The following is a 123,093-nucleotide window of genomic DNA, read 5'->3' as shown; positions in this document are numbered from 1 at the left end:
ATATGACCGTACAAAACTAATTTCTTTTCAAGATGCAATGCTTGTGGTTAGGTCATTGAACATTGACAAGTTTTCTCTCTATGTAGCCTAGTTGGGCTTTTGATTATTTTTTTTATTACGGGGCCACGGTAATTAGGATACAATCAATCTTCACATAGGCTAGTCCAATCAAATTCAACAAAAATGTGTTTGTATTGGCCTTTTTACAAACAGTATAACAGAGTACTTAACAGTTCATTGTTACCCATAAATTCCATTAACAACAATAAAATAATTCGGCCAAAGGTGAGAAGTAGTAGGCCTAATAGTCTTTCCGATCAGCCTTCATTCGGATTTCCAACCTAAACTTTCAAAGAAGACTTTAAAGAAACTTGAATTAAATAATGGATCTCCTGATCTGCCACACTTTACTTTAGGGGACCTTTCTCTTCCTCCTTTCCTTTCATTTGTGAGTTTAATCTCAATGCTACCTCAGCTAAAAATAAATCCAGCCTGGTTTGCAACCATAGTAACAAGATTCCTGCTAGTTTTACTTCAATTAAGGGAGCCCCCATCAAACAGCCGTGGGACGATCCTCCTTCACAGTGGGGGCATGCATGTCTATGGTAGGAGCGCAGCAGGACTTTCCACCACTGCCGCTCAGGGGTGTCCCCTCATAGCAGTGTCCCTAATGCCAAATTAATGACAGTAAAAATAATCGCTTAAAAGAAACCTGTCAGATTGGTTGTTCCCTGTGTCTTTCATTAGTCTACTCATTGTTTATTCATTATTTTCATTATAAGGGAATGCTCCCTTCATGTTGTGCTGCAACATTATGTGACAGCATTCATGGCAGGATAAATGGGTATGTTTAGAATTTTATGTACTCTAGTTAATCCACCTATTATAAACCATATTCGATGTTCATATTCGATCTTCATGTTTGGTGTTCTTATTCATGAACGTCAATATGACGGAATCTAAACTTGATGACTTACAAACTGAATGTGATTGACCATTTTGTATTCCATGGTCAATAGCAATGTATATCTGGGGAAACCTGTCATCATTGTAATGCAGTCCAGTTCTTTCAAGTTTCACAGACAAGAGCTCTCAAGATGCTATATAGAGCTAGATTGAGTGCAATCAGAGAGGATGAGGCTGGAAAGGTTTGGCACAGTTTCAAATAATGATGGTCTGTCTGGTGATTGCTGCAAGACAGGTCCATGGGTTTAAAGTAGAGAAAAATAATAACTTAAGTTACAACTATAGATATCTAATATCCCTAGTCCTGCGAGGCAATGTTCTCTGTGTCTAAATCTCTCAACAAGGCCCACATTAATATGACTACAATTGGTGAGCTAGATTTCCTGGACTAGTCTCACCACTTCCCATGTAAACTGAACAATGCAAATATCCTTCACCCTCAGTTGTGTAAACCTAGTTTGTTTAGAATATCTTTCACCCTCTATTGTACAGCCATCAGCCCTCCAGTTTAGACTTTTATGATGCATTACATTTGTGGAGTGTATAAGACCACACTTATGTTGGAAATTTGGGACAGAATGATGACCAAGATTTGGTGGAGGGACTTTAGAACAACATCTGTTACAGTAAGCATTCAAGATGGCCTGATGAATCATTTTCTAGAGGCTCTCATGAATAAAAGATCAGTCTGAAAGGCCAAGCCTCTCACCCCAACCCCCATGGACTGTCATTGATCAGCTTTCTCTCATTGTTCATCCGTTCGACCAGTTAAAGAGGACTATATCTATGTCTGATCCTTATGTGCTCTTGTGCTCATTTAAGGTGGATGCATGTCACCATCTGCCTCACTCCTCCCTTCCTCACCCATCCCACTCACCCATCTGGGAGCATGTGTGGGCAAGTGAGTAGGTGGATGGGAGTGTGTGTGTGGGGGGGGAGGGTGTTGGGGTGGGGGGGTGAAGCGGATGAAATTGCGCTGCACACTCAGTGCTGTTGCAGAGGTGCTCTGGATGGTCTCCATGGCAACAGGCTTGTGTTGTAGGATGTGCATGGTACCTATACCTGTTTTGTCCAGATGTGAGGATTTCTACAGGGAATCCACCCCCCCCCCCCCCCCGCCTAACTTAACACCCCCCCTCCAAAAAATCACACACACCCCACCACACACAACCAACACATGGAAAATAACCCTGGAGAGAAATAACGGTATGTTCATTGAAGTGTTTGATGTCACAGTTAGCAAATGCAAGAAAATAATCTGGAAGTTGCATGTAAGGTTTGGCACACAAAGCTTTGGAACTCCTTGAGCAATGTTTTCATACCTTCAGGGAAACACCATAAAGTGACAGGTTTCGAAAAGCTTATTCCTTATTTAATACAAATCTCTTTCTGCAGTGGTCATGTTTAATTAATTACCTTTATATTTTTGGATATCCAGGATGCGCCAGGCTCTCAATGGGTGTAAACCTGTTATGAATACCAAGTGGTTGTGACTCATTGGTAAAAAGCTTAATGTCTGTGTGATAATGAACAGAAAAACAAAATTCAACCCATTCATTTATAATGACAGTGTGACTGTGTAATGTGTCTGATTTTGTCTGGATGACAGCACCCCTTCTCTCTGAGAATGATTAACATTAACCATTTTTACAGTCTTTAATGTTATTTCCTCCGAGAAGTTACGGTCCAGACAAAAGAGAATCAGAAAGGAGATTTATTGTAAGGTATGTCCTAAACGTATTAGAAATTCAGTTATTTGTGAATCTGACTATGCCTATAGTGAACAAAAGGCAAGAATAATACATTTGAATGAACCTGCGGTTGTGCATTGTTTGCTACATATTTTGCTCCACAGGAGAACCTGCAATTCCCTGTGGTGTAATTTTCACATGCATGAAGCTGGAGACTTCCTGTAACCCAGCACCTCATCCGAGATCCTCTCTGTAGCTCCCTTGGCTCGTGCATTACAGTACTTGTTAAACAGTTAGACTGAATTTGACATGCAAATGATCCTTTCACCTCCATATTTGGCCTCAAGGCAGAAAATACACAACAAGGAGCACAATATAATTGTTTCAAATTGACCTCTAAGACTTGTTAATTGATCCTAAGGGGAAATTGTAAGTTCCAAGCTCCAAGTAACAAGTCTGCCCAAAGTAGACACTGCCCACATCAATCAATTAGGTTCTTAAAAACCTTCTTGAAGTTATCAAAGATATTTCTACTCTATATCGCTACTGAATAGTTGCACTTTGATCTTGCCTCTCACTGAGCTAAATTGGTCTGATAATCTGTGTACTGACATTTGGTCTCCTTACACTTGATTACGTGTTAGTCTCTTTTTATCATATCTGCTTCCCTCTCTCCTAATCTTCTAATCCCACTTTCTCACCTCCCTCTCCAGACCTCTCTCAGCCTGCGGGAACTCAGGCCATGCACCAACACCAAGAGTCAACTTCAACCTACTGTCTTTAGATCTCTTTAAAGATACTTAAAACTAATCACATTAGGAGACCATTGTAATGTCAATTGAAACCAAAAGGTTTGAGGTGCATCTTAAAAAAAACAACTATTAGACTCCTTTCAAATGAAATAATAATGATAAAATCATGATTTAATTCATGAAAATGAACTGAGTAGATATTTACGCATTAAAGTAAACAGTTACATAAGGGTTGATATTATGCCATACTTTTTTACATTCAAGTTAGACTTTTGAAACATGAGTCTGTGCGTGATCATTTTATTATAATAAATATACTCCATTGTATGTACACTATTTGAAACAGTAGTACACTGTACAGTATTTACAAACCCACTATGCAACTCTTGCACTGTGTACATTCACTGCTCGAAGCTCCCCAGACATAATCGAACAAGCATGTGTTTAGATGCATTGTGAACATCTGAGAATGTGACTGTTTCTGGAAGTCGCTTTGGATAAAAGCGCTAAAAGTCGCTTTGGATAAAAGCGTCTGCTAAATGCATAAATGTAAATGTAAATGTAAATGCAATGTTTCCATAGAATGGCATAACACATCTATAAGTGTAGTTAAGAATGCTGCTGTCTTATCAAGTTAGTGAAAATGTGTTTGGAAACACTGACAAATATTCTAGAATAAATGTATGCTTAACCTGCTATAAATCTGCATTGACAATGCCAAGCGGAAAAAAAATGATGCCTTATTTCGCCAATTTTATTGGACAGCGCCACGACGGTAAAAATGTTGTCAACCGAGCATTTATGCGTATGAGGTTTTTCCATTCGGATTAAGACAATGCCTACGTTATTCAAACATTAGCAGTAGACACTCATTGTTTGAGCATTTTTTTTTTTTTTTTTTTTTACATTCATTAACTTACCACAACTACCTGTAAGCTACCTTTGGTATTACTTAAACCACGCTCATTGTCGCATGGAGCAATACTCTCAAGTGATTACCTCATTGACAATTACGTCTATGACAATGTAGCTACCAAAGCCACTGAACACATTCTGCAAGCCTCTACGAGACTGATCAGCCCAGTATGTCCCGTTAGATTCCAAAACATCATACCGTTCTCCCCGGTGGAGACGCTGAACTCTTTGCCTCCTACAGTGGTGTTCCCCTGGACACATTGACTGACTAGTGTTCATCAGGAAATGTTGTTTGTGTGTTGCTGTCTGTAAATTAACATTTTAATTTCCGATTCAAAGGTTAATTACTAAGTATCCTAGAAGACCAGCAATTAATAGAATAGCCATGAAAATAATCCCTGCAAAAATTCTCATGACGCCACCTTCTCCTTCCACCCCGTGTTCTTTGGGTTCTTCTTCGCATATGGAGATGACCCCCACGGACGAGTTTCCCACACTGAGACTGGACTTCAGCTCTGCGCCCGCCTCTTGCTTTGCTTCAACCGCCCAGGGCGCCACTTGTACCTTCATTTCCATCTCTTCCATCATCTGCCCCACCTGCGTGATCTCGGCCTGCAGCTCCTTCAGGTCCGCCGTATCGATGTTGGCGTCTGCCTCGTACTTCATGTTCTGCACGCTCATGGCGCGGGCCGCCACGGTGGTGGTGCTGCCTGTCATCCCGGTCTGGATGAGGTGTCTTGTCGGGACTTTTAGGGGGAATTCCTGCCCGATCTCCAGGGATCTCTTCATGTCCACTTCCAGCAGCTCCATGCTGCTCGAGAACAACACCCATAGCCGTTCGTATTCTGCCCGGTCTTCTTTGCTGATGGTCTTGTCTTTGAGCAGTGCTGTCAGTTTAGTCCTGTTTGCCACCGCAAGCTCCTGGGCCTTTTTTCGGGTCTTCTTCAGCTCTTCACGCAGATTCTGTGAATCCGAGGTGCTGCCCAAAGCGACGACCAAGTGTCTGTAGCAGGCAGTCACTTTGTTCAGAGCATCTAGCATGGTTTTGCACTCGTCTTTGCCCATGGTTCCTTATTATATGTGGTATTTATCAGCACAACAATAGGAAACTGTATCAATATATCAATGATGCGTAATAGAGATTGTGACCCGCGCGATGCTGATCTCAACAAGGTCTTTTTTTAGTTTCCACTGGAGATCACCAGCCATACAAATCCACTCAGCGCACTCGTCACAGCAAATTCCTCTCTATCCATGTTCTTTCCTGTCTATGGTCAGAGTCGAGAGGCTTAGATATGAATGGATCCTGTAAATGGATTTACCTTGGCGCTTTCACGTTAGAGATTAGTCCACTGCATAGATAACAGACCAACATCCAAAACGGTTACTTGTTCTTCTGGCACGTGAAATAGTCATACACATCGGAACAATGTTTTTTGGGTTGATTCAGCCACAGGTGTCACAAATCAGCGGCTAAACTCCGAGTGGGGAATAAATAGTACAGCTCAGCTTTTCACAAGCATAAACGAAAGTCCATTCATGTGTTCTTATCCGCGCCTGATTGACGATGATGTTAGTCAGCTATCAGAGCACAAGAGACTGGCCCATCTTGGCAATTGAAATGAATCACCGTCTCATCGCCGCCGTATATTTTTTCCTTGGTAAGGGAGCTGTCCACTTCAGCACCTTCGCTGGTTGATGTTTAAAAACCACTAAGCGCCTTCTGCGGTCACATGCGCGTACAACAAGATGGAATCATTTGGCTGTAGGCTGTAATAGTTGACGAGTAGTGCTTGGGGCTTCCCTGATTGGTTAGTCACCCACCATTTCCAACGAATATACCTCGTGATTGGTTAGTTCCTTTCTCAGCCAGGGGATACCTATGTGATGGTGATGATGCTGATGATGCTGATGCTTAGAGCTGCAATGAAAAATTCCTGTTCTGACAGGGGTCATAAAATAAAATAAATCTTTTATAAGACAAATATCTGGACAAATACTTTTTATTTTATGCACTTTTGTAAGATTTTTCTTCAATAGACAAACTTTTGAGAGACAACTGTTCTTATAAATAACCTCCAACAACGTTGTGTAAAGACGTTTAAAAAATAAGAGAAGAAGAACCTGCACTCTTAATGCCCAAAGTATTGTATGTGTGGGTATGTGCGTGCCAGGTGTGTGTATGCTTAGAGGAGTGCTTAACAGTGTGTGTACCTAAATGTGTGCTTGCATGCATGAGTTCATGTGTGCGTAGTGATGCCAAATGTTATCTAGACGGATATCAATACTGTGTTTTCTTGTCTGAATCCTGCTGTGTTGAGAGGTGAAACGCAGATCAGACTAAGCTGTTTGCCGGATTGCTCTTTTTGCATTATTGAAGCGGTTGAAGCCTAATGAGGTAGAGGCTGATGTGTTTGGCTGATGGCCACTAGCACAGAGACACGCTGAGAAGCGGCTTGACATTATTTGTGTTGCATAAGACAACACCAGCTGTGGTGGTGTTCTGGACTCTATTCCTGAAATACAGAATATTATTATTTGTGTGTGTGTGTGGAGTGGGAATTAAAGATTCACCTTTCACATTGTTTGTAGAAAATAAGCACATGAAATGATGTGCAATAAAGATATTGTACAATAAAGGATTTGCAAGGATACAGAATTCTGAAGCAACGAAAGAATGAACTTCATCCCTTGTTCTCATTCCTAATATGCTAGACCATAACCTATCCTAAATCATCTCAGGGCAGCAAGTAAGGTGGTAGCCCACTTTGCTTAGAATTCAAGTCTTAACATTTGGTTGAAACTGGGTACATGAGACAACGCAAGAATATTGTCATCATGTTTAGATATTGTGCATTAAGACAGTGATGGAGTAAATAACCATTTCTAATCAACAATGACCTGGTTTGCTTTTTGACTGAAAAAAATTAAGATCATATATCACATTCCTTCTTATCAAACAGATGTGATCTGAAATGGTCCAACACTGCATGTGTCCAACACTGCATCTCACTCAAGCCATTAAAGCCTGCTGGGTATGGAGTGACTGACAACTTATCCATTGTTGCTGTGCAAAGGTTAGAGATCACCGTCAGTTTGTGTGTGTGACAACAACAGAACGTGTTTATTGTTAGATTGGCATCCACCCCAAGCCTTCTAATGGGCAATCCTGGGTATTTCTGGGGAGGCTTTCCATCAGCGGTGTGTACTATGTTGCATGTCTGAGAGGTTCTGGTTAAGGAAAACTCCTGTTTACATCCCGTCACTCATCAGTTTTAATTTAAACTGAAGATCGGTCTGGTTATTTTCACCCTTTTTTCCTGATCACGTAAGAAGTCTGTCTCGTTTCCCAGAATGCAGTTCAACTTCTTCACCTCATCTGTTTGATACTACCCACTCGGTTCGGAGGACATTTTCTGAAGTGGTCCAGCTTAGCTCCAAATCTCCCTCTCTGGCTGATTGCTCAGTGCCTCTTCCTCCCTACGCATAGCCGCTCTATCTGTTTCCAATTTACACCATCAACCAGACTGACTGTGTCCCCCAACTGACGCTCTTAATGTTCAATTCAATCTGCACGTAATCATATACTCATACACCCCATCCTAGCCTGTGCTCGTCCTTGACTTTGAGCCCATCATGAGGTCCATGATAAAGAGTGGTTGGGTAGCTTACGTAGCTTACGTGAGAAGGTCCTTCTCATTGGGTTGGCAAGGTGTTTATATTTCCAGATGATGCCGGCTATGTGACCCTCAGTAATGAGTACATGCTTTTTTCTTGGTTTCACCGTTATCAAGGACCTTGTTTGGTGTGTACTCCATCATGTTCAATCACCATTTGCAACAACTCGTCTAAATGCTTGCTCCTTAAAAACTTTTTTGGGGAGATTAATTATGACTCCATATAATTTTGAGGCTTCTCACTTACCTCCACAATAAAGCTTTCCAGTAATAGTAAAAAGCTGCAGTAATGCTTCTTAAAAATCAGGTATGTTTGTCTCTTGTACTGCAAATGCCATTTCAGAGCAATGACCAAACCTAGTTAGCTGTAAATATTGGCATGTACGAACCACACAGTTTTGTCTTCACTTCAAGAATATGGGCTACCCCACATTGTCCACTATACACAGAGAATGTTGTTGAACCACCCTACACAAACACACTGCTTAATCACTGTTTCTTTTCTCAGTCAGTGGCTGTAAACCTTGATAGGATTACTATTTTCTGATTGGTTGTGTCTTATTGCTGTATTCAGACTGGTAATGATGCAGACTCGCAATGATGCATAGCATGTTCTCTGCATAGAGAATGAGTAAGACATGCTGGAGATGTGTTCCACAGGGTCCGGGCACGAAGGGGTCACACAGCTCCTCTAATGGTGTGTGTTTGTGTGTGTGTGTATGAGAGCTTTTCATTCATTCTTTTGGATTTAGTAATTTTTGACAGTGTGCAGTTGATGAGGCTAACTTGAGCCCTACCGTCTAAATTGGATCAACTCTTTTGCAGCTGCATATGGTTTGTGTTTAAAACCCCCAGTGAAACACTTCAGTGGTTCCCTAACAACTCTATCAAGCTTGTCATCAGCAATTCTAATCATCAAGGAACCAAATGTATGTATTTATTCAGTCAAACGTTTCATACATATTTATGCTAATTTTCTTCTCCTCTGTTATACAGTAGATGCTTGTTTAAACCCCTCTTACCAGCTTTGCTGGCAAAAATAATATACAGATGTTCAGTACCACCTATAGCACCCAGTCGCTTTAAAGCGTCTTCCCTTTTTATGTAGCACCAGCTTGGAAAGGACAGACCTTTATACGTATAGTTACAACCAAGCATAGCTATAAAGATGGGTGTGGGCTCACAGCTGAGTGGAATAGGACAGAATGAGGTATGGGGTAGCTAGCTCTGGCTGTAAAATGATCTGCAACCTCTATGATCCAGATTAGTGGGATCAGCACCATAATGCCCACTAATGCCCCTTTTAATGGAGACAGTCTTTCCTGCCTCTTTCCTTCTCGCTATGACCCGATATATGCTTCAGGAAAGTGCTTGGAACTAGATTACCACACTCTTTTTTCCTTTACTTTAGCACCCACATTCACACATCCTCCACCATACAAACACAGACATGCACTCACATACTGTACACAACACATGTTGACACAGATTTCACAGTTACAAATATAAGCCCTTGTGCCACTCCCTGCATCAGCACTCAATCACAGACACAATGATATTCCCCATATGATATTCCCCTTAGACAGCAAGTGAACCAGTGTGTGTATCTGTGTGTCTGTGTGTGAATTGTTTCAGGATCAGATGACAGAGACAGCACTACAGTCAGATAATCCTCACAGTAACATTTATTTCAGTCCTGACCATCCATCCTTCCAGCAGGATTACCAAGCCTTCAAGCCTAATCTCTCATTCAAAAGCAATGGCTGGATGTCTTGTTTCTAAAAAAGAAAACATCTTAAAAGCCCTCCATTACTTTGGCCTGTTCTGATGTTAAAAAAAGAGGTTGCAAATATTTTTTGATTGTGTTAGTGTAAGTGGTTGAGTATGTGTTTGTGTGTGTGTGTGTGTGAGTGAGTGTGTGGTTTCAGGTGGATTAAGAAGCAGAGAGCATGATTTTTCTGGAGCCATGAAGGTTCAGTCAGTCAGAAAGAAAGAGGACAGTGCATCAGGGAGAGGGAGAGAAAGAGGGAAAAAGAAGAGGATGAGAGGGAGACAGAGGAAGTCTGTCTTTATTGAATTATTGATGTGATTTCATCCACTCTGGAGATGCACACTAGGTGGCCTCTCACACGGCAAAGCACGCAGCTTAGGGTGAGCCATGAGTCACACCTTTACTACGCCAAGGTCTTGACTGAGGAGTATCCTTAGTCGACACTTGGAACACACACATACAGGCACACACAGGCACACACATTCTGCAGTGCCCATTCCTCCTGTAAAAGCGGAAGTCTGGTTGCCATAAAAGCTCCATAAACTTTGTATCGATTGTAGGCAGAATGTCATGCAGCACTCGGAACTTGGAAGATATAAAAAAAATTACCCAGCTCCAATGTTGGTTTAGAGCTTCACAGACCTGTATCTGGTTGGTGAATCTCACCCCATCCAACCCTCATATTCTCTCAGATACTTGGCAAGGTCTACAGTATGGAAACAGATCTCCAATGAGGTTGGCTGATTTCCTCACTCTTGTCCTCTTGGCCTTTTTTTGAAATAGAGTAAGCTTCTCTAGTGCGTTAGGAGCTTTCCATGCTTAGCAGAGATGAGCCCAAAGGAGCTGGGGCATCTGCTAGTAGATGACTTAACTCTAATCCTATCACATCTTTCACCAGTGCCAGCTATAGAACCTGAGGTGAGAGTAAGGAGGTATATATCCTCCCACCTACTCCTTCCCTCCATGTCTTCCTCCCACCATCCCCCCTCTTTCTCTTATCTCTTGTTTGGTAGTTTGGGGGGGGGGGGGGTGGTGGCGTAGGGAAAGAGGGGCAAGGTCATTCTTACACACAGGCCAGCATACTTCATGAGATACAGAGAAATTATGCATCTTTGTCATCACATGCGGCAGACTCCATAAACGTGCCTAAAAGTGTTACATCGTGTTTTAAACAGCCTACATAATCTCATGTGCGACACACACAATTAATCTGTGATTATATCCCACCATGTTCTTTGACACCCAAACCGTTTCTATGTCTGATTATGTATCTGGAAGCATGCCTAACAGCAGCTCAGGACTGGCCGAGCTTGGCTCAGCCACTGGAGATGTATTTCCTGATGACAGGCCTTTTTGTGTGATAATTACACTGACTTCAGTCTGGGGAGTGGCCTCTTCCTCATGTGCAACTCACCCTCTCTGATGTAAACCAAGCCTTTCATCTCCTCTCATCCCTTACACACACACACACACACACACACACACACACATAGACACACACACACACACACTAGTGGACGTGCTCTGGTCACGTCACATCACATCACAGATTCACTCTACTCCACTCAACGATGCTCAACTTCAATGCACTCCCGGCCCGGATGTGGCCAGCGTTATAATGCACAGATGTTGCAACACGAGCACTTTGCATTTATTATTTAATCGAAAGCAGAAATCTGATTGAGTCAAATGTCCAAATCAAATACCGCTGCATGCCTTGGTTGCAGAGAAAGGGCCTACAAGTAGGTCCTTGATGTGAGGTACAGGGCTGTTAGGCAGGACGAGGCCTATGGGGCCATGGTAGTTCTAACTGTTCATACATATGCAGCTAGTTGCTCATCTCGCAGTAATGGAGAAGATGTCAATAGAAAGGCCTCCAGCCCTGCTTCAGCCGTTAAGCTGCTTTGAAAGGATTGCTAGGCGGGCAGACGGCTGGAATAGATCCTGGAGCAGGACAGGGGAGGACAGAAGCCCTCAGGTCCTAGTGCCCAGCTGAGGTGAGAAATGGAAATGGTTTATCCCAGGTCTTAATCCCCCTCAGGGAAGGCATGTGAGGGGTTGGGGAAGCCCAGCATGCTGCACCCTACTGGGGAAAGTCTGCAGCCTCACCGAGGCATGGAGGTATGATAGTACCACTCACAGGAGACTTGGAGGCCTTCACTCAGGCATTAGGTCTCAGAAACGACTGTACACAGCTACATTAACACATTCAGGAAATTACAAAAACAAGATGAGTATGATAGAGCAATAGATTTGTATTATAATACAAACAAATTGTCAGAATGTCAGAACAACAGTGTAATGTCAAACTTGGACACTAACACGCTATTAACAAACTGCCTTCACCTTACACCTGACTAGATACACCAGACAAAGTAAAACATTTCTGTAGGCTTCAAATGAGTCAAGTTTAGTTTGCAAATGCTAAGTGAGTTTAGTACCGCATACTTAGATTAAGGCACACCAATATTCCAAGTTAAAGTTAAAAAGTTAAAGTTAAAAAACTACATTTGTCAATTATAATACATTGATTAAACTACTTACTTAAAATCGTTATAGTAATTACACTGGGAGCTCTGCATGGTCATTTTGTTTTCTTACTGGACGAAGTAATGCCCCTTTAAAAGTTCAATAGCGCCTCTAGGTGGAGAAGTGATTTACTATTTCCAATAGCTGCTAGATTAGATTTCATCCTCGGGGTGACGCTGTTGAGACATAAATACTAAATCAGAGATGAGTGCGGAAAGAATCGAAAGAATCCAGAAGGCTTTTCAGCCACTCAACTGTTAGTGTGTGTGTATGAGCTCAGGGGAGGTTGGTTTGCGTGTGGAATCAGTGTAGTATCGGTTATCTTGTAATCAGCTAAATTGGTTCTCCGTCTTTGTACTTTTTTGAGTACGTCCAATTACAGTCCCTCCTGGAACTAAAGGATACTGCGGTAAGAAGCCACTGACAAAATCAGTTTTCAATGCAAGCTTGTCCTGCTGTCAAGTAGCCTACTGTAGCTAGCTTAACCTGCCCGTTTTCACATTACTAGCTAACATTAGCTAGCACTAGGGAGGGTCATTGCTTGCTTATTGGGCAGAATGGGCACTGTACTGCGGAACACCGGGGTAACGTTAAGATCTCGAGCAACTGACTTGTAATGCTAGCTAATTGTTGTAAGTCTGCATTCTCTGCAATAACACAGTGAGATGATCCTGCCTGACGAGAGCATTCTTCTTTCACTAGGCTAGTAGCTAACAGGTGAAAAAAGTACAACCAAATCCTATTACTTAAGCTACCTAGCTAATGTCGGTGCCTGCTAACGTCGAAATTCCATCATCAGGTAGCTGCTGCAGAACCATTTCTGTCCGGAAGATCGTGATTCGCAGCATTTACAACTAGCTTGATAGTAAAACTTCTGTTTTGACTAGCAATTAGCTTAAGGTTATGTGTGGAGTGTGTACTTGACTAGCACTATGACTAGTTGAGTTTTTAGCCTGCGTTTTAATTAGCCGAGCTCAACCTCAGTCCAGGGGCGTGACTGTCGGGTGATTAGCCCACTATTGAAAATCATTTAGTTCTCTAAAAGCAAAGGGAAGTAGAGCTTGAAGCTTCCCAATACTGATACCACAAGAGTGGGCAGTCTTACTTGGTATTATTGCTACATTTAGGAGTTTGCCTTTCTACAGGGAAATAAAACAGGAGGTAGAGTAGTTGAATGGTCAATATAAGTAGCTCGGTGTTGTATTGAAACCTGAAGCTGTAAACAGGCCTCTGGGAGTTCATATTCCTCTATTGTAGGTAGGACAATGCACTGCAAGGCACTCACAATGCTGACACACTTTCTTCTTATGTCTCCTGGTGTGTAACGTTAAGAGAGAGGAACAGACGAGTATTTTGCTCGTTTTGATTCAGATTATGTTAGGATGGGCTGGATTGTTTCCATTTCCAGGGGGGGGGGGGGGGGGGTGAGAAGGACTGGTCTTGAGTCTGTGTGTGCGCGTGTGTGTGTACACATGCAGGTATCTGGATGTTGCGGTGCAGACAGCTTCCCTTCCACCCTGAAATCTGGCCAATGGTAGACCAGATGCAGCTGTGAGGACAAGACTGTGAGGTGAGTCACAGACTGACCTGAGGGTCTTTCCTTTAAATGATGCACACATTAGTACTCTTATGTAAACAATTAGGCCTTGTCGGGTTAATGTATGTTTATGTAATGTAAACCCAGGATGCCAAACCCAGCCTAGGTAGAGGGTGTTTTATAAAGACATATGTTTTGTCTACAGGTGGCCTTACCCTTGTGCTAAGTTTCCCTTTTGTCAGCTAAGTGTCTCGGAGTGCACCCGCAGTCTGGTGATAGGTCAGACGGGTGACCTTTTCCAGTGTGACTGCTGAGATGCCAGGCCTGGTTCAGTAGCCTCCTTAGGGGGTTTAGCAGGGGGCATGGAGGCCCCTGACACTCTGCCCTCTGAGAGGGCAGACAGCTGGACTAGCAGCTGCACAAGCCCTAATGGACCAGCTTCCACTGGCCAGGGGTAATCAATACAGCTATAACCGGGCAGCACAAACTTCCTTTTATTAAAGACAGAGACAGCTTTTTCAGATTCTTTGAAAGGAATGGTGGAGATAAGTTTGTATTATAGATTTAACACCAGAAATTGCCAGTAACTATACGTTATGCTTGACATCCAGATCACTGTGCCTGTGCAGCCAGTTGTGGCGTCACTGTTATGAAACGCTCCCAGACGGACAGCGTTGGCCAGGCGTTGGCTCACAGTAGGTTGGGAAGCAGCAGACAGGATTAACCTGGTACTCAGATACTGGCATGCTGTACTCTTCTGCTCCATCTGACACGCTACTGGGAGTCCCTCTTAAGCTAATGAGGAAAGACTATACTTGTTGTTCACTTGCCACTATATAGGCTACTACTTTTTTCCACTTGGCTTTCCAAGTTTGGGTTATTTCCTTTGTTTTGGGGTGTCTGGTGAGGATTTGGTGAAATGAAAATGCGTCTGCAGTGTTTCAGTTGTACATTTTGCTGCTGCTGCTTCAGAATTAGAAATGGCCTATCTGCTGAGAAAAATCCTAAAGGAAACATTGAACTATGTTTTCACCCAGAATAGAATGTTTCTGCACCCCAGTAGGTTGAGGGATGTGGGAGTTGGCACCCGTTAGCTGCAAAGTACCCCCCCCAGCTTTGTGTTACATGGTTTGATGTTGCCAAATTTACCCTGACCCATTTCCCTCCGTCTGGGTTGGCAGGGGGCCTTTTGTATAGCAGTTATATTGGATCCAGCAAGGCCAGTGCATGAATTTTGTCAGTTGAAAAAGTGAGGTATTTTCAGGGAGGTCCTTAGGGCCTTGGGAGAGAGCAACATCTCATCACTCCAACCAAACAACTTGCTTTGGAGACATCAGCCAGTAGTCTTTCTTTCAAATGACTCAAATCCGGCTTTCATTGGTCTCAGCCTCCTCTGTATTCTCCTGCTCCATTCTGGCCCTGTTCTTTTTGTTCTCGTCCAATTTGCATTTTTACCAATCCTTGTTGATATGCAAACTCACTGAATGTTCCTACATTGGCATTCTATTCGGTTAGCAGACACTATTATCCAAAGCGACGTACAAATGGTGGATAAGGAAATGATCAGAAGTGCATAGTTCTACAGTATTTCCGTCAAGTCAAGGAACGGCTTGTATTTACTAGCCATATTGCAAAGAAACCACAGCTCAAGTTACCAGGCATCAGGTCTTCCTTCTATACAAAAGGTTTTGGAGCCGTCTGGTATTTGCAGACAGGCCTAGTCAGCTGAAGATCGACTGCCCCCCTGAGCCAGCACAGCAGGGCATTCATGGAAACGTCTTGTTTGATTTAAATGCCCCGAGAGAAAGTAGCAGAACCCTCGAGACACTTTCAGAATCAGGCATGGGTAACGTGCTCAAGGAAACACCCCTGACTTGTATTCATCACCCTGGGGAACTCGCAGAGTCTGCAGAAGTTCATTTGCAGTGCGGTGATGTTTAACCCTCGTGCTGCCTTCGGGTCACATGACCCAAAGGTTCATAACGAACCATTGTTGTGTTTACCCAATTTTACCCAATACAAAAACAAATAAAAATAATTTTCTTTTAACCATTCCAATGTGGGGGGTCTGAGACAGCCCGACAGTTAAAATAAAATGCTTCACTTTGTTTTTGTATGAGGTAAATTTGTCGCAATACGACGGTGGGTCACAATGACTGATGGGTCAGAATGACCCGAAGATAACACAAGGGTTAATAAGCAGGTGTGAAACCATGACACACAGCGGTAGTTTGAATTAGAGGCCGGCACACTCCAATGCCACACCATCCACACTTCTTAACCCCTACATTACACACATCAGTGAACCACTTGATGTTTCAATTAAAGCTTGGAGGAAGGCTGGGACGGTCCTGGCTGGCAGGGGAGTCTGGGCACGGCTGCTCCCTCTTACCTCGGTAATGACAAATGTTGGCGTCAGTGCTTGGAGTAGTTTATTGATTGTGTCTGAGTAGAAACTCTCAAATCAGGCCTGTCCTCTACTTGGCAGAATTATTTGATAGCAAGCTAGATGGATGCTAAATTTAGAGAACAGCCCTTTTGAAGTGCACAAAGCTGTTGTGTAGTGCATGACGGACACATGGATGGAAATCCGATTCTTGGGTAAATAATAAATAAAACCGTTATTGTCTGTGGGTGAGCTGCTGTTTTTTGAGCTGGAGACTGTTCTTGTTTCTTCATACCTTGAGGGGACCTAGGCCTAGTTTGGTTAGCCTAGCTGCAGCATGGTAGGTCAGCATGACACCTGCATGGGAGTCCAGAGGTTATTTATAGTTCTTGTCTCACACACTCACACACCTCCACCTCAGTATGGCTCGCCCCTGAAGGTTCTAGGTCATCCATTTATCTCTGAGCAGTTTCCTGGAGCGTCTCACGTTGACTGCTCGACTCCTCCCTGCCCTTCACACAAGCAAATACGTCCTCCCTGCCTCATGTCTCCCAGAGTGGGCCACAGGAGCCATCTAAATGGATTGAGGGTGATACCCTACATCTCCCATGCTCTCTCTTATTTCACAGTACAGCAAGGGGGAGGGAGGGGTTGGGTTATGGCTTGTAAGGATAAGGTTGACTGACCCCTGGGGGTGATATGTTTCTGGAAGGGCTATACTAGTTTGGGTGATGGATTTAGATTCCTTCTACCAAGTCTGTGTAAAATCTTGTCTGGCCTAGGCCTATTGTCTTGGTGAAGGATGTTGACATCACTTGTGTGCTTCACTGTCCTGCTGTCTGCTTTACTGTCTCTGCCTCCCATACACCTCTCCATTCTTCTATTCAGTCTTTTTCTCTGTCCCTTCTTTCCCCCCCCCCCCTCTCTCTCTCTCCCTCCCTCCATCCTTCCCTCCACCCAGGGTGTAGGATGCAGTCATCAGCCCACCGTCTACGGGACATGGAGCAGCACCACCCGCTGCTGGTGGCGCCCAGCGATGAGGAGGCGGGGGCCGTGGCGGGGGTGGGGCTGGCCCCCCCAGGGGCGGAGGCAGCAGAGCAGGTGTGGTTCATCCAGGACAGCTGTGGCATTGTGTGTGCCTTCATGACCTGGTTCATGGTGCTCTACGCCAACTTTGTGGTCAACTTCGTCATGCTGCTACCTGGAAAGAGCTTCTGGTACTCGCTGCTCAATGGAGCAGCCTTCAACTCGCTGGCCGTGCTGGCATTGAGCTCGCACCTGCGCGCCATGCTGACTGACCCGGTAAGGGAGTGGCAGGGAGGGTGTGGCGAGGGTTAGGGAGCAGATACTATTCAGATGCAAATAATAAAAGTGGTGGATGGGAGGGCCATGCATGTCTGTTATTGGTTGGTTGGGAGGAGAAGGAGAAGGCAGAGCAGGTTAATCCGATATCAGTGTCAGCAGTGCTAATCCCCCTGCCCCCTACCAACCCTCTCACAGTGAAGGGCTCCGCCATGCTGCTTTGAAGCTTGTAGCGTGATCACTGCACTCCTACAGTAAAACGCTGTTAGAAGAGTGTTCTAGGGTAGGCTATAATTATATACTAGCCGAAATGGAAATGTTAATATTTATAATAGTATAATGTCTGTAATATATGTGTGTGTGCACATACAGTATATTGGGTAATCATGGCACTGCTTGAACTAGGTATCACCAACCTGAGCTCTGAGAAGCAGATAGTGTCTGGTTAGGCTAGGAGAGGTTTATTTAGCTGCCAAAGACCTGCTGAATATGTGGTACACATTCATTCCTTTCATTTGGCTAACTTGATATCACTGTATCATGCGCTGTTCATTAAGTATCATCTGAGGGAGCTGTCACTGGGATGTTAAGCCAATCTGACAACCTTTAACTCATCAGGTCTCTTTCATTCTTGGTGTCAAAGAGAGTGAGAGAATTAGAGAGAGGCCAAGACGGACCCTTTATTAGAGTGCTAAAGGGTCAGTATAGCTATAGTGACTGTGACCTTTCCAAAATGACTGCAGTAAGGATATCTTTAAATCAAATGCAGTTGTATTTTTTTTAAATAATGATCATTGTGGTTATGTTACTAATCAGCTCCATTCCCTATGTTCCTGGTTCCTCCTCCAGGGTGCTGTTCCCAAAGGCAACGCCACCAAGGAGTACATGGACAGCCTGCAGCTGAAGCCAGGGGAGGTCATCTACAAATGCCCCAAGTGCTGTAGCATCAAGCCTGAGAGGGCTCATCACTGCAGGTGCGTCATGATGGACTACACACCACACACACTTGCTATGACAAACACTGCATGTTTGATCTAGTCAATTATTTAGTACATTCACTCTGTTCAATTCAAAATTTGCTCCTGACAAATCTAGGAAGTGAGACATTACATTTCTAAACCACACCCTCTCATGTACATGTACATGAGAGGGGCGAGTCACATGTTGCTCTGCATCTCTACAACAATCTAGATTCTCATTCGTCTACCTCAAATGAATGGGTTATTGACAGGTGGAAATAGCAGTTTAATTGAGGAGCAATTTGAGCTGTGACATTAAACAGAGGGAGGACAGGAAATGGGCTCTTCTCTTCAGGGGAGGTTAATAAGGAGGTTTACTTCCTGAAACGGCTCAGGGGACTGTGCCAACAATCCTGCATTTTACCACCAATGTTTTTACGTCGTCTGTGGACCCCAGTCTAATTCATCATCTGTTAGTGGAGAAATAAATGTCTCATCGCAGTTCAAGCGTAGCAGCGATTGCGGAATGATTTTTTTTTATTGCAGCGTATTTAATTCCATGAAGGAACGTGTCTGTTTATTAGCTGTCTAGCTCATTTGAGACAGATATGGACATGTTTTCATCAGCTGGCAGGCAGGCAGGCCCCTGACGGAGCACTGTGGTTTGTCTCTTTTCCCTCCAGTATTTGTAAGAGATGCATCTGCAAGATGGACCACCACTGTCCCTGGGTGAACAACTGTGTAGGGGAGAAGAATCAGAAGTTCTTTGTGCTGTTTACAGTAAGTGGATGGAGAGCCACCTTTAACACATATTCTTTCTTTCCCTTCCCAATTATTTTGTCTTTCTCTCTCCATCGCCGTTTCCTTTACTCTCCCTGCTGTTTCTTCTTTTTTAAATGTATTCCCTCTCCCTTGCGCTCACATCATGACTATCTCTCTCTCTCTCCGCCTCCCTGCAGATGTACGTAGCCTTGATCTCAGCCCACGCCTTGGGCCTCAGTGTCTTCCACTTCTTCACCTGTGTCCAGGTCCAGTGGAACGGTGAGTTTCACCTCTCCTGCCTACCACCTGCTTCAAAGGAATACTAAGAGAAAGTAAGAGAAAGGCAATACGACAGCCGCCGTAGTTCATGCGTTCCCACAGCAGACATTGTGTTGTGGTTCATGATCAGATCCTGAGAGGATGTGAAAGTGCAGGTGATTACTGCTCCGCCCGCAGCAGCAACACCCCACAGCCACCATCCATCTTAGCTTCCCTCGTGGGTCCGCCTGTAGACATGAACCAGTAGATGAGAACAGTATTTCATCCGACACACAGACTTCCACCAGGTTGACACGGCACAGCACATGTTTATAGCACAGGAGGGAGCAGGGGAAATGGGGGGGGTGAACTGTCAAACCCTATCACAGGAATTGTGACTTGTGTATTGATCAGATCACATTTGCCCCGCAGAGTGCAGCGACTTCTCTCCGTCCGTGTCGGTCATGCTTATGATTTTCCTCTGTCTGGAAGCTGTCCTCTTCCTCCTCTTCACCATTGTCATGTTCGGGACCCAAATCCACTCGATCTGCAACGATGAGACGGTGAGTCATCACACAAACACACACACATACATGTATGCTCTGTCTCTCTGTCTCTCTCTCTCTCTCTCTCTCTCTCTGTCTCTCTCTCTCTCTCTCTCTCTCTCTCACACACACAAAGTTCCTTCACCGCTCTCGCAAACAACCACACATACACACCACCTCAACCACCCACATGCTCTACTAATACAGACCACAATCAAGGAAGGCCTTGAAATGTAAGCACAATCAGGGCACACACACAATACTGTGCTAAAGTCTAAGACACCCAAGATTTGTACATAAATATGGTCTTAAATAAATATGAGAATGCACATGTTTTTAATTAATTAATGGAAGAAAATCAAAAAATACAACCAGGCTGTAGATGCACACATGCATTTGCTGTATAAGCACTCGTCAGCTCTTTGTCCTCTGCCTCCCTCTAGAGACCACGGTATGCATTGCAGATTTACTGTTACACACACCCCCCACCCTTCCCTCTCCCACCATCCTTCAGAAAAAGAATAGTTCATAGTGAGGATGAGTCATACTACTGCAGGGCCTGACTCACTCCTTCAGTTACTGCTCCCTCTAGATGAGAAAAGTAAGGAACGGTTGAGTCTCCAAACAAATGTACCAGTGTGACTGAACTGCTAATCATTCAGACCTCCCAGCTCCCTTTGTACCCATGAATGCATACAACTGTTGCCAGTGCCTCTCTGCATACACAAGCTGCCTAGAGCAAAGTGAAAGGGACGGTGAATACTCCATGGCGATGGCACATGGGTTTAAATGTCTGTAATTGCTTTGGTGTTTATGGCACAGAGGAAACTACACGTCTCTCAGAGAGGTGTACTCCCTGGTACCAATCCTGCTTTTAAAAATGCTTATATGAGGGAGTCAGGTGGCTGAGCGGTTAGGGAATCGGGCTAGTAATTTGAAGGTTGCCAGTTCGATTCTCGGCCGTGCAAAATGACGTTGTGTCCTTGGGCAAGGCACTTCACCCTACTTGCCTCGGGGTCCCTGAATGTCCCTGTACTAACTGTAAGTCGCTCTGGATAAGAGCGTCTGCTAAATGACTAAATGTAAATATTATGTGTGTGTGTCGCAGGAGATCGAGCGGCTGAAGAACGAGAAGCCCACCTGGGAGCGCCGTGTCCGCTGGGAGGGGATGAGGACTGTGTTTGGAGGCCCCCCCTCCCTGCTGTGGTTCAACCCCTTCACGGGACTGCGTCTGCGTCGCCTTCTGATGACACGTGCTCGCCGCGGTGGGGCAGAGTTCTCCGTCTGAGGGGCCAGAGGCCGGGTGCAGCTCACTGGTCATCCCACTGTCCTGCTGGCATCTCCAAGGGTTGAGAAGGAAGGATTTTTGAGTGGGATTCCCTCACACAGGGGCGAGATGAGGCTGTCCTGTCATGGTCCTCTGGATTACCACTGCTCTCCTCCACATACTGATGTAGACAAACAAGTACCATATCTGTCTACATGAGTATGTCAGGAATGTAGTTCTTCTGTTTGTGATTAGGAGGTACTTTAAGATTTTTAATGAGCTGTGGTCGTGGAATATTAAAAAAAGGATTGGGGGGGGGGCATAGTAGGTAATAAGCAGTAATCAGTACTCAAAGGCGTTCAACACCTGAAGCCTTTCTCTGCACCAGTTGGAGAGAGGGACATTGTGTACGTTTGTGATGGTCCCCATTATAGAGGACCTGACCATGGCCTGCTCTGCCCTACAGCCTGAGCCTTGAAGTGCACTATATAGTATCCAAGTACATTATGGATAACTCCTTTAGGAACTGGAGCCTGGCACATCCCAGCTGGATTTGCAGACAATCATGGAGCATCTCAGCCTATTAAGGATGCTTGGAGCTGCAGTCTATGGAGAATCATATTTGAAACTGTACAGAAGTCCTATAGACTGATTCCAGAGAGAGGAATCTGTTGCCTTTGGGATTTTGGTTTTATCCTTCGATCTAGGGTTTTCCACTTTTTTTTTTCATTTTTTTTTTTCATTGTAAACATTTTGTACTAACAGCTGCAGGATAACTTGTTTCATTGTGTGTCACAGACTTTTATTATCAAGGCTTCTCTTCAATACCATTTTATGCTTAAGAAACACTGTTTACCCGTTCAGTAACTTACAACAAACAAATGAACAAAGGATTGTATGGAATTTAAAAAGTTCAATTTCATCGACATGAATGCCATGTTTCTGGAGCATCTTACCCATTGATTTTAATTGTAGTTTTCATAACACTTGTTTCTCCCCGATCTGAGGCTGGTGACAACGAGGATCAAATTTTGCTCTGGTTTAGTTAACTCTCAACAAAGTATCTTAAGAGTCTTTCATTTTGACTATTTAGAATGTATGGCATTATTTTTTTATATTTATACTTTAGCACTAAGGGGTAGCAGGGAAAACACAGACTATGCTGAGACAATTTGATCTCAACTGTGTAGTATCTACTGAGATCAGTGCATTACAGAGAGAACAGTGCTGAATGATATATCTGTCATATGGACCCAAGGTAAACCTGAGCAGTTGGAGCTTTTATTCCTAGAAGCTGAGGGTGCACAATTGTATGGATTATCAATGAACGAGCTTCAGAAGATTCCTGTTGGGTATCGTCAACGTGTGACGGAGAATTGTGAGCTTATCCACACTAGTTTTAAAGTATTTCATTGTAGACCTGCCATCTGTGGATATCCCATGGCCAAGTAGGCTACACATGCCATCTTGGGTAAGTTAAACTTTGGAGCCATGTTGCCATATATACAGTATGTTTCTTTACCCAGGGCAGAAGCTGAAGACGCAATCAGACATTATGATCAAGAATTATCATTGAGCTTTACAACTGGGTCTCACGGGTGACTTTCATCTATAGGCTAATCATGAACATGTATGGAATTATGTATTGTTTTAAAATGTCTCAAATTGTCTTTATAATGTGTTATTTTGCATAATAAACTTGATAAATTCAGAAGAATACGTTCTCCCGTCTTAATTCATTATTTTTTACCTTTGGGGATAAATGATACATAGTAGCCTAATACAATGCTAACACATTGGATAGTTGTGGGAGAATCTAATTTGGTGTAAAGTTGCTGTTTTAAGAACCGTTAACGAATGCAGACCAGACTAAGGCGTTTTAGCTGTGTTGCTGCAAATGACGACCTTGCCACTGCTGGCAATGGCATTACGCTTTTGTTTTGTGTAATATTGTGTCCTAGCGTAGGACCTAGAGAACTTAGAATCCCCCCAAAACTAAGGATGAATAAAATAATAACCAACCAACGGTAGATGGCGCGTCTGGCTCGTATTTCCACTTCACCGCCTTTCTCTAGCTTTCGGGCGTCATGACGTAAGTGATGAAGAGCTAAGGAATAAGGCATGTGGACTGGTGTAAACCCCCATTGGGATCCCGCGCTCAATATAACTTATATATCAGCGATAGATATTGTTCAGCAGTGTTTCACCGCGTCACACTGTATTAGTAAATATGGCGGCAAACGAAAACATGGAAGGAGATGTGACAAACAGTGGCGGAAATATGATCGTTGAAAGTGTAATCAATCGCTGGATTGTGGATTATTATACATCAGTGGCGCTTTGTGCGTTTAGAAATGGAAACTATAGAGATTTCTGTGAAATCAGGGACATACTTCAAAGTGAGTAACGTTACAACAAGAAATGGGGCTAGCAAGTGGTGGCAAGTTTTCCTATTCATTAGACGCCAGCAATACCCAATTTGCTATCCGTTCACTTGCTTACATCTAAATTATTCTATTACAGAGTACATTATTCTTGAGCTCGCTAACTTCCTTAGTGCCTATCCAAATGTATTTTTCTATCTTTTCCAGATCTGTTGGTTCGTCCGCTTGAATCTACCGATGTCATGCCTAGGAAGATACAAATAATGCAGTTTCTCTCCCGGATTAATGACGGTGAAAGACTGGGTATGCAGAACTAACGTTAATGTCAGTGCATGGATTGTGAAGACAGTGTAGTATAGCAGTCATGGGATACAGCGTTGTTGTCATCGAGTAATAATAACTAAGACGCTAAATGTGTACTGTATGTTATGGAACCGGATCTATTTATCAAATGTGTTATTATACAAATACAGTAAATGGAAGGGTCCGCTGTTTACCACTCTTGTCCTCACACCCACACAGACTGTTGCTTTGAGTCTGAGCCTGCTACACCACTGGAATCAGCCATCCTTATATTGAACAACATCAGTGAGGATTTAAATATTTGTCAGCAAGATTTGGAGAAAGTGCACAAGTCAATACGGGAGATGGTGAGTTTTCCACTGTGTTCAGACCTACAGACAATAATGACCGAGAAACTGAGTGGGGTTTACCAAAAACACTGTGGCCAACCCCCACAGTTTTTGTAACAAATTTCCAGGTTTGGAATTGAAACAAATTGTGTTATTAAAATCTAAATTAAATCTTTGCCACCAGGTAAATCTTTGAAGGATTACATGTCTAGAACATAACACATCTTGACTGTGTTTTTGTTTTGCCATACAGCTTGTAATACTCTGTATCAAGAACAAGCAGTATGACAAAGCAAAGGAAGCCTTAACAAGATACTTCCCCAAAGGCATGGTGGGAAAGGTAAGCTCACTCAGAAAGCCAAGACCCAATCCCTGTTAACACCTGGCATTAACACGCATCTTAGGTGACAAGATAAATGCAAGTATCAGACATCAGTTCAGTAGGCAGTCCTTCAGTGTGGCCCGGACAGCCTTTCTCAATCCTGGTTCTCGCGACCTCCTGTCCTGCATGTTTGAAACGTTTCCCTCTTCCAACACACGTAGTTCAAATGAATGGATTGTTATCAATCTTAGAAATTACCAATTTTTTAAACTACGGTGGGTTGGAAGGAAGAGAGAAGCATCTAAAAAATGCGTCCCGAGGACCAGGATTGAGAAAGTCTGGCCCAGGACACATTTACAAACACTGCTAAAAGAATGTGATTATATGCCCCCCCAGACCACCTCCAAATTTGGCGTGAGCAATTGGACCTCAATGTGTCCTCAATGCGTTTTGAGTCCATTCACACCTGTAGTTAGAGCTGTACACTTGTGGTCGGATCACCCAAGATGCATGTTCATGCCAGATGTGAACAAGGCCTTTAAATAGCATGTAGAAATCAGCCATGTGCAAATAACATACCCACATTTTTTTTTGCAGAAAGCTATTTTCATGGGACTGATCAACAAGAAGATGAACAAGCATGTCGTGCTTGAGCAGGTTACATACCAGCAGTTCAGGGAAGAGATGGTGCAGTTCTGTGAGAGCCTGTTCTCTGAAAGTGTTCCCTTCCTGTCCAGGGTAGGAAATCTTGAGCCCTAGAATAACACTACAGCAGTGTATCAAAACACCGTTGTCCCATTATTTGTGTAACCAGTGTCTCCAAAAACATATAGTCCCTTATCGTTTTGCCAATAAACCAGTATGACTTCTATGAGTTACAGGTTGCAAAACAGCTCATCGAGGGAAGAAAGGCTGCAGAGCAGAAACAGAACACAACAGAGCAAGTTGCAAGTGTGGATCTGCCACAGCCCCCGGCAGACAAGCCTGACACCAGGTAGAATCATAGACACATCATGCCATTGAATCAAAATATTTCACATTGTCAAATTCCCTTGGGCAACAGTTTTAGTTTATGGGCCATAACTTGGCCTGTCTCTCCCCATTCCTCATCCCCTGTCCCTTCCTATATGTCTCTCCCCATTCCTCATCCCCTGTCCCTTCCTATATGTCTCTCCCCATTCCTCATCCCCTGTCCCTTCCTATATGTCTCTCCCTATTTCTGTCAGTGGCCCTCCTGCTCTTCAGCTGAAGCGCACCCAGCTCCTGGATGCGTACACAGCTCTGGCCAAGGAGCTTGGAGAGGAAAAGTCATTTGCACAGCTGGAGAATGAGGTGCAGAAGGAGAAAAAACAAGAATCAGGCCCCCTCTTCCTGTGCCTTTCCCCCAGCCCCTTAGAGGGCTCGGATGCGGAGCCAGAGCAGGACGATCCTTCCCAAAGAGACTCAGGCAGCAGAATGGAGGCTTTCCAAGCCAACGAGTACCCAGCAACAGAGGTGGAGATTGCCCCCATGGTGCATGAAGACTCCCTGGTGGAGGTTGTTCCCATGGTGCAGGAGGAACCCCTGGTGGAGGTTGTTCCCATGGTGCAGGAGGTCCCCCTGGTGGAGGTTGTCCCCACAGTGCAGGAGGTCCCCCTGGTGGAGGTTGTCCCCACAGTGCAGGTGGTCCCCCTGGTGGAGGTTGTCCCCACAGTGCAGGAGGTCCCCCTGGTGGAGGTTGTCCCCACAGTGCAGGAGGTCCCTGTGGAGGAGAAGGTTGCTAGAACCTTGCAGAAACGCAGTAAGCTGCACACCATGGCCAGGCTGGTGATGGAGCCAGACAGCCAGATGTCCCAGCAGGAACCAGTGGCCTCTGAGCAGGAACCAGTGGCCTCTGAGCAGGAACCAGTGGCCTCTGAACTGGAACCAGTGGCCTCTGAGCAGGAACCAGTGGCCTCTGAGCAGGAACCAGTGGCCTCTGAGCAGGCACCTCCTGTAGTTGAGCTTGAGGAGCTGGCTGGACCATCCAGAAGTCTGGAGGACCCCCTGTCTTCTCAGCCCACCTGCAAAACACCCACCCGGAAGCACCGCAAGCGACCAGCCTCTAGCGAGGTTGATGAGTAAGTAGAAAGCGTGTATATAGGTATTGCCCTTAGTAACTGAACATTTGTTCCCTTGTTTACGTGTTGGATGTGTCATTCAGACAGTGTTTTGCGCAAGCTGTACAAAGGGATCCGTGCTTGTCTCATGCAGGATTTCAACTGAAAGTGATGTGGACGTGTGTGCTCTGGATGACTCATCAGATGGATCTCCCAAAAGACAAGCCCATAAAAGCTCCACCCCCCAGAAGAATCGCACCCCTCAAAAGGGTGACCCCCCCCTTAAGTGGTTTGTTAACTTTTTAACAACTTAAAAGTTTGATTTGAAAGGGGGCATTTTTTGGTGACACGCTCTAAAACAGTATTACGTTTTGATAGTGTTGGTAATGCTTGGATGTTTTGATGAGGTTACTAAAAAAGAAAACATCAAAACAAGACATGACCATTCCAGGTTTAGGAACTAAATTCACTGTGTAGTCATTTGACCCCGATTTCTCTGCTGGGTGTAACATTCTGCTGTGATTAAGTCCTTCACCTTGTAATGGTTATACAGTGTTAAATGTGGGTATGTCTAGGGATCGAGTAGTTGTGCCAACGTTTAATGCTTTCTTTTCTTTTGAAGGAAAAAGTTGTTAAATCATGCAAAGGGAATCAAGACTACATGGAGTGAAGAAGACTCGCTCTTTAACACGCCTCTCAAAGACGGTATTTCAAATATACACACATTTTATCTCTGTAGCTGTCTGTGTTTGTGTATTTGTTAGTGATTTAAGGACAGTAAGTTACATAGTCTTTGAAGAAACTTACATCAGTGTTTTCTGTTAAGGGTCAGGCGACAGCTCCTCTTCGAGAAGTTCAGGAGGCAAGAGGAGGGTAAGCCACCTTTTTGCATTGTGTTTGGCCCCAAGACTAATTTAGCACACCCTCTAATGTTTAACTGTTATTGCTTTCAATTACTGAGAATTATTACAATTTTTACAAACTCATACTTTAAATATTGTCTGGTTGAGTCAAGTTTTCCCTGTTGCAGATGTGGACCACTGAGGAGACTGAGTGGGTACTGAAAGGAGTGGCCCGCTATGGCGAAGGCCACTGGGAAAAAATCAAGGCGTCTTATCCGTTCGGCGATCGAACTGCCGTCAACATCAAGGACAGGTGGAGGACAATGAAGAAATTAAAATTAGCGTGAAAGGAGAAGTTTGAAATACAAGAAAACTCATGTCAGTTAAGATGGTCCTGATGGGAAACCCTGAGGCTGACAGAATAATCAGATCTTGGAAGAAAAAAGTGATCTTCTTGAAATGTATAGTTATGTTTGGCATATAAATAGTTTGAAATCTGTAATGAACGTTCAATTATTATATTTTTATCTGATGTATGTACAGGTATTATTAGACTAGTTTTGTTAAATAAATGGAATGTACATACATATGGATGAAGGAAGCATTTATATTTGATAAAATATTTTTGAAATAGATGCAAATGAAGTTAGAAATGTTTCCTTACATATCTGTATTTACTTAAATGTCTAAGAACAAACATTAAGTTCTATTGTTTGCAACTGAAAGCAATTAGGCTGAGTTTTCCTTCACCAGAGTGCATGTTGGCACAGTTGTCTGACAATAAACAAGTAGTCAAGTCAGTATATTCCACACAAATGGACTCAAATAACAGCACTGTGTTTGATTTGGGTTATTTTACAAGTTGCTCAAACAGTCAATATTTATAAAAACTAAGTCATACAGTCCAAGTTATATTGACAACTAGACAGATTTTGTATTTCAAACTATTAGGTCCATATCACATGAACAATAACATTAGACAGGATTAATATATCGATTTACAAACAAACTAATTGGTAAGTATTTGCTCAATTACTACACAAAATATTCAGTTTACATTCCGAGTGGGATTTGAAGACAGCAGCTGTACTCTGGTAGCTCTCCAACATTAATTGGCCCAAGGTGGAAAGACAGCATCCTCTCCAACAGCATTTTATAATGGTGATTGACAGTCCAATTAGTGATGTTAAGATCCACTATGTTAGCGTGTCCTCATTCCTGATGAACTCTCCCACATCTGTCTGGTGAAACACCACAATGGACATGGGGTCCACTTTCCTGCACTCCTGAGTGGTCTTAGCAGCCACTCCAAAACCCTGACAACGACAAAAACATTTTTTTACTGGCAGTAGACACGTTTTTAAACTTAATGTGGGTAAATATCGATGAGACTTCCGCCTTCAAAGTTTTTCTGATCAGAAATTGATACATGCGTAGTGCTGTATCAATCAAGCTTCATTAAAGCTGTAAATCCAGTTACAGTCTGACCAATAAACTGACAGTTTAGTTAGGTACTGATAACAAATCAAGACTCACCAGTGGTACATCCGACATGGAGTAGACCACCACTCCCTGGTACTGTGCTGTATTCTCAGTTATTCTCCCCAGGCCAGACTTCAACACATGGTTCCCGTAAAGGTAGGACTGCTCTGCTCCAGGCTTAACCCACACTTTGAACTGCACGCATGGACAGGGTTAATTCAGAATGTAGTTTACCACAAGCTGTGTTGGTGTATGAGTGAAAGGTGTGTTGTAAAGGCAAAAATAAAGGTGCTTATGGCCTTTGCATACCTTTGCATAGGGGGCCAGGAAATCGAGAGCAGTGATGTGCAGACGGAACTTCCCGGTCTTGGTGAACTTCCCGAAGCATGTACCCACGGATACCAACTTTTCACGGGCGATGTTGGTGGCCAACTTCAGTAGTTTTTCACTATTGAGTAGACACGCATACATTAAACTACGTTTGCCAACACGGTCATAAAACTAGTCCGCTAAGCTGTTCTTTCAATTGAAAAAAAAAACGCATTTGGTTAATGTTAGTTTACCTTAAGTAGTACACACGATCATTGTGAAGCCTGAAGCAATATGATCCATCGGGTCTATCAACTAAGAGTTTGATGTTTTCACCAATGCTAGGAATAGAAGGAAATCACACATGGTACCAACAAAGATAATGAACCACTTGGAAGCTACCTAAGTAAGTTTAATACATTCATTGTATATGTAGCTGAGCATAGGGGGGTAACGTATTTCTCATTAATGGCAGACATAAATTACGTTATTCCATTAGACTGGAGCTAACAAGCTAATAGTTCAATGCATTTAACGTTGACATATTACTCACTATTTTGAGAGCTTTTCAAACATAGTCTTTGTTTCTTCATCTGTTAATGGCCTCATTTTGACTAATTCGTAACTCAAATGTAGTGTTCGGAAAGCAACGCAACCACGTGTAAGAGGTGAACCAGCTTGGTTATGGAATCTTCTTTCCGGTTGATTTCAGAACCAAATTTCAAAATAAATGTCGAGACTAAATCTATTTTTATTAGTTGAGCGTTAACAAGGTTTATACCAGTAGTACACTTCAATTCCACTGTTACAGCAGTGCAGCAATGCCAGTCTATTGTACTTCAAAGGTTCATACATTACAAAACAACATGTGTATTGGTAGTTCAGTTTTGGTGGTCATGTGCATTTCGTTTATTTTGTTGCGTTTCACAAACCATAATCAGATAACCATACTTTTTAGTTTTTCGAGATAACACCAGCGAATTCACGCGTAGGTCACTTCAGACTATGCTTTATTCTGAAGGAATAAAAACTCGCAAACCCGGAAATAGTATTGAGAGCTCTCTTTGGCCAATGATGCGTACCGAATTGTACACTTTTACTTTTTCCTCGTAGGTACAGCAGCTGCTTTCAAATACGTAATGCTGCATGCCGTATACAAAAAACGGTTTAAGATCAAATACGTCTTCAAACAACCGTGCCTTGAACTGGCGCAGACATGTTTGCATCAGTCCGTCTGTGAAGTTGACGCCTCTTTAACTGCACAAACATTAGTGACGTCATCATAACGCGACTGCAGTTCCGGCAGTTTATACGCCAGTTTCCTACAGTCTACAAATAAATTATGTTTACATCGACTTTTCCACGTTTCGATTGTGGTTACAAAAGTCATTTTTAAAGGTTTGTACTAAATTGCTGCGCGGGAAATCCGTTGCAGGGTTGAAGTGACAGATTACAAACATGGCAGCTGTTGACGTGGAAGATGAGAGTATTCTAGCTTCAATATTCAAAGACAGCTTCCCTGATAACTGGAGGGACAATCCGGATTTCGCAGCGTACTTGTCTGAGCTCAGTTCTTACGGTGTAGAGAAATTAAACCGGGAGCCGGAGAGAATAGCAGAGGAGAGAGCTCAGATATTGCAGCAAACCCGCGAGCTTGCCTTCTCGAACTACAAGACATTCATTCGAACAGCTGACTGCACGGAAGAGATTTACAAGGACTTTGGTCGTGTGGAGAGCAGCGTTTCTAAACTCCTTGACAAGTTGCCCAGCTTTGGTGAAAAATGCAGGTTAGTGTCAAATCAATGTGCATACTCTAATGGTTGCTAATGTAACATTTACTAGTGCCTTCGTTACAAACATGTCATAATTAAAGTTAGAATATTGACCTACCTTCAGGGGTTTCATCAAGGAGGCAGAGGAGATCGGAGTCAGTCGGCGAATGAACAGCCTCACATTGAATCGTCACACCGAGATCCTGGAAATTCTAGAGATTCCCCAGCTCATGGACACCTGCGTACGCAACGGCTACTATGAGGAGGCTCTGGAACTGGCAGCTTACGTAAAAAGATTGGAGAAGAAGCACTCGTCCCTGCCTGTCATTCAAGTAAGGAATGCTCTTTGATACTTTGTCGCATAGCAGACAAGAGGCAGCTATATATTTGGAATAGGTTTAGATATCTGAAGGCACAGTCATAGTATTATCTGTCAAACCATAGTACTAACGTGTCTCATTAGTCAACACCTTTTCTTATTTGCACTAATTTTATGATCTTTTTTTACGGTCAGGGAATTGTCCATGAAGTGCGTCAGTCAGCTCAACTCATGCTGAACCAGCTGTTGCAGCAGCTACGCAGCAACTCCCAACTTCCTGTCTGCTTGCGGGTGATTGGCTACCTGCGGAGGATGGACGTTTTTAAGGAAGCAGAGCTTCGAGTCAAGTTCCTCCAGGCTCGTGGGAGCTGGCTGAACTCAATCCTGGCCGCCATCCCTGATGATGACCCCTACTTCCACATCACCAAGACCATTGAGGCCTGCCGCGTGCACCTCTTTGACATTATCACCCAATACCGTGCTATCTTCTCTGACGAGGACCCGCTGCTGCCGCCTGGATGCCAAGGTGTGAACGAGAGCGCTATCTTCCATGGCTGGGTTGTGCAGAAGGTGGCCGAGTTCCTGGAGACCCTGGATAAAGACCTTCAGCGAGGGGTGGGAGGTCGGCTTGATTCCCTGCTCGGCCAGTGCATGTACTTCGGCTTGTCCTTCAGCAGAGTTGGGGCGGATTTCCGTGGACAGCTGGCACCTATGTTTCAACGAGTGGCCACAGATACATTCCGCAAGGCCATCCACGAGGCAGGTGACAAGTTCCAGGAAGACATGAACATGTATACACTGATCTCTTTGCCCTCCATGTTGGGTGGCACCATTCCTCCTGTGGCACCCAGTACCCAGCCTGGTACCCTGCAACCCCCCATGGCCCTCCTCGACTTCCCCCCTTTGGCCTGTTTCCTCAACAACATCCTGACTGCCTTCAATGACCTGCGTCTGTGCTGCCCCATAGGTCTAGCCCAAGAGGTCACCAAGTATCTGGAGGATGCTCTTTTCAAGGTGCGCTGCTGTGCTACAAATGCTGATATGACATAGATGGCGCTCTTGCTGTTTCAGAGGTTGCCTTACTACACATGTACTTTACCTTTCCTGACTGCTACCATTTAGATATGTGTTTTGGGGTGTGCAATGTTGTTCATTTAGCCAAGTGAAATGCTGTTGACATGGTAGTGCCAAATTAGTTGTTTCTTGTCATTTCATGACTGGTATTATCCCTTTCTCCTCCTTTCAACAGGTGACCAAGCTCATCCTGGTGTTCCACCGGGCTGAGGAGTCTGCCTTCAGCAGTAGGGAGAAGGAGCTGTTTGTCCAGTTCTGCTGTGCCTTCGCAGAGGACATGGTGCCTTTCCTCAACCGCTGTCTCCAAGTCCTCTTCCCCCCTGCGCAGCTAGCTCTCATACTCGGTATACCATGCTATCACAGCCCTCATACTTTTTTTTATTGGAAACTGTACAATCTTTTTTTGTGCTAACCTGACCAAACCTTTTCAGAAGAAAGTGCAACACACTATCAACTGACATGATTACTCTTTATCCTGTTGTCTAGGTGTTCCTCCAACACAAGTACACAAGTATGACAGTCTTGGTTGCATTGATGTTCACATGGTTCTGCAACCTCTGGAGTTCGTGCTGCCCGAAAGAGAAGTAGCTGCTCCAGAAGTGGACCTCAGCACAGAGCTGGGCAGTCTGACCACAACTGATCCAGAACCCATATCTGGCGTCAGCCTGATACCGGCAGAGGAACCACCACCAAAACCAGAACCGATGGTAGACCCCGAAATCAGAGAGAAGCCAATACCCGGGAGTCCCATCCCCCCAGAATCAGTCCAGAGTTCTGACCCTGCGATGGATGCTGTACACAATGAACCAGACACAGAGGTCAAAGGTTCAGTCAGTGAACTTTGAGGAGTAATGTTGAGTACAACATTCTTAAATACTGGCTTGGCATTAGCCAAACCTAATATATAACAGGTAACTGAAATCTTCAGATATCTTACCGTTTTCGTATGTTCTTCCATGTATGTGGGATGGGTTTTGTCATGAAATTGAGATGGGTGTGGCAATAAATCAAGTCTAAAGTGACTTTGCCCTCTTATGTAATTTTATGTTTGGTCTCATACAAAAGGAGCAGAAAGTTAAACAGGTTGTCTAGATTTATTTTTGGCCAAAATGTGACTGCAGGTTACATGCACAAGCCCATACACAACTGGATTTTGAAAATATGAAAGTTATTCTGTAATATTTCAACAGAGCATGGCATTAAGTTAACCTTAAAAATATAGCCAGGTTATTAACATTGTCTGTATTATATTCAGTTGCAGCTATTCCGTTGCTGGATTTTTGCTTTGCTAGAGTCTGCATGTAGAGACTAGACTGCATCATGATTTCACAGGGTCAATTGACAGATTATTGGCTTGTGGTGTCATATGTGCTAGTGGAGCCCATTACTTCTTCTTGACAAACTTCTTCTGTACAGAGTTGGGGTTGGCCCTCCTCCTACCCCCTCCACACTGGCTGTCTCGTATGTGCAGGTTGGCAGAGCGGCTGTAGATGTCGTTCTCGGTAAACGGGGAGCTTCCCGCCACGTAGTCAGGGTTGAAGACATCCGTCTTCTGGCGGGCCTTGCGGGACAGTCTCTGCTGGGGGAAACGCTGGTCCTCCACCAGGTGGGGGTTGCAGGCATGTTTGCCTCCCTTTGGCAAGGGTAGCGTGTACTACAGGGGGCAGGACAGAGTAGGTTCATGTATATATATATAGATTGTATAAAATACTATTTAAATGCAGTGGACAACAAAGCAAATCCTCATAGACCACCTGATCAGATTTATCAAGGATTTTTTCTGCCAGCGATGCAGATGCTCTTTCTCACCTTCATTCCTTTAGGATTTAGCACTTTGGGGTTCTTGGAGAAATGCATCTGCATGCTGCCGTCCTCATTGATGGTCACGGCTATCTTCTTTAGCGTCTTGTTACCACAATGGGGACAGAAAGCCTTGTTCATGTTTGTTGTGGTCCTGAAATGAAAATGACTATTTAACTTTCACTAGTCGAACAATTGTTTTATATATTTTTTAATCTTTATTTGCACTCACTTGAAACAAGCATGGCATCGCAGGATGTAGTTTCTTGCTTGCTTAATCAGCATCCCATTAACTGAGAGGACATGCAGTCCAATTTGAATAAGAACATTCTAGAGAGAAAAAAAGTCTTAAGTCAACAAAATAGGCCGTATACAAAAGGAACTGCAATGCAGTGGCTTAGTCTTTAGTCAGAATTTACCTGCATGGCAAAATCTGTCGTCAGGCATCCCACTTTAACATCCGCCGGAGCAGTCCAGTGGCCAGTCTCCATCTGGACCTGTTTTATGTTGCTGGGAGTGATCCAACCACCCCCATCATCATCATCACCACCATCATCATCCTCCTCCTCCTCCTCTTCTTCCTCCTCATCATCCTCCTCTCCTGAACCACCACTCAGGTCCACAGAGTGTTCTTCTGACTCTTGATGCTCTGCAGAATCCCTGTGAATGCCCCCATCTTCAAGCACCTTCTCAACCTCTGTTCCATCTGATACAGAGATGTCCTCAACATGCTGCCGGTTGACCAAAGACATTATCAACTAATTACGGAAATGAATGAAATGATTTCAGGAAGTCAATTTTGACCTACAAGTGAGACCACGTCACACCTACTCACCAGAAGTTCAAACAGCTCTGCCTCAATGCAGGGCAGAGGGTTCCTCCAGAACTGGAAAGTGTTAAACTCCTCAGACGAAAGAGAAGTCTGTACAGAGGTCTGTCGGTGACTTTCCAAACCCTCTACTGGCCTCTGTTTGGGTCCAAATGAATAGCTGTGATGCCAATACTGCACTATAATACACTACATTAGCATTAGATTGCTTTTAAGTTGGTGTTTTGTGGTTGTTCATTGGCTACATAGAATACATGTTCTAATCCAGTATTTTTACATCATAGCATAACATTACCTTTGATGGGAAGTGGAATCCTGCTACGTTTACTGGAGCCTCTGGATGCCGCTTTGTGCTGCATAATTGAACCTAAAATCCAACAGATTAACAAATGATAGTGTAATCTATCGTCTTCGATCCACTTTCCAAATACAAACAAATACAGAACATAGCTAACGTGCCTTGACATCAGGCTCCTTTTTTAGATGGCCCGACCCCACATTTTCCAATTCCAGCTGGTATGTCAGGGCCAAGACCTTTATGTCGGTGGCAGACAGACTGGGGTAATCTCCGGTCTTCTTTGAGAATTCAGTGACTAAAAATGAGAACACGGGAAGACCGTAAGTGATAAATCTCACACTTAAATATATGTTAAACAATGACACTGCAAACATTACCGAATCGAATGTGTTCTGGTTGAGGGTTTTTGAAGTTCAACTGATATGGTAGAAACGACAGGCTCCTCCGGGTGGGTTTATCACGAATTTCATCCACAACATCTTTCAGGGTGTAGATATTCTTTCCAATTTCCTATAAACACAAAACAAGCAACGTTTGTAAAATGCTCATCTCTGATCATCAAGATTGGGTGCCGCAGCCATAGATATATATAGACCCTTTATATATATATCTATGGCCGCAGCTACAAAAACTAGCTGCCCAACATGGTTTATCAGACAGCTCAACAGCACAGGATCACTATACTGTTATCCCCCTTCATACATAACTTTGCATGATTTCTTTGGCGGAGAACCTTTGGAGATCACTTAGTAAAATAATCCTCACCTGGAGAGGTACTTTCTTCAAAAATGCACCTGCGTCTGCGACAACATGCTCAACCAAGGAAGTAGCCATCTTGAATGGCAGACTCCACGCATCAGCAAATTAACCAATCAGATACGAAGAAGTAACTCTCGCGTTTTTACATGTGACGTGTAATGTTGATTATTGTTTTGGTTGTAGAGCAAGATGGCTGCCCGCTGGAGTAGTGAGAATGTGGTGGTCGAATTCCGAGATGCACAGGTACTTATAAGACAAAGTCGTGCAGGAGACAACGAGTTGGAGTGAATATATGATGCATTGCAGTACTATGAAAACGCGGTTGATTGGAGAACATTAGTTGCTTATAGCTTAAGTGCAATCCAGTAGCAACCCTTAAATGTTTAACCAATCTCTTGCCAACGGTCTTGGACATAGCTTTGTTTTATTATCGTCACATAAATTGCATCAGCATGTTAATGTCATGTCTACGATAATATTATCCGGTTCAGAACATAGATACATTTGGTTTGGCACATTTACGTGAATTAAGCTACCTGCACTGACAGCAACAATTCCAAATGAGGTGTTTAAGCTGAACCAACACCATTAAGTTTACACCGCACTTACATTACAAAATTAATGTACCGGTATTAGTGTAGCACAGAAGTCAACAACCCATATATTTTAATTTGCACCAACTCTCAAAACTCCATTCACTCTCTTCCTGATTTTTTACAGTTATTCTCGTGGGTAAAGCTTGTCTGTTGTCCTTTCATGCTACCTTTTTAAATACATGGACGTATAGTTACAATATTTATCGAGAAACCCGAACTTTCTTAATGCTGTGCAACTGTCAACGCTGATCTGTTTTGATTTTGCAGGCAACTGCTATGTCAGTGGACTGCCTGGGACGTCATGCAGTTCTGTCAGGGTGTGTAGCTCTGGTACATTGCCTCACTGCCCAGTGAAAAGTCTTATTACATAGTTAGGAGCAAGTTTGAAATTCCTCATAGGGACACAAACGGTGACTGATTGTAGACGTTTGCTAAACATTATTTAGCAATGTTTACAGAGCAGAGAACTGAAGACAGTGCAATAGTAAAAAAAAGTTCACTGTTTAGTTATTATCCTTCTTCATACAGAGTTTGTCAAGTCCTTACGATTTTGTTTGTTTTGAATGATCCCCACTGAATGACATTCTGTTGCAGACGGCGCTTCCTTTACGTAGTTAACCTTGAGACCCCTGCGGAAGCACCTCGCAAAATTGGACGCCAGAGCAAGTGGGATGTTGGCACTGTCCAATGGAATCCTCACAAGACAGAATCCCATGTTTTTGCTGCTTCTGTAAGTCCCAGTATAAAAAGTACCCCCCCCCCCAAAAAAAAAAAGAATGCTCAATTTTTTTAACGATCGTTCAGACCTTTATTTATGGTTGTGGATGGCCACATGGTGGCGCCTTAACCCTGACAGTTAAAGATCACACAGTTGAATTGAAAATCAATCTTGTTTCAGAGTAACCAGCGTGTTGATCTGTACACATGGCGTGATGGGAGTGGGGAGGTCCACACATCCTTGCAGGGACACACACGAGTCATCAGGTACTCTAGGGGTCAGATGGCTGAGTGGTTAGGGAGTCTGGCTATTAATCAGAAGGTTGTTGGTTTGATTCCCGGCCGTGCAAAATGACGTTGTGTCCTTGGGCAAGGCAATTCACCCTACTTGCCTCGGGGAGAATGTCCCTGTACTTACTGTAAGTCGCTCTGGATAAGAGCGTCTGCTAAATGACTAAATGTAGTGACTAAAGTACTAAACAATAAGGAACTGATGTGCATTGCAATATTATTAATCCAAAACAATAAACAACTCTCCAGTGAGTCCAGTTGTAAATACTATAATAATTGTGTCTTACATTTTAAATGAATTTCAGATTGTTTAGTACATTTGGTCTTGCCAGACGAGCTGTGTTTGTTTCTTATAGTGACTTAGACTGGTCGTGGTTTGAGCCAGAGTATCTAGTCACCAGCTCAGTAGACACCTACATCTATATATGGGACACCAGGTAAGAAACTCTTGCAGGGGTATACAGAAGTTATGCATGGTAATAAAACGGACATCTTTTTTTAATCTGTTTTCGGTTTTATTTGTGATTTTGTGTTTGCTCACAGAGACACACGGAAACCTACAGTGGCACTCTCTGCTGTCGGTGAGCAATCACATCAGGATATCAGTATTTCAGAACAAGTTTTCTCACCACATTTACGGATTTGGTTTCATGCTCCCTTTGTTCCTCCCTCCCTCTCCTCCATCCCAATTCTTAACTCTGTCTCTTTTGACCTCTTTAGCGGGGGCTTCACAGGTCAAATGGAACAGGCGGAACCAGCACATCCTCGCATCCAGTCATGACGGAGACGTCAGGATATGGGACAAGAGGGTTAGTATGCGAAATCAAAAGGATAAAATGAAGCAGCACATTCACATTAGTCAAATTTGTATGCAAAGAAGAAAGATGAAAAATTCCAAAACGAAAAACTGCTAAACATTCGATTCTGTAATTTAATGGTTACATAATTTGGTGTATACATTTAGCAGTCACATATTTATTAATTTACTGAATCTCCACTGAAAATATATACTTGGATTGATTGATTACTTGGTTAATTAATTGAGTTCTTTTTTAGAAACCCAACACAGCAGTAGAGTATGTAGCAGCCCACTTGTCTAAGATCCATGGTCTAGACTGGCATCCTGAAAACGAGTACATCCTAGCCACGTCCAGTCAGGACAACTCTGTACGGGTAAGTCACTGCAAACTGCAGTCTGCAGCCAAATGTCATGATAATCATCCATCCATCCTATTTTTCATGTATTTTCCTCTTTCTTTCTCTCTCTCTAGTTCTGGGACTACAGACAACCAAGGAAGTACCTCAACATCCTGTCCTGCCAGGTCCCAGTGTGGAAGGCTAGATACACTGTGAGTGTCCCTCTCTATAACACCCCCCCCCCCCCCCTGTTCTCACAGTGTAGTGTGCACTGAGTATCACTAGGTCACTGTGTACACGTGTGTGTCCCTCACGCCCCCACAGCCCTTCTCCAACGGCTTGGTGACGGTGATGGTTCCCCAGCTGAGGAGGGAGAACAGTCTGCTGCTCTGGAGTACGTTGGATCTCAACAGCCCTGTCCACGCGTTCGTAGGACACGACGATGTGGTGCTGGAGTTCCAGTGGCGCCCGCAAAAGGAGGGTAAGGGACTAGACGGAATGGTCCACACCCTGTTTGTCAATATGACGTCACTGATCCAGCGTTCTGCTGCCTCGTCGCCCTCCTACACTGTGCACGCAGCATTAAGAACACTTGCCCTCTCATAAACTGACAGAGTGAATCAAGGTGAAAACTATGGTTTCTGGATTTAACATGCAGTTTCAACTTGGCAAGTTCAAGAATATTTTAACCCTTAGTTCTCTGTCTCCTGTATATGCCAGGGTCTAAGGACTACCAGTTGGTGACATGGTCCAGAGACCAGACACTTAGGATATGGCGTGTGGATCCACAGCTTCAAAAGGTAAGTTAGGTTCCCCCTGACAGAGAGACATATAAATACATTGACTGATTCAGACAAACATGTAGTCAGGCAGAGAGACGGTACAGTTGACCCATGTGTGTCCTCCACAGCTGTGTTCTAATGACTTAGTAGATGAGTTGATGGAGGGGGTGTCTCTGACGTCAGAGTCTGAGAAGACCTTGTCCCCCCATGAGCCCCAGCCCAGCTCCGGCCTCGCGATCGACGACCTGCTGGGTAAGACAAACACACACCCTTTTTTAAAGTCTAGCCTCTTTATAGATTCCCACCGGTGACTTTAATGGTAGTTTAACTGCAATTTATCACTATGCACAAGGTTAAAGTACCAACACAATTTGCACAGTACACAAATACAAATGTTTACCAGACTAGCAGCAGTGATAGGAATTTGAAGAGTAGTTCCATGCCTAGTACTACTGAAGCAGCAGTACTGAGTGTGTGGCTGTTCAGACCAGGATGGGGACCTGTCAGGGCTCAGCTCCAGCAGACAGGAAGCCCCAGGTCTACCCCAGACCCTGCAGCAGGAGTTCTCCCTCGTCAACCTGCAGATCCGGAACGTCAATGTTGAGGTTAGAGAATCACACACACACACACATGCATAGATGCATACAGACACCCTCTCCAGATGCCCTATTCTGTTTTGATCCGAATGCTTCTCTGGGTTCAGATGGATGCTGTCAACCGGAGCTGCATTGTGTCAGCCCACTTTGGTAGTCACCAGGTCCGTTTGGTGGTCAAGTTTCCAGCCCAGTACCCCAACAATGCTGCCCCTGCCTTCCAGTTTGTCAGCCCCACCTCCATCCCCACCGCCATGAGAACCAAAATACAGAAGGTACTGTGTGTGTTGGTTTTACTATTCTTGTGAGAATCAGAAGTCCCCACAAAATATAGCAAACTAAGGAATTAGTGAAGACATTTTCCTGGTCCTCACTACTTCTAGCTGTATTTCTAGGGGGGTTAGAATTACATTAAGGGATTTGGTTCGGGTTAGGGATAACGTGATTTTGAATGAGAATGAATTGTCGTCCTCACTTGTACTAGTAAGACAAACATGATTGTATGTGTGGTACTCATGGTTGTGCATTCCTCTGTGTAGATCCTGACCGATACGTCGCTACAGAAGGTGAAGAGGAACCAGAACTGTCTGGAGCCCTGTGTCAGACAGCTGGTGTCCTGCATGGAGTCGTACATGGTGACATCACTCATTCACTCACTCAAACACACCTCTGTATCTCGTTTCAATGAAAAGAAACGTTAATCTTTACATGTTCATGTATCCCATGATGCCATATCCAGACCCAGGAAGATGGCACAGCCGCCAACCCCTACGTCCTGTCCAACCCTGTGACGCCAACCTTGCCAGCGTTCCCCCGGGTCACAAACACCTACGGCTCCTACCAGGACGCCAACATCCCCTTCCCCCGCACCTCGGGGGCACGCTTCTGTGGCACGGGCTGCCTGATGTACTTCACCAGACCCATCACCATGCACCGTGCTGTTCCCCCTACAGAACCCACCCCCAGGTACGCCCACAACTAGTGTATGTGCGTGAGTCTTTGGTGTGTTTGTGTGTGTGTGTGTGTGTGTAGGATAGGGGGGGTTAATCTGTGTGTGTGTGTGCTTTCTCCCAGGTCTCTCTCTGCTCTGTCAGCATACCACAGTGGGATCCTGACCCCTATGAAGATGAGGACAGAGTCTCAGAGCACCCTGAGGCTTTACAGCGGCAGCCCCACTCGCTCCGACAAGGAGACCGTCTCCATCTCCTCCTTCTACTACAAGGAGCGGGTGAGGTCACCTGTGCAACGGGGCGCTAACCCTAAGCCTACACACATGTACACAAACGTTGCACATAGCTGCGTTGATGTTCCTTAATGCTTTGTTTTGAACGTTGTTGCAGTAGTCCCCATGTCCTATGCTGACCTAGCCCAGTGGTATGATGTTTAAGCTCTGTCGTGTTTAGTGTTTTGTTCACCATACGCTCCTGCCACCCCCACCCCAATGCACTGGCTGTCCCCCTGACTAGCTGTTCTCTCTCTCTGTTCCTGTGTCTTGGAGGGCATGGGGGAGGGGCCTTCCCCCTCTCCTTCTCCCTGCTCACCTTTCCTCCCTCTCGTTGGTGTGTTCTACTCGATCCCCCTCAATCTCCACCAATCAGAAGCCCCCAATGTCTGGCCCACGCCGCTGGTCTTTGCAGACCATTCATGACTGTCCGGTATTGAGCTCACCCTCTCTCCCTCCCCCATCTTGTCTCTCTCTCTCTCCATTCGTCTGGGCTTTTATATTCAGATCATTTCTGACTTATTTTCTCTTTTGGCTCCTAGCATGTCTCTCCATCTCTCTGTGGTTTAAGCAAGCATGGATAACCCCCTAGAGCATTAACCATTGTTGCTGCCCTCTCTCCTGCTCTTGCTGTCTGTCTTTCTACCTCCAATGGTGGCTAACGCTTCTGATGTGACACTAACACTGTAACATCCTAAGGTTATGGTAAGGTCATGTGATTCCTTGCTAACAAGAAATTTACAAATTCTTTATTTTTCATTTTGATTATTTTTGGAAGTTTCAACAACTTTTGCGAGTATGTATTTCAGGAATTAGACGCATTTCTTTGTGTTTGTATTAAATCCTTCGATGGTCCTCCCTCATTTTCCTACAGAAGTCACGTCGTTTCAAGACCAAGCGAGAGGGAACAGACTACAGCAACAGGCCCATCAAGCTGGCAGGGAAGATCATCATCCAGGAGATCTCCTGTCTGCTGCCCGTCCACAAGATCCTTGGGGAGACATACATGTAGGTGACCATGACCTAGTTAGAACGTCTAACCCTAACTCAGTGTTGTAAACATATCACTCATTGTATGGACACCTTTTGGAGTTTGAAACTGACCTGAATGTACGGGTTCCCTCCCCTCCAGTCTGAATGTGAATGACATCCAGGAAACATGCCAGAAGAACGCAGCGGCTGCTCTGATAGTGGGGCGCAGGGACGTGGCCAAGGTACGCCCAGGCTTCCTCTAGTCATCCATCACCAGTTCGGATATCCATTATAAGTCCTCATCCAATGATATAGAAGCCTATGTCTTAACTCCTTAGGTGTGGGCTCTGGCGTCTGCTGCTACTAGTCTGGACCTGAGCCCAGACATGGACCCCGATGCTGACACTCCCTGGGCCAGACACCCGTTTGGGCGCCACCTGCTGGAGACTCTGTGAGTGGATTGACACACCAGTTATTCCTTTATGCATCATTGCATGATAAATGGTGTCATTGAAACCTCATATCCTTTACATTATGAGAAACCTCCTCTTATGTCAGTGTGGTCTTTTTCTGTTTCTTTGTATTTAAATATAAACATAGCTTGTCATGTTATTATTATTTCATTTCATTTGAACCTTTTAATGAAGTGGTCCCGAAAGTCTGGGGGAAAATAAGAGCAGAAGAGAACATGAGCAGATCAAAATATATAATATAATACTAAGACTATAGTATATGCCAAACATATTTTCACACCAATGAATGTAATGGCAAACCATTTAAACTGTAAATATGCAAATAAATATTTTCATAATTAACTGTGCATTCATTTCCTATAATCACAGTTTCTTGCTAGCTAACTTTGTCTACTATATGTATACGTACGTATACAATGTTATAAACCACATACACTGCAAATATGTTTTTTTCTATTATGTTTAATAATGCGTTGTTTTCTTCCCAGTCTGGCCCACTACAGCCAGATGAGTGATGTGCAGACCTTGGCCATGCTGTGCAGTGTGTTCAGAACCCAGGGTGTTCCTCAGGACTACTTTTCCCTGTACGGACACCATCCTTCACGAGCCTCCATGTTCCCTCCCCATCACTCTCGTTATGTAAGTCCCCTACTAAGCATCATGATGCCGAGAAGGTTTGTCAATTGGGGTTTAGGCTGGTGTTTGAATCATTTTTGAAGCTAGCTAAAAGGCTGAGTACTCACCCCTGTCTTTTCTGTGTCTTGCACTTTAATTATTATCTAGTTAACCGTTTTCTCTTTTCTATCTTCATCCCTTCTCTCCCACCCTCTCCTATCAGCCCAGCTACACGTCCAGTTCTGTGACCTCCGGCTCATGCTCCAGCACCTCCGAATCCATCACCACCACCACCTGGAACATAGGTAGGGTAGTCCCCAACTCAGACATGAAGAGAGCCCTCACAACCCTCTTACAATATCTGTAAACACTAGCTTAGCAGGACTATGAATTAGTTGGCACTTAATACGTTTCAGGTTCTGTAGGAGTGTGTGCAGGCAATAGAGGTATAGGTTATGCTAACCCGATGTAAACAAACAAAAGACACATGCTGCATAGGTACCCACTGTCAAAACAGTGCAGTACCGCCAGAACAGATGAGACCGTTTTCTTCATATTTGTTTCCTCAGGTCGGGACTCTGAACATGCTGCCCCCTGGGGAGAATCCTCACCTGACGAATATCGCTATGCCAACCAGGTTTACACAGATCCGCGCGAGCGAGAGAGGGAACAGCATGACATGAATAAAAGGCAATAATGACAATAATGAAAGGGATAAACTAACGGGGTGTTAATAGACTTGAAAACTTTGGTACTTACTCTTGCTGTCCTGTGGTGTCGTTGGGGCTAGGCTCCTGGACCCAGCCAACACCTTGCAGTTTGATGACTTTAAGAAGTGCTACGGAGAGATCCTGCACCGCTGGGGGCTGAAAGAAAAGAGGGCCGATGTGCTCAAATTTGCCTCCTGCCCTCCAGAGCCTCACAAGGGCATTGGTTAGTCTCAGACATGCAGCACACTCCACCTGGAACCCATTAACCCTTGTGTTATCTTCGGGTCATTCTGACCCATCAGTCATTGTGACCCACCGTCGTATTGCGACAAATTTACCTCATACAAAAACAAAGTGAAGCATTTTCTTTTAACTGTCGGGCTGTCTCAGACCCCCCACATTGGAATGGTTAAAAGAAAATTATTTGTATTTGTTTTTGTATTGGGTAAAATTGGGTAAACACAACGATGGTTCGTTATGAACCTTTGGGTCATGTGACCCGAAGGCAGCACGAGGGTTAATAGCACCATAAGCACCAACAACAGATCACAAAAGTAGAAGTCAAAATGTCTAGAAATACATAGACTGTATGCCCTCCTGCTGATAGCTTCCTTTATACCAACCTTGGTCCTCCTCTTCTTCCTCCTCCTCTTCTTCCTCCTCCTCCTTCAGAGTTTGGTGTGTACTGTTGTCACTGTCGTAGCCAGGCCCGTGGCACCCAGTGTGCGGTGTGTAAGCGATTCACCTTCCAGTGCGCCATCTGTCACGTGGCGGTCCGCGGCTCCTCCAACTTCTGCTTGAGCTGTGGCCACGGAGGACACACCACCCACATGATGGACTGGTTCCGCTCCCAGGATGAGTGCCCCACAGGCTGTGGCTGCCACTGCCTGCTCCAGAGCACCTTCTGAGAGGAACACACACACCTACCTTGGGATGCACACACACACACAATCACAGAAGTATCCACACAGAGAAATGCAAGCAAACAACAAATGTGTGTTTGTATATTCTGAGGAATAAGCACAAATGTGTACTCCAAAAGGTCTACAGACTTACACAAGCCTGAAACATACATGCACAGACAGACATCTATGGGAGGAATGTGATAAACACTTCTCTGTCCAGTTTCCCACACACACTGGCCCAAAAAGGCAATGCTTGGATTGATCTTAACATAGCATGCAGTGAGCCTCAAGGAGTTATATTGCTGTGTAAAATGTGTCACTCTGAAAATAACTTTCTAGGCATCTTGTCGGCCGGCCCTATTGATTGATTTGATGTTGTCATTGTTACAGGTGAAATGTGAATGTTTTTTTGTTTGTTTTTTCAGTGGTTGAAAGCAGCTGAATCAAAAGCCATTCTCCCAATAATGGCTGTTATCTGATTGTTTTTCAAAAATCTGTCTCACCTTTCACTTTTATGAAAGGCAATAGTGACTGTTAAATTATACAAAATCATATATAACAGCAGAAAAGTGTGCCATACAAGGGTCAGTTTTAAGGCTTTGTTGTTGAATGTGGAAATACTTTGAAAACTTTGTAATTCATGTGCCATATGTAAATACATAAATGGTATGTTTAAATAAGTCTCATCTGCCAGCCTGTACACAATATGCTTGTAATTCTACACAAAATTGAAAGGACCTCGAAAGGATCAAAACATTTTCTGCCTCATTTTCATTGATATAGTTTAAATAAATAGAAAATGTATTAATACATTAAGTACAAATTAAATGTTGGATAGTGCGTGGACAGTGCTCAGTATATGGACACCAAAATCATGGACATTAATATGGAGAATTGGTTCCCCCTTTGTTCTTATAACTGGTTCCCCTTGTGGAAATGGTTTCCAGTAGACATTGGAACATTGATGAGGGATTTGCATCCAGTCAGCCACAAGAGCATTAGGGAGGTTGGATTCAGAAATGGTTTGTCGAATTTGGTGTGGACATGAGAGTGGTAGCTGTTGTAGACTCCATATTAATGCCCATGGTTTTGGAATGGGATGTTCATCAGGTGTCCACATACTGTTGGCCAAATTGTGTTTCATTAGGCCTTTAGCGGCCTCCCGAGCCAACACTTTATGGTCAGATGCATGTTACCATGGCACCTAAACAACATAATCCCACGCAAACGACGCACTCAAGAGTTTATCCGAGAAATGTGGATGTTTGCGTGTTTTATTATTATTCAAATATTCCAAATACGTATTTAAATTGTATTTTCTATACGTTTTGAGGTTATTTGTTTGTGTTTAGTTATAAGGTTGATAGGAATGTTTTGGCAGTAAGTCAATTTTGATCAACACTTCGACTCCACGATGTTTAAAAACACATTTCAAAGTGGATTTCTATCCATTCTCTATAGTATTGGTAGTAAGCCGTTGCAGATATGGAATACAAAGGTAAGAAACATTATTTTTCCAGTGACTTATGTCTCCAAGTCAATGTGCCAACCTGGCTGTGTCTGTTTCAGGTGCGAAATGGCCATATCAAGAGAATTACAGATAATGACATTCAGTCTTTGGTTCTTGAGATTGAGGGAACTAATGTCAGGTGAGTTATACAAAGTTTACCTTGTTAAATCGAATAACATAACCGACCTCTGTTCCTGCTGTTCTTTTCCCCATATTCTCCATACAGCACCACATACATCACCTGCCCATCTGATCCAAAGAAAACCCTTGGCATCAAACTGCCCTTTCTTGTCATGATCATCAAGAACTTGAAGAAATACTTCACTTTCGAAGTTCAGGTAATATGTATAGCCTATGTGTAGCTAAAGTGACAATAAATCAATTAAGTATTAGGGTTAGTCGGTTTAAAACAGATCAAGTCATAATTAAATTATTATCTAATTAGACAATGCTGATCTTTGGTGATGTACTGTGTGTTTAGGTCCTGGATGATAAAAATGTGCGGCGTCGGTTTCGGGCCAGCAACTACCAAAGCATGACCCGGGTCAAACCCTTCATCTGCACCATGCCCATGAGGCTTGACGACGGCTGGAACCAGATCCAGTTCAACCTGTCGGACTTCACCCGCAGGGCCTACGGCACCAACTACATCGAGACCTTGAGGGTCCAGGTTGGTCCCATCTCAGCCACTGTATCACACGCAGAAGACAGCTAAGATAAATATACCAGGGAACAGGGTCGGACTGGCCGTTGGGACAGTCGGAGATTTCCTTAACGGCCGGTCAAACAGCCGCGGCAAAATGCAAAATAAAATATATAGATAATAATACACGGTCGTGGGCCGGTCTGCGTTTCAAAGACCCGGGCCGTTTTTCAGTCCCAGTCCAGACCTGCCAGGGAAAGTAGTGGAAGTCAGTGTAGTCATGTCATGTGCTGGTATTATGGACTAGCTCTGTCATCGATTCTGATTGCATCCATTCAGATTTACATATTCCTCTCGTCATTCCACTCGTCATTCCAATCTGGCAGGATTCGTCTCCTGTGTGATCATGTCCTCTTTTTTTTCAGATCCACGCAAACTGCCGTATTCGGCGAGTGTACTTCTCTGACCGCCTCTACTCTGAGGACGAGCTGCCTGCAGAGTTCAAGCTCTACCTGCCCGTCCAGAACAAGATCAAGGCATGAGACCGAGCCAACTCAGTCACACACATACCAGAAATAAAGCTACTTTCAATTTTGTGGAATGCCTCAATGAACGTGTGTCCTGCTTTGCAGTGTGTTCTATAAGAGCCAGATGACAGTACAAGATAAAAGGGATTGGGTTTGGGATTGTATTCAAGGGACATTGCTGACTGGGGATGAGATTAGATCAAGTTCCAATCCCAAAAGCAGTTTATAAACACAAAATTACCTTATCAAAGGTCTGCAGAGTCTGAGTCTGTTTTGCTGTGGGACCTCAAAAGCAGAGAATAAAAGATCAAAGCCTTCTGGTATTTGTTGTTGCTGCCATTTGTGCTCCATGCTCCCATAATCTTCCTTGGTCTTATCTGAGGCGCTGAGGTGGGCTTGTTCCTGCAGAGGCGGGTAAGCCCTCAAAGGTCCTGCAGATCTCTACACTGGATCTAGCGTTAGTCCTGATAACTAAGCACAAGTCCATCTGGGCACAGAACCAGTAAGGCTCAACATAACACCTAAAAAGTGTTTAACATACACAGACATAAACAGCATCAGATCTCTATGAAATCTAGGGAATAAAATTGATTTAACCAGATTCCTTGGGGTTATGATGGTGGGGGAGATGGGTGGATGAATGTGTGTGTGTGTGTGTGTGTGGGTAGTCATAATACAAAAGAACAACCTTTAAAACATAAAGTGAAGCTGTGTCATCTGTGAAAGATCCGCACATTGACGTCTACACCACTTCAGTCTGCACGATCCCAATGGACCATCCCTCGTCCTGAGTCAGAGGTGTTATGTATTTATGTCTGTTGATATGCATCGAAATCACCTTCCTCTTCTCATGTTGCTTGACGATTTAGAAAGTGTGTTCTTGTTTGCCTGACATCTTGTCAATGCTACATCTAGCTCTGTATGTCATAGGGTCTGGTCACATATATCATGTCATATATAATTCTTCACTTTATGCACATATTACGAAGCAAGTACCCCCATATTCTTAATTTGTATTAATGTGGGTGAACTGTGCAGTAAGTATCTAGGCCTCCGGATGCCAGTTCTGGATGGAGAAGTGCTGAGAAAGAATTTGGCCTTGGTGGTGTCTGCTAATTGAATTGACTGTAATGAGACTTGTCAAGGATGAGCACGTTTCATTTATCTATTTATTTATTGTTTGGAAATGAGCGGTGTCATCATCATCATTCGCTTAATGAGGCAGACGAATGAGGGACTTTTATAAAGCTTTGCTACACATCTCTCCCACGCTTGAGAATGCCTGACTTTTATTTCCAAGTGAATATGACCTTTAACTATGGGCTGAGAATTATTTGGTTGGAGCCAAGAAACAAGAGTGATTTAATTCACAAACTGAGGCCATGACATAAGCGAAAGAAGGAATTGATACTTGAGTTAAAAGTAGAGTTTATCCCCACTTTCATTTTCATGCTACAAATACTGTATTATTAGTCATGCTGATGAAAAGAGAGAAAAGTCTCTCTCTTCCCTCACTTCCCTCTATCTTTTCAATATGATTTACTCAATGGCTTCCCCTTCTGGTGAAAGCGAGAGACCCTGTCACTTCAAGAAAGTCAGCTCTATTTCATGTCAATTGTTCCTGCTGTGTTGAGGGTCCTATGCGGTAGTAGTTTACTGTAAAAGAAAAGCAACAAAACTCACTGAACACTGAGACATGCCTTCCACCAGCAAGCATGGCACCAGTCAATCAATTAATTAATTAATTAATCAATTAGCCAATTCATCAGTTACTCCAAAATTTGGAAATGTTGGATGACCCGTTTGACATAGACGCAGCTTCTGTTATCCTGGCATATTCACCTGTTACAGACTGCAGCTGCATGGACACACTTGCATTACAAGTTTTACATAGGCAATAAAGCATTTTAATTAGATCCCAGAGCCCAGGGCAGCCTTGAGGTACCTAAAGCAAAGAAAAGACTAATAGTTTTTGGTCTTTGAGCTCCATTCATTCACCTCATTTTTCCCCAAAGTTTAATGCCACTAACAAAACGAGGCTACTTCTCTCCCTTTACTTGTCATCTTGTCTTCTGGCTGTCAGAGTTCAAGACCTCTCCTTTTCTATCCAGTGTTTCTCTGAGGACTGCCAATTGATTTCCGTTCCTAGTGAGAGCAGTAAATTCATTTAGCTTCCATTATTGATTTGTGTGTGGACAGAAGGACTGTGTATTACACTGCTGAATCACAGAGTAGATGTATGTGGCCTAGGGCTGTGCTGTGACTCAAGGCTCACACTTCATTGTGGGATTCATAATCATTTGAAGCTGGTGCATAAAAAAACGTTCCACACAAGGCCAAAGATGTGCTGTGTGTTGGGCCTATTGTAGGCTGTGTATTGGTTTTAGTATAACGTTTTTGTATCAACAAGAGGTTACTTCATTCACAATGTTATAGAGTTTAATGTAAAACCTGTCACCATGATCCTTAATTATCTTCAATTGATGTCATTAGTTCAGTCCTCCCACCCGGATGAGAAAGGATCCAAGAATCCACTGTCTTATAGTTGATCTGGAAATTGTATCAAAAGAAAAAAAGGTAGTTTGTTGAAGTGATAACTGGCTGACTGTCTGAATGTAATGCAATGTAATTAATTTAGCAGACACTATTTTCCAAAGTATCGTAAAGAGGGTTATTTGAACCTGTGAGCTCTTGATCTGCAGTCCAAAACATACAGCACAAAGAAAGTCAAGTTTTTCGTGTGGCTTGTCCAACTAAGATGGTTCCAGAGACAGGTACATGTGTGTACAGTATGGCAAAAGCCTTGCCTAGTAAGACACTCTCTGCATTAGGGACACTTTCTATCCTATGTTCTAGAGAACAGCACAGGCTTACCTCATAAGACACTACCTGCCAGAGGGACACTTTGATGGATAGGTCTATTTCGCAAATGATTAAAATGAAGCCACAGACACCCTGTCATGGTAATGCATCGTGAACATGGAATATATTTCCTACAATCATGTGACAGGGCTGAGGCTGAGTACATGACATGAGAACTGTGTAAGTCCACTGCTATCAATAAATCTCTCTGTTGAACGCTGTCTCTTGCTGGATACTGCTTCCCTCCACTTTTCTATGTATCCCATCATACCCTCTCTGTCTGTTCTGTTTTCTCTCTCCCTTCTCTCTCTCTCTCTCTCTCTCTCTCTCTCTCTCTCTCTCTCTTGTAGGGAGTCCTAGTCTCTATGGAAGAAACACTCTACTGCTGCATGTGCCACACTGAGGTTAAAATATGTCTAATGTAGGAGACTAATGAAAGATGAATTTGTTAAAGAACATATTCGACAGAGCGCATAAGTGGGTAATAAGAATGATGAATATTTCTGAAATATGTGACTGCTCTGATGGCGACACAAACTTGATGTGAAAGATATTGACCTGGTGTTGAGTCAGAGAAGACTTCTTCACGGCCGAATCAACAGAGTTGGTCTTCAATTTGTAATCAGTCTGAATTGATTTCTCAATCAGAGCCAAATCTGTCCAGACGCTGCACAGGCTTGAGGAATAACAACTGCAGTGTTTGTTCTTCTGACTCAGGTTTTCTTTTGGAGCTTCTCTTCCTCTGTCTTCAGAGGATATAAATATCAGCCCTAAATATAATCTTATGAACAATTTTTCGCTTTCTTTGCCAATCTCTAGAATACCTCAAACTCCAGGTGGTGTCCGTTGAGGCTACATCCTGAACATACCTATCGTCTACCCCTACCTGGATATGGAATAGACTCTAAAATATTTCCTATTATTCTTGGTTCATCTGGGTCATCCCATAAGCATCCTGCCAGTTGCCCGAGTGTTTAAAATCTGAGGCCTCCTCAACTGATTCAACGTTTTTCACGCTGTGTCGCACCTCCTGCTCTTGTCTTTATGGTGACACAAAGATCCATATTCACAGAACAGGTGATGAATGCCACCCCTTCCACACCATGGTGTGAGCCAGGCACCAGACATAACACTCAGTGGCAAACTACTATTGGAGGGGTTGTGTACTTTTGACACAGCTTCTGTGGTCCCTCAGCAATTACCGCTTGACTCACAAATCATCACACTTCCAGTGTCCCTGCTCCCTAGCTAGTACTGAATTCAATTACTGCACAGTAGCATTATAACCTGTCCTTTTGATGTTTCTCCCTCTCTTTCCCCCATCCAATAAAAACACAGCGATGATGAAAATACATTCCCAGGCAGTTTTGTGGCTTTTGTGGGAGGCTGTAGAAACATTAGAGCAGAAAAGCGTGTGAAGTGCAGGAAGGGTGGGTTTCAGATCTGTTTGTGGTTTATCTAAATAACTTCATTAGGACTGGAAATATGTTACACCCAGAAAATACTGAATTATTTCAGCATTAGTTTTCACAGACCTTATTTCTTAAAGAAATCAGATTTAATTATGTTTAGATTGTTTCCTATCTCCACCCATTTCTGAGATTTGCGTAAAAATAAATCTGTAAGTAAATTTGAATACATACAGTTGAATCTGAATCTCTCCCTCTGCTTCTCTGTCTATGCAAATGTCACTCTGCCCTTGTGTGTAAATGTTCCTTGAGCCCTCATGCATCATGTGTCTGCTTCCTAGGCAGGCATCCGAGGCCTAGACACAAGTTCACTTGCAGCCTCCTGTGAATAATGATAATCCCATAAAGGGCTACTTATATCTGGAGATTCTGCAGCAGCCTCAGGTGGAGTCTATTTCCCCAGTCCCTTCTTTGTTCTGACCCCAGTCTGACCTGCAGCTTGTTGACCCACTCAGTCCTCCTTCCGGGAGTCTCTGCAGTGAGACAGCCGAGGGTGTCAGGAGGCTGTTTCTCGTACATCTGTTTGCAGACTCAAACACTGCATCGGGGACGAGACTTTCTGAGATCACTATGGACTGCTTCTTACAAACAGCAGACAGTGACGTTGTTCCACCTCTATTACCAAAGCGACACAGAGCTTGTAATACAAAAAATGTAAATCCAAACAACCATCTCAGATCAATTACCGTTCCTCTTCTACGGTCACATCAATAAATACATCCGAATGTTTTTAACATGGAAATTAGGAAATTGCATTGCTCTATAAAAAAACTGGTATTACCAACATTGACTAGTCAACGTATTATTTACGATTATACGACTATATGTCACTATTTGCCAACAATTCTATTCGAGGTGGCGGTGGGAGGGATTTATAGATATATCTGTGCAAGATCCGTTCCTGTAAATGTATTTCGCGGTGTGTGCTTGATTGAGCTAGATAGCATGTGAAACACAAATATTAAGCTATTATAATTTACCGTTATAGTAAACACAAAAAACGCATTAGTCTTGTTATTTCCCCTAGAAAAACTATTATCACGTTGAACGGCGTTTATCTAGTACTCATACGTCTATGATCCAGTGAACTCCCCCCCCCCCCCCCAAAAAAAAAAAACGCGCACGCAGAAGAACAGGAGTGGCGTATAGCCGCTTTGCTAGAGCAATTTCCCCGAAGATGGCGGCGTGTAGACGTGTTCAGCTGCTTCTGCTGTTGATGTCCGCGTCATTCTGCATTTGTACCATTCAAGCATTTAAAACACAAAATAATGGCATTGGAAATGGACTCGGTAACCAACAAAACGCTCCTGGGCTTAACGGAGCGGCAGTCCCAGTCAAAGATGTCCCGGTTGCCGCGGCCTCGCAGCCACGGAGGACAGCCGGCTGGAAGCTGGCAGAAGAGGAGGCCTGCAGGGAAGACTTGACCCGGCTTTGTCCGAAGAACACCTGGACCAACAATCTAGCCGTGCTTGAGTGTTTTCAGGAGAGAAAAGAGGTACGCATGCTGGAGTTTGGGCGAGGCCATTCCCCTTGTTTTCATGTGTTGAAATAGGGTTAAGCAATGCTGCTTGGTTGTGTTGGCTGTGTGAGAGTTGATGCGACAATCAAAAGCACACAAGCTAATGTCGAAGTCTGTGCACCATATACTCTAAGTTTAACTGTACCCGTGTTGACATTAACATGTTTTGCCCTTTTGTCATGCTTAGCAATATTCTGCTGAAAGCATTTGCAACGAACACAGATCGATCACTTGCCATTTACTACTCTGCATACGGAATTATTACATTGAAATCCTGTTAACGGTGCAACTTGGATTGTGAGTGTGAGATTGTCATCAGATAGAAAAACTTCTGTCACATGTCCAGCATGTCTGTTTTAGCCTTGATGGACCTTATCCTGACCCTCGGCAGTATCGACTCTTCAGGAGGAGTCAATTGTACTTGTACTTCAGGGATTAAGCGATTTTGATAATATGGGACAACAGGACGATCTTTTCTCACCCATTGTTGTAGGCGAGTCTTTTCACAATGATGAAACCTTTAGTAGAGGGAGCTCGAATATATATATATTTTTTGTCGGGATTCTTATCAGCCAAATTGCTATGTGAATGAATCAGTTTCATGATCATAATCATTTATCAACGTCTTACCGCACATCTTTGTTGCTGATTCGATTAATTCACTTTTAAAGAGGTTATAAATGCTATAATATGTCTTGTTGGGTAACCAATTTTCTCTTAGATTAAAGCCCTTGAGCAGCATTTTCAGTCTTGGATCTTGTCAAGTTCCAACTATAAGAGTTTGTTTAGTAGGTTAATACTGCTGAAACACTACATGTTCAGTCAGGTTAAGATCCAATCCCTCCCCAAACCCCAAATCAGTCACAAGTTTATAGCCATATGTGGCTTAACTCTCTACTGCCATCTCACTGGGACAGTAGTCTTGTTTTCCCTTCTCCCTCTCCTTTCTAAATCACTGGAGCAGTCCACGCATGAGCGCAAACTAAAGAATCCACCCTGCCCTCTAAGAATGACTGTTTCTCACACCCCTCAGAGACACACTGATGATCAGAGAGACCGGGAGCTGTTATGTCTGCTGATAAGACTCGTGACCCATTTTATTGAGTCCAATTTAGTTCCCCCCCACCCGTCTTCTTTTCATTTCTGTCTTCGGTTCTATGGCTGGCCTGTGCCTTTTATCTGTAGGATGAAACATTTAGTTGTCTTCTCTCTCTGAGCCTCTCTGATAACCTAATCTACTGAGATGGCAGAGTTGTGTGTGCGTGTGTGTGTTTGTTTTACCAGCCATGATTTCGAGTAAAGCCGTGCTCTTCCTCACACGGGTGAAAGGATGGATTTGAAATGTCATCTCCGGCTGGCTGCTCCGCATCTAGACCCGCTCTAGAAGCCTTACAACACCTTGACTCCACTCAATTCAGCTGAGCAGACATGCTCCCGTATTCAAATTCTATTCACTTGTTTTCACTCCTGTCTCTGGTTTAGCTTTGGTTATCTGAAACCATGACAACGCTGCAGCCCCAGTGTGCCAGCCTAGTTCCTGTTGGCTGGTGTCAGTGTGTAGAAAAACCACACAGTTAACCAGGACCATCAATCTTTATTACACATGGGTGTTCTGCTGTGTTTGCAGACACACAGTTGGGGTGGGTGGAGGGGAAGCTGCTCTGATCATAAAAAGTATGGTAACCATTCAATTCTGATTTGGCAATTTAGAAATGTTTGGATGCTTGGCATTCACCCCCCCCCCCAGCCCCCCCCCCCAGCTCTCCTTATGTACCCAACAATGCCATCCTCAAATCTGCTGAGGCTGCAACTTCCTCCAACGTGGCCCTGAGTGAGACCATAATTATTGAAATAATGACTTCGCTCCAACTCTGTAACAGCTGTGGCCTTCTGAAGAGGTAAATGGCTCCTATAAATCTCTCTCATCTGCTCTAGGCAGGGACCCAGTTCGAACCCCTCCCACTCCCCAACGCCCCAGCAGCGCTATCATCAGCGCTAACGCTCGCGAGGCTGGGGGCAGCTGCCGCGTGTCGGAGTCTGCCTGGCATCAGCCGGTGTCGGAGTCTGCTCATCTGCATTTTGAGCAGAATCCTGACAGACGGATGAGCGGTAAACAAAAGGGTGAGCGTGACTGATCTGGAGGAAGACTCCCCAGAGACGAGGAAGGCGCCCACAGGGAACGGAGAGGAAGAACTCAATGGTTCATCAGTCTTTAGTCCTCGGAGTAGGCTGTTTTGTTGCGGGGGAGAGAGAGACTACTAGAGGAAGGTTCTGTGGGAGACTTGTGTTTAAGGCTTGTGAGTCATGTTTAGTAGTTCATTTTTCTCTTGTTTCTCATCTCTCGCTTCTTCTCACTCTCTGTCCTGACGCACACACACACACATACACACACACATACACACACACACACACACACACATACACACACACACACACACACACACACACACACACACACACACACACACACACACACACACACACACACACACACACACACACACACACACACACTGTACCTGATATCACATTGTAGCAGTGTCTCAGGCTGTCCATGAAGGCCCTAATGTGTCTAAATTACCCATCTTTCCCACCTTTACTACTTAATGGGGAACAGAAACTCTGGACCGAGTCGGCTCATTGTTGGGGACGATAACGAGAGAACGGGAGGTGGGCAGCCCGATGCTGCAGTCACTGCAGTGCTTTCACTTCACGCTTGAAAAGGTATTTTGTGTCAGTGAGTGGATCTTGATGATTTTTAATTAATGCCGCCTTCCACTTCGTTTTAAATGTAATGTCATGGCCATTCGTTATGGTGCTGATAGGGGGTCAGAGGGTGATGGTATAAATTCTAGCTACAGGAGACTGCTGTAACAAAAGAGCCCTCTCCCCGGACTGCCTCTGCCCTGACCGTGTGGCTGTGTAAAGTGGTGGCCAGAGTGCTCGTGTCCCTCTATTCAGACCATGGCTTTGCTGATGCAGCTTAGCCTTTAAATGCTCCCTGAACTTCCATCCCATTCCAATGATCCATTAAAATGATGCACTCTGTGTGCTGTAGTCTGACTTGGCAGGGAATTAAGGTTGAGGCCTGCATATCTGCTGGCTTGGAAAGATAGTTATTTTATCTTGAATGTACCAGATGAAGACTGAAGGAACAGTGTTATGACAACACAAAAGACTCCTATGAGGAAGTCCTCATTATTCCAGCTCACATGCCGTGTTTCCAACACTCTGTCTTGCTCACTTTCCACCTACCCTCACCGCTCCTCACTCCCACCCTAATCCTCTCGCACTGTCACATTTTATTTCCTGTGGCGGTGGCTCCTATGTGCGTTGTGTGAGGTTGGCGCCGCAGCATGGACCTGCGACCCGGCGTGATCTGGCCAGCTGGCTTGTACGGCGGAGTCCCGGGTCTTCTGTGCTGAACAGTCATGGAACATAAAATCCCTGAGGCCAGACCACTTCTTCCAACAAAGTTAGAATTGAACAAGCCAGTGTTTAACTGAATTTCCCCCCTCCCCCTCCACGATCTCTCAAAAATAGTTTATTTCTTAATCAACATTTATAAAAGATTAATATGCCACTGTGTCTGTTGTTGTTATTCTAAGCATAAGAAACAGGTGTAATCCTGGGATGGTTGTGAATAATTCATCCACGTTTACCACAGTGTTTTTCTTCATTGGTGATGTGTGTGTGTGTGTGTGTGTGGGGGGGGGGGGTGCCGGAGACTGTTGAAGTTTACTGTGTGCTGAAGGCAGACTTGGCTTACGTCAGAAGTGAATGTTGATGACATTATCTTCACAGTCAGCACAGATTTATCCTCCCCCTCAGCTCCTCTGCAGTCTGATGGACTTCTAAGTGCCTTGTTTAATGTGTGACTGTGGCCATCGTCTCATCTGCATGATTACAGGCTGGTGGAGGAGGTGTGTGGGAATGCAGTGCTGAGGGCAGAGTGGGTCACACTGTAGGGATAGTCACTTTGAGGCTGATTAAGTGGCCCTCTGATTGTCTCCCTCCCTCTCTTTGCCAGTGGTTAAAAAGCAGACCAGCTGGAACGTTGTCGAGAGACTGCTGTGTTCATATGCTTAAATCCCACTTTCTATCCGGGGGTGGGTATGCTTGCATTCAGCTTGTTTGTGGGGGGCAACTGGAGGGTATGTTCCCTCTGAAGCTCTGTGACGCTTGATAGCGAAGGCAAGGCAATAAACAAGAACTGAAGGGTATTCCATGGGTGTGTAGGATGGACGCTGATTGAAGCAGGGCTTCAGTCGGCAGCTTGCACCTGTCCTTTGCAAACCTGTGGAGGCTTCAGCAGGGCGACGACAGCTGTGGCGTGTGTGTGTGTGTGTGTGTGTGTGTACACAGAGCAGAGAGAGACGTTTGCCCTGTAGGAGAACAGACCCTCTGATAAGGACACTCTGACGCACTCCCCAACACCTACACACACACACACACACACGCACACGCACACGCACACGCACACACTGCGGGGCGGCTCTGATTTCTGTGTTATCTCCCCGTCGCAGTGCATGCCCGTTGCGCCCAGGGATGGATGGTTTATGTGGCCCCGGGTGTCACGCCGCACCGCCTGTGTCACTACGCCCCTCGCCACGGAGCTCCATCTCAATCTCTGCAGAGGCCTGGCCCGGAGAACGGAAAAAAAGAAAAGGAGAGGGGGAGAGGCTCCCCCAGAGTTTATCCTATTAGAGGATGGGAACAAAGAGACGAAAGGCACACTGACACTGTCTCTATCCCAGATCGATCCCACACACAAACGCCCACACACACTCCAGCCCTGGGGGCACCTCGACAAATGCAGGACTTTGTATTCAAGTCCACCCCTCCATCGGATTGGAAGGAGCCCATTATCATGCCATAATCATGTCGAGCCTATTCTAAATGTCAGCCCACAACCAACAACCAAAGCAATTTACTTTTCAACGTTTTAACTTTTTAAGAGATTCTCTGGCCTACATACCGACCAGTGAGGGACGGCAGCAAGAGGGGTTTGCATGTTGAAGATGAAGTGATTGCTGTCAATAACCAGTCTTTCCCTCTCCTCAGACAGGTGGAGTCGACAAGGCTGACAAAGCATCCACCATGTCGTGCGTGTGTGTGTGTGTGTGCTGCATGCTGCTTAGGAAAGCAAGGTGGATGCTGTGATTAGAATGAGAATAAGGTGCTGGCTAGCTAGCGTTTCACCTCCAAGCTGAGTGTGTGACGTCAACTTCTGCAGCCTTCCAGAAGGCTTCAGAGAGCAGGAGAGAGAGAAAGAGGGGGGGGGGCAGCCTGACTAGGCTGCGGAGGTCACGTCATCACTGATGTTTTTCATCCTGGCTTACAGTGCTTCCCGAGTACAAAATACTTTCAGTGTGGAAAATCTGTCCGAAGGGGGTATTTTGGGGTCTTTGGGGGATGGGTGTGACATGGCTTTGCAAATCAAGATGGAGAAGACAAGTCTGTGTTCAAAACTGTGTCTTTCCTCCCGGATGTGAGTTGTATTGCCGTGACTTGCACTTCCGCAGACACGCTGCCTGGATGCAGAGTTATCAGAACTCCAATGTGCTCTGTGACCTTCTCCTCGTGCATGCCACACATTACTGCAACAAGATTATTTTACAATAAACCTTGGCCTGTGGAGGGCCAGGAGGAAGACCAGACGCCCTACTTGCAAAGTCAGTCCTTTTCACATTAGGTCTATTCCCTGACCAAATTATTCCCCTCTATTTGCAGTTTTATTAGCCTAGTTCGTAAAGCCCTTTATCTGCATGCAGCAACTCCATCTTTTAATTGCTCTGCTTTCATTCCCAGCTTCGGCACAGTGCTTGGCGAGCAAATCTCTTCTCATTCCTCTATGCCTCTTTATTTCAGCCTTGAACCCCTATGCTTATATTTCAGAGTTGAAACTGTGGTCCCTGAAAAAAGATCCTCCCCCCCTCTGCCTCTCTCCACAGTGCTCTTTGATGGTGGTGAAGGCAGCCTGAGCATGCTGCAGGCTCCAGACTAAACAGTTGCAGTGGTTTGAAAAGTTCAGACTGCCCTTAGTTGTTGTGGTCGAGTGCTGGGCTTGCATTCTTGGGGTAGGGTGACAAGTTTATTCATATTCATTTTCATTTTTCCCCTAGTTGGTACAGAGAAAAGTCCCAAAGCACCATCAAGTGCAAATATTTTAGATGTTTCTGGAAAAAGTGAAATGATTCCGATTACGCTGACAAGCCTAGAGCTACAGAGCCAATGTGTATCCTTGCGTGTCCTGGCTTGAACTTTATATTGTTTACATCCATGTCTGCTAAAAGAAAGGAATTCATGACCTACATGGAAATGCTGTGATAGGCTAATACTGTCAAAAATGCACACAGAGCTGGCTTAAAGCTCAGCTACATCCTTCATTTGGTAGCAATGTATTGACATCATGCAGGCCATGTATCCGGATTTAGGCTACCTGCATGTTACTATGACTACAATGTGTGCATTGGAGTAGTGTGCAGTCCATTGTTAGGGGAGCAGGGCAGAGTCACAGAGTTGGCATGTGGAGGAAAACCGGGGGTCACTGCAGTGGTGTGTTTGCCAAAGCTGGGAATGAATGGAGACCCCCTTAATACTGGGTGCAGAAGAAGACAGTAAATTACCCGATTAGGAGACATGCTTAGCCAAATTATTGAGCTACCATTGGGCAAGACAACCTTCACCCTTCACTTCCAATTGATTACAGTCATAAAGAAATTTGCTAAGTGATGTGACATGGAAGGACAGAAGTTGGGGAGAAGTTCTGATATTGTGCCTATTTTGAAGGAATCTTCTAGCTTTATGTGCTGTAAAACAGCTTGATACAACCCACTGGAATTGCATTGTCTTCAATCAACCCAACAGCAGAATTGGCTGCAATCACGTACAAGGAAGATTGAAAAAGAAATTGCACTTTGATAGTTTCGAGAGAGGGCTGAGTGGTCGGTCTCTGAAAACGTATGCTGTCCAACACATTTGCCAGACTCCTACGCATAATGTATCAGGATGTTTGTGTTCATTGATGTTACACTTTACACAATTAGAATAACGGTTTTTGTATGTGCTTAGGTAAGTCCAAAACCGTTTTCAGAAAAAGCTCACAATTGTTGATTGCAGACCAGAGAATTGCCCGTGCAAATGGACTTGAAGCCAAGTGAGCTGAACTTTCTCAGATGGGATGGCCAGCTGACGTGTGTGTGACCAGGAAGCTAACAAAATCTGACATTGGTGGACAGGACTGAATTTACTTCTACAATAAGACAGTTCTTCACATCCTCCAGTATGCCTACATGTCTTTAACTGTTTCTGATTTGGACTCTATGACCTAACCAGCTGCATCATTGTTGTTACAGTAGTTGAGGCCTTTGAGATGGCAGGAAAACCACAGTTCTACTATTTCAGGAAGTGACCCTCGCTGTAAAGACTACATCCGTTTCAGAGGCTGCCTCTCTAAGCCCTTGGATAAACCTTTCGACAAATGTAGCGGTACAGTAGTAAATAGGCCACAACAAGTGTTGAGTATTGAAAGATGAATGACTCTGTGTAGTCTCATCTTCACAAGACTAGATCAATGAGATGCCTTCAAAGTCTCCCTGTCAGAAGTCATTTGAGGATGTGCCAGTGAATCCTACTGGAATATATCCAGTAGCCAGATATTCTTCGTCAATTCTATTACTATTGTCATATCTGTAAGAGTTAGCCAAAGTGATATTGACATTGGAAGTGCGGCATAAAAAAAAAACCTCACCTACTTCAGCAATAGTTTTTTTTTGTATACTTAATTATTTATTTTTTTATACTGTGACTGACTGTTGAGAGACAGATGAGTTACATGTCCTCAAAAGTATCCGATGGCCATTGACCATCTTGCTACCTTCTTGGGCAAGCCAAAGCTAAATACAGTTCCCTATGAGGGCACTAGAGAAGCTTCTGGATTGGCTCCATGAGACTGCTTCCTGGTGATTAGATCCAGGTCCATTAGCTACGCGAGTCAGTGCTGATGCATTCCATCAACTTGCTTCCTCAGCTAGCCATCAGCGTCACAGAGATGATGGTCTTCCACAGCGCCTATCGCTTTAGACCGAGACCTGTAGAGAGCGTGCAGAGCCGTTCACAGAACAATGCATGCTGCTGGGGTGAGGACACTGTTCATCACCCTGCCGAGACATTTGCACGTTGGAGAGGAGAAAGCGCTGTGACTTTTCCACTGTTTGTAGGTCAGTCCTACAGCTAGAAGGATGAACGAAAGGTAATCTGATGACTTTTGGACAACCTAGTCCTGCCCCTCCCAACTTCTAGCATTTCACCTGGAGGGGGAAGGGGAGGTCTCTCTTGCCTCCCACTGGAATATCTGTTGCCCTTGAAGGTCCACCCTTGCCTATTCAAACTCTGCTCTTTGACACACTCAAAATGTCAGCGTCTGTCTCTTGAAATAAACCCATTTCACCTCTCAGCTTCCCAGCTGCTGACAAAAACACCTTTGCATGCTGAAGTTTACCCAGTTCTGGTATTGTCCCCCTCTTTTTACTTTGACTCAGTAGCAGAGCAAAGTAGCTTCCTAGTAGTTAGCAGCAAAAGGCTAGTTAACTAGTTGGCATAAGCGACAAGCTAGCAAGATATTTAGCAGCAGCAAGCTAGTTAGCTTGTTAGGTCATTAGCCACATACCTGTTGGGCAGTGGCCTTGTTTCTGTGGTATGTGCTATGCTCTTGGTGGGCTTGCATACCATGGTGTATCTGTCTCACATAGCAGTACAGCAGCTACTGCCAACGCAGCAGATATTTAGAGATATTCCTGGAATTGGGTATATGAGCATGCGTCTGGCAAACATGAGGATGTTTTCCCTCTCTCCAGACAGTGTCGCTCGCCCTGGCAGATGAGCTGATTTAGTGGCCCTGATAGGCTCTATTGAAAGCCTTCCTCTTCTCTTGAGGACGATGTAGTGCCTCACCCATCTCTTTCCCTCCCGTTGTCCCCCCTTTCTTCTGTGTTAAGGTTGTGATAATAAGAGAGCAACTCTGGATTTTCCTGCCTGCTTATTTCATGCCGCCTATTTTTCATGTTATGGCACAACAACCTATATTTTGCCACGGAGTCATGGTGTGTGATGGTGCGTGGAGCGGGAATGCAAATGCTATTCCTCCACTATACCCATGATTTCCTCAGAGAGCCACGAAGCCATGATGATGTTAATTAAACTAGTGGGATAATTTGTCTTTTAGCTCTGACAGGGAGATTGTATGCTTCACAAAAAAATGCAGTGCGTGTCTAACCTCGCACGCGTGCGTGTGTGACAAGACCAGTGCTGTCCTAGCATTTTACTCTAAGCAGAGGGCGTAGGCACAGCAAATGGATCAGATTCTATAATACACTTCTAATGACATCTATGTTAGTGCAGGGACATGACTTTCTTATAGCATGCATGTTTTATTCCATATGTCTAACAACACCTCTGCATAACCCTGGTGCTGATTGACAGCCATAGACCCGGCCCATTTGGACCACATAGTAGCCAGTCTCATCTCCAACTAAACACAGTGGCCTCAGCACGGTCTTATTGCCATCTGGGCCAACTGTATTACATTCCTGTTGATGGAGGACATTGCCTTTCTAATGCCCTGTGTGCCCCTACCCCCTGTTTTCATCATTGTCACAAGCCCTGGGCTGGGCTGTTGTAAGTCCTCAGTAAGGATGATGCAACACACCAACACAGTGGTCCCTGCTTGTCTAGGCTGTGCTTGGTGGCACAACCGTTTGTGTTGTTCTCAACCTCTGGTCCAGACAGCGCCAGACAACGGCTGCCTACTTTGAATGTCAGTAGTCTATTTAAAGCACATTTTGTATTTGTATGGGCTCTGTTTAAAGGCAATGCTGGTTATTGGGAGTGTTTGAAACGTGTGTGTGTTTTCTGCCAGGGACAATCCAATGTAGGTTATATAGTTAACCTGTTTGCTTGCTTTCAAGGAAAACAAGGACTTTGGGTTTCTCCCTGCTCTCAGGTTCTCTCCCCCCCCCCCACCCCACACACACCAGTTCTGGGTAGCTGCCTGGGCCCTGACCTTGTTCTCAGCCCAGTCTTGCAGCTGTCAGCCTTCAGTGCATTGCTGGAAGCATGGTAGCAAATAATTACACTAGGCGTGCAGTGTCAGCCTCAGTGTTTTAGCTCTGAGTGTTTAGCTGCTACAGAGAACAACACTCGTCCTAGTGTGTGTGTTACAGCACAGAGGCGGTTCTCTTGTGCAAAGCACAGCTGCTAGCTGTGCTTTGTCTCTTGACTTGACTCGCCTGTCTGAATTTATTCCCATCGTTGTGTATGTGTTCAGGGTTATCGCTTCCAAATCTCTGGTGAAGTCAAATTGGTGAAGCAGAGTCCTACTAGATGTTAAGCTTAACGCTAGGGAAATAAGTTGAAATAATGTGTGTACTGTATGGGTGTGTGCTTGTCACTCTCTGTGTGTGTGTGTTGGTTAGGCTGTCAGTTTGATTGTGTGTTTCTTAGGCTGTGCATGTGTTTTTGTGTGTGTGTGTGGGTGTGTCCTTGGCCAGGGCTCTTCTCTGAAACTTACAGGCAGTTCACAACCTTCACAAGTCACTGTCAAACTGGTTTGGTGTTTGTGTCTGTCCATGTTTGTGTGTGTGTTTGTGAGAGAGAGAGAGAAAGAGAGAGAGGTGTGCATAAGATGCATGTAAAAATTAGATGACAATTGTGGTGTGCGTGTGTGCAGTGTAACATCCTTGATGCTAGTTTGTCTGTGTTTTAGAGGTAGGGATCTACCCCTTATCTCTGGTCTCCAACAGCAAGGCAGGGCAGAGGCAAGGTAAAACCTAATCCTCTCGTCTAATACCTGACTCTTTTCTCTTGGTTTCGGCAGGATACGGAGATTGCTGCAGACTGCAACCATGTAAGTACTCATCCTCCTCTCCTTTGCCTTTCATCTAAAACATTACGTTCCTCCTCTCTTCTTTACGCATCACTCGCCGCCCTGTCGGGTCTACATGCTTGTGAGGGGTGATATCATCTGCTTCCTAAGTGCATCATCTCCATCAGTCCTGCATCTGGCCCTGACCCACAGCATTGTAACGCCTGTCTAGAAGAACCTGCAATATTCAAACCCAGCTCATACAGCGATTGACCACAGTGTGAAAGGAAGAATGAATGTAAAGTTAGACCAAACAGCAGCTTAGAAGGCAATAAACAACTGTTAGCTGTAGTCTTCTACTGTAATCAGTAGCTAACTCCTGATATTGGGCCTGTGTTTTCTGCTGTAGTCAGGACTCGGTTGACGTCACCGCGAGACAGGGAAGGCTGAATGTTGAGTGGGTCTTATGAAGCCACCCTGCCCTTACAAGGTTAAAGCCCCAGTTAGATGACTGCTCCTTGTTCATATGCCAGAGGCACGTTTCTAGTCATTGACACCATTTATTATGGCCCTGCCTTCAAACACTGTAATTATAGTGGTGACTCTGTCTCTCTCCGCCTCATCTCTGGGTCTCTGTATCTCCCCGTTTCTCTACCTCTCATTCGTACGTGTCCTTCTTCTCGCCCTCCCTCTCTGAACAGTCAGTCATCCCATCTCTCAGAGTGTTTTTCAGCATCGCTTTATGGCCCTCTTCAAGACGTGGCCCATAAACCTGATCCTGCGCTCGTAAAACTCAGCGACTCCATGACAGGTGTTTTTGCAGGCTCTCACACACAGAGAGAGAGAGAGTAGGAGCGGACTCTGGGCGCAGCAGCATCAGTAAGAAAGCACGCCAAGTCGTAAGAACATCATAATATGTTGCAAATCCCCCCCCCCCACACACACACCAGGCGTCTCAGAGCCGTGATATCGTCAGGGTTACCAAGGACCAAGGTCTCATCTCAGCCGTAGGTGTTGATTGCGTCAACAGAGTTGTTAATGAGATGCCGAGTTATTTTTGCCCCCATCACCATAGATTGTGTGCATTGTGTATGAGCCACAAACAAACTCATGGCCCGGCCCGTCTGGGGCTCTGCAGCCGGATATGTGTTGGCACCTCCTGCCTGTCAGAACATTTGCTGTAGCAAGACTTTCCCGTCGTTTTAATAACATATTTCTATTTTTCGTCTCTCAAAGTGGTAGTTTTAGTTGCTCAGACTTGCTGATGTGTAAACTATGAGGGTTAATCACCAGTTGATGATAAATGGCCTATTTCCTCAGGATTCGTGACACAGGGCTTCTCCAAGCTTGTTTTGGGTAACTGGCTAATGGCGAGTACTGTGTGTGTGGGCGTGTGGGTCTGCAGATTTGCAGTCAAACAGCATTAAGATGTCGTCTCCTAGCTTCAGATCCAGCTGTAGAATGATCAGATATTCCCTCCTGGTTTTCCTCCATCACCATCTTGATTGTCCTCCATCCCTCAATCTCTTTCATTCTCTATCCCCTTATCCTCGTGGTGTCATACTATGAGTCTCAATAATGAGCTACAGAAGTCTCAACCTCCTATCTCTCTACCTCATTATTCTGCCATGTTGACACTCCCTTCTATGTCTTTCTTGCCTTAGTCTCATCCCTCTTTCCCTCTCTTCACCTCAGCTGCTGTGGAACTACAAGCTGAACCTAACGACCGACTCAAAGTTTGAGTCTGTTGCCATGGAAGTCTGCAAGAGCACCATCCCCGAGGTAAGTCAGGGGTTCCATGACGGGTTAATGGTCACTGATCCTGGATCCGTTACTTTTTGCGAATGACGGTGAAGTTGTCTTGCCGAGTTTGATCTCGCTTCTCAGGTCACTGTGAGGAAAAAGGAGGCGTCTCCAATAACAAATCACTGTCATAGATTCAGTTCTGTTTCATACTCATTAGTTTACATAAAACACGTTGAGAAACGAATGCTCTCTCTCAAACACAAGCACACCCATCCCCCCAACACACATACAGGCGCACACACACACACCTACGTATACACACACATGATGCATGTGTTTAAGAGAGACCCAAGAGCATTTACCATACTCTCCAGGGAGTAAATGAGCACACACACACACAATTATATATTTAGGGCTGGCAGATGGAAGTAGTAACATAAACCAGATAATATGCTGTCAGGCTGTGACACACCACAGTGCTACCCTCCACAAAGAACCTGCCTGTGTGTGTGCACCTGTGTGTGTGTGTGTGCACCTGTGTGTGTGTGTGTGTGCACCTGTGTATGTGTCTGTGTGTGTGGGCCTGGTACTGAGGGACTTATCAGAGCCACAGCCAGCTTGTTTAAGGCTGATTGTTCAAGCTGCCTGCTTGCTGATTGTGTGCCTGCGCACTCCTGATGCTTGTTGTGAATGTTGTCAGACTCGGATCACACCAAATCAAACCGTTCAATGAAACAAGGCAAACTGCTTGATATTGATTTCTTGTACCATAGCTGGTGGACTGTTATAAGCATTACAAAGTTATATTCTTTAAAAAAGATACTTTATTGACTTTACAGTTTGAATTTTAGGTGAACATGTGTTTTGATTTCCTGACTCAATTAGCCGTTTTCACAACAACACAATAAAGAATTGTCCGTCCCCCCCCCCCCCCCCCCCCAGATTAAGGAGTGTAATGAGGAGGAGCGCGGGAGGGGCTTCCTGGTGTCCTGCCTGGTGGATCACCGTGGCAACATCACGGAGAACCACTGCCAGCAGTACGTAACGAAGATGACGAGCATCATCTTCAGCGACTACCGGCTCATCTGCGGCTTCATGGACAAGTGTCGAGAGGACATCAACACCCTGCACTGTGGCAGCATCAGCACTGGGGAGAAGGTGTGTGTGTGTGTGTGTCAGCATCCCAAACCTGGGTTAGTCAGGGTTAGGAAAGGCATGTGTAAAAGACCTGTAAGGAGAGTTATGTGGTGCTAGAGGGGGTTTTGGGTAGGGAGGAGGGACAGAGTTCACCTTGAACAGACTGGTGTCTGTCTGTGTCCTGCCTCTCCCCTCTGTCCATGGCTGGGCACAAATTCCATTGATTACAAGATGGCCTCAGTGGTGGTGGCTGGGAGGAGTTATAGGGGTCAGCTTTCAGACTGAGTGAAATATGACGTGATGTTACCGTTTGCTGAAAGCAAGCCATGCTGGAAGCGTGGGGGTTTGGCACTAAACTACAGGCCCCAGGCTCGAGTAGAAATGGCTTGACCTGCACTGGCCCATGTGGGCCCCCAGTCCTAGTTAGGCTAATTGTTCCTGTCAGCTAGCTCTCCGAGACACGTCCTGTAGGCCTAGCCAGTCTGCAGGCACGATGTGTCTGTTTGTGTGTGTCTTTCAGCCTGCCAATGAGAGCCTGGAGCACCCAAAGTGAGGTTGCCTGGCATTAGCGAGCTGGCTATTATTGAGATCATGGTTTGAATGGCCTTCTCTCTCTTTGTATCTTTTTCTGTCTCTCTCTTTGTCTGTCTCTGTAGTGTCACTGAGCTGCTATTGTTGTGACTAGATGGAGCCACAGTTTAATTAGCCCTAACACAGGCCTTGTTTGTAGGATATGAGCTGAGTAACAACAGTGAAAGCCATGGGGTTTTCGAAAGGAGTAAGGTTAATGTTATCGCCATAGAGTTGAACGTACGATGCACTCAGCAGAATGTGGCTGTTCTTTCCTGTCCCTCTGAGCCCTGTGTGACTGACAGACTGTTTGTTTGAGGTCCTCTCTCTATTTCTGTGTTTTGATCCCGGATGTGGGTTGATGGGAAGTGGCTGTTTCTGGGTCTAGCCGGAGGCACATGTAAACAATTGGTTCCTCTTCTCGTCCATCTCGCTATTCATTTCTGTCTGACTCACTGCATGTATCTGCCTGTCTGTGTTTTCCCTCTGTCTCTGTCTCTGTCTCTCTCTCTCTGTCTCTGTCTCTCTGTCTCTCTCTGTCTCTCTCTCTCTGTTTCTGTCTCTCAGGACATCCATTCCCAGGGTGAGGTCATTGCCTGCCTGGAGAAGGCCTTGGTGCGAGAGGCAGAGCAACAGGATCTGGCTCATCCAATCAGAGACGAGTGTAAGAAGTCCATCATGCGCGTGGCCGAGCTCTCGTCCGATGACTTCCACCTGGATCGATACCTGTACTTCTCCTGTCGTGAAGACCGCGAGCGCTTCTGTGAAAACGTACGACACTGGGAGAGTGTGTGTATGCGTGGGCGTGTGTGTGTAATTGCGTATGTGTGTTTTTGTGTATTTGTTGGCTCCTTACGCAAACTTGAGCACAGAAAGGCAGGCACACACTGCATTACCACACACACGCACACACACACACACACACACACACACACACACACACACACACACACACACACACACACACACACACACACACACACACACACACACACACACACACACACACACACACACACAGTTGAAAGAGGAATTAATTGTTGCTGCTGGCAAACAACAGGAATCATCTATTGAAATGTGAATTTGGTGCGTCATACAGGGCATACAGGGTGTTGAGGGCTCTCTCTCTCTGTTGTGGTTTCAGACCCAAGCTGGGGAGGGCAAAGTCTACAAGTGTCTCTTCAACCATAAGTTTGAGGAGGGCATGTCTGAAAAGGTACGTGCCGACCACACAGAAAGACTGTGTGGTCGATAGTTACTGGTTCTAGTCCGCTGTACGTCGCAGTATGGTTGAGTGCGTTCGTCACCCTCCATTTACCTCACTCGATATTTTGTATCCTTTTATTGAATGAAGAATAAACAAAGCTGACCATTGACCTACTTGATAACTGGTGTCAGAGTGAAGATAATAGTCCAATTCTAACCCCATAATCTTTTTCTCTCTCCCTTTCTTTCTCCCACTCTCTGACTGCCCCTCCCCAAGTGTCGAGACGCCTTGACCACCAGACAAAAACTGATAGCACAGGACTACAAGGTGAGCTACTCCCTGGCCAAGGCCTGCAAGGCTGACCTGAGGAAGTACCGCTGTAACCTGGACACCAACCTGCCGCGCGCTCGCGAAGCCCGTCTCTCTTACCTGCTGCTCTGCCTGGAGTCTGCTGTCCACAGAGGTGTGTGTGTGTGTGTGTGGGGGGGGGGGGGGGGGGGGGGGGGCTGGGGGCTGCATGTTCTTGCCACAATGTTCCATGTATGAAAAATGCCCCCTAAGCCTAATAAATCCCCCAGAATAATACTGTGTGTGTGTCACAGGACGGACGGTGAGTGGGGACTGCCAGGGGGAGATGCTGGATTACAGGAGGATGCTGATGGAGGACTTCTCCCTGAGCCCGGAGATCGTGCTGCACTGCCGGGGGGAGATCGAGGCCCACTGCTCGGGCCTGCACCGGAAGGGACGGACCCTGCACTGCCTCATGAAGGTGGCCCGCGGAGACAAGGGCACTGTGGACGGCCTGTGTCAGAGCGCGGTGAGAACTCGCTCACTCATGACACACACACACACACACACGTTGACAGGTCCTAACCCAGGAGCCGTGTCCCTCACAGCTCCAGACCCTGATCCAGTCAGCTGACCCGGGGGCGGACTACCGAATAGACCGTGCCCTCAACGAGGCCTGCGAGTCCGTCATCCAGACCGCCTGCAAACACATCCGCAACGGGGACCCCATGTGAGTATTATATACACACAAACACAACTGCACGCACACAAACTCGCCATACCACACACATGCAGACACACCCTCTCAACAAGAAAACATGACATTGTATTCCACGTAAGTGATACGCATACACACGCGCACGCACACGCGCTCATACATGCTCAGAGTTCCAAGAGATGCCATATGTCCAGCCATATGCTGGGTCCAGCTCCCATGCATAATCATGGACAAGCTCTGTGACTGTTGTGTCTCAGTGCTGTCTCTGCTCCTCTGCACTTTCCTCTCGTTCTAGTCCCTCTCTCTTTCTGCTGACTTCAAACATGCCTTCCATGGCTGTCTCAATTGGGTTTATTTGACATCCATTATGTGGGTCTCGAGGCATTAAGAAGCACACTGCAACCTGGCTTCATAATTTCTCCTCTTTGTGTAATGTGAGACGAGTATTGAATATTTCCACTGCTTCCTGAAAAAAAGTGCTTGTTCTCTTCCTCCTCCTCTCCTCCTCCTGTTTCTATCACCCTGCTGCTCATTAATGCTGTGAAGCATATCCAATCATTGCCTCTCTCAGTCCTCTTCTTTGAAACAACCTGCGTCCATGAATACATTACTCCCAATAAAGTGAAGCTTAATTCAGTGAGGTGTGTATGTGTGCGCGTGCGTGCATTTGCACATCAGCAAGGACCCTGGTGAACTCCTCTCTCCAAACCCCTCTCCCTGCTTACACACTGGCTTTTAATGAGCTCAGCCGTCTCTCTGGAAACAGGGGGGTGCGGGGAGCACTGTGCCAATCACAGATGAGAAAGGAAGGGGGGGAAAAAAGCGAATGTTAAGAGCTTGTTTAAAGTATTGGGTAATGACTCTCAAAACAGGTGCCTCCATGAAGTGTCCATTGTCTTGGTTTTTGTTTGTGACGTTGATGCATCTGCTGCTCCCTCTGTGCGTGTGTGTGTGTGTGTGTGTGTGTGTGTGTGCAGGATCCTGTCCTGTCTGATGGAGCACCTCTACACAGAGAAGATGGTGGAGGAGTGTGAGCACCGCCTGCTGGAGCTGCAGTATTTCATCTCACGAGACTGGAAGTGAGGCGCTCCTGACCCCAGATCCCTTTCACTTCCGAACACTGACCGTTTCACTTTGAGCCGAACTCGTATCCCAAGCCTCCCCCCCCCCCCCCCCCCCCCAAAAGATTCTACTGTGGTTTTCATCCTGAGATCCTCTTCTAAGGAACCTCCCCTCTTCTGTCCTGAATCTTTTAGAAGCTGTATTCATGACACAGTAACAACTAGCATTTTCCACTACATTGATTTTGAAGTGTATGACTCATGTTCTCTCTGTCAATATGCTAGGGCAACTTTGAAGTGAAGTACCTCATTATGTTGTCCCAGCACTCTAGGCACACACACGCACACACACTCATACAAAGGTCCACTCATATACACTTGCACACCTCTGTGTGCACACACACACACACAGTCAGAGGTGCACAGCCTGCTAAGTAGCCTCTTTAGCCTATAGCTCATCACTTCTTCACAGCTCAATAGGCCTAATGGGCTTTTTAATTGTCGACTTCAACAGCGATTAACTGTAATTGTGCATTGTGACTGCGTGGGGGGGGGGCTTGTTGTGAAGGCAGACGAGCGTCCATCTGCCGCTGCCTGGGATCGTGATGAAGATCTGCGTTTACAGAGTGAAGGTTTGAGTATGTCAGGTGTTCTGAATGACCTTGGTGGGCGCTTGTCTTTCTCTCTGCATGGCAGGCTGGACCCTATCCTGTATAAGAAGTGCCAGGGTGACGCTGCTCGCCTGTGCCACACCCACGACTGGAACGAGACCAGCGAGATGATGCCCCCTGGAGCCGTGTTCTCCTGTCTCTACCGTCACGCTTACCGCACTGAGGAGCAGGGCAGACGGGTACGAATGGTAGCCTGCCAGTCTGCCAAGCTTGTCTGTCTGCCTGTAAACGTCATTTAGGACCAGCCTTGTTGGTCTGCCTGTTGCACAGTCACTTATGAGCATATGTTGTATCGGTCACAGTAAGCATCATTTTCTGTTGCAATGACATGATGAGCACATTACCCAGCCAGCTTTAGCTGGCGTCAGAGACATTAGGTTAACCATATGATTTTTTGGATTGAACAGCCCAGTGCTGAGGACTCAGTAAGTTGCCAACCCAGTCTGATATCAATAATGGTGGTGGGTTCATGATTATAATAATGATAATAATAATAATGATGACCATGTCAATCAAAAGGGAAATGTAATTATGGTTGCAGAAATACTTGTGAATTGGACTTGTCAGCCAAATCTCAAAGAATGACAGTGAAAGGTGATTTTAGCTGTAGGTAGGCCAATTAGACACTCTGTAAAGATTGGTCAAGAACGCTCCTCACTGAGAAATTCGAGAGAATGTGATGGAGGTGATATGGCTTTACGCTGCCACTAATGGCTGGCTTATGATTCTTTTTGATTATGGCAGCCTCAAAAAAAATTGTTTGGGTATGCAGGTGTAGTTGAGAGAGTTTGTTGGGGGCAGAGGGTTTGCTTGCGTGAGTGATTACAATTGATGTGTGTTGGTGTGTCTGTCTGCGTGTGTGTGTGTTGGTGTGTGAGAGTTGGTAATGGAAATGTCTCTTTAATGACTGATTACTTGATTTGTAACTGGATGGGATTTCTGGTATGTGTGTGTATGTGAGTGAGAGGTTGTTCGCTTGACTGATCACTTGTGATATGGGTACCATGGGTGAGTAGAGGTGGGGATTTCTGACTCTCGGTGTGTGTGTGTATATGTCCAGCTATCGCGAGACTGTAAGGTGGAGGTGCAGAGAATCCTCCACCAGAGGGCGCTGGATGTGAAGCTGGACCCTGAGCTGCAGAAACGTTGCATGACTGACCTGGGCAAATGGTGCAGCGAGAAGACTGACACAGGCCAGGTGAGACACACACACACACACACACACACACTTAAGACAGACATTATCTACCAGGTCATTAATTGTTTGTCATCCATTTATTGATAATAATAATATAAGGTTGTGTGCGTTCTAGGAGTTGGAGTGTCTACAGGACCATCTAGAGGACCTGGTTTCAGAGTGCAGAGATGTGGTGGGCAACCTGACTGAGCTGGAGTCTGAGGTACACACACACAAACACACACACACACCCTCGGCAATAACAGGAAACCGAGTTAAGTTCTCTGCAGCTCTAATGACCTGTCTGTCTGACATATTGGCTGTCCCTCTAACGTCTGACCTTTGACGACAGGACATTCAGATTGAAGCCCTGCTGATCCGTGCCTGTGAACCAGTCATCCAGTCCCACTGCCACGTAAGCAACCAATCATCTACCAAGAAATCTATGACATCACCTCAGATCTCAGCCATGTGTTCACCATCTGTTCTGTCTTAATAGCTCTCTTCTTAAATAAACAACGGTTGGTATAGTTCTCTCTGACTATTTATTCAAACTAATATTTGATCTTCCACCTCCCCCTTGTCTCTATCCACGCTTTCTCTCCTACCCATCCTCAACAATCTGTTTCTATCTGTCCTCTCTCTCTCTCTCTCTCTCTCTCTCTCTCTTGATGCATACTCTCTCTCTCCATACCCACACACTTCTCATTGTGCCGGCTGACCCCCTTCCCTCTCTCGCTCGCTCGCTCTCTATCTCGCTCGCTCTCTATCTCGCTTTCTATCTCGCTCTTTCTCTCCCCCTCTTTCTCTCCCTCTTTCCTGTGCAGGATGTAGCAGATAACCAGATAGACACAGGGGACCTGATGGAGTGCCTGGTGCAGAACAAACACCAGAAGGAGATGAATGACAAGTGCACCGTGGGCGTCACCCACTTCCAGTTGGTGAGTCAGCCTGCTGACGCCTAGAGAAGGGGTCACACACACACACAACACACACACATGGGTCCAGAATTGTCCCTTCACATTACATCAATTGAGCCATCAGTTTGCATCTAATCTCAGGAAATCACATCACTCTTGACCGCTTAGAGTCAGTCTGTAGAGCTTCCGTCAACCTGGGCAACGTGTGTGTGTATGACCCCTGCTCTCCAGGAGTCAGCAGGGTGACTCATCAACTGTGTTTGATTATGAAAATGAGATACACTTGGACTTTACACACACTTAGATTGCTTTGAATTTCTATAACCAATCACTGGTCTAACTAGACTCACTTCCTTCCTTCCTTCCTTCTCTCTCCCTTACTGTCTGTCCCTCCCTCTATCCTTCTCCCCCCCCATTCCCTCTCAGATCCAAATGAAGGACTTCCGCTTCTCCTACAAGTTCAAGATGGCTTGCAAGGAGGATGTGCTGAAGCTGTGTCCCAACATAAAGAAGAAGTGAGTTGTTTTTATTGCGTCAAGGACACAGTGCAGAATTTTCTGAATATTTAAGTGACTCATTTAATCTCCCCTGCCTGAGAGCAAATCATAACCTTGTATTTTCAATCATGGCTGTCACTAACTTGTCCTCAAAATCTTTGATTATTTTCTTTCTATCCATTATCTTTTATATCAGAGTCCCTGTGATTGTGTGAATGTTTGATTGACAGGCCCTGTACAACGGGCCTAGTGTTTGTAAACCTGTATCTAGGTGGCCTTTCCTCCATGTATTATCGTAATCCCTGAGGTGATTGACTCATCAGGCCTCTTCTCTGGAATCATTTCTGTGCTGCTGAAAACGGGTGCTAGCCTGCGCCTGCCATGAGTCATCAGCGCGTGTGTGCAGAGCTCGCCAAGCTCTGCCTCTCATCTGTCCTCTCTGATCCTCCTCTCTCTCTCTCTCTCTCGATCTCGATCTCGATCTCTCTCGATCTCATCTCCACACCCAATGTATCTCCCAATTTCTTCGCTCTCTCAAACTATCCACCGCCTTCATCTGTCTCTTTTCTCCACCCTTCTTTTCCCTCAAACTCTTTCTCTGCCCCCCCCCCCCTCTCTGCCTCTTTCCCTCCCTCTCTCCCTCCCCCAGGGTGGATGTGGTCATCTGTCTGAGCTCCACGGTGAGGAACGACACCCTGCAGGATGTCAAGGAGCAGCGCGTCTCTCTCAAGTGCCGCAAGCAGCTGAGGGTGGAGGAGCTGGAGATGGTGAGTGTGTGTGTGTGTGTGTGTAGGAGGACTAGATATACCTAATGGTACGTGGGAAGCCATGCTGAGCTACAGTGAAGTTTGGGACATTCAGGTCTCAGGTGTTTCTTAACCAGTGTCTGTGGGGATAAGGTCATGGTGGGACCTTGATAACAATCCCAGACCCATCACCGCTGTCTGTCCCCAGCCAAGCGTATCAGACTGTATGTGACTTTCACATTAACAAGAGACTGATGGATTGCTCCCATTTGAAAGCCTTGAGACTTTCAAATGTTTTCTAAGTGTTTAGTCTCCAAGAACCGTGCCATTTATCTCAGTCAGAACTTGTCTTTCACGCCTACATCATGATGGTATCAGTTTCAAGGGAATGTACGGGCTTAGCTCATCTTAAGTGGTTGTGAAGAAGCCTGGTCCTATTTTCAACACCAGTGAACAATGTTAGGTATTGACTCCCTGGATCTGTCTGACCGCAATATTGACCATTAAAAGTGAGGTCAGGCCCGCTGGGCCACCTTATTGGCTGAGTGATTAGGTAGGGTGTCATGGTTGTCGATGCACTCTCCCCTAGGACTGAACACACCTCTCTCTTAGTCCCTCTTTTTTTCTTCTGTCTCTTTTTGTCTTCTCATCCTTTTCTTCTCGTCTCCTCCATCTCAAATTACTTCTTCCCCCCCCCCCCGTTCCTCCTACTTTTGCTGTAGTCGGAGGACATAAGGCTGGAGCCCGACCTCTACGACTCTTGTAAGACTGACATCAGCAGACTCTGCTCCAACGTGGCCTTTGGTAACGCACAGGTAAGACGCGCATCAACGTCACACACTCTGACACCCTACATATAAAAGGTTTCTGAAACTCAAGGAAATCTCTCTCCTCTCTCCTGTTCTTCTAGATGATTGAGTGTTTGAAGGAGAGTAAGAAACAGTTGTCTCAGCGCTGTCACCAGAAAGTCTTCAAGCTGCAGGAGGTGGAGATGATGGACCCAGAGTTGGACTACCAGCTCATGAGGGTCTGCAAGCAGATGATTAAGGTGAGACACGCCTAAACCTAAAGCCAAAGCTTTAGGTTTCTCTCTTTCTCTGTCTGTCTCTGTCTCATTGGACAGGTCAGGACAGTTCTTGCATATCCCTTCCCCCCTGACACACCCTCATGCTGCATACTGATGCTTCGTTGTCCTTTCATAATGTCATAATGTCTATCCACCCCTCGTCTGTGATTGGATGGTGTCAGCGGTTCTGTACTGAGGCGGATGCCAAGAACATGCTGCAGTGTCTGAAGCAGAACAAGAACAGTGAGCTGATGGATCCCAAATGCAAACAGATGATCACCAAGAGACAGATCACACAGAACACAGGTAGAGTACACACACACACACACACACACACACACACACACACACACACACACACACACACACACACACACACACACAATGCACAAATGCCAACACTACACAAATACCAAACCGATAATGTACCCTTCTATATCTGATACCTGAGTGTTGCTCCGTAATACTCTCCCAGATTACAGGTTGAACCCTGTGCTGAGGAAGGCCTGTAAAGCCGACATCCCTAAATTCTGCCAGGGCATCCTGAACAAAGCCAGCGACGACAGCGAGTTGGAGGGGCAGGTTATCTCCTGCCTCAAACTCAAATATGCTGACCAGGTCTGTCCCTCACTCCACCAACCGGACAATAGGAATATATATTTTTTAAGATGACTTGTTTAACCGCTACATAAATAATAGAATAGAGAATAATAGAATAGATAAAAATGCCATAATTTATTGTTTGAACTTGTAAGTAGCTTCGCAGTACATGAAACCAGCCTTCAAATATGTTCTCAGTCAATACAGTTTGGGTAGTTCAGTTTGGGTAGAAGAGCTCTGCTGTTTGGGCAGCATGGGTAGAAGAGCTCTGCTCTTCTACCCATGCTGCCCAAACAGTACATTATAAAATGTGTTTATTATGTCAACTCTTGCCTTCGAGCAATATAATATCATATTTGTGGTTGTGTGTTCAGAGGCTGTCCTCAGATTGTGAGGACCAGATCAGAGTCATCCTTCAGGAGTCTGCTCTGGACTACAGACTGGACCCACAGCTCCAGATGCACTGCACTGAGGAGGTGAGCACACCCACACACCAAAGCAGATATCTATTAGTCAGCTAGTCTCTTTAAAAAAAAAAATCTATTGGTCACTTATTACCCAGCTAGTGTCATGTGAATGAGAGTGTACAGTGTTGTGATTGGTTTCTGTGGGCACCTCTGACCATGCCAAGCAGGTGGTGAGGTCCCTGACGGTCAGATGATGTATTCTGAACGGGAACATCATGCCCTTGGGCGTGTGTGTGTGTGTGTGTGTGTGTGTGTGTGTGGTGAAGTTATTGGCAGGGTACCAGTTGGTTGGGGTAGGGGTTAGGTCTGGACAGAGCCAGCCAACTCGGCACAAAGCAGCCTCGTGTTATTTACAGCTAGAGTCCTGCTGAGATTATGAGAGCCTCAGGTGGAGTGACAAGCTGGAGGAGGGACTGAGTGCCCTTGGTGTGTCCTTGGCCGGTCTTGCCTCTGGTGAGCCAGGCCAAGCTGGGCTTGCCCGGGCTGGGTTCATGATCCTTTATTCAGCGCTTTCTCTTCTCTCTCTTTCACTGTCCTTACCATTCTGCCTCTCCGCCTCTACCCTGTGTCACCCCTCCCCCCACCCCCAGATCAATCGACTGTGTGCGGAAGAAGCATCTGCTCAGGAGCAGACTGGACAGGTGGAGGAGTGTCTGAAGGTCAACCTGCTCAAGATCAAACATGAGACCTGCAAAAAGGTACACGCATACACATTGAGCAGAACCTCAAGACTGCAGCGCAGCCTAGTGTCCAGCTGCCATCCTAACATATCATTGTTAAGCTGCTGACGTTGTGGTGACACATGCTCTCACTCTTTTCCCCCTCCTCCCTCTCTACCCCAACCCGTCTGCAGGAGGTTCTGAACATGCTGAAGGAGAGTAAGGCAGACATCTTTGTTGACCCCGTGCTCCACACAGCCTGTGCACTGGACCTTAAGCACCACTGTGCCGCCATCACACCTGGCAGAGGACGACGTGAGTGAAAACAGTGCAACTCGGAAGTACTGTCAAATAGTTGGATGCGCTTGATTTGTTTCACAGAAGTGCCCTCTGTGAACCAAATGAAACGCACCTTGACTAAAACTATTTACATACCGTGGCAAACCCTGTCACAAGGGAAAATCTAGATGTGGACTGGTGGTTTGAAAGGGTCTTATTGTGTAACCTAAAGTAGATGTGAGTGTGGTTCATTTTGCTCTCTTTAACTGGAGACAGCAGCATGCCGAGTAGCTAGTGTACACCTGCATAGTTCTGGTTGATGCAGCACATGTCTGGGCTACAAGGAGGACTTGTAGAGTGGGTTAGTTAACCCTTCCCTCCCCTGCTCTGTCTTTTAGAGATGTCCTGCCTGATGGAGGCCCTGCAGGACAAGAGGGTGCGTCTGCAGCCGGAGTGTAAGAAGAGATTGCAGGACCGCATCGACATGTGGAGCTACGCCGCCAAGGTTAGAATAAACACACACACACACTTTACAGATATTTTTTTGGGGCATACAAATTACATTTTGGCTCTGTCCACCAGGTGGCGCCGGCGGAGGGCTTTTCAGACCTGGCCATGCAGGTGATGACCTCGCCTTCGAAGAACTACATCCTGCTGATGATCACAGTGGGCGTGTGCATGCTCTTCCTGGTGGGACTGCTATGTGGACGCATCACCAAGCGGGTCACACAGGAACTGAAGGACAGGTAGAGGAGGACCGGACCCCCCTCATAAGAGACTCTTTCTCCAAAGGCCCATCTAAGATGCCCCAAGCCCCTGTCAAACACCCTTGGTTTGGCCCAAATGCCTCAACCAAACCCCCAGGGTTCTTGTTCACATTGGGGGTCCTATTCCTTGGCCGCCCAAGCACCCTCCCAACTTCCCCACAGTGCCATGTTTGGACCCCCCCATTCACACTCCCACATAGTACTGAAGAATACGCATTCAAATGCCCTAGCCTTTCTACTGAAGGTACTTCGACTACGGTCATTCTTTGGTCCTGTCGAGAGGAAGCTTTTTTTCTTTTTGAAGAAATCTTGCTTTTTGACCGTTTGATCCCCAGACAAACATTTTGTGGACCCTTCTAGAGTTGGCTTGAAACCCACAGGTTGTCCTTCAGCCAAATCTGATATTGTATGTTAATAAGTATTTTATGGGTGAGGACAGAGATGGCAGCAGTTGCATCAGTTCAGTTACTAGGCCGGCGCCTACATTGGCCACCAGCACAGCCTCCTTCTCCTCTTTGTCCCGACGGAAAAGAACCTGCTTTTGATTTGTGATGTTGCGTTGGCGTTGGAATTTTGTTATTTTTTTTGTATAAAGGGATATAAATGGTGGAGGCAGAGGGGTGGTGGGGATTTTTTTTGTGTTTCTTTCCAATTGAATACCCCAGGGGACTCTGAAGACAAACACCCAAGGCTCCCCTTACATCACTGGATATAGCTTCTTTTTTTTTTCTTTTGCAAATTGTAATTTTTTTGTCTTATTTCTTATGTACACTTTGTTAAATTTTTCAATTGGCACTGAATTTGCTGAACTATGAGATTATGATGTTCTGACTATTTGGGAGGCCTCTTGTGTCCTTTGAGTATCTGACCCAGCCGCACCTCCATAGCCATGTCGAGGACCAATTCACTTTCTGTAGTGAAGAAATAAACAACCCCTGCAAATGATTGAGATGGATGGGTGCATCGGTGTACATCTAGTTTTAGATTTGTCATATTCTAATTTGAATCATTGCACATTTTTTTTTTTGATTGTGTACTTTTTGTTTGGTTGCAGCCTTATTTATTGTTTACTAATGATCGGTTGAATTTTTATGAAGTCCTCGTTGCGTGCTTGCGTGTGTGTGGATTCACTCACACTATCCACTAACTAGATGTCTTTTCTGCTCAAATGACCCAAGTGAAGGGTGTTGGTTGGGAATCCTAGGAATATAGAAACATTTAGATATTTAATATGATGGATGTGTTTAGGTTATGGGATCTGGTGAGATTGTACATTTTGAAGCTACCAACCAACATTTTTGTTTTAAAAGAAGCCACAGGATGTCCACACTTTGCAAAGGCATAATGTATATCATTCTCTCCTTCCTTTAGATTGCTTTTCTTTTCTTTAGGAGTCCTTTCACAGAAATCTGAACAAACTGGCTATAACTCAACACCCATGTCCACACTGGTGAACAGAAGCCCCTCTTGGGTCAAAAGGCAGCAGCACCCAGGAAATATGGGGCTGCAGCAAAGCCCATTGGAATTTAACTAGACAGTACCCTTGTAGACCAACTGATTATATATAAACAGCATATATTTCGTTGTATAGGTACTAAGGTGAGCTTAATCATTAACTCTACAGGTGCTACTTTTGCACCAGGACTGGTTCTGGAGACTTGCTGTTTGTTCAGACCAACTAAATGAACGTGACATGTTTGTACATGGCTGAGATCCTTTGTGAATGGGGCGGACCCACAGAGCCAAGCCAGAACCATGTTATCCCAAACTTTGTATGACAGGTCTGCTCAGATCCTGATCATATTTATGTCTACAGAATGGAGGAGCTTGAGAGAGAGTGTGTGTGTGTGTGTCTGAGTGTGTGTGTGTGTCTGAGTGTGTGCATGAGGGTGTATTGGTCATCATGCAGCATTGTGTTGGGATAGTTGGTTAGTTTGGCTCTTTTTGTAGATGCTATATGAAAACAACTCAATATTGTACAAGAACAATGAATGTTATTCACAGATGTTTCTCATACCTACCTGAGTTGTTTATACAAAGTGGTAACAATGGTGTATTGTCTGCAAAAGATTTTGTTCTTTCAGTTGACATCCAGTATCCAAACAGAACCTACATTTTATGTACTTGCAGTTGGAGTTCTTGCAGTTGGAGTTCCTCTGACTATCAAAAAGTACCACTGAAACCTGAACTTTTGTGATTTGAAGATGTATTCCAGGACCAAAGTGGCAAGGGAAGGCTGTTGCTTGGTTTGAAAATAAATGTGTGGGTACATTGTGGGGAATTACAGGTTTCACAGTTTATTTACTTTCAGTGATGTTAATGCCTTTGTGAGAAATTATCTACTGTGTTTGGGTACTGTGGAAGAAATGGGATTTGTTTGTCCAGTTCATTTGGGAGCCACCCAACACTGAATCTTAATAATTGTGTGGCTTATAACCCCCCTCCTCCCAAGTGAGACTGCAGCCTGCTACTCTTACACTGGCTGGGACAAGGCCTCCCCTTCTATGACTGGCAAAGAGACTGCGAGTGTCAACGCTAATCAGTCCAGCACACAATGCCGGTACTACGTAGGGGGAGCTGGGGTCGGCATTGCAAAGCTGCCTAGCATCGGGCCCGCCTGCACGTATGGTTCCAAAGCAGAAGATTTAAATGCTTCTTTGTTGCCCAAACCAACCCCCAGGCTCTGAGCTTTGCTGAAGTCACAGTACTTGTCCCTTGTCTGTCTGCTTGAAGTGAGACTTTCTTGAATCAGATTGATGAAAAGATAACCGATTTTGTCATTTTATTTCAGTGTGCAAAGTTATGGATGTGCTGTTTATTTTTCGTTTCAGATCATGCCATGTAATAATGAGATGTAACAGATTTAACATTGTGCATTTTCTTTTTGCTGTACAGAAAATTTGTCAATTTAATAAAACTGTCTGCAGATTTTCATATCATGGTCTCGTTTTCATATTTGAGAAAGTATCCTTGAGATTGCCATCATTATAGAAAATGACCCAACATTCCAATGACTAATTCTTCAGGAGACACAAAATAAACAGCTTTTGTTATTTCATCTTAATGATGAAATAACTTTTTTTTGTTGTAAGTTTGACCTTTTATCCATGATTATGTATTGACACAAATCAAAGACCAGACAGTACATTAGTAGGCTACATGCTTTATAAAAAAATAATAGGTGCCAGTTGGGTATATGATAATTTGATCAATATTGGTATGAAAAACGTGCACGCGCAGAGCGGGTATGGAAAGGTGATATGACGTTGGCTAGGCCCCGCACGCACGTACTAGCCTACGCAGCAAGCCTGTCACTCGCTACTAGTACTAGCATCCATGGGTCGATCATAAACAAGAGAGTCTGACTGTCATGTTCCGGTGTCATTGGAGCCCCTGAACTGAACTTGACATTTGAGCATAAATAGATATCATAACTTTTTCAGTGGAGTGCTTCGGTGAGTTTACTGCCAAGAGTTGGACTAATTTAACAGGAAATGTTAACCTCTAACGTTAGCTCGCTAGGCTAGTCTAGAATATTGTGTTACCAACTTGCAAGATCTCTTTATACTACAGTAGCTGGCTAGCTAAGATTTCTGAATAGCAACTTGCAAGATCTCTTTAGACTATCTGGCTAGCTAAGGTTTCTGAATAGCAAACTCCAGTTTGCTATTCAGAAAGTGTCAGTGGCAACCCAGAATTTACGAAGAGAAAACGGCGATTTACATATTTTTTTTAGGATGTAGCTAGCTGGTTGCTAACGTGAGCGTAGTAGTAGCCAGCTAGTTGACAGCTATGGACTTTTCGTAAGGTGAAGGACACCAAGCAACCAGACAGCAAATGCAACATTTATAGCTCAGGCACTAGTCATTGATTGACACAGCTGTTCAAGCTGCCACGTCTAATGTAAATGACAAAGCCTAGCGTTTGGGTCCAGAGCAGAAGATTTGCAACAGTGTAGATTTCAGTCTACACTGTTGTGGTTGTAAATCCAACAGACAACTTAATGGAATCCCAGGTCTCACGTGTCATCCAACTATTTCTTAACAGATTCCAAACAGCATCTTTGATACACAGATTATTTCCTGTTTCTCAGGTGGGAGAGTCATGCGTAGCTGTGTGAGGAGTTCCAGGGCTCTGTCCCCTACCCTGCTCCCCCAGCTGCTGCTGTCCCATACTGGGTGCTGGGGGACCAGCACGGGCCATCGGGGTATCTGGTGCTCTCCCCGGAAGCTGGCTACCCCAAGGGAGACCCAGGTCCTGCTGCCCCTGCCTAGCCAGGCCAGAGTGGTCATCTGTGGAGGGGGCATCGTGGGGACTTCTGTGGCTTATCACTTAGCAAAGATGGGCTGGACGGAGATAGTGCTGCTGGAGCAGGGCAGGTGTGTTCTGGTTTGAGCCAAGCCTCACTGCTGGTTCTTCCAGTACTGTTCATATGGGCTGTTTTGATGACAGTAAAGGATGTTGGAGTGCGAGTGAGAGCTTGGCAGCATGTTGGTAAAAGAATGAGGAAGAAAACTACCCTTATTTCATGGTCCTTCTCCTAACTATGTTCCTAGACTCGGTGCTGGCACAACTCGCCTGTGTGCTGGGATTGTCAGTGTGGCCAAAGCCATCTCCATCGAGTGTAAGATGGCTGACTACTCCAACGCTCTGTATGAAAGACTAGAGGAGGAAACTGGGGTGAAGACTGGTGAGCTTTCATGAGACCTCAAATGCATTAACACATATTTTAAGTACCTTAGCCATTACCCTGTTGGTTTCTGAGGCATCTAGTGCATAGTACTCTATGATAGCATGTTTTTGGTTGCATGTTTAAGCCCTTGCCTTTAACTAAGAGTAGTTAATGAGTTGAATTTCCTCTTTGGAAATATATTTTTCGGGCATGTTTTTAGTTTGTGGATTACATGTTGGATTGTAGCACGTTTAGATGAACGTTTAGGTGAACAGTATGTTATGGAGTGCCAAAAGAAGAAGGGTGGGGCCTTGTGTGGTTTCAGATGACTATATTTATGCCTTAATATTTGGTGTGCGCATGTGTATTTCCCAGGTTACGTAAGGACTGGCTCCCTGTGTCTGGCCCAGAATCAGGATCGTTTCCTCTCTTTGAAGCGCTTAGCGTCCAGGCTTAAGTAGGCATCAGTCTGACCTGACTTCCTCTTTTCTCTCATCCTCATAGCTCCCTCTCTCCACCCTCCCTTCTCTTCTCTCCGCTCAACCATCCCTCTCGTCCCTCCCTTCTTCCTCGTCCCTCCCTTCTCTTCCTTACTGAACACAATACCCCTCTATTATCATGTTGATTCTAACTATTTTTGTACAGTTACATTCCCAAACGACCCACCTTTTTAGAATGTCCTGAAGTATACAATGATGAGTTGGCTCCAGCATTATCTCTTGATGCAAGGAATAATGAAAAGTACAGACCGAAAGATAGGGAAACAGCTAGTACTGAAACTTTTCTGTTAAAAAATACGTGTCTCTTGACTCGGACGGTAACTCTTTCAGGGTCATGGGGATCAGCTGTAACGTCATCAAGCCCAAAGAAGTGGCTAAGCTCCACCCCTTGGTAAACATTCATGACCTGGTTGGAGCGCTGCATCTTCCAGGGGACGCTGTGGTCTCACCGCCAGACGTCAATCACGCACTCGCCGTGGCGGCCGCCGGCCACGGTGAGGGAGGAAGTGATATCACACTCTGAGAAAGCCATGAGATTGGCTGCAGATCCCTAAGCGGACACACATTTATAAAGATAACCGAACCACCATCACTTACTTTAGTCATCTTAGATTTACATGGATATTCATGAACACTGCCAAATGGGACTTTTAATGGGCCAGTGATAGCCAGAAATCGTAATAGGGATAGATACTTGATTGTTGATAGTGTCTGTCTCTTTTGTCTTACTATTGCCCTGTGCTTTGTTACTCCCTGCTACCACTGTACCAGGCCTCACTTTTCTTCCTGTCCATGCTAATACCCCCAGGTGTCCAGATCTATGATCGCACCAGTGTGCAGCAGGTGTTGGTGGAGAAGGGACACGTGACATCAGTACAGACCGACAGAGGGTCCATTGAGTGCGAGTACTTTGTTAACTGTGCAGGCCAGGTAAACCTTTCCACCTTTCCCATGGGCATTTTCTGCTTACGTATTTAACTGAAGTGATTGACACTGATAAACATACAGATGTAACGATCTACACACAGCCAGGTTTTCAGCTCAACACACCAAAAGGCCTGTTGTGTTGTTGTCACTGTGTTAACCCAGCGTATTATATTTTGTTATGCTTTTGTTTTATTGTGAGGTTGTTACTAAAGGGCCATTCCCCCCTTTTCACTCCAAAGTGGGCCTATGAGCTTGGCCAGGCCAGTGAGACCAAGGTGTCAGTGCCTTTGCATGGCTGTGAGCACTTCTACCTTCTCACCAAGCCTCTCCAGGTTCCCCTGCAGCCCAGCACCCCAGGTCAGACACACTACACACACCTGGGGGGGGTTAGGAGATCCCCATGTCTCACACTCTACACACACACCTCATCCACCACCATTCTTTCACTGTATTTGTATAGCTGTTGGTGAGGGACACACCATTTGAAAATACACACTAAACAACCACATGTCTGTGTCATAGTGGTGATGGACATGGACGGGAGGATCTACGCTCGACCCTGGCAGGGGGGGATACTGTCTGGGGGCTTTGAAAAGAACCCCAAACCCATCTTCACAGAGGGCAGGAACCAGCTGGAGATCCAGAACATGCAGGAGGACTGGGACCACTTTGGTGAGGATCACCATCTCTGAGAGAGCTCCAGTAGGCATAGAGGAGTACATTTGACCAGATTGTTGAAGGCCGGTGTTAAGTGTTGACTGTAAGTTCAGTCAGAAGTTTGTACCTTATGTTCAAGTTTAGCCTGAGAGCAGAGACGCACTGGGATGGCTGAGAGGCTGGTGTCGGGCTCAGGGTTAACCTTATTTATGAGCTAGGTCTATTTCTGGATCTGAGTGGAGCCCTGAACCACCCTTCAGACTGTTTGAGATTCTAGTAGAGTGTCTGAACCGGAGCCAGTTAGCAGAGTCACCACAGACGCTGGGACTGTGGCAGTGTGCGACACAGCTCTCTTCCTCTGAGCAGAGAGTCTGTCTGCAGCAGACTCAAATCAACCAGTGAGGATATGATGTAATAGGCAGGCATGTCGGGTGTCCCTGTCATGTTGTAGAGTCAAGGAGTGTGAGGTTACCTTCCCACAGCTATGTGTTTTACCGTTGGTGTGCACGGTGTGGAAGGATGCATGCCTGCCCCCGCCGATCTATACATGATCTACATTTGTAATGATGCCAACTGTGTCAAGGAGTGTTCTTGTAGGTCAGAATATCAGTATGTCAGGCATTAACGTGTTATACTCACAGTATTGAAACGGAACACCTGGAAGGAATTCAAAAGGAATTCTTACGTAAGGATACTTGCAAGGGAGTCCTCATAAGATGGTAAGATGTCCTGTCATTGTGCAGCAGTCTCCAAGCTCCAGGCTCCTGGGGAGATTAGACAAACTGAACCCTGGACTGGTGCATCAACGATGGCTCTAGGAGTACCTGTCTAACCAGTGCCCCCCTCCCACCCCACCTTCCTCTCCTGCTTGGCCCTGCTCCCTGTGCCCACAGAGCCGATGCTGAGCGCCCTGCTGAGGCGCATGCCCGACTTGGAGTCGGTTGAGATCCACCAGCTGGTCAACTGCCCCGAGTCGTTCACCCCAGACATGCGGTGCCTGATGGGTGAGACCCCCAGCTTGCACGGCTACTACGTCCTGGCTGGCATGAACTCCTCTGGACTGGCCTTCGCCGGGGGAGCTGGGAAGTAAGTTCACAGCAGGGCTGGACATAGAGGTGGAACTCTGAAAACAGTGTTGTTAGCATGTTAGCACAGCGAGAGGTTCTCAGTCCAAGAAAGACTAAGCAGGCGGAAGTCCTTCATGATCTAAGGTGTTTTACTTAGGTCTGGTCTTTTCTTTGTCACACAGGATCAAATGAATGTCATGCAGTTTATCATGAACAGATTGACCTCTCATCTTATGTTTTCTTTCATTATCTTTTGACTCGTTTACAAATGAATCTGGTCTGTCTGTCTGTGTGTGTGTGTGTTTCCAGGTATTTGGCGGAGTGGATGACCTACGGCTATCCTACAGCCAACGTCTGGCCGCTGGACATCAAACGCTTTGGCAACCTGCAGAGCAGTCGCACCTTCCTACGTCACCGGGTCATGGAGGTCATGCGTGAGTACCCCTCAGTTCTGGGCTGGCGATTTCAAATATGGACCCCATCTGTAACGCCCCCGTAAGCCAACACACACACCTCCTAAGCACCACAGGTGCTCTCCTGATAGGATACACCTCATCAAGTCTCTCATGGACAGAGATGAGGGATTTTACTGCTTATTGCCAAGTACACCACACTAAACTGTTGAGCATGTTGATTGTGCATACAGCATATCATTGGAACTTAGGCTGTGTGTGTGTGTGTGTGTGTATGTGTGTGTGTGTGTGTGTGTATGTGTGTCCATCCTCCACAGCCCTGCTTTACGAGCTGAAGGTCCCTCGATGGGACTTCCAGACAGGCCGGCAGCTGCGGACCAGCCCCCTGTACGACCGGCTGGACACCCAGGGCGCTCGCTGGATGGAGAAGCACGGCTTTGAGAGGGCCAAGTACTTTGTACCTGCTGGGAAAGGTGAGACGTGGACACCACACCCAGGGCTCGAAATTAACGGCGTCCTGGGAAATCCTCCAGGGAAATCTGTTCCCCCTGTGTTGTCAGATTAAAAGACTGGTGTGTAGATGGGGGGGCACCACTTTCCTCAGGCCTCCAGGGAAATCTGTTCCCCCTGTGTTGTCAGTGTAAAAGACTGGTGTATAGATTAAACTTGTTATACATAATGATTACAGTAACATACATCACCAGCATCAGTGTAGTGCTTTATAAATGGCCAGACTGTAATATACAGGGGAACCACTTTCCTCAGGCCTCCAGGGAAATCTGTTCCCCCTGTGTTCTCAGTGTAAAATACTTGTGTATAGATGAAACTTGTTATACATTATGATCACTGTAAAATAATATACTTGAAAAAATGGAACATTCCAATATTGAGATCACGCTTATTCATATAGCTTTTTTTTTTTTTTTTTAACAAGCAGTGTCCCCACAGGCTTCACATGCGTCTCTGAGGTTAAACCTCCATTTTCAGAGAAGACAAGTATGCTGTGTTTCTTGTGTTCTCAGACCTTCTGTCCCTGGACCAGAGCAAGACCTTCTACAAGCCTGACTGGTTTGACATTGTGGGCTCCGAAGTCAAGTGCTGCAAAGAGGCTGTGTGTGTCATCGACATGTCGTCCTTCACCAAGTTTGAACTCACTGTGAGTCATCATGTGCAATACATGTATGGGCTGTAAACCAATTAGGATGTTAAGCAGTAGTCCAGGGACTTCATTCTGTACTGTTTGTAGATGTGATAAGTGGTTGTTTCTACTTCTTATTACCTTTCTGTTTTACATACTTGCGCACACACACACACACAGTCTACAGGCGACGAGGCTCTGGAGCTTCTGCAGCGCCTGTGTGCTAACGACCTGGATGTGCCCGTGGGCCACATCGTCCACACGGGCATGCTGAACGAGAGGGGCGGCTACGAGAACGACTGCAGCGTGGTCCGCCTCAAGAAGAACAGGTAGAAGGTCCAGGGGGGAGGAGCAGCACTGATCCACCACGCCACTCTGTCACCATCTCCTTCCACGTGGTTATGGTGAAAGGTCTTGTTGATGTTTTCTCTTCTCGCCCTTTCTCTTTCTCTTTCTCTTTCGCTCTCCCTCTCCCTCTCCCTCTCTCTCCCTCTCCCTCCCTCAGTTTCTTCATCATCTCCCCCACAGATCAGCAGGTTCACTGTTGGGCGTGGCTGAAGAAGCACATGCCCAATGACCCACAGCTCCACCTAGAGGACGTCAGCTGGAAGTACACAGGTTGACCATCACACCTCATCCAGATAAATACAGTATATACACAAATACTCCAAATGTGTCACCAGATGTGACCTGACTGGATAGGCGATGACCGTACAGTAAAGATTATGATTAAAGATGTTTACACCAGTCTTGTTCGGTCAGTTCTTCTAGAACTGTCCGTGGAAGTATTCCTAGTGTTATAGTTGTGACACTGGATTCCTTACCCTGTGGCCATCTTGATTTTTCAGCGCTAAATCTGATTGGGCCGAGAGCAATGGATGTCTTGTCTGAGTTGTCCTACGTTTCCATGACTCCCGATCATTTCCCCTCTTTGTTCTGTAAGGTGAGCCTATTCCAACACAGCATACACACACACACACGGTCGCATTATAGATTGATTGTACCACATTTTCTTGTGTTTCTAAGACCCTTCGTGTTGTGTGTCAACAGGAAATGAGTGTTGGCTATGCCAACGGGATTAGAGTGATGAGCATGACCCACACTGGAGAGCCTGGCTTTATGCTCTACATACCAATCGAGGTGAAAACACACACATACTTGAATGCTGTGTTTGCCTCTCTCTTTTTTTGTCTGTCTCTCACACACAAGATATGTTGTGTGCATGCCTGAATTTGTGTGTGTGGCAGTGTCCAGTGTGTGCATGGACATTTGCGACGCTAACAGCCTCCCACCTATGGCCCTCCCCAGTACGCACTGCATGTGTACAACGAGGTGATGTCGGTGGGTCAGAAATACGGCATCCGCAACGCGGGCTACTACGCCCTGCGTAGCCTGCGCATTGAGAAGTTCTTCGCCTTCTGGGGGCAGGACTTGGATCCCTTTGCCACCCCTCTGGAGTGCGGCCGTGAGTTCAGGGTCAAGTTCGACAAGGTGAGGGCACAAATGTACCTCATTGTGGTGGTTGAGACCCAGATCGGACCTGATCATGTTCCTTGTTCTTGATGGAAACGCTTGTAGCAACCCTTATATTTTAAGCATGTTAAGCAAAAAGCTTATGTTCTAGTTATTTATTTGATTATTTAGTCCTTCACCATCGTCAATATAACACCCAGCTCCCCTTTTTTCCCACCATGTCTGCCTCCCTCTGTCTTTCTCCTTCCCTTCCCTGTCCCCCTCTTCCAGGATATAGACTTCATTGGCCGAGAGGCCCTGCTAGCGCAGCGCCAGGAGGGCGTGTCTCGCCGTTTCCTCATGCTGGTTCTGGAGGACCATGACACGGAGCTGGACCTGTGGCCCTGGTGGGGCGAGCCCGTCTACCGCGACGGCCTGCTGGTCGGCACTACCACCAGCTCCGCCTACAGCTACACCCTGGAGCGCCACGTCTGCCTGGGCTTCGTCTCGCCGCCGCTGGGCCCCGAAGGTGCCCCGGCCGCCATCACACCGGACTTCATCAACCGCGGCGACTACGAGGTGGACATCGCAGGACAGCGGTACCCGGCCAAGGCCAAGCTGTACCCCTTCAGTTCCCTGTTTGCCCAGCAGAGGCGCCGCAAGGACGAGATGGAGCTGAGCAACTTCCAGGGGAAGTGATGAGGGAGGTGGTGGAATTCATACGAAAGGTGTGTGTGTGTGGGATGTGAGGGTTGAGAATGTCCCCCTCTACCTCCAGTCTACTCCCTAGTGCCCCCCAGCCCAGGCAGTCCCCTGGACTTTCCTGTACCCAGTGCCAATGTCTTTCTCCTGGCCCAGAGTTCCTTCTGTGGGGGGCATGCACAGCCTGTCTCCATCCCTTTCCAATCACCCACCACAATTCATCTTTCTTAAAGTGCAATATCTGATAGACACCAAATGCTACAATGTTGAGAGGCTGTCAGTTAACAGTCTTTTCTATACCCCATTTACATACTCAAATGTGATTGGTTTACCATCAGTGCTGCATGACAGCTGCCCATCGGAAAAACGAAAAACAAGCAAAAACAAACATTCGGCATGTCCCAGTCACTGTGGATATCAGCAGAATCTGAGACACGCGTTACTATTCTTCAGGTTTGTCATCCCAAAGCCACCGCCTATGAAGTATGTTGAAGACATGCCCCTTCTCTCCCCTCGTAACCAATGGGCTGCTTTGTTCTCACTTGACAGCATGGCCCGAGTGTACCTGCGCTTGTACTGTAACAAGCTTGTGACAGAACTTCTGAGTGTGTTCTTTGTTGTGTGTGATACCTCTGTCTTACATGTGCTGTCATCCTGTTGGTGTTGAAGCGCCATTTTGTCTGACAGAGATGAGTAAATTCATGAGCTGTGTAATGTGAAGTAGTTTGTCAATTGGGAATTAACAGCTGTTCAGTCCATTGCTCTTATTGGTGGAAAATGCTGCATCTAGTACCTTTTTGTCCAATGGACTGACTCATTATTGTCCTGTCACTGGTGTGGCTGGTGTTAGTGTTTTTCTCTAGGGGTCTGTCTGGGTGTGTGGAAGGAAGTAAAATGTAAAATGCTTAAATAATGGGATGTATTTTTGTATAGGCAAAGTGTACAAAACCTCCTTTTATATTTTACGCAAAAATGCACATCTTTTTGACGTGTTCCATTTTTTATTAGTTTTAGATGGAACCAGGCTCAATCGTGTACAGAACAACATATTCATAGTAATCCTTCTATTGCCTTTCTTTTTGCTGTATTAGTCATTGCATCAAGGAACCGTTTTGGATAATTTTGTGTCAGCAAACTGCTCAAATTCAGATTTTTTGGCTTTAACACATAACACTGGGATAGGAGTCAAAGAGAGTGGAGGTGAAAGTCAGTGAAAGCGTTTTGGTCTTTCGGGATGAGCTCTCTGTGAGGCCCTTTCAGTAGGTAACTAGGTGGTGCAGTGTTTGGTGTGAAGAGGCCAGAGACTGTGTTTGTGTGTACGTGTTATTAGTTTTAGTCATGAAGCACTTTATCAGCTGCCTTTCTGTCTGATGTCAATTTTTTACTGTGGCAAAGTCTGCCCAAAAAACGTATTCAAAAGAATAACAAAAAGGCAGTTGAATTGAAAATGGGTCTAGTGTTGAACAGGGTTGTTTTTGGCACATATACAGTTTAGGCTTCATACAGCTTGGGGTTGTGTTTATATCAGCTGCCTAAATATTATTTTCAATGGTACATATTCAGTTAACAAAATTGTTGTTTGATTTTGTTTGTTTGCTTAGTCATGTAATCCTATGTATGTTAAAAACCAAAGAGCATACATTATTCTAGATGTACTACCCAGACTGTAAGATTACTACCTATATACTACATGATATGTACTGATAGAAGGGATGACACTGAGCGTGAATGTTTTTGAACCTGGGCTAGCCGGGGAGGATGGAGTTTATTATTATTTTCATCGTTCAAAAACACCAGGGTCTGACCAGACCAAATCTGGACTCAGACCAGTGACCTGGATCCAAACACACAAAAAGCATGTAGAGAATACAGACAGTATCTGCACTGCCTAGTCTGACCCCAGTAAAGTTTGTATTGGGGGGGCTTTCCTATAGGCTTGTGCATGGCTGCTTAATGCTATTGTGTGACGACATAGCATAGTATATCTTATCAGTTTTGAATGTTTACTACACCTGTTTTAAGTTTTTTGAAAATGACCTATGACACACTGATGTTACGGATGGTCCCCCACACTGTAGTTTGAAGCACTGTTGTTGCAGCCATTTGGTAAAGTGTTGCGATGATGAACTACATTTAAAATAGCTTCCTACTTTACTTCTGGCTGGATTTTATAAAAGCATTAAACTTATCAGCCCATTAGTTTCACCAGAAAAATGATATTGACAGAAATGTGCCTTCAACTTTGAGTAAGATACCCCAGCAGAAAATGTACTAAAACAATCTTCCTAGCGAATTTGTATCTGCACTGAAGTGTGAGGGATGTTTTGTGTACAATCTTCTTTAACCAATTTGTTAACCAATCCCCTTAGAAGTGATTTTCCTGTGTCTGTCTGTTGAACCAACCTTGAGGCAGTGGCATCCGTAAAGGTGCATTAGACTCTAAACAAGTTATATCCTGCTGTTCACCTTGTATTTATATCATATTGTACAGGTGTTGGCTGTGTATACGTATTTTACTATAAAGAATTTGAATTGTAATAGACAAATCTCTACTGAAATTGTGAAATAATGTTGGCAATTAATTTAGTAATATTTGATGATGTATAACCAAAGAAACACCATACACCAAAATGAAAGCAGTAACATAAGAAAACACTTTATTCAGAATTTGACAAGACAGATTACTGGGCCCCTGTCACCCTGCCAAGGTGGTGTGTAATATTTATATTCTTCTGGCTTTGCGTGGGCGGCATCCATTGTGCGGCACAGGGGTGTTATCTGTTATGGACACCACCTCCAGCCCTCCCATTGACAAACCCTTGATGGCAGACTAGAGAGGAAAGACAAGAAATCAAAGATGATTTAGACTAGGATATTCAGCCCAGATATCATAACCACTACTGGCCTCGATCAGCATTTAAAGCTGTATTGTATAAGCTGCCAGTGCTTCAATTGTATGTGGTTAGGCTAACCAGCAATGACAGTGTGATGTTGACAACTAAAGCTGTAAGGATAATTATGTTAGTTGGATAAACGGACTCACCAGGCGTCCAGGGCCCAGACCTTTCACAGATACGCGGACAAACGTGACCCCTTTTATTGTGGCTTTCTGCTTAGGAGAAGGCAGGGGGAAGACATGTCAACAAAACATATTAGGTGATGGTTCTTTACAAAAAAAATAAAGAAAACAATCAAATTGTAGTCCATAAATACAATTCTGTAACAAGCATTTGAAAGATGAACTGCCTTCAAGTGGTCATAAGTTATAATATTTCATTAAATTACAGGACAATAATGATTTATTTGCATAATCAATGTAATGATGCACATCTTACCGCTGCAGCTGAGATGCCTGCTGTCTGAGCAGCAATAGGTGTGGACTTCCTTGCATTCTTGAAGCCCTCTGTGCCACAGGATGTCCTAACCATGTACTGGCCCTCGCTGTCAGTCACCTGGATGTGGGTGCTGACACAGGAAAGCACGCACACAAAATCTATTATCTCCCCATAACTCACTGTCATGATAATTCCATTCACTTATCTACAGTATGTTGGTTGTCTTACTTATTATATGTGGCTTTGATGTGTGCAATAGGCAACTCCTCAAACTTCTTCCCACCCCATCTCAATGAAGTGTCTTGGCCCGGTAATGGAGGATAGTGACTGCGGGGTGAGGTACAATTATAGTTTTTGGCTTGAAATGGCTATTATGATTATTGGCAATATGCTCCGATGGTGGAATGTGCGTTAACGTTACCTGAACTCTTTTGAACTGTTAGACTTATTGGATTCGGTGGCAATGGATGTTTCCGCTGTCCCCTGCAACCTGACAGCGCTAGTACATACTGCTCGCTGCAGACCACCCCCTAAACTGAAACACAACAATGTCGCATCATTACACGTATGCATTCAGCGCACATGTTCACGTTTACAAATTGTTTACTAAACGTATGTTTAGATATGTCAGAAAGGCTAGGAAAAATGCATATCTTAATACGCCATTTCTAACGTTTGCTAGCTAATCTAGATTTCAGATCAAATACAAAACGAGATACTTACATGAAACCCCCTGCAGTCCTTGTATAATTTAATAATAAACAGTTTAATTTATACATGACGCCTTTATATAGAAAGCTATATTTACGCTAGAAAGCTAGCTGGTTTACACAACAACATGTGTGACATTGAGCATAAAGTAGGTGGAAGCCACTCAGTGGAATCTCATTTCCTGTTAATTTCTTCAAAGTATTTCAAAATAAAGGTCAATAGACAAACTATCTTTACTGTAATGCCTTACGTCGCCACTAACAATAACAATAGAGGCCTGGGTAATCGTTTAAAAGACTTTTTAAAAAAACTTGCAAAACGTTTGTGTAGCCTGTGTATAACGTGTGTAACCTTCTGTTGAACTGATTTCATTTTTATTATATCATAACTATTTATATCAACATATGTGTTTTCACCTGGTTCTATTTAATAATACGATATAATGGCATAATATATACAATGGTATATGAACCAAGCTAACTGGTTGATGCGAGAACTCGAAATGCATCACCGATTTCCCATTTTTAGACGTCTCAGACTCTTATTCTCAAAACCGGAAATGCTATTGACGACTGTCAAGGACAGTTTCACTGCACATTGGTGTACTGACGCTTATCCGGAAAACAATCATTGTATACTTTAGGGGATGGTAAAATATAGTAGGCTACTCTGTAATAATTTACAAATATTCAAAGATTATATTTAAAAAAATATGATAGACGCAAGCAACATTGCTATGCCTGAATATAGAGTACGCTTATCTCCATGTACCCCCCTTTTGCCAGAATAATCTCACCCTAACACCAGAGCATTGTGGGTACCACCACAGAAAGAAAGCAATATGGCAGCCCCCGGCGCAAGAATGGCAAGTCGCCCTTTCTGCAAATTTATTACAAATGTCGGCAGGACTCGGTTGACGAAGACATGTTTTCGTAAAATATCTTTCAATTACCCTGCTCGTGTTGCGCTTCATACTCAAAACACAGTGGGAAACGTCGCATCAGCGTCACCATGGAAGTTAATGGGAGCCGTGTGCTTGCAAAGGTTGCCCGTCACATCTCAGAAAAAAAACCCTATTGAGGATCAGTTTGCAGAACTCATGCAGCAGGTACTATACACAGACCTGCATCAAATTCATGCACATACACATTGGCTATGTAATATAGCCACAATGTCAGACGGTATTTAGTTAGTAAAATACTTAAAACAGTTATATTTTTCAGTTGGAGCTGGAGAGAAGCATGATTTCCAGGCACGAGCTGAGGCTGCACGAAGAGGCAGAGCGATTGAGTCGCAAACAGGCTGATGACTACGATTCCGATGAAGAGGCGAATTACGGTGCCGAGGAGATCGTCACTGCTCAGGACCTGGAAGACTCCTGGGAACAGAAGCTGAAAGGCTTCGAACCCACCCCAAGAGACACAGGTCTGTGTAACAAGTCAACTTTAAGCTCGTCCAACTCAACTCGCTGTCAACATCCACCCCTCTTAGCAAACTTACATTTGACCAAATCTAACTTAACTTAATGGTCAAATGAACATTACATTGTATTACAGTATGTACACCCATATGGGTGCACTTCAATGGCTCACTGGTCATGTGCGTTACTACCATATAGGCTGACATTTTACTGAGGTTTGAATCAAGTCCAGACCATTTTCTGCATATCGTCCCTATCTATTTCCCTTACATTTCCTGTGTTTCTTCACTATCCATCCCAATAAAGCAGACATTTCCAATAAAGAAGTTGTAAAAAAAAAAAGTACCACAATGTATCCCAGTGCTCTAGACATACACACTTTATTTGACCTGTAAGCTAACTTCTTCAGCTGGTGGTGAGGAAGACCCGAGAAGTATGAGTGGTTATCTTGCGGACAGCTTGGTCCTGCTGGTGGAGCAGACAGTCGGCAGTGATAAGTTGTGGCTCCTACCTCAACTGCAGTGGGAGTCTGGAGAAACCCTGAGACACACTGCAGAGAGGGCCCTTGCTAGCCTGCCAGGTTAGTCAATGGTTCATTCTTCTTTAGAGCTTTCTTTGATGTCCTCGAGAGTCTTTTAAATAGGATGTGTTTATTGTTATTTTCAAAAATTGTATCACTTACCAGTCAATGTGCTCGCAACTGTAGTTTATTAGCTTGAGTCTAATAAGAAAAATACATTTTTAATGATTACAGAATGCAATTTCAAAGCAACGTTCCTTGGCAACACCCCCTGTGGAGTTTATAAGTACAAATTGCCTAAAGTTGCTCAAACGGAGAGCAATGTGGGAACAAAGGTGTTTTTCTTCAAGGCGATCCTGTCAGACGGCAGTCTCGCGTCAGCTACAAAAGGACCTTTCATGTGGGTAAAAAAGAGTGAACTGCAGGATTATCTCAAACCAGCGTACTTTGAGAAGGTCGATCGCTTCATCATTGGCGTGTGATGGAGAGGCTGTCCATGGAGCATACGTATATCTTTATAACAGCCACCGGAAATTATATTCAATCACCCATAGCAACTGTCCAGAGCCCCCCGTCCCCATCAATTCAACAACTTGTGTAACTCTGTACTGTACTGAATAAGATAGAATGATTAAAGTATCACAATTTTCAACGCAATGAATTTTTCAACGCACTGTGTTTGAGTAATATTGTATTGGTTTTAGATTGATATTGTGTTGGTTTGTTTTTTTGTGGGGTCTTTCCTTGCATGATTTTTGCAGTGTGTGACATTTTCTGTTTCTCCACTGGAGGGCAGTAGTTCTACAGGGAGAGTCAAATAAATACAATCGCAGCACCTCTATTCAGTTGAGCTCTAAGAAAAAACTGAGAAATAAACTAGAGAGGGTACAATTTCTGGGGAAATTGTAGGGTGTGCTTTCTTGCGTCGGTTGCACAGGGGTCCGTTTTTGAATGACATTTTTACAACTGATTTCTGTATATTTTATATGAAAATGCATACTTATTATTTATAAAGATTAAATAGATTTAAAAGCATTTTTTTTTTTGCTGCTCATTTACAACTGAAAATACGAGTGAAGTGTAGAATGAAATAGATGTCTTCTCATTTCCCCTGCAAGAGGCAGCCTCATCGTTGAATCAAAACGAATAAATTTGGCAGACTGGTGTAAAAATTTACCTAATCTCTATGACTTAAACGTCATTTTAAGTTTTTCCCTTCTCGTGATATTTTCAGGCATGTAGCCTACTCATTGCATTCATTCATTAATAAAGAAACCCCTTTGAAGATTATTCTACGACGTTGCCCGGCAGTAGAAGATGGAATCGCGATTCAAACAGTACCATCTGCTAACGGAAAATATGCCCCCCAAAACGTAAATAAGCTTGACATTTATTTAGTGGAAAATCGCTCATTCATAAAAAGATCACTGGTAGCGATCATTGTCAGTAACAACGCAAAATGCGATATAGCCCTGTGTGGAGAAGCTGCCCTGGTAAATTGTACTACTACGGTACAGTACTAGACTACTGCTGTGTTCGTCTTGGTAGCGATTGCGTTGGTTGAATTGGATTTAACGTTCCGTTGTACGGTTTAAGCTGAAATTAATTATTTTCATGAACAGATTGACAACGTTTAGGCTGTGGCAATGCAGTTCAGGTTAGTAGTTAGATAGACTTTTGATTTAACCCTTGTGTTATCTTCGGGTCATTCTGACCCATCAGTCATTGTGACCCACCGTCGTATTGCGACAACTTTACCGCATACAAAAACAAAGTGAAGCATTTTCTTTTAACCGTTGGGCTGTCTCAGACCCCCCACATTGCGAAGGTTAAAAGAAAATTATTTTTATTTGTTTTTGTATTGGGTAAAATTGGGTAAACACAACGATGGTTCGTTATGAACCTTTGGGTCATGTGACCCGAAGGCAGCACGAGGGTTAAGTAAGGGGAGTGCCGAACATGTTCTGTCGCCGTTTGACTTCCTACAGCTGTGTAGATGTTTTTGTAGTGTCTCGCGTAGGCTACAGCGTTGCAGTGAGCAACACTGGTTTGAAACCACAGGTAATGGTAATTTCACCAACAAATCGTTTACTAATGTCAGAATAAATCCTACAACGAAAATGTATATGTGAGGAATGTTTATTTTAACGATTGAAAACAGATAACGCTACATCATAGACCACTGTAGTATGTGTTGCCCGGGCAACACAGGCTAATGTCATGATGCTAATACTTCAGTGAAATAGTAGACTACTGTTTCCGAAAGGCAAAGCACTTGCCGAAGGCAAAGCACACCCAATAAAAATAATATATATGTGAGAGAACAAAGGTTGTGCTCTCGCCGAAGGCTTGAGCACACCCAATTATGTCACCGATAGTAGAAATACGAAATTTCTTCCTTCATCTGATGCCTTTTTAATAACTTTCTACCTAAGTGCAATTCTGTGTTCCAAACCCATTCTCTTTTAAGAAGCAGCTTGTATTAGCTATTTGTGTCAGAGGACAAGGAGATTGTCATAAATGTTGAAGGTATTCTTTTTGGTTTGCCACAAAAAAATCTAATGCTTGCTAAAAGCCTCTAGCTAAGTTGCTATAATGACCAAGCGGCCCAGTGATTGGATGATTGTAGGTGCATGACAGTTCTAAGAGGCTGTGTTGTTCTAAGGTCACGACTAACAGACAGGGCCATTTGGAACTGTCAGAGAATTCAGTCTCCTCTGTGTTGCAGCCAGAGGTGGGTAGATTACTGTTGGTGCCTGTGGCAAAGTTTACTGAGAAAAATAACCTGTCACCTTCATGACAGCAAGTCCAACATGCGCTTTCTTCCTTGTCTTAAATAAACAACTGATCATAAAATGACCTGCGGGTAGGCTTTAATCAACATAGAAAAATACAAATCAAAACACATTTCTCCATTCTCTCTTCGATCCTCTCCTTCCTGGAGTTTTTCCCCCGAACACAAATCCCAAGTGAATCAGTGGGTTATAGGAATACAACTGTTCATGACATTCCATTAACCCAGCATAACACATGTGAAAACACATAACAGAAGCAACACTTTCTGCTAGAACAGGGCTGCCTGCAGGCTCAGGCTGGCAGGGCTGTCGTCTGGTCCTCTGTTGCAGGGACGGAGGCGTCATACTGTATGCTGCGATGACCGAGAGGAGAGTGGGACGGGGTGTGACATCCTCCCGCGCAGCAGCTGTGAGCCATCTGATTCTCAACCCTGTACTGTATCTAGCAGAGAGGCCAGAATCAGGGCATACTGAGCTCCATTGACATGGATTTGCTCCAAACGCCTTTGTCCTGTGGCTTGTATGATTGTCATCGGCTGGGGTGAAATTCCTTTGAGTTTGGACAGTACTGCCCCTTGTTCAAGGTTCCTTCCTTATCACCTGGGCTGCAGATGAAAGTGTAGCACCAGCATGAGTGATCAGAAAAACGAGAATAAAGAAACAAATCGTAGGAGGACATTTTTGTTCATGGAACTTTCCATGGTAGACATTTCTTTTGTACCTCGTTTGAAAACTTTAAATTATCTTTTGTCATTCGCACAGCACAAAAATAAAAAATGTCGAACTCAATTTTGCAGTGAGTAGGGTAAACTGTCCAAAGGCACAGTTCAGGTACATTGCTTGTCTCTTTAGAATCTTGAATCGATGACAACCATCAGAAAGGGCAGACTGCTTCCCACTGCTCTCTTCCTACAAGGACCCGGCTGTTAGGCTCTCCTCCATACTGCATGCACAGGAGGACAAGCACAGGTCCCTCCCCCCACCACCCTCTACTGTCCTCTGGTGTGTGTGTTTGTGTGTACACTGCGTGCATATGCTGGAGGTTGACAGACGCTAGCTCGCAGGACGACCCCTGAACTCTGCAGGCCGGATGTGTCGCCCACTTGGCAGCGAACCACACAACGGGAGCTGTCAATCGGACAGACTGGTAGTGGGGGAGGGGGCGTGAGGGCACCTCCCACAGGGTGAGAGAAGGCACCAAGGCGGAGTTGATCCCTGTACCCGATGGCAGGCTGATCCTAGAACCAGACGGACCTTAAACCCAACACATACACACACACACCCTTCACCTCCCGGGTCATTGTTAGCATATGCTCAAAGAAAGGAGCATCCCTTTGAGAGTCTCAGGAGAGCTTTGTAGAGCACAAAAGACCGGCCCCTTCTCTGTCTGTTCATTTCCGAGATCCTAAAAAATCCCAGAGAGAAATGAAACAGTGTCTAACAGTAATTAATGTGACATTTTGGCTGAGGTACGATCTACAAAGGGTATCCTCAGAGGCCTTTATAAAGGCGATCAATGGATTTACAGTGGATTTTGAGTTGAGGTTTTTCTCCAGGTTGATAGAGGCCTCCTGGAGTGTGGGGACACCAGCTGTCACAGGTGGCTGGAACATCTGGCTAAATCTTAGAAAGTCAAAAGTTTTGTCCGGAGGTTGCTGAAGGATGATTTTGAACACAGTGTCATGTCATGTTTTGTAATCTCACGTGTGGTCCTGCTTCCTTTTGCTTCAGTGTTTCACTGTGTCACTTCATTTTACTCAAACTTACTTTGCAGTTAACATTAATGGGCTGTGTGTGTGTGTGTGTGTGTGTGTGTGTGTGTGTGTGTGTGTGTGTGTGTGTGAGAGGGGGACTAGAAATAGGAACAGCTCTCTGCAGATTTTCCTCCGTGTTAGATGATGGCAGAGTGGGCGAGGTCTTCAATTGTGCATGATATCTCCCCTCATTAGGACCATGCTAGCCCAGAGCGGAAGATCAGCACCGTATGCAAGACGTCTGCAAGAACTCCGCCTCCACCAGTTTTAACCTCTCTGTCTTAGCTTCTCTGTTAACGACAATTTTTCAAATATTTTTTCAGTTGATGTTTTTACACTATCCTAACTATTCTAGCTACGACCTCGGGTGAAAGTGCCTGGATCCATTATTATTTATTTGTCTACCCAACTTTTTCACCCCTTCCCCCTACCCAGATGAAGAAATTACACTAGAGGTTGCTGAGCAGACACTCTAAACAGAATCCCTTTTCAAATTAAATTTAAATGACCCCCTCAGCTCATAAACAGAGGGTCTCCTGACAGCTAGATTCATAATTCAGTGCTGAGCCAGGGGCTGGAGGGCAGTGAGGAGGGGTAAAATGGAGAGAGATGCCTCTAAATGGGGTGTTTGTTTGCTCCTAAACTCCTTTATTGGCCACAAGTCCAGAGCTCAGCATTGTGGTTGAGAAGAGGGCAAGGCAATTAGCTGACCGAAGCTTTTAGCTTCCATCTCCCCATCCCCTCCATAACCAGACCACAGTCATGTGACCTGGGGTGAGGGAGTGGAACGTCATGTCCATACATGATGTGGAAATGAAGATTTTGTGGCAGAGATTTCCATTTAGAAGGAACTGTAGGAAATAGGAGAGTGTGTGTGTGTGTGTGTGTGTGTGTGTGTGTGTGTGTGTGTGCGTGTGTGTGCAAGAGAGAGACAGAGCATACGAAGGGGGATTCACTTTTCAATTAACAGAAAAAAAGAAGACAGAGGGGTGGAAAGAATTATTTTTCACCAAAACACTCCATTTATGACATGAAGTGAGATATAATCGTGTAATAACCTCTGCACCTGCATCAGCACATTCATCTCTGAAAGCCAGGAGAGCACAGCCAAGATGGGCTCTCTCTCTTTCCTCGGCGGCAGCAACAGCAGCCGACGTAACAGACAGACTCACAGTCGCACTCTTCCAGCGGAGAACAGACCACTGTAGGCCCTTGGCCGGGCCCAGAGCACCCTTTCTCAGTGTACCATTACCTGTTTTAATAGCAGGTGATTTGTCGTCCTCCATAGGTTCCCTTTCTCTGGTGCGGCGTTGATGTAGGTTTGTGAGTGAGCTCTATTAAAAAGTCATTAAAGCCACAAGAAAGCAAGGCAGGCTTGATCCTCTCGGCGAAAGTCGCCTTTGGAAATTGCTCCATCCATCATAATTACACATACTGGACAGTGGAACGAGGGGCAGGGGAGTGTGCCCCCCCCCCCCCCCTCCTCCCTGACCTGACCTGGCTGAACAGGATCTGAATGAGAATTACAGCAGGGTGTGAGGGTGTGTTGGTGAGTGAGTGTATGTCAGCTTGACTGGCATCAACATCAAAAGGGGTATGAGTCGACCCCTGGGTCGTCACCCTCCTCTGACCTTGCAAGACCAGCATTTCTCTCAGACAGGAGAGAACTGTTGTCACAGGCCACTTGACTCATTCACCCCATGACAAAATACTGCAGTTATGTGTCAGTCATGTATCAGGCAGCAGACAACATACACAGAAAAAGCATGCAGCCTGTACTGGAACTGTCAAAGAAAGTGTTGTGTCCGTCTCTTCATAAACGGAGTGACTAAGTTCGGTTGAGTTCTGGATTTTAATAAGTATTATCAATCTGCAGATTGGGATAGACCAGAACCAGACCTCTGACAATAAATGACAACACCAGGCTTAGGTCTCAATCATGTCTCTCTCAGCAGGAGGACCATCTTTTATAGGGCACAAGAATGTAAACATAGATAGTGACAATCAGGCAGTTATGACGTTACAACAGTCTCAGAGAAAGAGATTCCCAGCTCCCAACCCATGACCACTCTCAGACTAGAGAGATCATAGTTGGAGATCTCCTCATGACAAGGGACGTTTAGCCAGTACTTTCTCCTGACCCCGAACATCTATTAACCCTGACACATAGACACAATCTACTTTTATTAATAGCAAGCTCACAAGAGAACATACTAACTAGTATCCAATGACTAGTTATATTGATTAGTGAATAATGTAAGCACACAAGAAATCCCAATTTCTTCCACAGAACACACTACAGACCTATGGTTTATTGTGATGTCATGTGACCATACTAACCGACTTTGACATGCTGTAGAACAACCACCCCAGGCAACATTGCATCTCACAGCATCATGTCGTTGTATTTTCACATCATTTCTTGGTATTCATCAGTGGTGCTCCCTATCCCTCCTCTCTCTGTCCTCAGATCTATGTTCTGGACAGATGCCTACTGTATGGGCTGTGAGTGATTTAACTGTCTGTGCCATGCCATGATTCCCTCTGATCCATGGCCCCTTCACCCACCACCATCTGTGCCCCCCCAACCCCATCCCTGTACCCGCAGGCACAATGACAATCTGTAGGTGTGTGTGTGTGCAAGAATATGTGCCTTTGTGGAGCACACTAACGAGACGCACAGAAAAATATTGTCGTTGTTAATGGTGAGCGCCATCGACACACCACAATGACTAACTGGGGATACAAGCAGTGTGTGACATACACACCTGTTTGCGGTAGCAACAGATCCTGAGAGGCACGGAGACTGCTCTGCTTGTCGATGCCACTGGGCCTGACTCTTAGGAGGTCACACTGAGATAAACGGGGCGTGTTCCTGTGCATTCGTATTTCTCCAGTAGGTTCTGTACCTTGGTATTACTTGTCAGTGTGTCCTGAATTGGTCGTGCATCAATTGGTATGGATTCTGTATCTGTGTGTGAGTTTCCTACGAGTGTTGCGTGTATTACGTGATCGTGTGTGTTTTGTAAGTGTGTGTGTGTGTGTGCCTGAGTGTAGTAATGAGGGGCTGCTGTCGAGCTCAGCAGCACCCAGCTGGTAGTGTGGGCTCCCGTGTTCCCTGGGTGATGTGGGCGCCATGGCCCATGTGCCCTCCCCTAACCCCACCCATCAATCATTGGACTGACAGCCATGCGGGCCTATCAGGGGCCCCCAGGAAGCATGCGTCTCCTGCTCCCTATGATGGATGACTATGGAGGCTTCAGGACTGAGGGGGGCTGAGGTCTATGGAGTGTGAAGTTAAAAGAGGATACAGAGGGATCAGTCTGTGTTACATGTGCTATGAGTCAAAGTCTAGGAAGTAGGCTAGGATGTAAGTTAGGATACAGGCTGGCTTTGTTTTGGTGTTGTGTACCCTGTAGAGGTAACTACATGTGCATTCTTCTGAGGGTGATAACATGCATTAACAGGGCTGTAGAACAGCCCATTCTACATGGATCCACTTTCACATTCATGCTTGGCTGGGTAGAGTTTGCCTCATATCAGCAGTACGTCTATGGATTACAGACAGAAGTGTTATTCTGTGCCTCTGTGAGTTTTTATAACGACTCCAGGTCTCCCAATGAATACACCAGTACTCCCCTGAGTCCACTTTCACTTTATCTGAGTGGTTGCACTTTTGTCCATGGATTTCCTTGGCTATTTCTTTTTAACTAGCTTGTAAAATGTAAGATACAATATCTATCCCAGATGACCAGCTTTCTAAATAACCCAAAGCAGTGAGATTCAGTCAGTGCATTTATGCCAACAGACCAAATCAGATAAAGTGTTTCTCCATTACCATGTCTACTCTTGGGAAAGCAATGATAAGGGGGTGAAATAAAAGCTACGGGATTTGATGTTTTGGTACTGCAGTGTTTGCATTATGCAAATTACTGTAACATTGTCTTTTCTATTCAATCAATGTGTTCTAGCAATGTTTTAACTTGAAAGATTTTCTAGGAACATTTATTTTCCTTCAACACTATATCAGCAGGAACAGCCAAGAGTTGTTATATATGTTGTTGCAAGCTTAAACTAACTGTTAAATGGCTAATGACCACAAAGTAACAGTTACAACTTGTGTTTCTACCCAGTACATTAGCTGCTCCAGAAAACTAGTACATTTGCTAAGTGGATCTATTATTAGCGTTGGATGTCTGGTTTACATAGCGTTAAGAAAACCTCGCACAACAACATGTAATGCCCTCAAGCCTGCTTTATCCTCATAATGATTCAAACATAATATAGATCCCATCACCTCACGCAACATCCCATATATTAATTAATCTTTAATTTCGTGTTGGGGACAGAGACCGTGAGGTTAAGACTGGTTTCATCACAAATCTGCCAAAGTGTACATTATGTTTCACTGTGTGTTACTACATGCAGCACTCCATGCTGATCAATGGACAGAGCTAGCTAACTGAAAAAAAGTGTAATGTCCACTTAACCATTAATGACACAGCCTCTCCATAAAGTCTATGCTTTATGGCATTGCTCATATTTCATCTTAACCAACTCCTCAATACATCACCTGGCTTCCACTTTAAAAACTGTAAAGAATTTACGAAAGGGATGTATATATTTATCAATGGAAGGAACCCTAAAATATGCTGGACAGCTTGCTCTGAAGGTTTCCTCTCACCGCTGTTGATGTTCATGCCTAGAATACACCTGGCCTATCTAGAATTTTCCACAATGGTGTCCAGACATTGCCCTTTTGAGCTTCTTAAACAGGCTATTTTCTCCCCTAATGTTGTTTCCTATTTTCTCTTCTCCTCTATTGATTGGACAAGCTTTGTGGATCGATAGATTGCTGTAGATGAGAGAGATTGTGGACCAGGCGGGATACCTCTCTCCAAGGACTCGCCTTGCTCCCTCTGAACTCTTCACAGGCTTTTTTTCACCCCTTTCAAGGTTATGAACTGAACATTTCATATTAGAAGTCAGGTGGTTGTTTGTTGGAGTGCAGCAGGCTCAGCATATGTGGTCAACCACATATGCTGAGCTGTGTTCTCATGGTGGGCTTGTTTGGTCACAGCTCACCGCAGAGCAAATCACCTTGAATCTATGGCCTGTTTAAGCAAGGATGTTTACTGCTCCCCAAAATACGATAGTCCTGTAGGCTGTGCCAGACAGTGAAGTGTTAGAGACAGATGGTACAGACTGTTGGTACAGTATGGGGTTTAAGGGGATCACTACACCATGATGTTATGTGTGAACGTTTTTGTGTATGTCTTTGTATTAGTACAGACATCATAGACTGGCAACAGATATAAATATATGCAGGCCTTTTCTCATTCTGCACTGTTGCATTGAAGGAGGAGAGATGTGTACTTGACAGATTTCGCAGAAGCTGCTGTTTTTCCTGCCAAGGGAAGAAAGAGAGGTGTCAGATTTCTGCCAGTGCCATTGTGTTCGCTGGCCAATGACAGTGCAGAGGAGAAACTCATGACCTACTGAGCCTTCACTTCTTCTCTCCTTGCGTCTGTAACAATCCGGCCCAACACTCCAAAGGCTCTGGTGAGTGGCAGCTCCACTGCAGTGCTGTCCATTTTAAATGACTGGGCTCTTCACCTGAGTCAGATGCTCCAGGACATTATGCAAATGTTCACTGTTCCCTACACTCGCAGACCTTCGCCGCTCTCGCTGACGATAATTAGCCACGATTATGCACTTGTGGTTGCAAATGCATCTTCTGCAATTAAGCTCACAATGATCATTATTATCATCAGACAGAGAGAAAGAGAGATGGAACACAAAAAAGGGAAGAGACAGAATCGAGATAGATGGCTTATGCAACTCCGACGGCACACTTGAACAACGTGACCTCTGTGCAGAACACAGGAGTAGTTTCCCTTCAAACTTTCGACCGTTGTGAAAAGATAAAAGTCAGACCACCACCCATGTCTTCTATGAAAACCTTTAAGTTTAGTCCCTCTAAATTAGCCTTGCTTTGATGCCTGCAGACAGCAGGACTGAATGTTATACTGTCCTTTGAATGTTATACTGAAGCTATTCCCTATTCTGAAGGGCAGTTTGTCAATGGCTTAGTGAGCATGCACAAGGCTCAACATTCAAAATACCGCATTCCAATCTTTTCATTCTATAGCTAGTGCCCAGCTTCTTGTAGCAGATATAATTTCGACATCCTGTTTAGTACATGTTGCAACAGTGCGGGCCCCATTACTGGGAACAAGGTCTCCACAGATAACAGCCTTTTGGCGATGCGAAATATCTAGTTCAATACTTCAATATTTCATCATGCCCTCTCGGCATTGAGCTTAAACATAGCTAGTGCCATGGTACCATGATTTCTCTTTCTCTGAACTATCCATATGGTTTCTCTTTCTCTCTCTCTCTCTCCCTCTCTCTCTCTCTCTCTCTCTCTCTCTCTCTCTTTCTTTGTTTCTTTCTCTCTCTCTCTCTTTCTCTCTCTTTCTCTTTCTCTCTCTCTTTCTCTTTCTCTCTCTGAGTCTGTGTGAGGAAAAGCTCAACAGAGGAAGTGAGGTAGGACTCCTGTGGCAAGGCCATTGCTGATTAGGGCTCAGTGTGGGAGTGGCCTCAGCAGAGCTGATGCTCTGACCTCAGTGCTAATGACTTCACACGCTAGGCTTTGACACATCAGCTGCAGACCGTTCATTTATGACCTTCTGGCCTCAGCACGGATGGAATCTGATAGATTATCTTGATTGAACGGCTCATTTTCTGAGAACATATTTGGTTTATTTATAGTCGTTATCGTGAGTCATTATTATGAGTCATTATCATGAGGTATTATCAGAACACATTAAGTCAAACCAGCTAGTGTGTTCTTACGGCATGCACTGATCCTCCATCAGAAGGTAACTACATTTACACATTTGATTCATATAGTTGCTCTTTTCTTTTCAGCAAGCACGGCTTCTGCCCTCTTGATGTCTAAACAGAAGATTTGGATGTCAATCTCTTTCTCTCTGTGATTACACTAAAGTTTAAATAAACCAAACCCAAGCTTGCTAAATGAAGGTTGCTGTATAATTTCCTGCTCTCAGTCAAATTCAAATTGCCTGTAGGGGGCCTATAACAGGTGTGTAATCTACATAACGCAATCACAGCATAATAACTGCAATTACAGAAACAAGAAATTGCGATTGCAATAAAGGATAGGAAAAGGAGCACGTGTTTTGTCAAACACTTTGGCACACCAGGACTGTTCATGACCAAACGGCAGTAGTTGCAAGTAGTTAAGAAAACTAAAAAACTAAAGTTCTGCCTTAATTTTCTTAATGTGCAGGGCTGCGGGTTGTTTTACATTTTTCAATGGCGTTGGATACATCCCCTAGGGCAAATAAAACTGAAGACAAATTTGATGTGGTGACAAAAGAGAGGGATAAGATGGAGAAGAGGACAGGGGCCTGTCTCTGCTAATTAAAAGAGGGGCCACTGGTGTAGCAGCAGGGTTCTCAGGTTAACAAGGAAGGTGTCAGAGGAGGAGGGTGGTGGCCCACAGAGAGAGAGAGAGAGAGGACAGAGAGAGAGAGAGAGAGAGAGACAGACAGAGAGAGAGATAGAGAGAGAGAGAGAGAGAGAAGAGAGAGAGAGAGAGAGAGAGAGAGAGAGAGAGAGAGAGAGAGAGAGAGAGAGAGAGAGAGGGGAAGGGAGATAGAGAGGGATAGAGAGATAGAGAGGGATAGAGAGATGGAGATGGAGAGATATAGATGGAGAGATGGAGAAATAGAGAGATGGAGAGAGAGATGGAGGACAGTACATGATGGATGGACCAGGGGATGGGTATTGTTACAATCATTAAAGAGACATCTCACCTCACCACATAAATTACCTGGGATTAAATATTAACGATGTGTCTGTCCTGGTTGACACATTTGGAGATGTTGTCCATGATTTAGTCAACTTTAGATGTGTGGGAAGAAGGGACAGCGTGCATGTTCCACTTCAGTAATGATAAGAGACGGCTACCCTGTAAAAGTAAAGGTTATGTTTTGGTGTCAGTAATAGGAGCCAAAACCTCATGCCATTTCTGAGAGAACGTATAGGAAAGCTTTGGTACATGTACATTCAGAGTCATCTAACAGTCGGTGAGAAGAACTTTTACTGTAGAACTACAATATTTTCATTAACTAGACCCTTGATTAAACCCCCAACCCCCCTTAATGTTTACGTATTAGTGTATTTGAGCAGGGCTGTCTATGATTAATTGCTTGTTTGGCATTGAGCTAATGCTAGTTAACCTGTTGCTACCAGGACCTCATTAGCTGAAGTGGTTATTGCAGACAACTGGATAGATTTGGCTGGACACGGCTTCTGCTTCAATCAATAATCAAATTACATTAATTGCATTAATCTATAAAGATACATAGTCTAGAAAACTAATGTTTGGTGGTCATTTTGTGTGTTGGGTCAGGTGAATACTATGTATTACCATGGTATGCCCTGCTGAGAGTAACAGGTATTGGAAAAAAACATTTCCTCTCGTGTCTTCACGTATTAGTTATTTTAGATGTGTAAGTGACAGGTCTGTTTCAGTAATGGGAAATGCGTGAGAGGCATCATGGCCACAGTTGAGGTGTGCAGTGTAGTTGGACCAAATCGTTAAGACATCACCCTTCTGGATTGATCCTTGGGTTAAGAGCTTGGACTTCAAGGTCCAAAGCCCAAGGACAAAGGAGAGCATTTATAATCACCTTAGAACCCCCATTACAACATCCCCCTCCCCTGTACACCACCCACACATACCCAAAATGACCCCAATTGATTGCTTGGTTCAGGAATTATGGCAGACATGTTTCCATTATAAAGAAAACAACAGCTCCCAGTGTTGCATGAGGACATCATGTAATCCAACTACAACCAGCAAAGAGTGAATAACAAACCACAAAGTATCTTAAGCACAGCTAACCTGATCAAAGCTCCACATTAACAGCGCAGGAGAGTGTTGCCCTGCAGTCTAAAACCAATTCTTGCAGACCCATTTTGAGAATTAACATTTGGCGTAATGGCTTGATTAGCCAAAAAGTGCTGACGTGTTTTTTTGGTCCAACTGTAGGAACAACATTAGTCGTTAGGTGTAGCCACAGGGAACGGAAACTCTGGTGAAGACATTCTATCATTCTATTAGGGGGATGCTTCTACTAGGTTTGTAATGGAATAAACACAGTGACTTAATGCACTTCTGAGTTGGGTTTCTCATCTTTCTTTCTTGTTGTTTTAAAAAGACCCGTCAGAGACCAGCAAGCTACTTAATATAGCCTATTACATATCTTAGCTTAGTGACGGGTAGATTTACATTTGAGTCCAGTTGGTTATCCTACTATAGATAGCTAAATTGACATTCAACGGCACAAACATGTTCTAATGTCATTAAGTTTAGTGTTGTCATATTAACAATTGAACAATTGTTTTTCCAATAGGTGCGATTGAAAAGTAGAGGAACACTCCAAAGGTAATCAAAATGACCAAAGTAACAGAATAAACGGTGGGGAAAAACATGGGTTTATGATAGTCCTTAGAGAAATAGGTTGCCCGAGCCCTTGCCTTTGATTTCAGCTTGAGTTAGAATGATATTATCGATCTGGAGGTGCAGCCCGACAATGGCGTTTGTTGTTGGCCCTGAGAGGGACAGAGTTGAGAGAGAAAGAAAGAGAGTGAGAGAAAAGGACAGTGAGGGAAAATTGTCATTTGCAGTTTTTTTGGAAAGGGAAAAAGACAGACAAAGAGAGATCGAGATAAAGACTAAGAGAAAGAGAGAGGAGGGTGAGGGGAAAGAGAGAGCAGCCGTGGCATGAGTAAGGGTCCGTCGGCAGAAATAGAACAGCTCCCCAATCAATCGTTGTGCCGCGGCCTGCTGGGAAACTGCAGGGGCTCCCTCAGCAGTGTCGTATAAAGGAGAGGTCGTAATGGGCCAATACATTAGATAAATGGCATTTACTGCTATGGAAACGACTTGGAACCTGGCTGTAGGTTGCCCACTGAGTCAGCCGCCAGTACGTATTTATATCCCCCCTCTTCCGCTCCTTGCTGTGTAATTCCTCTCCCCTCCTAAGCTTCCACACCTCGGATGATCCCCCTATCAGAGCTCTGGCCACCCACTCATTGGCCCCCCTGGCCCCCCTCCCCTTTGCCTGAGGTCAATGGCGTCCCGCTCCGAGGGCCAGGTAGGGGGTTTGAAGCTGTTTGTCGCCAGCACAGCTGGCTGCTCACTGCTTCCTGTCAAGTGACTGCAGGCGTGCTTGGGCGGGGGAGGGGGGGGGAGGGTCTTTGTGAGGGGGGAGGAGCGAGACTCATGGGGGGTGATGGCTCATGGAGGACGATGATAACAAAATAACTGTGTAGCCTCTGGCTGTTTAGCCCCACAGTGAAATAAATGATGTGGCTAACAGCTATAGCTAATAGCTGACAGAGAGCTGATCTGATACAGCCTGTTGTCGTAATGGGGGAGGGAAGGGGGGGGCTGTTGTCAATTTCTACGCTCTATAACAGATCTTATATTTTGGGGCCAGCTTTGATGTGGGTCCTGAATCGAGTAGGATGAGAGGGCATTTTAGGTTTAAATAAAGACACAGTCCTGTCTATTTTCTTCACACTTTTTTTGATCTTCTAATATCTTGCGTTCATTCCTGCCTCTGGTAATACCCAGAGAAGATTTCCTCTCTGGCTTTTTGTACGTCTACTATCTCGGCTCTCTCTGCTTCCAGCGTATGAATAATGAATTCCTTATTCAAAGGAAGCAGGCGATCTAGCCCGTACACGGTTGTCATTGTACGAGTGCTCACAACCCACAGACCCTTGTCATGTTCATGCTTCTCTGGGGAGCAATTTCAACACAATTTACCGGGCTTGAAAAACATGATGTCAGACAGGCTGAGTGTAGCAGCTAGCTAGGCTCGACGTTACCATACAACAATCTCGCTTAACCAATGTCAGACAAGAGGACATTTAAATGGAACTTCCTCTCAGTGATGGCTCTGTGTTCAGAACTATTCATTAAGAAAAGTGGGCCAACAATGGAATACTTAACCATGCAAATGCTTAAAACATTTTGCATTATTTATGAATGGTGAACAACTTTATGGGTTAAAAGCTTAATGGTTGTTTGGGGACTACATCCTGTAGTGTATTGCACGTTGGTTAATGCAGCCTCAGAGTCCACATAATAGCCCAGCGAATTGATTGCTGTTCAAGGCTGCAGGAGTGTCCTCATGTACAATAGTTACATACTGTACATTCATCATATTTGAAAAAGCAACATTAACTTGTATAATTTGATGACCTTTGCTGGCATTCGGTGAATGAGTCATACGTGTCCTGTATATCTTAGGTGATGTTTAAACACACCCCCACACACACAAACACACTACAAATGGGGGATGTAGAGCAATTTGAATCAGAGAGGGATGTTAAGGGTCAGCTTTTTATCCCGACAAGGCTGGCACTCTTTGACCTCTCACCTGCATGGTGCATTTCTCAGCTGCCTCACTCTCATTCTCACCTGCCTGCTGTGTGTGTGTGCTTGCGTGTCTGCCTGTTGTGTGTGTGTCTGCCTATGTGTGTGCGTGTTTGTGAATGTGTGTACATATAATTGTGTTTGTGTACACCTGGACCTCTTGGTGTCTCCACTCTGCCCTAGCACACAGCACAGAGGATGGAGTCCATGTCGCGTCTCCTTAACCCACACCACACAATCGAGCTCCACAGACCTGCAATGATTTTCTTAGCTCTTATAGCCTCATCACAGTGCTTCTCAAGGCAGAACAGACTTACTGTATTTGAAGGAAACTATAAAATGTGTTTCTATTCTTACAATTGACCAATTTTGAAGATTGTTGTTGTTGTAGAATAGAATAGATCCTTTTATGCAGTTCAAGTGCCGTGTCCTCTGAAAGCCACACTTTATTAAAAGCCATATATACAAAAAATGTACAACATTCGACAACAGTCCTCTCTGTGTTCAGAGAGGTTCGTGATGATACCTGGAATCTGCCATGGGAGGGATCCCCTGTCACAAGTCTCATTAAAACAGCTCTGTCACCACATCAAAGGCTCCCTTTTACCAGAGGAGACTGCGATCCCTGCAAACACTCCCAACACACCCTGTGTGTAAACCACGAGAGAAAGGAGGAAGACGGAGAGATGGGAAAGTCAAGGTTTTGGGTCACTTTAGATCTTTGGTGGAGAGAAGTAGAGGCTATTTAATGCAGAAATATGATAATCATCTCCTGGACCGTAAGGCGTCAGGACTTTTTAATATCTCCCTCAGCTCAGGTGATGCATCTGGGGTGAGCTGCTCTCTGACACTTGTAAGCGACAGAAGTTTTTGTCAACTCAGCACTCACCAAATAGGAAGTCCATTCTTTTTAGCCTGTCACTGACCGTGCAGTAAATATCTCAGAGAGAGAGAGAGAGAGAGAGAGAGAGAGAGGCAGAGAGGGAAAGAAAGAGGAACGAGAGAAGGGGGAGGGGGCACAAAAAGAGAGAGTGAAAAAAGGGAGTGAGAGAGTGACCTCGTTTACACCTTCTCCAGGACCTCCTTTGTTTCTGCATTACTCTAATTGGGGCTTGTGCGGCTATGTTCAGACTGCACCAGATCCTGCTCCCCTCCCTCACTCACTCCTTCCCTACCTCCCTCCCTCCATCATTTTGTATGAGGGAGATAGGAAGGGCACAGAATAGATTATGATCAGATAAGCTCCCCTTAACAAGCCTTTTCTCCTGCCGTAGCTGTCATCTCTGGGCAGAGTAATACTGTTGCTGATGTGATTCGGCCAGAAGACGGATTTTTGCAATGTCCTCTGAGAGCTTTCTCATTTCTCTGTTCTTCCCAGGACAAAATGAAAGCAGTAGACTGCAGAGATAAAGTTGCGGTGGATTGTTGAATCAATAGCCCCAGGTCTAGTTCCCTTCAGACCTGCCTAGTGGGTATAACTAAAGAATCACACCTAACAGCAGCAAATACTGTACTTTGGGACAAATATCTAAATTGCACTTTTTGACTCAGACCTTGAGCACAAACTTTCCCAAAGCAGACCAGATATTACCCAGCAAAATCATTTACAACCCTTATTAAGTTAAAACGATGCTACTCTTTTCCTAATCCTTATAACTGTGATAAATCACTGATGGTGTTCCTTCTTATACAGATGAAAACTCCTGCTTTAGTCATCCTGACTGTGTGCAGAGAACACATTTGAAATCCACCCACATGCTTACTGGGATCATCTCACATCAAAGTACACTGGGAGAACATTGACTCAAGTCTCTACCGTGTGCTCTATTTAAAGTTCATAAAAGGAAACAAGTCATAAACAACACATCATGTTTAATAGCAATACAACAGACTCTATACAGTTACAATATGTAATCCTGTATCACAAACACCACCATCACAGTGGTTAGGAGCCATTGACCTCCCAGAAATATACTCAGACTACCGTCAGATCTAAGCCGAAATGCAGGAAAAACTTCCTTTCTAATTCTTCAGTATACCTGGCGGTGTGTCTACCATAGCCATAATCATAACCATGACCATACTACCGTACTACTGTATATAGAATGTGTGTATATAGTATTCACCACACTAAATTGTGTGGAAAGGATGCACCACTGGAGAAATAGATGTCTTGTAGTTTGGATTTTTGGGACAAAGTTATTGATTCAATTGTTCCAGGCTAGAGCAATCGAGCACAGATATCTAACTGAAACAATTCCACTCTGTATTTGGACCCAAGTATAGCCTTTGTATTCAGTACACCTTGTCTCAGGAACTCCTGAGCAGCCTAGCAGAAACACGTGTCACTTCCTCCCTTCCTCTGAAACCCTCCCCCCCAATTTGATGAGTCAGACATATGTGCGACTTGAACAAGATGTTTGAAGGTTAGTCAGCATCCTATAACCTCCCCAACTCACTCATGTTCTTGACATTGATTAATTTCTTGCCAGGAGAGACAATTACGCCACTTCTCCACATCTCCACACCTTCTAGAAGAAGTCAGACAATAATGTTTCTCCCTGATTTACCATTGCTGTCCATTCAATGTTTTTGTTATTTATGAAAAAAAATACAGAAGGTTTTTTATTTGGATATATTCTATGTAACGTGGCTCAAAATAGCAAAACAGGCCTTGGAATTGTCTGGTCTAAAGAAGAGTGACACACTGTGAATAGACGTGCCCACTTTAGAGCTACCTGCAGTCTGACTGGAGGGGGGAGGGGGAGCTAAGATCAGCTCCACACAGCTATGAATCACAAGCCTTGGTTTTCTGACTCACTGGAATTATGTAAGCTCCTTGCATTCCATCAAATATGGAGGAGGAAGAGGAAACCGTTTATGAAACGTGTAGAGTTCTCTTATCAGATCAACACAGGAACAGATCCGTCGAAAGTGATGATGACAATGCTGCTGCTGCTGCTGCTGATGATGACGAGGATTGCTGATGACCCCTCTGGTCATTTGGGTGATTGATTTGCATTTTTAAGTGAACGATTCATTAAACTCTGCTGGTCTTTTCTTCAGATCACCTGTATTGATATAGGTCATAGAAACTGGATAAATAAATACAAACTGAAGCATGAAGAGATTGCTGTGAGCCAAATAATGATATTGAATTCACTAAGCCTGTCTCTCTGACTTTCCACAGTCATCAAGCTGCGACACAAATCACATTGAAATGATGCTGAAAGTGGGACCTGTGTGTGAGGACTGTGTAAGTGACTCAGCATCTGCAAGTCTTCCTTTAGCCCCGAACCCCACTGAGTTAGCTGCCATGCAATCCCACCCTGATATAATAGAAACCAATTAACTGAGTGGGTGGCTTTACCAAAATCTTGATTTAAAATCTCGCTTTATTAAAAAGAGTTACAAAGTGCCAGCATACTTAACCTGACTGGTGGCGGAGATATGATAAAGAATGTAATCCGCTTGGCGTGATGTGATTGGCTTATCCAGTAATAGTCCCCCCACAGTGTGTGGAAACTCGCTTGCATTCCCAAATCAGTCTTACAGCTTCACTCCCCCCCCAAAAATAAATTTGTCAAAACTTGTTTTTTTGGGGGTAGGAAGTAACTATAATTTCCCTTTCCCTCAGCACACTAGAACAGTTCAAATCAATTGTCATATTGCTGCAGTGTGGGCTACAACATTGTTTCACAGTCCTTCTGTGACCATGCATGTACATTGATAGATACTGATGGAAACCCCCAATATAGATAATTAGTATACATATAAGTATAATACAACTGTCTAGCTTTGCTGGGGTAATAAGCCATCTTGTGCTCTGCAGTAGCCATCGGAAGGTCCATTAGTTTGTCTTTCTGCGAAGCTCTTTCAAATGACGATGGCTGAGTGTCACTGTGGCTCCTCACACTGCCTGTTCTGAGCAGCTTAACCCGGGAACCCTGGGATGAGATATTAATGAGTTATTAATGCACTCGGCTGGCCTGGGATCAGCCCAGCCACACCTCTGCATATCCTCATTGCCTGATCGTATCGAAGAGGAGGAAGAGTTGCCGGGGTTGTGTGAATATCCGTGTTTAACCCCAAAAATATGCAGACCAGGGTAGGTCTTTTTTAACGGGAGGAGGATGGTGGTTACTAAGTATTAGTGTTGAAAGTATGTGAGAAAAATAATAATAATAATAATTAATACTGCATTTAGTTATGTACGATCAGGATAGCTCTGCATAACCTCTACATAACCTCATTATCTGACTGTACTTTGCTGTTCATACACATTAGTATTTCTGGCAGAATGACTTCATGACATCAGACTCCTTAAGCCCCTTGTAAGGCATCTGCTGGGAGGAACAATATGGAATGATGTACAATGATGTACGCCTAGGGTAGAGCTATACGATGCATCATAAACATTTGATGCTGAGCTTCAGTGTATTTTGTATGATTAAGGGGAATTTGTTGCATGCCCTTTCAGTATCAATGAACTGAAATGAAATTCAGGAGCTGTCCTGGTTTACCAGTTTCCCTTCCTCCACGTTCCCCCACGTTCCCCCCTACCCCCTTACAACCCCCCCTCCCAAGCGCTCCAGTCATCGAGGTTTCTTGTGTGTGCACTCCTTGACAGTGTTTATCTATGGATTACACCTTGTCTCCTCGTCTGCATGTCGCAGGCCAATTCCTTCCTGGCTCTTCTTGCTGAACAAGCACCTCTCTGGGATAGGCACTGCAGCACAAATAAGAAACTGCATCTTTTTAATATAGAATGTGACTTATATAATGGGGTTGAGGAACTGGTGAAAACTGTTTTTCCCTTTTTCTTTTTGCAAATCTGCTGAATTACTTTAAACCCCCTTGGAATTCTGTCCGGTGATGAATGGTTTGTTAGATACTGTTTACTCTGAGGTGGGATAAAAACTCTAATGCATTTTATAAACATCCACTTGTGGTTGTATATACAATACATCCCCTATGCCGTGAAATAATCACTTGATCTTAATACGAATCCAATTGGCATATTGGAATTTGTCGCCAGAATTTTCCATCTTCCTGCGTTGTCGTACTGTTTTAATTTCAGCCCTGTAAGGTCACGCCAGGTTGGATGTGTGTTGGTTAATCTCATGCATTTTGTCTTTCAAAAATGCATCGCAAGACTTCAGCTTATGGCAGGATGAAAACACTGACCATCTGGTGTGAATCCCATCAACATCAGTTTTTTCATTTTGGATTATGGAGATTTTGTTTGTGAATACAGGCCTCAGGTCTTTTGGCAACAGGTGTGAGAGGTGCAGTGGCGCTGCAGAATCTTAACACTGATTCTTGCATGTTTTTATAAGTCATGTAAATGCACACAGGCATGCATGCATGCACACTCACACATCCAACAATCCTGCACTACACGCACACACACGCACACAGACACACACACGCGTGCAAAGCCCACAGCAGCCAATGCTTTCACAGCTGAAACAAAAAAGGTCCTATGCTCCATCTAAACCCCTCATAATGAGTCCTCTCATCTCTCCACAGCACTGTTCGGAGAGGAGCTGGCTTCTCTGCTGACACCCTGGCAAGAAGCACCAACCTCCCCTACTCTCACCCCTTCCAACATAACCAGCCTGAAAACCCCATGAAGTGCTCACTGGGCCTTTTCCTCCTCTGTCCGGAGTGCCACGTCTTGGAGATGTGAACAAAGCTCGCGGGGGGTGGAGAGGGTGTGTGGCGGAGGAAAAAGGACTTCTTAAATGAATCAGACTCAGTCAGCCGAGACGGCTGGAAACGTCTTCTCCTTTGATTCCCCAGGGGAGGAGAGGGCCAAAACAAATGAAGTCTGACTCCTTTATTTTCTCTGGGGTTCTGTAGGACTGACCCGGGTTGTCCCTCGGCCCGAGGGGATCCAGCAGTGATCCTCTGCTGTCTGCCCGCCCGCCTGGCCTGTCACAGCAACACAATAGGCCAACTCCAACTTTATTCTCTGGCCATGACAGAGCAAGGATAGCCCCACATTCTCTCTGTGATGAGAGGAAGGCTTCATTAACAGTGTTGTGTCTCAGATCTATTTAATGATAAGAAGGCATTGATCTGTTCATATCATTGCCTGAGGAATGCCTTGATGTGTTTTTGCATTTTTTTTTCAGTGAGATAGCAAAAAAGGTTTGTGAAAATTTTACACCGTCATATAAAGATCTCAATGAAAGATGAAAAGAAGAATAAAATATTCAAACATAAAAAAGATGTTTCCCTGCAAAGAAATATGTGAAATGAATAATTAATAAGACAATGAAAATACACATAATATCCCCAGTGAGAATGAGTCCACATTATTCATCTAACAGTATACCCTTTGTTTTGTCTCATAAAATGAGGCCCAAACCTTGTAAAATTGGTTGCAAAATAGATTTACAGTTTACACTGTAAAAACTGTAGGTATCAGTGTAAAGCATCTTCAACATTCGTGACTAGCTGTTGGCAGATACACATGTGATGGATATCAACACACTCCGCTTTGCAATCTCCACATCCCAGCTTTCTGTCAATCATCTTTGTCCCACGAGACACAACAGAGATATGGCTTGGTGGATGTTTTCTTTCCAGGCATACACCACAATCCCTGTTTCTACAAACTAAACCACTGTAACAAGCCCACTTGCATGCGCTGTAAACGCTCACGGCCGCTGCTATTTTCGGTCATCTTGTCTAACGAGGAGATGTGGAACACCTGTGGAGTGTAGCGCTGCAGTGTTCTGCCCTGTCGTCCTGTCTCGGGCCCTAATAGGCAGGTGGCACCTCCCATCAGAACACAGAGAGAGACAGAAGAGAAGGAATAAAGAAAGAGAGAGAGAGAGAGAGAGAGAGAGAGAGAGAGAGAGATAGAGAGATAGAGAGAGAGAGAGAGAGATATATAGAGATATAGAGAGAGAGAAATAAAAAGACACAAAATGACTTCATGTTTGAGGGGATGTGCTAATTTGAAACATCCTAAAACCTTTGTGCCTTGTTCAAATCTATCAGACAGGGCGGTTATTTAATTACATTTTAAATAGACTCTGGATGATGAATTAAATCTCTCCACTGTTCTGTTGCTAATCAAAACCTGATTAATCCATTTTTAATCAATGCTGACAGGGGTATCCCTTGATGTTTCATTCAACCGAAGATGACGTCTAAAGCCGCTGTGAACTCCGGCCAAGGTCCCCTCCATCAAGATTCAGACAACAAGTTGTAATGACATGCACAGGACACGTGAAGGTCACCTGAGATTTGACTGCAATCACGGGAGAGTTTAAGTTGCCTTGGGCCATAAAAATAGCTTTTTCTCTTTTTTATAATGTTTCAATACCCATCTGATGCACCAGCTTGACTTTAAAGGATAGAAGGGTGGACGGACGATCTATCAAACTATCTCCCTTTCCCCCTCCAGGGTCTGTGTATCATTATGGGAAACACACTGGTGGTGGGACATCCATTTCACAGTGTAACCAAGCAGACTGCTCTGCGTTTATCTATCTGAGAAATGGGCACCATAAAACTGCTAGGCTCCTTTCAAAATAATGTTGGAGAGTAAGATACAATTTCCCCGCATTACGGACTGCTTTTTCTGGAGGGGGCCAGTCAGGAGAATGTATTATTGTTATAAATGTAAGTCATCCACACAATCCCCGGTGTCCTCTGTGCTGGAGTCACGGTTTGAAAGAGGATAGTCTGTGAAAAGAGAAGGAGAAAATAGAAGAGGCCTTTTGTTGCATTTTTATTTTGGGGGGGGGGGTGTATGAGAGAACATAAGAGTGGAATCTCACACAGGTCTTCTGTACACAAGCCCAAGAGTGACACAATCCTAGAAAACAATAAATTAGCCTTCAAGACCTCAGATGTCTTCCGGAAGATCTGTATGCTTCTGTGGTCTTGACGGCTGTTCTCATTGTATCAAGCAGCCTAAGACATTTTCAAGGTTTCTTAAGCGGAAGTCTGAGGAGTATGAATAGGCAACAGTGATGTCTTGTCAGTCTGCAACGTGCAAAAATCTCAAATTCATGAATAAATAAGAAGAGCAAAAATGAATCTGCATTATCATCCAGGGATTACATCCCCATCCTGTGGCAGCAAAGGAAACCGTGTGCGGTTTAATACTCGGGTCAGAATGGTAATGTGTAATCTGCCTTGACTAATTGAGTATAGGATTTTGAATAGCGTTGGGAGGAGAACAAAAAAACGGAATGCATCTGAAAACCTAAAAACATTTTGGGCTTCCTGGAGGTGGAGTGGGCTGGGGGGGTTGTGTGTGGTGGAGGTAGGCGGTGGGGTTGGGTGTAGGGGGTCTGACTATCTATTGACAGCTTACTGCGAGAGACAGGATCCTCAACGTTAGAGTGGGTGTGGAATCTCAATGCAGCCGGGATGGCTGGTAGATGAATTGTTTAGAGAACAAAACCTTGATCTCGCCAGATACACGCTCTCTGCCTCGGTGGCTGTCACGTTTCTCTCCCACTCTGTCACTCTCAAGAGTGTGGCGCCTCTCCTACACTGTGGGGGCGGATGGCAAACCGCCTTCCTGCTCCCCTGGTTTTCAAAGAGCATGGACATGCGCTGTCCTTCAAAAGCAGCTTTTACATAGAAAATCTCTTCCGTTCCATTCACTCTAGCCTGTCTCAGCCTGAGTGTCCAAGTAACGTAAATGTGTGGTGAGGTTTACTCATCAAACACAGTTCTCTCAGAGATAGACTAAAGTGTAGTGTCGTATACTGTAAGGAGGTAACAGTCCTCCAGAGCACTGAGGAAAAGTCTTGAACCCTCTTTTCTGTTCTGAAGCCCTCTATTGTTATGATTTTCAATAGCATAAGCTTGTCCATGCCAGTGGGTTTTCAGACTACACCAGTTCCTCAAGCACTGAATAAAATTGTTCCTCCAAACACCAACATCCATAGGCTATATTTTTGAACCAGTTCCAGAATACTGATGTGTTATTTTTGGGAGTAGTTCAAGTGATGGGACACACATTGCTATAGTGGTAGTCAGACCTAGAGGGAAGGTTACAACAACGAAGGGACAGTGAGATCCTCAAGGCTCAAGTCCAAGGTACAATAATATCTTATCTTCTGACAAAGCCAACAAAAAAAAGCTTTGGACACCTTTTTCACAGTTGAGTCAGTTGTCTTTCATTCTTTTATGAGCCTCTCTTTTATTCATGTCACTGCACAACATTAGTGTTAGGGAATTGGTGGGTAAACATCTCCTGTTTTGCTGACTTCTTAAAATGTTTGTGATGTTCTCTATTCACCTCTCCACCTGTACTGACATATGTAGTTTTCTTGAGTTGGGGTGAATTAAAAGGCCAGGAGTGTTATCTGTCTACAGGATACAAGGGGTCAGGGGGAAGACAAGCTACTGGATTTCAGTCTGATGACTACCTATGAGACACCAAGGATTCCCACACAAACACACCAGGAGTTACATACAAGCATCAAAGATACTAAATTATTCAGTCAAAGGCCCGAAAAGCCAATTTAGAGAATGCAGGAAAACCTGTACTTGATGATTGCAGATTTTCACACACAGTGGAAACTATTTATGTCATTAGATCCCATCAATTTCAACTAGGCACATTCTTAAATATGTCTGTGAAGCCCATCTGAATTGATTGCTTTTCCCATTTCTTTAGAACGTTTACCTGGGGTTGTCGATACACAGGAGGCCACAGTACACAGGCCATGTGTCCAATCACAGTATATAATAGGATCAGCCATTTGAAGTATCACACTCACTGTCACTGCCTATAATGTCTTGTCTGAAACAAGGTTATAGTGTGTTGTCTCTGTGTAAGAGAGAGAGGAAAAGTCGTATCTATCCTCAATTGTTGGACAGGTGACTGAAAATCCCTTCTGCTTAATTAATTTCCACCAGCAACCTGTTATGACTGCACCCCATTTTTTGAATGGCCAATAAGTACAGGGGTGTTTTGATTGGTCCACTCTGCAAACAAATTGGGCTTTCAAGTAGAGTGGTGGATCTCTGCACACCAAACAGTTTGAGAGACTTTGTTTGGACTGATGAGATGAAAAGAAAAATAATTGATTGAGACATAGACAGTTAGGCGGAAGGATCTGGATAACAGGGATACACCTGATGACAGGGAACGGTTTGGCTTGGCAGTCCCAAAGAGGGGGGTGTTCACTAGGTGACAAACGTTCACATGACAGAGTGTTTGAAATGGTAAGTGAAGATGGACAGCAAGCCCCGGAGATTCTGAAGCCCCTGATAGCCGAGACGAGTTGAAAGGACCAGACTGGCGACTCCTCTCTCATTCTTATTTGACTGAGATGGAAGTATGAGATGTGCCTGATACGATCTT

General features: G+C 44.7%; 12 protein-coding genes across 18 annotated transcripts; 8 read left to right on the top strand and 4 right to left on the bottom strand.

The window, feature by feature from the left end:
* Nucleotides 1-3,992: 3,992 nt before the first annotated feature.
* si:ch73-167i17.6 (regulator of G-protein signaling 9-binding protein) lies at nt 3,993-6,056 on the bottom strand. Its single transcript, XM_062471204.1, has one exon. The coding sequence runs from the start codon at nt 5,387-5,389 to the stop codon at nt 4,658-4,660; it is 732 nt and encodes a 243-aa protein (XP_062327188.1). The 5' UTR covers nt 5,390-6,056; the 3' UTR covers nt 3,993-4,657.
* Nucleotides 6,057-12,531: 6,475 nt separating this feature from the next.
* zdhhc7 (zinc finger DHHC-type palmitoyltransferase 7) lies at nt 12,532-23,034 on the top strand. The gene is made up of 8 exons (XM_062471373.1): nt 12,532-12,710; nt 13,780-13,871; nt 17,186-17,526; nt 18,376-18,500; nt 19,169-19,265; nt 19,445-19,526; nt 19,938-20,068; nt 21,159-23,034. The coding sequence occupies exons 3-8, from the start codon at nt 17,194-17,196 to the stop codon at nt 21,336-21,338; spliced, it is 948 nt and encodes a 315-aa protein (XP_062327357.1). The 5' UTR covers nt 12,532-12,710; nt 13,780-13,871; nt 17,186-17,193; the 3' UTR covers nt 21,339-23,034.
* A 462-nt stretch (nt 23,035-23,496) lies between these two features.
* Nucleotides 23,497-28,141, top strand: terfa (telomeric repeat binding factor a). 3 transcript variants are annotated; one of them, XM_062471936.1, is made up of 12 exons: nt 23,497-23,716; nt 23,909-24,004; nt 24,224-24,351; nt 24,587-24,673; nt 25,253-25,393; nt 25,537-25,649; nt 25,882-26,547; nt 26,590-26,754; nt 26,888-27,022; nt 27,356-27,438; nt 27,560-27,606; nt 27,764-28,141. In XM_062471936.1, the coding sequence occupies exons 1-12, from the start codon at nt 23,548-23,550 to the stop codon at nt 27,920-27,922; spliced, it is 1,989 nt and encodes a 662-aa protein (XP_062327920.1). In that variant the 5' UTR covers nt 23,497-23,547; the 3' UTR covers nt 27,923-28,141. The 3 variants fall into 3 exon arrangements, with proteins under 3 accessions (XP_062327920.1, XP_062327922.1, XP_062327919.1); XM_062471938.1 differs by having other exon boundaries at nt 23,498-23,716; nt 25,882-26,317; nt 26,390-26,754; XM_062471935.1 differs by having other exon boundaries at nt 23,499-23,716; nt 25,882-26,754.
* A 273-nt stretch (nt 28,142-28,414) lies between these two features.
* On the bottom strand, nt 28,415-30,078 carry nip7 (NIP7 nucleolar pre-rRNA processing protein). The gene is made up of 5 exons (XM_062471939.1): nt 29,920-30,078; nt 29,621-29,707; nt 29,367-29,505; nt 29,112-29,252; nt 28,415-28,891 (listed from the first exon to the last, which is right to left on the bottom strand). The coding sequence occupies exons 1-5, from the start codon at nt 29,973-29,975 to the stop codon at nt 28,772-28,774; spliced, it is 543 nt and encodes a 180-aa protein (XP_062327923.1). The 5' UTR covers nt 29,976-30,078; the 3' UTR covers nt 28,415-28,771.
* Nucleotides 30,079-30,623: 545 nt separating this feature from the next.
* On the top strand, nt 30,624-33,566 carry cog8 (component of oligomeric golgi complex 8). The gene is made up of 5 exons (XM_062471933.1): nt 30,624-31,153; nt 31,263-31,470; nt 31,653-32,471; nt 32,707-32,875; nt 33,018-33,566. The coding sequence occupies exons 1-5, from the start codon at nt 30,825-30,827 to the stop codon at nt 33,374-33,376; spliced, it is 1,884 nt and encodes a 627-aa protein (XP_062327917.1). The 5' UTR covers nt 30,624-30,824; the 3' UTR covers nt 33,377-33,566.
* Nucleotides 33,567-33,606: 40 nt separating this feature from the next.
* nob1 (NIN1 (RPN12) binding protein 1 homolog) lies at nt 33,607-36,367 on the bottom strand. Its single transcript, XM_062471934.1, has 9 exons — nt 36,224-36,367; nt 35,836-35,968; nt 35,620-35,753; nt 35,456-35,527; nt 35,167-35,298; nt 34,751-35,062; nt 34,564-34,661; nt 34,341-34,485; nt 33,607-34,185 (listed from the first exon to the last, which is right to left on the bottom strand). Exons 1-9 carry the CDS (start codon nt 36,290-36,292, stop codon nt 33,916-33,918), a joined length of 1,365 nt encoding a protein of 454 aa, XP_062327918.1. The 5' UTR covers nt 36,293-36,367; the 3' UTR covers nt 33,607-33,915.
* wdr59 (WD repeat domain 59) lies at nt 36,366-45,996 on the top strand. 3 transcript variants are annotated; one of them, XM_062471931.1, is made up of 26 exons: nt 36,366-36,460; nt 37,081-37,130; nt 37,408-37,543; nt 37,712-37,797; nt 38,178-38,258; nt 38,365-38,402; nt 38,542-38,630; nt 38,878-38,994; nt 39,093-39,170; nt 39,283-39,439; nt 39,679-39,758; nt 39,869-39,992; nt 40,227-40,345; nt 40,444-40,608; nt 40,873-40,968; nt 41,073-41,299; nt 41,408-41,561; nt 41,932-41,988; nt 42,430-42,563; nt 42,688-42,769; nt 42,866-42,978; nt 43,489-43,639; nt 43,839-43,920; nt 44,185-44,305; nt 44,406-44,548; nt 44,998-45,996. In XM_062471931.1, exons 1-26 carry the CDS (start codon nt 36,407-36,409, stop codon nt 45,231-45,233), a joined length of 2,970 nt encoding a protein of 989 aa, XP_062327915.1. In that variant the 5' UTR covers nt 36,366-36,406; the 3' UTR covers nt 45,234-45,996. The 3 variants fall into 3 exon arrangements, 2 of the variants coding, with proteins under 2 accessions (XP_062327915.1, XP_062327916.1); XM_062471932.1 differs by lacking the exon at nt 41,932-41,988 and having other exon boundaries at nt 44,998-45,995; XR_009931522.1 differs by lacking the exons at nt 42,688-42,769; nt 42,866-42,978; nt 43,489-43,639; ... (2 more) ...; nt 44,406-44,548; nt 44,998-45,996 and having other exon boundaries at nt 41,932-42,260; nt 42,430-42,551.
* Nucleotides 45,997-46,377: 381 nt separating this feature from the next.
* Nucleotides 46,378-47,993, top strand: LOC134028071 (cilia- and flagella-associated protein 20-like). The gene is made up of 5 exons (XM_062471398.1): nt 46,378-46,728; nt 46,800-46,879; nt 46,967-47,078; nt 47,222-47,410; nt 47,809-47,993. Exons 1-5 carry the CDS (start codon nt 46,645-46,647, stop codon nt 47,923-47,925), a joined length of 582 nt encoding a protein of 193 aa, XP_062327382.1. The 5' UTR covers nt 46,378-46,644; the 3' UTR covers nt 47,926-47,993.
* A 5,393-nt stretch (nt 47,994-53,386) lies between these two features.
* Nucleotides 53,387-82,134, top strand: glg1b (golgi glycoprotein 1b). 2 transcript variants are annotated; one of them, XM_062471872.1, is made up of 27 exons: nt 53,387-53,736; nt 64,637-64,666; nt 66,320-66,406; nt 67,313-67,528; nt 68,645-68,848; nt 69,222-69,293; nt 69,561-69,747; nt 69,887-70,101; nt 70,181-70,302; nt 71,268-71,369; nt 72,048-72,201; nt 73,083-73,220; nt 73,336-73,422; nt 73,552-73,614; nt 74,027-74,140; nt 74,546-74,634; nt 75,266-75,383; nt 76,085-76,177; nt 76,273-76,410; nt 76,611-76,734; nt 76,904-77,046; nt 77,403-77,504; nt 78,086-78,193; nt 78,349-78,469; nt 78,832-78,938; nt 79,016-79,179; nt 81,331-82,134. In XM_062471872.1, exons 1-27 carry the CDS (start codon nt 53,419-53,421, stop codon nt 81,395-81,397), a joined length of 3,483 nt encoding a protein of 1,160 aa, XP_062327856.1. In that variant the 5' UTR covers nt 53,387-53,418; the 3' UTR covers nt 81,398-82,134. The 2 variants fall into 2 exon arrangements, with proteins under 2 accessions (XP_062327856.1, XP_062327857.1); XM_062471873.1 differs by having other exon boundaries at nt 79,016-82,134.
* Nucleotides 82,135-82,483: 349 nt separating this feature from the next.
* On the top strand, nt 82,484-93,274 carry pdpr (pyruvate dehydrogenase phosphatase regulatory subunit). Of its 2 annotated transcripts, XM_062470730.1 has the most exons (19): nt 82,484-82,655; nt 83,294-83,579; nt 83,757-83,890; nt 84,248-84,329; nt 84,703-84,866; nt 85,181-85,302; nt 85,539-85,656; nt 85,822-85,971; nt 86,850-87,042; nt 87,333-87,457; nt 87,754-87,909; nt 88,459-88,592; nt 88,755-88,903; nt 89,080-89,192; nt 89,423-89,517; nt 89,625-89,714; nt 89,883-90,065; nt 90,318-90,754; nt 91,067-93,274. In XM_062470730.1, exons 2-18 carry the CDS (start codon nt 83,305-83,307, stop codon nt 90,723-90,725), a joined length of 2,691 nt encoding a protein of 896 aa, XP_062326714.1. In that variant the 5' UTR covers nt 82,484-82,655; nt 83,294-83,304; the 3' UTR covers nt 90,726-90,754; nt 91,067-93,274. The 2 variants fall into 2 exon arrangements, with proteins under 2 accessions (XP_062326714.1, XP_062326713.1); XM_062470729.1 differs by having other exon boundaries at nt 90,318-93,274.
* An 85-nt stretch (nt 93,275-93,359) lies between these two features.
* Nucleotides 93,360-94,952, bottom strand: mrps11 (mitochondrial ribosomal protein S11). Its single transcript, XM_062470731.1, has 6 exons — nt 94,787-94,952; nt 94,485-94,598; nt 94,292-94,390; nt 94,064-94,193; nt 93,772-93,837; nt 93,360-93,558 (listed from the first exon to the last, which is right to left on the bottom strand). Exons 1-6 carry the CDS (start codon nt 94,840-94,842, stop codon nt 93,451-93,453), a joined length of 573 nt encoding a protein of 190 aa, XP_062326715.1. The 5' UTR covers nt 94,843-94,952; the 3' UTR covers nt 93,360-93,450.
* Nucleotides 94,953-95,392: 440 nt separating this feature from the next.
* mrpl46 (mitochondrial ribosomal protein L46) lies at nt 95,393-97,370 on the top strand. Its single transcript, XM_062471102.1, has 4 exons — nt 95,393-95,882; nt 95,998-96,199; nt 96,604-96,774; nt 96,949-97,370. Exons 1-4 carry the CDS (start codon nt 95,616-95,618, stop codon nt 97,194-97,196), a joined length of 888 nt encoding a protein of 295 aa, XP_062327086.1. The 5' UTR covers nt 95,393-95,615; the 3' UTR covers nt 97,197-97,370.
* Nucleotides 97,371-123,093: the final 25,723 nt, after the last annotated feature.

Source organism: Osmerus eperlanus, chromosome 10 (assembly GCF_963692335.1).
Source record: "Osmerus eperlanus chromosome 10, fOsmEpe2.1, whole genome shotgun sequence".
NCBI classification, from domain to species: Eukaryota; Metazoa; Chordata; class Actinopteri; order Osmeriformes; family Osmeridae; genus Osmerus; species Osmerus eperlanus.
Note: the sequence above shows the minus strand (reverse complement) of the source record. Positions and strands in the feature narration are given on the sequence as shown.

Bases quoted from the DNA above. Each gene is read 5' to 3' on its own strand.
- wdr59 (XM_062471931.1), top strand. From the start codon at position 36,407: ATGGCTGCCCGCTGGAGTAGTGAGAATGTGGTGGTCGAATTCCGAGAT. The intron at 37,544-37,711 runs GTAAGTCCCAGT...ATCTTGTTTCAG, and splicing joins CCCATGTTTTTGCTGCTTCT to AGTAACCAGCGTGTTGATCT. The intron at 44,306-44,405 runs GCAATAATGACA...CGTTGGGGCTAG, and splicing joins CAGCATGACATGAATAAAAG to GCTCCTGGACCCAGCCAACA.
- mrpl46 (XM_062471102.1), top strand. From the start codon at position 95,616: ATGGCAGCCCCCGGCGCAAGAATGGCAAGTCGCCCTTTCTGCAAATTT. The intron at 95,883-95,997 runs GTACTATACACA...TATATTTTTCAG, and splicing joins TTGCAGAACTCATGCAGCAG to TTGGAGCTGGAGAGAAGCAT. The intron at 96,200-96,603 runs GTCTGTGTAACA...TAACTTCTTCAG, and splicing joins ACCCACCCCAAGAGACACAG to CTGGTGGTGAGGAAGACCCG.
- nob1 (XM_062471934.1), bottom strand. From the start codon at position 36,292: ATGGCTACTTCCTTGGTTGAGCATGTTGTCGCAGACGCAGGTGCATTT. The intron at 35,299-35,455 runs GTAATGTTATGC...GGACCCAAACAG, and splicing joins GATTCCACTTCCCATCAAAG to AGGCCAGTAGAGGGTTTGGA. The intron at 34,662-34,750 runs GTAAATTCTGAC...TTTTCTCTCTAG, and splicing joins CGACAGATTTTGCCATGCAG to AATGTTCTTATTCAAATTGG.
- terfa (XM_062471935.1), top strand. From the start codon at position 23,548: ATGGCGGCAAACGAAAACATGGAAGGAGATGTGACAAACAGTGGCGGA. The intron at 24,352-24,586 runs GTGAGTTTTCCA...TTTGCCATACAG, and splicing joins ACAAGTCAATACGGGAGATG to CTTGTAATACTCTGTATCAA. The intron at 24,674-25,252 runs GTAAGCTCACTC...TTTTTTTTGCAG, and splicing joins CCAAAGGCATGGTGGGAAAG to AAAGCTATTTTCATGGGACT.
- si:ch73-167i17.6 (XM_062471204.1), bottom strand. From the start codon at position 5,389: ATGGGCAAAGACGAGTGCAAAACCATGCTAGATGCTCTGAACAAAGTG.
- glg1b (XM_062471872.1), top strand. From the start codon at position 53,419: ATGGCGGCGTGTAGACGTGTTCAGCTGCTTCTGCTGTTGATGTCCGCG. The intron at 73,221-73,335 runs GTGAGACACACA...TGTGCGTTCTAG, and splicing joins AGAAGACTGACACAGGCCAG to GAGTTGGAGTGTCTACAGGA. The intron at 77,047-77,402 runs GTCTGTCCCTCA...TTGTGTGTTCAG, and splicing joins AACTCAAATATGCTGACCAG to AGGCTGTCCTCAGATTGTGA.
- nip7 (XM_062471939.1), bottom strand. From the start codon at position 29,975: ATGAGGCCATTAACAGATGAAGAAACAAAGACTATGTTTGAAAAGCTC. The intron at 29,708-29,919 runs GTGAGTAATATG...TTCTATTCCTAG, and splicing joins TTTGAAAAGCTCTCAAAATA to CATTGGTGAAAACATCAAAC. The intron at 29,253-29,366 runs GTATGCAAAGGC...CCATGCGTGCAG, and splicing joins TCCTGGCCCCCTATGCAAAG to TTCAAAGTGTGGGTTAAGCC.
- zdhhc7 (XM_062471373.1), top strand. From the start codon at position 17,194: ATGCAGTCATCAGCCCACCGTCTACGGGACATGGAGCAGCACCACCCG. The intron at 17,527-18,375 runs GTAAGGGAGTGG...TTCCTCCTCCAG, and splicing joins GCGCCATGCTGACTGACCCG to GGTGCTGTTCCCAAAGGCAA. The intron at 19,266-19,444 runs GTAAGTGGATGG...GCCTCCCTGCAG, and splicing joins AGTTCTTTGTGCTGTTTACA to ATGTACGTAGCCTTGATCTC.
- LOC134028071 (XM_062471398.1), top strand. From the start codon at position 46,645: ATGTTTAAAAACACATTTCAAAGTGGATTTCTATCCATTCTCTATAGT. The intron at 46,729-46,799 runs GTAAGAAACATT...TGTCTGTTTCAG, and splicing joins TGCAGATATGGAATACAAAG to GTGCGAAATGGCCATATCAA. The intron at 47,411-47,808 runs GTTGGTCCCATC...CTTTTTTTTCAG, and splicing joins TCGAGACCTTGAGGGTCCAG to ATCCACGCAAACTGCCGTAT.
- pdpr (XM_062470730.1), top strand. From the start codon at position 83,305: ATGCGTAGCTGTGTGAGGAGTTCCAGGGCTCTGTCCCCTACCCTGCTC. The intron at 87,910-88,458 runs GTGAGACGTGGA...TTGTGTTCTCAG, and splicing joins CTTTGTACCTGCTGGGAAAG to ACCTTCTGTCCCTGGACCAG. The intron at 90,066-90,317 runs GTGAGGGCACAA...CCCCTCTTCCAG, and splicing joins TCAGGGTCAAGTTCGACAAG to GATATAGACTTCATTGGCCG.
- cog8 (XM_062471933.1), top strand. From the start codon at position 30,825: ATGGCAGCTGTTGACGTGGAAGATGAGAGTATTCTAGCTTCAATATTC. The intron at 31,471-31,652 runs GTAAGGAATGCT...TTTTACGGTCAG, and splicing joins CGTCCCTGCCTGTCATTCAA to GGAATTGTCCATGAAGTGCG. The intron at 32,472-32,706 runs GTGCGCTGCTGT...TCCTTTCAACAG, and splicing joins TGGAGGATGCTCTTTTCAAG to GTGACCAAGCTCATCCTGGT.
- mrps11 (XM_062470731.1), bottom strand. From the start codon at position 94,842: ATGTATAAATTAAACTGTTTATTATTAAATTATACAAGGACTGCAGGG. The intron at 94,599-94,786 runs GTAAGTATCTCG...GTTGTGTTTCAG, and splicing joins AGGACTGCAGGGGGTTTCAT to TTTAGGGGGTGGTCTGCAGC. The intron at 94,194-94,291 runs GTAAGACAACCA...TTCCTGTGTCAG, and splicing joins ATCAAAGCCACATATAATAA to CACCCACATCCAGGTGACTG.